The sequence below is a fragment of the Loxodonta africana genome, chromosome 7 (assembly GCF_030014295.1).
Source record: "Loxodonta africana isolate mLoxAfr1 chromosome 7, mLoxAfr1.hap2, whole genome shotgun sequence".
NCBI classification, from domain to species: Eukaryota; Metazoa; Chordata; class Mammalia; order Proboscidea; family Elephantidae; genus Loxodonta; species Loxodonta africana.
This window is the reverse complement of record NC_087348.1, coordinates 35525149-35636152: the sequence shown is the minus strand read 5'-3', so window position 1 is coordinate 35636152 and position 111004 is coordinate 35525149. Positions and strand designations below refer to the sequence as shown.

Genomic DNA, 111004 nt, shown 5'->3' with positions numbered 1-111004 from the left:
AAAGAGAGCCCTCCCTACAGCTAAAGCCTTTATCAGTGAAGAAAGTCAACGTGTGCAAAGAAATGGAACACCAGATGGTGGGGGATGGAAAAGAGTCCTGAGAGGAAATGGAAATGTTTGGAAAAGGCAGAAGGTGCTAGAAAAAGCCACTTCTGCTCTCTCCCAGAAGGGAAATGTTATCAGACATTAGCTTGACATTCCCAGTGGTGAAGGGACAACCTAGTCTTTCATTTCCTTCCTGATGGCTTGTCTTCATCAGGACCTGAGATGCTCAGGTGAGCACAGCAGGTAAGTAACAAGAAGAGATGGGAAAGCTGCAGGCTGGCTGAGAAAGCGCAGCAGCTGCCTCTGCCTCAAGACGTGAGACACAAGTGGTGCCGAAAAATCCACAGAAAAGTCGAAAGGTGACTCCATGTGGGGTTTTAAAGGGAATACAAATCACTTAAAATACTGCCATGATTATAAAGATGCAAAAGTCTTTTTTATTAACAGTATTCTTAGCATAACCTTTGTTTTAAAGTAAAAGAAGCAACAGCATTAAGTATGAGATGTTTGAGTTGTACTTATTCTATTTTCATATGACGTTATATCTTAGAACACGGGTGCACTAAGGCAAAGGCTAACACACAAGAGCCACCACTTTGACCCTGAGTCATAGAGATTCTTGGCTAAACAGAACTTCAAGTTTAGCCACCTCTCATTTCAGAGAGGAAACAGTCCCCTGACTCTCCATCCTGGCTCTCCACTACACAAATTTCCCAGCATCAAACACAGAACTCTCTGAAACGGACATTTTTATTTAACATGTATTTTAACATACAATTGATGATATAATTTAGTGTGTATTTTAACACATACAACTAGCATATCTAACTTGTGATATCACACATCTTAATGATTAGAATGAGGTGACGTTGAAGGTGTGTTTCCTGTTAATTTAAAACCGCATTAGGCAAAGACAAGCTTAGGTGTACCAGACACTGGAAAGAACTGTTTGCACATGGAGAGGTTGGATGTTGAGCAGCTGAGGTAGTACTGAACACTTTGCACACTGAAACGGTAGATCTAAGGGGGACAAAGCTGCAATGATTCACCACCCGGAGAAAGCCACATAAGCTATAGGGTCCCCACGTTCTCTTCAATAGAGCCAAGAGGTACAAACACCTGTGATGAGGCCATGCGGGTTAACGAAGCACAGTTATTTGCTTTTACTGGGTTATTTCTACTCATTAATGGTTACAAGGCAAGGCTCAGGAGTCAGGCTGACCTGCTCTGATTCTCAGCGTACACCACCTTCTAGCTCTGACCTTGTGCGGGCAACCCAATTTCTTTAAACCTCAGCTTGCTCATCTGTAAAATGGGGGCGGTAACAGCAGCTACCTCCCAGGGTTGCCAAGAAGACTTGAACACGTGATACGCATCAAGCCTTTCCCATGGCAGCCGGGTTGTGGTGAACAGTCAGTGAATATTAGCTACGGTAATTCCTGCATATTAATACAAAGTTCTGATCTTTAAATATATTTTTAATGAATAAAAATAGTTATGTGAGTAAAATAACACTTAAATGCAGAATGTGGTAGACAAAATCTTCTAAATCTCAAAACTGCCACAATTTTTTTGGACAGTAGGTGGACAGTATCAAACCAGGATCCACAGTTTGGGAGATGCCGGGTTAAATCAGGTCCCAGATGCTTCTTTACTGCCAGACTTCTCAGAACTATGAATACGTTAACGTGTAATTAGGAGCTAGAGGGTGGAAAGGATATCCCCCAATGTATTTGCGTTCAGAACCTTTACTCTGCAGAGTGTTTCACGGCTAGTACTCAATGCACGCACCCTGGGAAATGCTACCCCAGACATTCGCACCTAGAGGAATACTGGGGGGTGGGGGGATAAGGTTTGAAGCCTGGCCCACCCTTGCACAGGCCACACTCAAGATGCATGCCTCTAACCATTCCCAAAGCCAACTCTTCAGACAGGGATTGGACTGGACAACGGGTTGGACAGGTATGCTGGTGAGGAGTGAGCTTCTTGGATCAGGTGGACACTTGAGACTATGTTGGCATCTCCTCCCTGGAAGGGAGATGAGAGGGTAAAGGGGGTTAGAAGCCGGAGAAATGGACACAAAAAGACCGAGTGGAGGGAGGGAGCACGCTGTCTCATTAGGGAGAAGGCAACTGGGAATATGTAGCAAGGTGTATATAAGTTTTTGTGTGAGAGACTGACTTGATTTGTAAACTTTCACTTAAAGCACAATACAAAAAAAAAAAAAAAAAAAAAAAGATGCATGCCTCTAGACAGCCACCAGCTCTAATGGGTTTGTCTACCCTGGAGGGGCTGGGGAAGCCGTCGGGAGCATGGTGATGGCAGGGAAGGAGCTGACAGGCTTACGCTTTGGCAGAGAGCCTGAGATTCCTGGCAAACGGAACCTGAAGTTTTCCGAGGCCTGGGGAGGTCCCACGTGTAGGACCTCCAAATGTGAAATGCTTCCCTTCCACAGTGATCTAGAATCCCTGGGTAGGAAACTGAAAGACTCCCAGGAACATGCCCTCTGTGACCTTGTACTGAGGTCAGAATGAGGGAACTAGAAGCTCCCCTGCTTCCGTATGGAGGTTCAGGACTGAGAAAAGAGGACCACCATGGCCTGGGATTGCATGCTGGCCTGCAGGCTCCGGGGAGCAGGACTCACAGCACCAGGGAAGGACTGTGCTACCAGGTCTAGAGGTCTAGAGTGGCTCAGTGGTGCGGCGGGCGGCTATGACTGAGCACAGTCAGGAGAGGCACAGCAATTAAGGCTGCAAAACAAGTCAAGGTGCTTCCATACATGCAGGGATCCTGCAAAAGAATACAGGGAGATGGGGAAGACAGTTTTCCAGGAGAAATGATGTCTTCTCTCAGGAGCTGTTACTGGGTTCACCTGGATACCAACAGGTACCTCACAATAAAACCTTACCAGGATATCTCCCTTCTTCAGGAGCATCACCAATCTCACCCTCCCCAAGGACCCACTGCTACCCAAAACAAACAAAAATTCTGAAGACAACACCAGTTCTTCTCAAACAGTTTAATAGCAAATAAACAAAGGAAGGTACCACACTTGGCAGATACAAAATGACTTTTTGTCTGTGTGTCTGTGCAATTAAAACAGATTTAGGTTCCCCATTGGGACGAAAGGAAAAACACACAAAAAGGAAAGAGATTCCTTTTAAACACATACTCCCTTGCTCCAAACTTGTAACAATTTTTTTTTTTTAATCCACTACACAAACTCTGTGATCAAGTCAGAAAAGCGACAAAGGGCTCTTCTTGCCTTTTTTTTTTTTAAACCATTAAAATAAAATCCATAATTTTCTACAGAGTACAACACAAGTTCACACAAAAAAGACATTTTCTTTTGCAAATCAAAACAGGAAAGAAAGGAAAAGCTCAAACAAGGGAAAGGAAAAGCATTTCTACGGCTGAATCACGACTTTGAGTTGATTGAATCCCGTTGTTGCTGCAGAACAGACTGTGCGTTTGGTCATAGTGGCAATTTTTTTTCTCTTCACATTGTGAAATCACTTTACATTGTTTTCTAGTAGAAAAGGCAAAAAACTGTACAAAACCCCTAGTGTTAAATACAACGTTTGTACCAATAAAAAACTCACACAGGTTTGTCTTCAAAATGTAAAGTTTTTTTTTTTTTTCTTTTTAAATTATTCACAAAAAGCAGCTGGAAATCAGAAAGACAGCTGCCGCTCCAGGGTCTCAAATCCATTAAAACCACCACAGAACAATTAAAACAATCAGAGAGAGAAAAGGAAAAGAACAGTGTCCAACGTTTGGCATTTGGTTTTATCCACAGGTTTTCCCAGAGCTCCTCTTGGAATTGAAAGCAAAAACGATTGGCAAACACGGTTTCTCAGTACACAGGAAGGGGAGCCTCTGCGCCTTCTGCCAACAGAGGCGGCTCTGTGCAGTCAGACTGTGGGGCGCACGGCAGTCTCACTCAGGCTGGGGTTCTGGCCTCTTTCCATCCAATCACCCCTTCTGGGAAACTGAGCAGCCTACCATACCCTGGACCCTCACGTGGCTGCCCTTCCCCCCAAGTAAGAGTGGCCTCAAGCGTAATCCCAGGCAACCTGCTGGGTCCCAGAGCAGAAATACTGCTGGGATTCCTTCCTTCACCAACCCCAGCAATGGATGATGCTGAACAGTGCTTCTACCTTCCCCACCCCGCCCCATCTGCTACACCTCTCCACCCTTCCCTGGACAATCAGGGCATCCTACTCCCTGGCTCCCACCACCAGCAGCTTAGGTCTGGGTGGGATCTATCATGAACTCTTCCCTCTCAATCGCTCACCTCCACAGATCCACCCGTGACCTCTCATCTCCTCTGGCCTCTCTCCCCTGTCCCTCACGTATTTACTCAAGTCCCCAAGACCTTGAGGCCAGATGGTGCCACAAGGGAGGAGGGCAAGTTCCCTTCAGGTAACCAAGGAACTGGCTTGCCTGGCGCCCAGGGACAGTAGCTATTTGGCTCTTCACCCAGTTTAAAAACCAAATCCCTGCCCTGACCCCACCCCACTAGCTAAGCCAGAGCAGAGCTGTGGTGAAGAGCCAGCGTTGGGTGGCTGGTGCCCAGGGCTGTAAACAGTGTGAAGACTGCAGTATTGTGCTTGTCTCCGAGGAAAAGCTCCAGCAGGTGTCCTGCCGCTTAGCACTCAGATGGCCTCCTATGAGTGGTTACTAGCACTTCTCCTTCTGGGCCAAGGGGTGCTCATACTCCTAACGTGCTAAGCCTCTTGCCCACCCGCTGCCACCTTCTGGGTTCCTATCTCTGTTCCTCATGCCATGCCGTACCCCTCCCTAGCCCTCTCTGAGCAGAGCAGCCAGCCTTCTGGAGGCCCCACGAAGTGACAGTCTAAGTGCACAGGCAAACACTCTAAGGGCAATAGAGGAGAAAGTTGCCACTTCAAAATAAAACAATACAATCTTGGGGGAAAAAAAAATCAACCCCACAACAATTTGAAACAACTTCTTTGAAACCCTTTTAAATCGGTCAGTTTTTGCACAAACTATAGAAAACAGAGAGGTGAAGGTGATATATACGAAGGTGTGAAGAAACAGCAGGAAACATGCAAAATTTGTTTTTTCTGGGCATAATCTTAGTAGGAAAGGAAAAAACTCAACACAAAAACAAAACCAAAAAAAAATCAAAGCATCACATTTTGCTGTGGAGACTGTAGGAACAAGCATGGACAGGGATGCAGGCAGGAACGCGGGGAACGGCACGAGGGGTCCAAAGGCTCCCCACTGGGAAGAACCACAAAAGAAAAAGGAAAAGGGCTGGCTGGGGCCCAAACTGCAGCTTGCAGTCAAAAAGGAAAGGGAGTTCAGGTGTTTTCTGCAGTTGAGAACTTGAAAAAACAAAAATAAGAACACATGCGGTCTCCTCAAGCCCTACAAACTATATCAGCAAAATGTGCTCAGGAGCCTCAAAGGTTTTAGTGACATCTTTTATTTCATTGTTTACTTCAAAGTTGTCTTTAAAACTAAGCACACAGAGAAACAAAGCCTAGAAACGGACTGGCTGTGTGTTCACAGAAATACAAACACCACGCGGTATGTGCTAGTAGGGCTGCTCTGAAGACAGTTACAAAGAATTGGAATCACAAAATCAAGTGGTTATCTTATGAAGTTCTAGAAAAATAGATTTTTTTTTTATATTCAAATGCAAGTTTAAATATTTCCCCTTCAGCAGTCGTTCTAGCAAAACCAATTTGGCAGCACAAAAGAAAGAAAAAAAAAAAAAAGGGAAAGAAAAAAGAAAAAACAAAGAAAGAAACAAACATAATAAAAATACACATCAGCATCAAAGGTCAACACAAGGTCAAAGGTGAGAGTTCAAGCATCAGAGAAGCTGAAGAGACAGGGATTTGGACGATGTACTTGACGCCACATCGACATGCTTTAGGCACAACGATGAACAAACGGCAGGAATCTAGAAAAAAAAACAAACCAGAAAGAGGGAGACCCACTGAGTTACACAGAGCAATACATCCAAACAAAGAGAGAGAGAACAGGAACACTCACTGTGTGTACAGCCCTGAAATGAGGAGGTGGGGTGGGGCACCGGTAATGACAGGGAACTTTTGCACATGCTAACAATGGACACAGGGAAAAGTCAAAAAGGACATGGAGGACACCAAGAAAACATCCAACTGCCAGAGACAGAATGGAACCTAAGGCTTGGATTTTCCCCTGAAGTGCCCAAACAGCCCCCAACCCCCCGTTTCTCCCCCATTCCCTGGTCAAGACCCACGCTGGAAGCAGAAGGTGCTGACTGGGATGGGAGAATTCCCCAGGGAAGAGGGCCAGGATTTCTCCACAACTCTGCAGGAATGGGTCTTTGTTCCCGGATATCCAAGCTCTTAGCTTCCCCGCAGCCCCCAGCCACTCTTGTGGAACCCAGGAGACACTGGTCTGGCTGCATTCAGGACAAATCAATTTCATGATGTAACCCAAAGGAAGAAACAAAACTACCAGCAGAAAACACACTGTACTTGAAAACCCCACACAACAGAAAAGGATTGCTAAGACCTGACTGCGAGTCTCCACTCTGAGCTGAGCCCTTTCACATCGCAAGACTTGGAGGGGAGCAGCTTCTTCACAAAACCATCTTTGGCCTGGGGAGAGAACTGTGCTCAAGGACAGTGCTGCTGCCGTGCTAACTCACTGGCAGGGGACAGAGGAGGACAGAGAAGTGCATGGTCTCACCAGCTGGCTGCTTTAGCAGCCCTGGACCCTGCTGTGGCACATGCTCCTTTTAGAAAAGAGAACCCACAAGCAGGTATGAAATCTCAGGTCTGGTATCAAAAGTGAGTTGATTGCACCTTTGCCTTTTGTCGTTGGGAAAAGGGTTTCGTAAGGGCCCAGAGCTCAGAACAAACCCACAGACAAATAACGGTGAGATGGCGGAAGCAGAAGTGGGAATGCAGCAGGGCTCTGGGCTCTGGATAACCACACAATGGCCAAGGAAGGAGAGAGAACAGAAGGTTAGCAATCACAGCATGGGCAGCACCCTGTGGAGCACAGCTCTCTCCTCCGCCAATTCACAGCATTAACTCCTTCCCCCTCTGGCGGATTAGCTGGGCTGCAAACGGGCCACAGAAAGTCAGTAGTTTCAATCATACACAGCACCCTGTGTGTACAACAATCACATTCTGGATTCTACAAAATCCTGGCCTTTTCCAGAGATATAATTTAGGTAATAAATATTCTCCACCCCGGAGCTGTATAAAACTTCTATAAAAATAGAAACAACATTCTTGGTTCCAGCCGGTTGGGATTCAGAACAGTGTCTCCCCAACCTAGCATTTTTTTCTTTTTTTTTTTGTTTTCTTTTTTCTTTTTTATTTTCATTTTTTGCATTTATTTAAAAAATCCCATCATGCCCCTGGAAGCCTTTGGAACAGTTTTATCCTTTGAAACACAGGACACATTTCTCCCAGTGTGCAGAATTCAAGTTTACGTGGTTCAGCTTAAGAAGTATATGTTTCATGTTTCTTAGAGGACAACAGACCCAAGTTAATCACTATGAGAAGGGAACAGCTGTCCCAGCTTCAATGGGGGGGAAAAAACCCAACACCACCAACTACCTGCACAATAGCAAGACGGTCAATCCCTGTCTGTTACCCAAATGGACAGTGTGACAAGGAGAGGGCTCCCATCTGACTCAGCAGTGAACCAACCCCTTTATTCTTATCTCTGCTGCTAGGGTCACAACTGATGTTTGTAAGGTTCCAGGAACTCAGTTCCTGGCCTTGGCTAACAGTCATATCCTAACAGGGCTACCTCTGCCCAGGTATACAATCCCAACATGTCCTTCCTGGCTCTCTACCCCCACGGCATTTCTTGGAGAAGAAGCAGAGCCTAGAGGCTGTGTGGGTCACAGGCTAGAGCATGAGCAGGACCTGTGGGAGGCAGTAGGGAGCTAATTGAAAGCACAAGGACAAAAACGAACATGGTACTACTGAGGTAAATGAACACTAAATTCATATGGAGGCTGTAAACGTCCTATTGTCTCCCTCTGTCCCCAAGAGCCTGAAGTGGTTAGGAGAGGGCCTGCCAGGCCTCTCTGGTGATGCAACATCTTGGCCAACAACTCAACGAAGGAGACAAGTGCAGGTTCCTTAACCCTCTTTAATACTAAGTGCTGGCCACTCGGAACGCAGGACCCTGGCTTGAAGGGACTTTCTGATTCAGGTACACCCAGAAGCAGGCTCCTTCTCCCTCAACTAGATGGCTTCTGATCACTCTGCCCAGAAGAGGTACCCCCTTCAGCTAGACAGTGCAAGCCTTCTTGGATCTGCCCTCATGAAAAAACAGTGGCTTGGGAGGGAAGTGATGCTCCTTGCTGGGGTGGACTGCAAGGGAAGAAGCCAGGCAGTGTCTTCCCTAGGGGCCTTCCTTAGGAACTTGGTAGAAATGGGTCATGCTCTACAACTCGGTGTTGAAACAGGACCAAAAATGACCTCTTTAACAGGCTGCTTCTCTGAAGCAGTCATTGGCCAGGCAGGGCCAATCCAGTATCAACGGCTGCCTGGGAAAGCTGGTAGTGGGTGAGGTCTCTCTGCTTTTTGCGTATGTCAAACGAATTTACCGATGCTTTATTCCCAGAGAATTGCTAGCCCCGTCCTGGGAAAGAGGGGCAGAAATGTAGAACAAGAATCTGAAAAACAGGTGGCAAAAACTCAGTATTTCCACAGACAGCGGCTATGGGGGAGTTTTGGCCTCCAGCTCCGAAGGCCGAGATTGGTGTCACTCAGTTATTCCCACATTTCTCGAAGCCAAGCTGCCTTGCCCTGCCCCACCCCCCACAGCTCTTGGATGTCAGTTCTCACTTTACCCACCCTCACGCTCAGGGAGATTCTGGGAGTCAGTTTTTTGTTCCACTTAGTCCTCTCTCTCAGGGTAGTAGCTTGGGGCAAGTTCTGATCTTTTTAAGTGTTTCCCCATTCCCCCTCTCCCAGGGCGGTTTGGTGTTGGTCCTTTTCAACACACACTGGTTACAAACACGGCAAACTTTAAATAAAAAAATAATAAAAAAAAAAAACTCAGGATATGGCACCTAAACTCCAAAGTAAAACACTGGAAACCAAAGCACAAACTCGTCCTCTGTACGAAGCGAAACTCCCACAGAAGGCAGTAGCCGAGTCTTCAGGGCAAGCTGTGCCTGCGAGAGTGGCAGGGATCAGGGTCCAGGGCTGTAAACACACAGCCTTAGGGCTTCGAATCATTAAGGGTGCTCCTCCCCCACTTACCAGAAGACCCTCTCACTCCAGTCTCAGAGGGGAGCACGCTCAGTAGGGCTTGCTGTCATTCTTCGAACGTTTGAGCTGCACTTTAAGCCGCTTCATGCCAATCTGGAAGCCGTTCATGGACTGGATGGCAGCTTGAGCCGAAACAGGATTGTCGTAACTTACAAAACCTGTGTGTCCAAGCAGAAGCCTAGGTGAGTGACATAGTGAGCAAGGAGATTCTCAGTTCTCCTTACACAACAGACACCTTCTGTGCTTCATCTCAAATCTCAGCTTTTCTCACCAGGGACAAGAATTCTGGAAATTATATCTCATGAAATAAATTAGGTTCCTAATGGTACCGCTTGACATCGACAGGTTTTTTTCTAAGCCATTTTCCATGTATTTATTTTACCTTTGGAGCAACAATGTGGGTAGAAATCACCACCACAAAAAGCTCAAAAAGAGGTCATGTGATCTGCCCCAGGTTGACTTAAATGATAACCCAAACTCAACTCCAGCTCTTTCTGCGATGACTCCCTTATCTTTCTCAGTGGGAAAACACTTAATCCCACCCTGACACCAGAAGAGAGGCCAACATACCAAAACACTTGCTCAGGTTTGTCTGCTTGTCGATAAAAACCTTGGCAGACACGACATTCCCAAAAGGCATAAACATCTGCAGCAGGTCCTGATCTCCAAACTCCTGGGGCAGGTGGTAGATGAACAGGTTGGCTCCCTCTGGACCTTCAAAACACCCATTGATTGGAAAGGTATCAGTGTCAAGCACGCTCATCCCCAAGCACTAATTATCTTTCATTTTCACCTGTGCTGAACTGCCACAATCCCACCAGATTCATCTGGATAACTCAACAGATTCTCAAAGAACAATCGCTGAAATACATGCCCTCCCTTGTGTTTAGCCATGATCTGTGTCTCAACGAGGGATATTAGACTTCTACCTTGGAGGAGGAGGGTATGCTGGAATAATAAGGTAGGAAGACTTGAGTGAGGAGTAATAAAACCAGAGGATGAGGGGCTAGTAGAGAAGCACAGAGGCTGCAAACAAAACAGGCTTCAAAATTGTGCCTAGACACTACAGGGACAGCAAATAGATCGGCAGTTGCCAGAGACAGGGGTGGGAGAGTGACTACAAAGGGGCATGAGGGAATTTTGGGGTGCAACAAGAAAAAATCTGTGGTGGTGGTTACCAAACCGTATGCATTCATCAAAACTCATAAAGCCTATACCAAAAATGGTAAGTTTTACTGTATGTAAATTATACCTCAATTTTTAAAACCTTTATATTTACAAAGGTGGCTAGGATCGATTCTTGTGAGTCCCTGGGTGGTACAAACAACACAGCTGGCTACTAAATGAAAGGCTGAAAGGTCGAGTTCACCCAGAGGTACCTCAGAAGAAAAGCCTGGCAATCTACTTCTGGAAAATCAGAAAACCCTAGAAAGCACAGTTCTACTCTGACACATGGTGCTGCCATGCGGTAGAGTCAACACGACAGCAACTTTTTTTTTTTTTTTTTTTGGTAAAAAAAGGATCAACTCTGGGCTCAAAAATAGAATAAGCTTTCCTCCTCTGACCAGTTACTAGCAATGATTTTCTAACCAAAGAACAATTTTATTACAACCGCAATCCAGCCACACGCTGGCCTCAGGGTCTTTGCATTTGCTGTTCCTCTCCCCTAATTACACTTTTTCCTCTAGATATAATCCTGGCTTGCTTCCTCACTTCCTTCACGTCTCTGCTTGAAGGGAATTTCTCAGACAACTCTGGAAAATGCAGTGTCTGCAGCAGTCTGTCCCTCATCCTTCACAGCATGATCTGAAACACCTTACGCTTTCCCTTGCTTACTGTCTGTCTCTGTTGTCTTCACTGAAAGGCCGGCTCCGTGAGGGCAGAAAAACCCCCACCACCACATCCCCAGGGCACAGATATGTTCAATTCAGAGCAGGTAAGGAGAAACTAGACCAGAACTCCTTGCTGCTATGGCAAGAGAGGATACTTGTCTCTTTCCTACATTAAGTACTTAAACCTTACCAGCTCCTTGTTATAAAAACCCAGGCAAATCTGAGCACAGAGGTGTCAACAGGGCTTTATATGCATCACCTTTCTACCCAGAAAGCCTCTCCTAAATTTAACAGCGTTATGTCAAAGCACATACTTCCCACTCTATCAACCCATGGGCTGTAACTCTTTCTGTCCCACCACCCCTCGGTTTGTCCTCAGTCAGAAAAGCGTAGGTCAGAAAGTGAGGGAAATGCTAAACAGGTCACCTAGACAGAAGCCCTCCTCTGACAGGTTTATGACCCGTGGAAAAGACTTCCTAACTAAAACAGATTCTTAAGCTTGTCAAACGCTGTCAGACACAATAAGGCTGGCATCTGTTTTCTTCATCTAAAAACTGCTGCCCCATCCTGGGAGGCATACTGGGGTTTGACCTTTGCCACATCCAGGGAACATTCCAAATGCAGATCACCTTTGTACAATCTCTCAGTCTGCTCTGACATTGTCAAAGAGAAGTGTTGATCTAACCGCCAAAATGGTTCTCTTGACTTGTGCCCTGTCATTCAGCTTTAGCACAGATGGAGTAACCTTCCCCATTCCTGACTTCAATCTCCCCCTTTGCACTCACCTTCCTTCTGGCTTCCAGCAGCACCAATACTCTGCTGCGTCAACAGATTCTGGTTGTACAGGGTGGGGAGTGCCGCGGCAGCATACTGCTGGATCCCCGAGTAGGCCTGAGTGAGGGCCTCCATTGTGCTCCCGGTGCCATTGGAAAGGCCACTGCCGCCCAGGCCACCATTTAAAGCAGCCATCCCTTGGGTGGGGAGAAGAGCAGCACTTACATACTAGAAAGACTCGACTGGTGCCAAAGACAGGTATATTAAGGGAACAATCTGAAGGAGGAAAAGAAATTCTTCCTTTCATCTCTCTCTTAGCTTCTCCTAAGGAGAAATACCCAATCTGACTAGTCAGGTTTCAGGACATCCACCAAGCCTTGATGCTAATGGGGCATTAAAAATGCCACAGCCAGGTGTGGTTGCCCCCCACGGTTCTCTTTAAACCTGTGGAAGAAGTGATACCATTTACACACGGGTGCCTCTGTTTTCTCTGGCTTTTCTGCCACTTTCACACACAGGGCTGGAATGTGGTAAGAGTTCCAGGACTGTAGTCTAAAAAGGACACATGTGACCTAAGACAAAAGACCTAAGTAATCCCTATCATCATAATGTTGTTGTTGTTAGGTGCCATCAGGTTGGTTCCAACTCATAGTGACCCTATGTACAACAGAACAAAACAGTCTGGTCCTGTGCCATCCTCACGATGGCTGTTATGCTTGAGCCAACTGCTGCAGCCATTGTGTCAATCTATCTTGTCGAGGATATTCTTCTTTTTCACTGACCTCTATCTTACCAAGCATGATGCCCTTCTCCAGGGACTGGTCCCTCCTGATAAAATGTTCAAAGTATGTGAGATGTAGTCTCGCCATCCTTGCTTCTAAGGAGCATTCTGGTTGTAATTCTTCCAAGATAAATTTGTTCATTTTTTTGGGCAGTTCTCAGTATATTCAGTAATCTTCATCAACACCACAATTCAAAGGCATCAATTCTTCTTTGGTCTTCCCTATTCATCGTTCTGGCTTTCACATGCACAAGAGGTGACTGACTGAAAACACCATGGCTTGGGTCAGGTGCTCTCCAGTCTTCAAGGTGGCATCTTTGCTTTTTAACACTTTAAAAAGGTCTTTTACAGCAGATTTGCCCAATAAAATGCATCATCACAATAGCAGCCAACATTGATTGAGCACACACTATGTGCCAGACACTGTACTAAGCAACGTGTCCAGCATATCACCTATGTTCTCATTTAATTTCATAATAATCCTCTGAAGTTTTTTACTCCCGCTTCAAAGATGAGAAAGTAGCCTTAGAAAGGATGTCCAAAGTTACAGTTAAGTGGCAGAGATGGGATTTACCTCAGGTCTGACTTGAATTCCCAGGATTATTTATTTCATTGTGCCACCCCAATCATTCATTTTAAAATGTGCTACCTGCCTAAGGAATGGCCTGATGACATCCAGAGGCTGCCCCTTACCTGCCAGAGAGCTGACATTGAGGCCAGCTGTTGCTCCAGCTAATGTCTGCAGGGCTCCAAGGGAGGCTATCGGGTTGACAGAGTTGCTGCTGCTGGAGCTGGGTGAGGACCCTGCTATTAGAAATCCAATAATTAAACTCAAGCCGTAACTTGCCTTCTGTTGCCAATAGGAATCAGAGCACCAGAGTGGTTAGTACCCAAGTATTCTATTTGCAAAGAGGTTTTCAGTTACTAATTCTGCTAACTGTCCTTAAAGGACATTAAAAAAAAAAAAAAAAAGATAGTTATAGCAAACCAAAAATTATGAGATTTCTCTTAAGTCAGAAGATGACATTTGAAAATTTCATAAGTGGGTGGTAACACCTTTTGGAAATGGGTGTTAACTAGTTCCCAGAATGATACACCCCTCTCTTTGGACTCTGCCTTCAAACGGAGACAATCTGCCCAAGGCACACAATGACACACTGGTTCCTATGACATGCTTACCTGAACTGGTGAGTACGCTGAGGGGACTGCTGGATGTAGTGAGAGCATTGGTACCACTTGGTGTGTTCTGAGCTGCACTAGCTGCAGCAGCTAGTGCAGCCAAGTTCTGTAACTGCATTGCATTTAACCCTGTAACATCCAAAGCAAGAGATAAGCCATCAGATAAGGGTACTTCATATCCGCTGTAGCAATGACAGCGTACACTGGTAGAAGGCTGGTCCCAGACAAAGAAGGATTGTTTACAAGAAAGCTTTACAAGCTCAAAAGAGATTTAGATGTTACTCAACTCATTAAGAAACTTGACACAGTTTCCTCAGAGAAGAGAAATCAAATCCAATAGCATGCCATCCCAAGTGAGCATTAATAAAGGATAGGCAATTAGGAAACCAGAAAAGGGGCATGTGTCTGTGGCCTATCATGGGGTCGAGAGCCCAAGAGAACAACAATGCCAAAACCTGTAGCACAGAAGCGGACTGTGTCCAAGTCCCTCACTGGCACTTTATAGGGGGTTTGCTCTTTGCAATGGATGTAAACAAGCAAAAACGTAGCAGAAAGAGCTCTAGAAGGCCAAGGGGGGAATGACAGAGAAGAATAATGTGAAAACAGCAACAGGAGAAAAAATAGAGAAGAGAAAGCCCTGAATAGCAGATTAATGATCAGAAGGGGTGGGGGGGACCTCCCACGTAGAACCTAGGCAACGCGGTTAAAAGGAGAGAAAGTAATTTGAGCTGCGCTAATGATACATTACATTTACTGGATGGTAGAAAGGCAGAATGGGGGGAAGGAGTCGGGAGACTGAATAAGAATAAAAAACTACCGTATAGATTAAATCTAGTGCCTTTCCAAAAACAAAGCAAGCTATTATAATTCCCTGGGACAAAGTAAATCATTAGCAAAACTGTCAGGCAGCAAAATGCAGTTTAGCTAAGACTAGCCCTTTCTCAATGCACTTGCACAGCCTTCTCCCACTGGACAAGGGGCAGAGCCATCACTTCTGGAACTGCTCCACTCCCGGCTCCCACCACCTTTCTGATGGTCCCTGGCTCAGGTTTGTTCGACGAGTCCCATTTTGTTAGAAACTCAAATATCTTGTCATTTAAGTTTTTCATGCATGTTCACCACCACAACAAAGGTGAGTCACCTAAGGAACAGCATATATAAACACAGGGGTAAACTAACTGCCTACGGTCTAGCAGTTTCAGGGTAAGCCATTTGCACAGAAGCCATTTATGGCTTTTCTTCACAAGGTCACTAGAAAAGCCATTTTACTGTGGAAATAAAAGAGTTCTTGCCATTTTCCCCATATCCGGATGGCCTCAGATAGCCCACAGCTGTTAACGGTTCTTTTCCATCTTCTTTCCCAATAAAGACTAAAAGGGGTGAGGGGCAGGAGACAACCTAGCATCAATTCACAATGGAGCCGTCTCAGAGAGACAGGCAGTTGGGTCCTGGGATGCTCATCTTATGGTTTATGCAATGAGTGAAATTATTTTTTGTCTGCACGAAGAGTACAAAACTCTGCCCCTGCTCCTTTTAAGGCACAAAGCAGACGCTGCAAAACTTTCAGGCTGGTGTTAGCTGGGTCTGTTGGCCTGGCTGCTGCTGTTCCTTCACAGCAGCCAAACACTTACCTCCCATTGGGTGGAGGCTGCTCAGGGTGTTGAGGTTCCCAGAGGAGGCAGTCTGCTGAAGGAGCTGCAAATAAAGCTAGACATTACACCAAAAAACAGAACAAGAGTGAGAGTGAGGGCTGGTTCTGCATCTGGGATAACTCTACAGCACAGCAAAGCGAGAGTGCAGAGGCCCCCAAAGAGAATAAAATCAAAGACAAGAACCCAAGCCAACACAACAGAAACATTAGGCTTATGACAGCGCAGGACAACACAACACTGGAAAAGCCCCGGCCCAGGAGACAGTATGTTCACTGACTACTGAGCCAAGCTCAAGTCCTTGGGCAGCAGAATGCAACACAGCAGAGGACAGAAGTAGAGGAGGAAAATAAGCCCAACTTGAGCAGTTGTGCAGTCAGCTATGATTAGTGTTGGCATATCCCTTATTATTTTCTGCTTTGAATTTTTTGTTGATATCAGGTGTTTTCATTAATGGAAGGCTGCTGAATCATTGAGTGTGTCTGAATTTTCAGTAGGTAGTGTGGATTTTTTTTTCCTTGCCCCCTCCCACAAGCCTATCCTAAGTGTTCAGTGGTACATACGAAGTACCATTAATCACACCCCAGAGTCCCCACCGGGGGGTCTACTGGTACATATTTGTAACAAATCAAATTTTCAAAATTTCTAGTTTTCCTATAAGAAATTCAGACACCTCAAACAATACCTTGAAAAAATACTAATTTGTGCCACATGCCCGTTGCTTCAGTCATAACGGCCCCTGCCTTGCGGCAGCATATACTATGATATACCAGCTTCCCAGTACACCTCATGAAAAAGTTCATGGTCAAAATATGTACCACTGGGCACAAAAGGTACATGGATGGCTGCCATTTCTCATTATTCTCTGCCCAGTTCTTCTCCTTCATCAAGTCTATGCATCTTACTATTAAGACTGTTTTCATCTGGATATCCAGTTTCTACCTTATGCAACTATTTTAAATATCAGAAACGACCATTTTAGGGCATTTCTTAAGAGTCACCTTTTACTGGCCACAATGAATCCCTGACTAGATTATTCTCTCCCATGCTATATCATATTCATCAAGCCCTATCTTTCTCCTCCCCTCAAAACTGGTCTTCACTGTAGCAGATGATCATATGATTGATTTACTAATCTGTATCAAGTTCACTATGAAATTCTCTTTCATTGGCTGTGGCACAACAGTAAACAAGAGGGCCCATCCAAGAGTTTATGAAACTCCATAATCTTACTCTGTATCTTAACAAACCACAATCTTCATTTAACCGCATCACTTAAGACCTCTGCTCCGTTAAACCCAATTACTACTCCTTATGGACAACTGATACTGTTTCTGGATCCTTTATTCAACCTGTTGCTCATTCCTATAAACATCTAATCTGGTTCTTCTGTCATCATGGATTCCTCTAGGCCAGAGTTTATGGGTGGGTTTTAAGAAGTCTGCAAACCTCCAGAAATAGAATGAAAAAATTCATGTACACATAATTTTATCACCTTTCAAAGGGATCCATGATCCCACAAAGACCAGAGCAGGGCCACAGCTCTAGTCCAGTAGACTCAGGTTCTGGTTCACATATTCCAGAAAAAAACCTTATACCTAATGATGACATACTACCACTTAGACCGTCCATTAGCACGCACGTCTTCATTTTTGTCTTCTTAAATACCTTGGGCATATTCTACTTGACAGCGTCATTTCCTCCCCAAATGAGCACAGTTCTTAGGGCATGTCTAACCAAAACAGAGGCCACAGCTCTGATTATATACCATCACACCCTTACTGGATGTAGCAATGACAAGAGGGGGAGTTATCCCGTAAGAGGCTCCAAAACTCTAAGTAAAGCAAAAGTGTACCATGGAGATCAGTTTCAAAGTATTATTTAGGTAGAAGACTAAACTTTTTATGAACTTATAAGCAATAATCTAGCAATTAAAAACTATTTCATCTGTGAAATATATCACCATCTACACTTCTTGACGTGAGAGAAATACTAGCTAGGATAAACTGGGATTTCTTCCAACACTGTAGAAATATGGAGACCACAGGTATCAAATTAGCCAAAGCTCAGTGCTAGGGGACAGAAATCATTGCTTTTGCTCCCTGGAAACCCTATGGGGGAGTTCTCCTCTGTCCTATAGGGACATTATGAGTTGGAATTGACTCAACGGCAACAGATTTTGGTTATGTTTCTATACAGAATAATATTTTAAAGAAGAATGAAGAGTGAATGGCTATGCTAGTTACTCTGATGTGTACTTTTTTTTTGGACTACCCATATAAATCTAGTGGTTTCTCCATTTATTGTTCTTCACTGGTAGCTTCAAAGATCTTTCTTTCTCACTCACAGATGAGACAGTTTTAAATGCTTGCTGGCAATTCTTCTAAAGGATGCAAGTGGTAATACCCCTATAGCATATATTGCAGACCTGCTGATGTTGTTGTTAGGTGCTGTAAAGTCAGATGCAGCTCAGAGCGACCCTGTGCACAACAGAACAAAACACTGCCTGGTCCTGTGCCTTCCTTACAATCCTTGCTGTGCTTGAGCTCATTGTTGCAGCCACTGTGTCAATCTACCTTGTTAAGGGTCTCCCTCTTTTCCGCTGACCGTGTACTTTGACAAGAATGATATCCTTCTCCAGGGACTGATCCCTTCTAACATGTCCAAAGTATGTAAGATGCAGTTTCGCCATCCTTGCTTCTTCTAAGGAGCATTCTGGTTGTACTTCTTCCAAGACAGATTTGTTCATTCTTTTGGCAGTCCATGGTATATTCAATATTCTTTGCCAATGCAATTCAAAGGCATCAATTCCTTGGTCTTCCTTATTCATTGTCCAGCTTTCACATGCACGTATGCGACTGAAAATACCATGGCTTGGGTCAGAGGTACCTTAGTCTTCAAAGTGACATCCCTGCTTTTCAACACTTTAAAGAGGTCCTTTAGAGATTTACCCAATGCACTGCGTTGTTTGATTTCTTGACTGTTGCTCCCATGGCTGCTGATTATGGATCCAAGTAAAATGAAATCCTTGACAACTTCAATCTTTTCTCCGTTTATCTGTGATGTTGCTCATTCGTCAAAGTTGTGAGGATTTTTGTTTTATGCTGAGGTTTAAGTCATACTGAAGGCTGTGGTTTTTGATCTTCAAGTCTTTTTAACTTTGAGCAAGTAAGGTTGTGTCATCTGCATAACACAGGTTGTTAATGAGTCTTCCTCCAATCCTGATGCCCCATTCCTCTTCATATAGTCCAGCTTCTCGGATAATTTGCTCAGCATACAAATTGAATAGGTATGGTGAAAGAATACAAACCTGACACATACCTTTTCTGACTGTAAACCAGTAAGTATCCCCTTGTTCTGTCCAAACAACTGCCTCTTGATCTATGTAAAGGTTCCTCATGAGCACAATTAAGTGTTCTGGAATTCCCATTCTTCGCAGTGTTATCCATAATTTGTTATGATCCACACAGTCGAATGCCTTTGCATAGTCAATAAAACACAGGTAAACATCCTTCTGGTATTCTCTGCTTTCAGCCAGGATCCATCTGACGTCAGAAATCATATCCCTGGTTCCACATCCTCTTCTGAAACCAGCCTGAATTTCTGGCAGTTCCCTGTTGAAATACTGCTGCAGCCGTTTTTCAATGATCTTCAGCAAAATTTTGCTTGTGTGTGATATTAATGATATTGCTCAATAATTTCTGCATCCAGTTGGATCATCTTTCTTGGGAATAGGCATAAATATGGATCTCTTCCAGTCAGCTGGCCAGGAAGCTGTCTTCCGTATTTCTTGGCATAGACGAGTGAGCACCTCCAGAGCTGCATCCGTTTGGTGAAACATCTCAGTTGATATTCCATCAATTCCTGGAACCTTGTTTTTTTTGCCAATGCCTTCGGAGCAGCTTGGACTTCTTCCTTCAATACCATCGGTTCTTGATCATATGCTACCTCTTAAAATGGGTGAACATCGACTAATTCCTTTTGGTATAATGACTTTGTATATTCCTTCCATCTTCTTTTGATGCTTCCCGCGTCGTTTAATATTTTCCCATAGAATCCTTCACTATTCCAACTCCAGGCTTGAATATTTTCTTCAGTTCTTTCAGCTTGAGAAACGCCGAGGGTGTTCTACCCTTTTGGTTTTCTATCTCCAGGTCTTTGCACATGTCATTATAATACTTTGTCTTCTCAAGGTGCCCTTTGAAATCTTCTGTTCAGTTCTTTTACTTCATCGTTTCTTCATTTTGCTTTAGCTGCTAGACATTCGTGAGCAAGTTTCAGAGTCTCCTCTGACATCCATCTTGGTCTTTGCTTTCTTTCCTGTCTTTTCAGTGACCTCTTGCTTTCTTCATGTATGTCCTTGATATCATTCCACAACTCATCTGTTCTTCGGTCACTAGTGTTCAATGCATCAAATTTATTCTTCAGATGGTCTCTAAATTCAGGCGGGATATACTCAAGGTCATATTTTGGCTCTCATGGACTTACTCTGATTTTCTTCAGTTCCAGCTTGAACTTGCATATGAGCAATTGATGATCTGTTCCACAGTCGGCCCCTGGCCTTGTTCTGACTGATGATATTGAGCTTTTCCATCGTCTCTTTCTACAGATGTAGTCAATTTGATTTCTGTGTGTTCCATCTGGCGAGGTCCATGTGTATAGTCGTCGTTTATGTTGGTGAAAGAAGGTATATGCAATGAAGAGATCATTGGTCCTGCAAAATTCTATCATCTGGTCTCTGGCATTGTTTCTAACACCAAGGCCATATTTTCTAACTACCAATCCTTCTTCTTTGTTTCCAACTTTCACACTCCAATCACCAGTAATTATCAATACATCCTGGTTGCACGTTCGATCAATTTCAGACTGCAGAAGCTGATAAAAATCTTCAGTTTCTTCCTTAGCGGTTAGTGTGTAAATCTGAATAACCGGTCTTACTCATGGACATATGGATATTATCCTATCACTGAGAACGTTGTACTTCAGGATAGATCCTGAAATGTTCTTTTGGACGATGAATGCAACATCATTCCTCTTCAAGCTGTCATTCCCATCATAGGAGACTATATGGTTGTCTGATTCAAAATGATCAATACCAGTCTATTTCAGCTCACCAATGCTTAGGATATCGATGTTTATGCATTGCATTTTATTTCTGACGATTTCCAATTTTCCTGGATTCAAACTTCATTCGTTCCATATTCTGATTATTAAGGAATGTTTGCAGCTGTTCCCTCTCATTTTGGGTAGTGCCACATCAGCAAATGAAGGTCCTGAAAGCGTTACTCCATCTATGTCATTAAGGTCATCTCTACTTTGAGGAGGCAGCTCTTCTCCAGTCATCTTTTGAGTGCCTTCCAACCTGGGGGCTCATCTTCCAGCACTGTATCAGACAATGTTCTGCTGCTATTCATAAGGTGTTCACTGGCTAATGCTTTTCAGAAGTAGATGGCCGGGTCCTTCTTCCTAGTCTGGAAGCTCAGCTGAAACCTGTCCTCTATGGGTGACCCTGCTGGTAGACGAATAGTGGTGGCCTAGCTTCCAGCATCACAGCAACACGCAAGCCCCTACAGTGCGACAAACTGACAGACATGTGGGGGTTTGCAGACCTAGTAAATCTAAATAACAAACTGGAGCCTGACCCTCTTCTGGATGATATGACTCAAACTCAACAGGAGAAAGATCACATGAAAGGAAATCTATTTAAGACGTAATGAACTCCAGTATACACTTTTAATATCCATTTAATAATGTCCATGTTAGTCTCTTGGTCTCTCAGCTGAAAGGACTCATACTTAGTAAGAAAGACACAAGGATTTTTCTAATGCCCTCTATACCTGGTAGAGATATGAAGAAGAGGTATCTGGTAGTGAGAATTCCCTCAGGAATTTTTTTCCTTGGGGGCACAGCCACATGAGATGTTTCCAAGTCTTTAAATAAGAAAACCAGAATTTCACTTTAATTGTAGTGGAAGCCTCCAGATATAACCAGGGGTGTGTGACGAGAGAGAGACTAACATGACTTAAAGAATGTTATGTTGGCTGAATTTTTAAGTAAAATGTCTATATGTAAAACTTGTAAATGTCACTGTGCCTGTCAGCTAGGGACAGCAGAAGAAGAAACAGCTGGGAGCTTGCACAGTCTGCAGAAAGCAAACCACAAAGACTCACTGCTAAATACTGGGGTCCAAGAGTATTTAGACCAGCAAGATTTCCCCACACAGATGCTGCGCTGATTTGCTGCATCTGCTGCTGGAGCTGCTGGGCCATTCTCTTCTGTTCTTTGTCCTTCTGTGTATCCGCAAATTTCACCACCATGGGGGATGAGCAACCCTATGAATATACCAAAACCAAAGAGTCAAATTCCTCCTCCTGCGTCAAGGACAAATCCTGCTTCCTACTGACATGCAGGCTGCATTCTAATTTCATCCGTTGTCAAATGGCTGTCCTCCTGATAGACACAGGTGGCAAAAGGGCAACTATTTCCATTCAATACGTTAATTTTAAAGAAAGCATTGGGTTTCAACTTTAAGACACACTGGCCTCTTTAACTTTTAGGGCAGTTTGATGCTATACACGCTGCTGGACTTTGACGGCCAGCTGTCCTCGCATTCTCACACCACGGAATGTTCCTTCTTTCCCCACCTGCTCCCTACCTCCATGGTCTGTGCTTGGTGCATTGCCTTGATAGCCGTCTGTGCCATAGCTCTTGTTGTAAAAGTCACAAACGCACAACCTGGTAAGAGAAGAATCAATAACTCATTCGTTTGCTTATTTATCTGACAGATATTTACTAAGTACCCACTACGTGCCAAGAACCATGTTAGTGATACAAACATGTCCCTGCCTTCAGGTGTTCATGAGCTAGTGGATGACACAGATATGTTACAACAGGGTCACAAGTGCTATCATGAAAAACTAAGGAGCCACAGGCAGGAAAAAAAGTGCCTCAGGAAGAAAGAAGAAATCACATTCCCTAGTTCTTCCTGAAAAAGAAAATGAGAGAAGAAAGTGTTTTCATTTTGGCATCATGAACCTCTCCAAGCACAAAGAGAATTTTAATACACAATACTGAAGGATAGAATTTAGACCCCTTAGGAGTGCTGGGAAAACACTATGGGGACCAACTGGTAGGAGGAGTCATGGTGGGACAGAACCTAGGTATACAGCACTGAGCAGGAGGCCCACGTCTCTCCATCCTGAGACAGCTATGTTGGCTAGGAATCAAAAGAAACTCCAAATTTAAGATGAGTATCTTTAAAGGCTAAAAATGTACCCACCTCGGCTCAGGCCATCAGGTCCCCGCAATATCCGGCACTCTTCAATCTGTCCAAATGAAGAGAACATGACTCGGATGTCATTTTCAGTGCACTTCTTGGAAATCATACCAATAAACAGCTTCCTGTCTTCCACTGCTAAGAGAGTAAAACACAAAAGGCTTAAACAACATTATTAAAAGAGGAGGTGCAGCACAGACCACGGAATCAGACCACCTGGGTTTGAACCCTACTCTGTATCTTTATACCATATTCCACTGATTCCGAGATACACTTTTTTTTTTCCATGATTTAATATCTCTAAAATCACAAGACTTCTTATAATCAGCAGCATCTTAAAATTATAACTGGAAACATTTAGATGAAATATGGTAGCTTTGTGATCTTGGTGAAAATTAATTCTTCTGTACCTGTTTCCTCATCTGATTAATGATGATAATTAATAGCTGTTGTATTAAATTAATACATGCAAAGCACTTGGCATCCTACCTAATTAGCAATGTTTGTTCTTACTAGCAATATTCTACTAAAGAAGGATGTGGTCTTCAAACTTAAACTGATGTGACAAGGGGAACAAAACACACGTCAGTGAGCGCAAATGTTCACTTTCCTTTTCCGACTATTCTTTTAAGGGCTACTAAGTTCTCCTTCCTAACTTGCTCATTTTCCCCTCTCACCCTTGGTCCATAAGAAATTGTATTTCTCAAGGGCATTCCAGTTCATTCTAAAATATTGTTGTAATGTTTCCCTATCAACTATTTTTCTCATTTATTTAAAAAAAAAAAAAAAAAAAGGCAGACAACTGAGAGGACAGATTACTTAGAGCACAATGCAACCCAGGTGCCAAAAGAACAGCAAACAAACTAAGGAGACACCTTATGACGAGAAGGCTTTATATGCCTGCTTACCATTGTTCTTCTCACTGTCAGCAGGTTTCATCTGTATAGGATGATGCATCTAAGAAGGCAAAAATATGAGTATTATCACTGTACCTATAGAAGGTACTCAGAAACATTACTGAGGAATTATTAAAACTAGAGTCTAAAGAGTTGTCTCTGAACTCATGTCTACCCCATCATCTGTCTTCCCAAAATACCAGACTAGACAGAATGCTAGTCAAGAAGTCAAAATACCCAAGACTCTTTTTCATCAGTTCCTGTGGCAGTCACCCTTTCCCCCCAGAACAATTTGCACTGTATGCCTGATGAGTACGTTCCGTGTGTCAGAACCACCACCACAGCCCCATTTGCTAGTAGCCTGCTTACCCCTGGGAGGACCTTCATGTTGTGAAGAGCATTCTGCGCTTCTAATGCAGCTTTACGGGTGTAAAATGTAACAAAACAGCACCCTGCAATATATAAGATTGTATAAAATCAAAGCATTCCTTTGAAAAACAGACGATTCCTAGATCACTCTCTCCTCCACAGACATGTTGGAACTTAAAGAGATGGCAGGGTTTACTAAAATTAAAAAAAAAAAAAAAAAATTTTTTTTTTGGAGGGGGGAGAACTGAGCAGAAGAAAATAACCAACCAGATTATTCTCCATGCATTTTATTACCGTTACAGTCTCCTAGTTATGTTAAAATTCTGCTTTAGCTGCTCCTATAACTTCTCTGGAAAACATGACCTCCCTTACAAAGGCTGCGGTATCGTTCCACCCAATCCACCCTACTTGGTACACCAGCTAGTGTGCTGGGCAAGAAGACCAATCTGTGAACAAGAAAAACAGGACCTGCCCTCTTGCATCTTATAGTCTACCAGGAACTCTTTCTTTCCCTGCTGTCTCAAAATAAACCACTCCCTACATCGTAGCCAGTTTCTACCATATGTCTCCAACATAACTATCACTTATAACATTATAAAATGACTTAAGAGCAAGAACATCTTAACGTCTTGGCTCTCATCAATGTAATTATGCTCCTAACAGGATACAGTACTGAGATCTGTTGATTTTGTGCTTTGTGTCTTTATCGCTGATGGGGTCAGGAGTGTGCCTTGTAAATCTTGGGATTCAATGTGGTGATGCACCCATAGTCCCATGAAATATCTATAGATTTCTTTCAAAATCACAGTGCAGTTCAGATGCTAAATTACTTCATTTTATACTGCACGTCATTTTCAGACACTACAACACTTCATATTTTTGGCTACCTTGTGCCACAAGGAGACAACAATTCCTCTGCTACTGAGCTCATTTCAGACGTGATAACCATACCTGCTCACAGTTGTACTGTAGAACACCTTTCACATAAAATTTCTCTGAAATTGGTCATTTGGAAAAATAAGAGTATGCCTCTGTGTGTACAGGGACAGAGTTAATGCCTTATCTACCATTGGTCCTGTGAAACTTCACCCTGCTGGGTATTTCTGGAAGCAGCTCAGCCTTTCTTCTCCTGCTAATTTTGGAGGCTACCGCCAACAGGATGCCTACACACAAGTTCCTCCTAGTTCAGCAGCCATCCAGCAAGACCTCTGTAACACTAACAAGAAATCCATGTACACAGGGACTATCTTCTCTTTCAGCTTCTCTAGCCAAAACACTAAAGACAACCGTATGTGGTAGATCAAATGAGACACACACATGGGTCTGTCTCTTGAATTTAGAGCTTTTTCAGAGGGCTGCCCAAGACCCAATTTACAAATCACCCTTATAATGTCAACTTACCTTTTGATTTTTAAGCCATTAAATGTGTTTGGACTGTAAGATACAACTACTAGATTCCCCTATATGATCACAGCAGCATCCTAGCAATCAGAGACTGCACACAGCAAAAAATGTATCTATAAAAACCCAAATACGTGTGCCCTACCCAAAACCCTCACCTTTCCCCTTCCCCAAACAGTAAGTGTCAGCTACTAGACTGATATAAATTCCTACAGAAGGTTCCCTACAGTGCAGTCAGGAGGTGGGTCACCTAAGTGAAGACTGCTTCCCCAAGTACCACAGGGCCACTGGAGCTCTGCAACTAATACGGCAGCTAAGAGGTCCTTCTGGGAAGTGCTAGCCCCTCCTCCTCCTGAAACAGCAGCAAGTCTGCCCAGCTTCCCCTGAATACCAGTTCAGATATAAGCAGCCTCCACAGAGCATGGAAGGAAACCTCTGGCAAAACCAGGGGGCAGCACCTAACCCCAAGAGGGGTTCACTGAGTGTAGATTTTCCAGCTAAAAAACGTGACGGCAGAAACAGAGAAAGGGAGTGACAGCCGGGGGCCGGGGCGACGACGACTGTGCCCCCTGGTGGAAAGATTGATTAGTACATGATATCTCACCTGAGTGGCAGTGCCTGCTGGTGGCCAGACTGACCACAGAGTGTTCTCTGGTGTATTTGGGAGAGATTTAAAGTTGAAAAATTAGCTCTGGAACTATCAAATCCCATTTAAGCCAGAAAGGGAGAAGTTATCACAGAGAGGGAGAGGAAATGGTAAGCAAAGGCCAAAGGCTCTGGCCACCGAAGAGCTTCTTGCAGAAAGCCAAAACAAAAACAAAAACAAAACCCCAAAAAAACCCAAAACATCAAATAATGGAGAAAACTGAGAAAGTTAAACCTTTCATGAACCAATTATTTTCTGCTTTGAATTTTTTGTTGATATCATACGTCTTCATTAATGGAAGTATGCTGAATCACTGAGTGTGTCCGAATTTTTGGTAGGTAGCATGGATTTTTTTCTTGCCCCTTCCCACAAGCCTATCCTAAGTGTTCAGTGGTACATATGAAGTACCACTAATTATACCCCACAGTCCCCACTGGGTCTACTGGTACATATGTGTAACTAATATAAATCTTCAAAATTTCTATTTTTCCTACCAAAACTTCAGATACTTCGTACAATATCCTATAAAAACAGTAATTTGCAGCACACGCCCAATTCTTTGGTTTCAAACAGTCAAAAGACCCCTGCTTTGCGGCAGAACGCACTGTCAGTGCCACAGCAGCTTCCCAATGAGTGTTCAAAGGCAGAAGAAGTACTTGGTCCCTAGAGGTGCCTGCGAGCACGAAATGGTTAACACCCGCAAAAATGCCAATGCGCCAACAAGGAAAATCACAAGACACACAAAGAACAGAGAAACAAGGGCCAATCCAAATGAACACAACAAACGGGGTAAAAGCGTATCTAGGGACGGTCAAAAAAGGAAAAAGATGGAAGAATGTAACACAACATTAAAAACAACCAAAGGAAAAAAAACACAAAGAGCTAAAAAAAATAAGGAAAACAATGGAAGAACAAAATGAGGATCTAAAAAAAAAGGATACCGTAACTGAAATGGACAATAACGGAAATGACAAACAGACCCAACGACAGATTTAATCAGGAAGAAGAAAAGAATCAGCAAATTAAAGGAAAAGACAGTTAAAATCACAGATGCTGAAGAGCAATAAGAACAGAGGCTCAAGAAGGCTGAGCAGGGTTTAATGGAATTATGGGCCAACAACAAGAGAAATAATATGTGCGCCATGAGAATTCCAGGAGAGAAAGGGACGGAAAGAATATCTGAAGAAATAATAACAGAAAATTTCCCCACTCTAATGAAGGGCATGAATCTACTAATCCAAGAAGCTCAAAGAAAACGAAGCAGAATAAACCCAAAGAGATCTACACCAAGACATATCATACCTGTTGCTGCTGTTTGTTGTTAGGTGCCCTCAAGCGGGTTCTGACTCATAGTGACCCTACGTACAAGAGAATGAAACACTGCCTGGTCATGCACCATCCTCACAATCATTGTTATGCTTGAGCCCACTGTGCAACCACTGTGTCAATCCATCTCATTCAGGTCTTCCTCTCTTCTGCTGACCCTGTATTCTGCCAAGCATAATGTCCTTCTCCAGGGACTGATCCCTCCTGACAACATGTCCAAAGCATGTAAGACGCAGTCTCGCCATCCTTGCTTCTAAAGAGCACTCTGGTCGTACTTCTCCCAAGACAGACTTCGTTCTTCTGGCAGTCCACGGTATATTCAATATTCTTCACCAACACCACAATTCAAAGGTGTCAATTCTTCTTCAGTCTTCCTTATTCATTGTCCAACTTTCACATGCATATGATGTGATTGAAAATACCATGGCTTCGGTCAGGCACGCTTTAGTCCTCAAGGTGACGTCTTTGCTCTTCAACACTTTAAAGAGGTCCTTTGCAGCAGATTTGCCCAATGCAATGCATCTTTTGATTTCTTGACTGCTGCTTCCGTGGCTGTTGATTGTGGATCCAAGCAAAATGAAATCCTTGACAACTTCAATGTTTTCTGCATTTACCATGATGTTGCTTATTGGTCCAGTTGGGAGGATTTCTGTTTTCTTTATGTTCAGGTGTAATCCATACTGAAGGCTGTGGTCTTTGACATTCATCAGTAGGTGCTTTGAGCCCCCTTCACTTTCAGCAAGCAAGGTTGTGTCATCTGCATAAAGAAGGTTGTTAACGGGTCTTCCTCCAATCCTGATGCCCCGTTCCTCTTCATATTAGTCCAGCTTCTCGGATTATTTGCTCAGCATACAGATTAAATAGGTATGATGAAAGAATAAACCCTGACACACACCTTTTCTGACTTTAAACCACTCATTATCCCCTTGTTCTGTCCAAACAACTGCCTCTTGATCTATGTAAAGGTTCTTCTTGAGCACAATTAAGTGCTCGGGAATTCCCATTCTTCACAATGTTATCCATAATTTGTTATGATCCACACAGTTGAATGCCTTTGCATAGTCAGTAAAACACAGGTAAACATCCTTCTGGTATTCTCTGCTTTCAGCCAGGATCCATCTGACATCGGCAATGATATCCCTGGTTCCACATCCTCTTCTGGATTAGGCCTGAATTTCTGGCAGTTCCCTGTTGATATACTGCTGCAGCCGCTTTTGAATGATCTTCAGCAAAATTTTGCTTGCATGTGATATTAATGATATTGTTTGATAATTCCCGCATTTGGTTGGATCACCTTTCTTGGGAATAGGCATCAATGTGGATCTCTTCCAGTCAGCTGGCCAAGCAGCTGTCTTCCACATTTCTTGGCATAAACAAGTGAGCGCTTCTAGCGCTGCATCCGTTTGTTGAAACACCTCAATTGATATTCCATCAATTCCTGGACGCTTGTTTTTCCCCAATGCCTTCAGTACAGCTTTGACTCCTTCCTTCATTACCATTGGGTCATGATCATGTGCTATCTCTTGACATGGCTGAATGTCTACTAATTCTTTTTGGTATAATGACTGTGTATTCCTTCCAGCTTCTTTTTTTTTTTTTTAATAATTTTTATTGTGCTTTAAGTGAAAGTTTACAAATCAAGTCAGTCTGTCACATATAAGCTTATATACACCTTACTACATACTCTCCTTTACTCTCCCCCTAATGAGTCAGCCCGCTCCCTCCTTCCAGTCTCTTTTTCGTGACCATTTTACCAGTTTCTAACCCTTTCTACCCTCCCATCTCCCCTCCAGACAGGTAGCTGATACAAGTAGCTCACTCTTCATCAGCATCTCTCTCCTACCCACTGTCCAGTCCCTTCCAAGTCTGACGAGTTGTCTTCGGGAATGGTTCCTGTCCTGGGCCAAAAGAAGGTTTGGGGACCATGACCACCGGGATTCTTCTAGTCTCAGTCAGACCATTAAGTATGGTCTTTTTATGAGAATTTGGGGTCTGCATCCCACTGTTCTCCTGCTCCCTCAGGGGTTCTCTATTGTGCTCCCTGTCAGGGCAGTCATCGGTTGTGGCCGGGTACCATCTAGTTCTTCTGGTCTCAGGATGATGTAAGTCTCTAGTTCATGTGGCCCTTTCTGCCTCTTGGGCTCATAGTTATCGTGTGATCTTGGTGTTCATTCTCCTTTGATCCAGGTGGGTTGAGACCAATTGATGCATCTTAGATGGCTGCTTGTTAGCATTTAAGACCCCAGATGCCACACTTCAAAGTGGGATGCAGATTGTTTTCATAATAGAATTTATTATGCCAATTGACTTAGAAATCCCCTTAAGCCATAGTCCCCAAACCCCCACCCTTGCTCTGCTGACCTTTGTAGCATTAAGTTTATCCCAGAAACTTCTTTGCTTTTGGTCCAGTCCAGTTGAGCTGACCTTCCGTGTATTGAGTATTGTCCTTCCCTTCACCTAAAGTAGTTCTTATCTACTAACTAACCAGTAAATAACCCTCTCCCACCCTCCCTCCCTCCCCCCTCTCATAACCACTAAACAATGTGTTCTTCTCAGTTCATACTATTTCTCAAGATCTTACAATAGTGGTCTTATACAATATTTGTCCTTTTGCATCTGACTAATTTCACTCAGCATAATGCCTTCTGGGTTCTTCCATGTTATGAAATGTTTCACAGATTCGTCACTGTTCTTTATCAATGCGTAGTATTCCACTGTGTGACTATACCATAATTTATTTAACCATTCATCCGTTGATGGACACCTTGGTTGCTTCTAGCTTTTTGCTACTGTAAACAGTGCTGCAATAAACTTGGCTTCCACCTTCTTTTGATTCTTCCTGTGTCATTTAATATTTTCCCCATAGAATCATTTACCACTGCAACTCAAGGCTTGAATTTTTTCTTCACTTCTTTCAGTTTGAGAAATGCCGAGGGTCTTCTTCCCTTTTGGTTTTCTATCTCCAGGTCTTTGCACATGTCATTATAACACTTTACTTTGTCTTCTCAAGCTGCCCTTTGAAATCTTCTGTTCAGTTGTATTACTTCATCATTTCTTCCTTTTGCTTTAGCTGCTAGACATTCGTGAGCAAGTTTCAGAGTCTCCTCTGACATCCATCTTGGTCTTTTCTTTCTTTCCTGTCTTTTCAGTGACCTCTTGCTTTCTTCATGTATGTCCTTGATGTCATTCCACAATTCATCTGGTCTTCGGTCATTAGCGCTAAAGGTGTCAAATCTATACTTGAGATGGTCTCTAATTTAGATGGGATATACTCAAGCTCGTATTTTGGTTCTCGTGGATTGCTCTGATTTTCTTTAGTTTCAACTTGAACTTGCATATGAGCAGCTATGGGTCTGTTCCACAGTCGGCCTCCAGCCTTGTTCTGACTGACGATATTGAGCTTTTCCATCGTCTCTTTCTACAGATGTAGTCGATTTGATTCCTGGGTATTCCATCTGGTGACGTCCATGTATGCACTCACCGTTTATATTGGTTAAAAAAAGGTATTTGCAATGAAGAAGCCATTGGTCTTGCAAAATTCTGTCATTTGATCTCCAGCATTGTTTCTATCACCAAGGCCATATTTTCCAACTACTGATCCTTCTTCGTTTCCAAGTTTCACATTAAAATCACCAGTAATAATCAGTGCATCCTGATCGCATGTTTGATCAATTTCAGACTGCAAAAGCTGATAAAAATCTTCAATTTTTTCATCTTTGGCCTTAGTGGTTGGTGCGTAAATTTGAATAATAGTCGTATTAACTGATCTTCCTTGTAGACGTATGGATATTACCCAATCACTGTCAGTGTTGTACTTTTAGGACAGATCTTGAAATGTTCTCTTTGATGATGAATGTAACACCATTCCTCTTCAAGATGCCATTCCTGGCATAGTAGACTATATGACTGTCCGATTCAAAATGGTCATTATCAGTCCATTTCAGCTCACTAATGCCTAGGATATCGATGTTTATGCATGCCATTTCATTTTTGACGATTTCCAATTTTCCTAGGTTCATACTACGTACACTCCAGGTTCTGATTATTAATGAATGTTTGCAGCTGTTTCTTCTCATTTTGAGTCATGCCACATCAGCAAATGAAGGTCTCGATGGCTTTACTCCATCCATGTCATTAAGGTCTACTTTGAGGAGGCAGCTCTTCCCCAGTCGTCTTTTGAGTGCCTTCCAACTTGGGGGGCTCATCTTCCGGCACTATATCAGACAATGTTCCGCTGCCATTCATGATGTTTTCACTGGCTAATTCTTTTCAGAAGTAGACTGCCATGTCCTTCTTCCTAGTTTGTCTTAGTCTGGAAGCTCATCTGAAACCTGTCCTCTATGGGTGACCCTGCTGGTATCTGAATACTGGTGGCATAGCTTCTAGCATCACAGCAACACACAAGCCCCCACAGTATAACAAACTGACAGACACCATATTTAGGCTATCAAAAATTAAACATAAAGAGAGAAGCCTGAAAACAGTGAGAAAGAAGCAAACAGTCACATACAAAGGATCCTCAATAAGATTAAATTTTGATTTCTCCTCAAAAACACTGGAGGCCAGAAGGCAATGGAATGATATATTTAAAATGCTGGAAGAAAAAAAAAACTATCATCCAAGAATACTATACTTAGCGAAACTATCCCTCAAAAAAATGAGTGTGAAATTAAAACATTCCCAGAGAAACAGAAGCTGAGAGTTCATATCCATCAAACTGGCCCTATAAAAAAATACTAATGGGAGTTCTGTAGCTGGAAGGGAAAAGACCTGGAAAGAATTCAAAACTACACATAAAAAAGAAAGATCCCTGACAGTCTGACTTGATTTGTAAACATTCACTTGAAGCTCAATAAAAGTTAATAAAGAAAGAAAGATTCCTAATAAAGGGAAATGCATGGACAAGTATAAGGGCTAGTAATAAGGTATTCCTGCTTGATAAATCTATATGTTTTGCCCTTTATGTTTTTTAATAACATATACATAGAGAAGGCAAGGATAAAATTATTTTACAGGGCACATGAAATATAAAGACATAATTAGTAATAATAACTGCAAAAGGAGGGAAAAGGAATGGTACAGATACAGAATTTTTTGTGTTTTACTGAAGTTAAGGTGGTATCCACTTACCCCAGAATGTTATAAATACAAGTTCTTAAGTGTAATATTCATGGTAATCACTAAGAAAATATATTTTAAAAACATACACAATAGGAAAGGAAAGGGGAGCCAAAGGTGCTCACTACAATAAACCAATAAAATACAAAAGCAAACAGTACTAAAGGACAAAGACAAAGAAGGCTTAAGACACATAAAAAAAAATAAAATGGCATAAGTCACTTGTTATTAGTGACTGCAATGAATGTAAACGGACTAAACACTCCAATTAAAAGGCAGAGAGAGGCAGAATGGATTAAAAAAAAAAAAATGATCCAACTATATGCTGTTTCAAGAGACACACCTTAAGCCCAAAGACGCAAACAGGCTGAAAGTGAAAGGATGGAAAAAAATATTCCACGCAAATAATAACCAACAGATAGCAGGGGTGGCCATCTTAATATCAGAAAAAGTAGACATTAAGATAAAGTCTGTCAGAAGAGATAAAGATGGACATTATATGGTGATAAAAAGGTCAATTAATTAAGAAGATTCAACAATGATAAATATATATGTACCCAACATCAGGACACCTAAATATAAAAAGCAAACACTGATGGAACTGAAGGGAGAAATACACAGTACTACAGTAATAGTTGGAGACTTCACTATACCACTATCAATACTGGTCAGAACATCTAGAAAGAAGATCAACAAGGAAAGAGAGGACCTGAATGATACTATAAACCAACTAGATTTAACAGAATATATAGAACACTCTACTCGAGAACAGCACAATACACATTCTACTCCAGTGAACATGGATCATTTTCCAGAACAGACATCATCTTCAATCACAAAGCGAGTCTTGATAAATTTAAAAAGATTGAAATCATACAAAATATTTTCTACGACCACATGGACTGAAGCTAGAAATCAGTAACAGGAAAAAACCTGGAAAATACACAAACACATGAAAATTAAACAACACACTATTAAACTACCAATGGGTCAAGGAGAAATCATTAAATTTCTTGGACTCAAATGAAAATGAAAGCACAGTATTAAAACTTAGAGGATGCAGTGAAGGCAGTACTCAGGGGAAACTTACAGTAATACATACCTACACAAAAACGAAGAAAGACCTCAAAATTAACAGCCGGGAACCAGAAAGAGAAGAGCAATCTAAACCTAACATACCAGAAGAAATGGAAAAAAAAAAAACAAACAGAGATCAGAGTGTAAGTAAATAAAACTGAAAACAGAGAAACAATAAAGAGAATCAATAAAACCTGAGGCTGAGTCTTTGAAAAGACCAGTAAAACTGACAAGCCTTTAGCTAGAATGATAAAAAAAAAAAAAAAAAGATGCAAATAACCAAAGTAAAAATGAAAGAAGGGACACTACAACTGACTGGACAGAAATAAAGAATTATGACAGATATTATGAACAACTGAATGGCAACAAACTGGATAACCTGGATGAAATGAACATATTCTTAGAACCACACAATCTATCCAAACTGAATCAAGAGGAAATAAGAGTCTCAACAGACCTAAAATGAATGAAGAGTTCAAATCAGCAAAAAACCTCCCAACAAAAAAAAGATGGCATCACTGGGGAACTGTACCAAACATTTAGAAAAGAATTGACACCAATACTGTTTAAATTCTTCCAAAAGATAAAGAAGGAAGGAATACTCTCTAATTCATCTTATGAAGGAGAAACATAACCCTGATACCCAAACCAGACAAAGACACCACAAGAAAATTTTAAGCCAATATCTCTTATGAATATAGATGCAAAAATCTTCAACAAAATACTAGTGAACAGAATTCAACAGCATATTAAACAAGTCATACACTATGATCAAGTGGGATTTACTCCAGGAATCCAGGGATGATTCAACATTAGAAAATTAACATAATACACCACATCAATAAAACAAAGGAAGAGAATCACATGACCATCTCTATGGATGCAGAAAAAGCATCTGATAAAATCCAACACCCTTTCTTGATGAAAACCAAAGAAGAACGGATAAAAGGGAAATTCCTCAATATAATTCGCGGCACATATGAAAAGCCAACAGCCAACACTATACTTAATGGAAAAAGACTGAGGGCTTTTCCACTGAAAACAAGAACAAGACAAGGGTGCCCACTCTTACCTTTGTATTTAACATTGTATTAGAACTCCTAGCCAGAGCAAAAAACTACCCAAAGAGGCAGTTGTTCAGACAGAACAAGGGGATACTGATGGGTTTAAAGTCAAGAAAGGTGTGTGTCAGGGTTGTATTCTTTCACCATACCTATTTAATCTGTATGCTGAACAAATAATACAAGAAGCTGGACTATATGAAGAAGAACGGGGCATTAGGATTGGAGAAAGACTCATTAACAACCTGCGTTATGCAGATGGCACAACCTTGCTTGCTGGAAGTGAAGAGGACTTGAACCACTTACTAAATGAAGATCAAAGACCACAGCCTTCAGTATGGATTGCGCCTCAACATAAAGAAAACAAAAATCCTCACAACTGGACCAATGAGCAACATCATGATAAATGGAGAAAAGATTGAAGTTGTCAAGGATTTCATTTTACTTGGATCCACAATCAACAGCCATGGAAGCAGCAGTCAAGAAATCAAAAGACGCATTGCATTGGGCAAATCTGCTGCAGAGGACCTCTTCAAAGTGTTGAAGAGCAAAGATGTCACCTTGAAGACTAAGGTGCGCCTGACCCGAGCCATGGTATTTTCAATCACATCATATGCATGTGAAAGCTGGACAATGAATAAGAAGATGGAAGAAGAGCTGACGCCTTTGAATTGTGGTGTTGGCGAAGAATATTGAATATACCACGGACTGCCAAAAGAACAAACAAACCTGTCCTGGAAGAAGTGCAGCCAGAACGCTCCTTAGAAGCAAGGATGGCAAGACTGCGTCTTACAGACTTTGGACATGTTGTCAGGAGGGATCAGTCTCTGGAGAAGGACATCATGCTTAGCAGAGTACAGGGTTAGTGGAAAAGAGGAAGACCCTCAACGAGGTGGACTGACACAGTGGCTGCAACAATGAGCTCAAGCATAACAACGATTATAAGGATGGCACAGGACCAGGCAGTGTTTCGTTCTGTTGTGCATAGGGTCAGTATGAGTCAGAACCAACTCGACGGCACCTAACAAGAACAACAGCCAGAGCAATAAGGCAACAAAAATAAATAAATGATATCCAGATTATGGAGCCTTAAACACTAGCAAGTGGCCATCTAAGATGCATCAATTGGTCTCAACCCACTTGGAGCAAAGGAGAATGAAGAACACCGAAGAAACAAGGTAATTATGAGCCCAAAAGACAGAAAGGGATACATAAATCACAGACTACATCAGCCTGAGACCAGATGAGCTAGACGGTGCTGGGTACAACCTATGACTACCCTGACAGGGAACATTACAGGGAATCCCTGAAGAAGCAAGAAAACAGTGAGATGCAGACCTCAAATTCTCGTAAACAGACTGACTTGTGGTCTGACTGAGATTAGAAGGACCTTGGAGATCATGGTACCCAGAACTTCTGTTAGCCCAAGACATGAACCATTCCCAAAGCCAACTCTTCAGACAAGGGATTGGAGTGGACTGTAAGATAGAAAATAATACTGGTTAGGAGTGAGTTTCTTAGATCAAGTAGACACATGAGATTACATGGGCAGCTCCTGTCTGGAGGGGAGATGAGAAGGCAGAAGGGCACAAAAGTTGGCTGAATGGACACGGAAATACAGGGTGGAGAGAAGGAATGTGCTGTCTCATTAGGGGGAGAACAACTAGGAGTATATAGCAAGGTGTATATAGACTTTTGTATGAGAGACTTACTTGTAAACTTCCACTTAAAGCACAGTTTAAAAACACACACACACAAAAGATATCCAGATTAGAAAAGAAGTATGATATGATATGATCTTATATATAAATAAAGCCCCAAAGAACCCACAGGAAAGCTTCTAAAGCAAATAGAAGAATTTAGGAAAGTTGCAGGGTACAAGGTTAACAAACAAAAATCAGGTGGGTTTCTATACACCAGCAATGAGAAATGTGAAAGGGAAATTAGGAAGAGAATTCCATTTACAATAGCATCTAAGAGAACAAAATACTAAGGAATAAATCTAACCAGGGACATGAAGGACTTATACAATGAAAACTATAAAGTAGTGCTGAAAGAGATTAAAGAAGACTTAAAAAAATGGAAAGATGTTCCATGATCATGGATTGGAAGACTAAACATTGTTAAGATGTCAACACTACCCAAAGTAATCTACAGACTCAATGCAATCTCCATCAAAATTCCAACAGCCTTCTTTACACAAATATAAAAACCAATCCACAACTTTGTACGGAAGGGAAAGAGGCCTCGAATAGCTAAAACAATAGTGAAAAAGAACAACAAAATAGGAGGACTCTCATTTCCCCTGGTGGCACAGTGGTTAAGAGTTCAGGCTGCTAACCAAAAGGTCGGTAGTTTAAATCCACGAGCCGCTTCTTGGAAACCCTATGGGGGCAGTTCTACTCTCTTACAGGGTCACTATGAGTCGGACTCAACATTATGCTGAGTGAACTATGGCTATCATAAAAGAACAAATATTTTATGACCTCACTTATATAAAAAGACAAGAAAAGGCAAATGTATACAGGCCAAAATTTATTAGTGGTTGCTATGACTTGAAACAGATTTGACAGCAATGGATTTTTTTTTTTTTTTTTGATGGAAAAATCGCATTCATTAAGGGTAGGGCTGCACAGCCGATTATTGTAATTGCTGTCAATAAGTTGTACACCTGTAAAAGTTGAATTGCAAAAGTTGTGTAACAGATGTATTAACAACAACCAAAAGAAAAAAAGAGTAGCTGCTAAGGCTGCTTATGTACAACCAAACACCTCATGGGATTTGGTTCCTTGGTTTGGGGGTTTAGGGTCATGGTTTCATGGTACATCCCAATTAATTGGCCTAATAATGTGTTCAGTGTTTCTGTTCTACCTCTTAGTTTGCTGCATAGCGTCTGGGGTCTTAAAAGCTCGCAAGTGACCATCCAAGACACAATAATTGGTCTCTATGCACCTGGGGCAACAGAGGAAGAAGGAGAGTCAGGAATAAAGCCATTGCCACCAAATCGGTTCAGACTCATTAGCAACCCTATAGGATACAGCAGAACTGCCCCATAGGGTTTCCAAGGCTGTTAATCTTTACAGAAGCAGGTGCTGCATCTTTTTCCTGCAGAGCAACTGGTGGGTTTGAACCAATGACCTTTCAGTTAGCAGCTGAATGCTTTAGCCACCGCTCCACCAGAGCTCCTCTAGAGTCAGGAATAGGATGAGGATATGGAATGTGTGGCTAACTGCCTCCATGAGCAACTGTCTCCTTTGCCACAAGACCAGAAGAACTGGATGTTGCCTGGCTACCATTACTGAATATTTTGATCAAAGATTCCATATACGAGTCCTGATCAAAAGGGGAAAAATGCAGAACAGAACAGAATTTCAAATTATCATGGACTCTAGACTTTCTGGAGCCGCGGAGGGTAGATGAACCCCTGAAACTATTACCGTGAGATAATCCTTAAATCTTAAACCAAAAATACTTCCTGAAGTCATCTTAAAACCAAATACTAGTTTAGCTTAACTAGTAAAAAAGGTCTGCCTTGAGCATTATGCTCTTTTAAGAACTATCTATGTGGGATCAAACTGACAACAGCAACTTTAAAGATGAGATAGGAACCTTGGGGGCAGTGAATTGATGTTAAGGAGGGAGGAACAACTCAGAAAAGGAGGGTGCGAATGGCTGCACAACTTGAAGAAGGTAATCAATGTCACTAAATTGCACATGTAGGGGAAAAGAAAAACAAAACAAAAATCCTCACCTTTGCTCTGAGGAGGGTTTTGGCTCCTATCCCTTAGGACGTTGATTTCATAGACAGCACCATACTGTTCAAAGAGTTCCCGCAAGTCTTTCTCAGACCAGGTCCTCGGAACCTGGCCAACAAACATCTTGATAGCATCAAGATCTGGTTGGTCGGGGTGGTCCAGGGTGCCGTTCATTTTCTTTGAGCTGCATGAGATAAAATGAAACTATTATGTATTCATGTCACTTTCCAGAGGAAGTTTTCCCCTCTTTAAAAGATCTTAACTACCTCCTGAAAAAAATTTTTACTTCTTTAATAAGTTCATAAATACTCAAAAGAGGACAGAGGAGCAATGTGAGGGGACAAGAACCTGAATGGTAACCTTTCTACACCTCCACTAGTCACATCTGTTCAAGGACAAACCATGATTCCCTCCTCATCCACTATTTCATCCTTGGGGTGGAGAAAGGAAACAGAAACCTTTATAGAGAAAGTAATTCCACCAGATGGACTTGGTATTAGTTCTTTAATTACTTCCACTCAATTTGACAGAGTTCCCTGGTCCTCCTTCACCATAGATACCTCTTTCATTAGAGCCCAAACTAAAGTCACCATTCTGATTAGGAACTGACACTCATTTTTGTCTAGTATGAGAATTCTCAAAGGAATTTAAAAGGCAAAGCTCCTACAGCAAGATCATGTTTTAATAGTTTTTATGCATAATTAACAAACAGCCACTTTTTTTAATGACCATAAAGATCACAAAGGATTACTGATGAGGAGTAAGCCTCAGGTCTCTTCCCCAATGTATACATACAACGACAGATGTTAGAACAGAAGCACTTGATTTTGAAGGCTTAAGCTAAGTAAGAACTGACTAAAATGCAGGTCCTTGAATGAACGTGCTATCTCCTGAGTAACCCTAATGCTCCTGAGTTGGGCCCCCAGACCGAAACAAAGCTTTGCCTCTTAAACTTCCACAAATGAATGTGATAAACATAAATAATGCTGCCATCATTCTACTTTTTTTGTATATAAGTTATCCAATTTACTGCCTTCTCCTTATGACTTTACCCATTTAGATTCCTTACTAATTGCAAATTCTACTATAATTGCCACAGATGCCTCCAATTCCATCATAGAAAACTTTTAATGTTCCTATTTCAATACCTTCATTCCTACCCCTGCTAAGGGGATTCTTACACTACAAATGTTTCCACTCAGAACCTATTTCAAAGTCCTTATCCCATCACTGTTTCCAGATTTTACGCCTGGCATTTATCTAAACCATTAATAACTGAAATTCTAAATAATCCTCACGGTTACCTTTCCTGTTAGAGTTTGCTGCTTAATCCAGAAATCACATCATCATATTTAAATTTTCCATGTTCTAAATTGCTGTTGTTAGGCACCACTAAGTCAATTTCTACTCACAACCCCATGTGATAGAAAAGAACTGTCCCACTGGGTTTTCTAGGCTGTAATCTTTACGGGAACAGATCACCAGGTCTTAGTGGCTAGGTGGATTTGAACCACCAACCTTTTGGTTAGCAGCCAAGTGCTTAATCCTTTGTGCCACCAGGGCACCTTGTGTTCTAAATATTCAATCCTAAATAAAATGCTCATTTTCTTTACAGGAAAAACAACTTTTTTCTTCGCTGCTATCTTTTGAATAGTGTTTGATGATCCTTCAGAATGCTAAACCTATGACAGTACTTCAACCTCTCTCTTAATACCTAAATCTCTTACAATCAGACACCCACAGGGGCTGTTCTCAAATTGCCTTTGTTGAATCTATAACTAATTAAATGTCCTAAATCTAGGTCCCTTTGTATATGCAGGTTTCCCATTCTCTCCCAGGTTAACTAAGTCAGTTTCATCCCAGGACTCAAAGAGTACCATATTTTCACCTTCGCTGTAACACTTAACCATGTTTTCCCATAATTTGGCTATATCTACCTCTCCGAACTAGACTGAGAGATCCTTGAGACAGAAAATGTTTTACTTCCTATTCATTGCTGTAGCCATAACTGATACAGTGCCTGGGTCAAAATAAGCACTCAAATGCAGATGGGAGAAAGTTCTTGTTAAGATTCTCAACAATTTCCCCTACTTAACTCAATAAAATGAATATTGTGCACAAAGAGAGCTCTCAAATTTAACAGAAGCTTATCATCTATTATTACTTGATTTCCACAGGATCAATCTATCTTCTTTAAAGTGTTTGGAATGCATTGTTTCACTGGTTTTCCTTTAATCTATTAATCTAAAAGCATCTGTGTCAGGTTACTGCAGAAATATATATGTTTTAATTGCTTTTGGAAGCCTAATTTTAATGTTCCAAAAGAAACCATGCTACCATGATGAAAACGCCCTGTGACTGGTGAGACAATGGGTATCACTCCCTAGAACCTGTCCGCAACAACTTTAATTACCAGTTTTAATACCATTTTATTAAAATGTTGCTAATCTTTAATCATGTTTCTATTCTAGGAAGGGTTAACATAGAACCCCAATGGTGCTCAAAACATGCTTTGATGATATGGAAGCTGACAGCTATTTCTGAAGAGGCAGGGGTTTATTAACTTGCACAACATTGCGGGCAACTGCTCCCAGCTTGTCCCTTCCATCGGTATTTGTGTGCCATTTCTAAACTTTCTACATCACTCTTTGGTGCAAAAGCTTAAACACAGTCAATATAAGTGGATTATGGCTTATCTGGAAATTCAGTGGAGCTCAGGAGTCTAAACAGAATACCCTCCCTTCCTCTCCTTTTACTCTCCAAATCCTACTCCATTTCTTCATGTCTCCCTATTCCATGAACCCCTCTTCCCCCATGTATACCAACTCAATAACCAGAAGAACCACCCTAGAACAGTACTGTTCAAAGTGTGGCCCAAGGTCTGTGGGGACCATGGTCTCAGGGAACATCTAGCTCAATTGGCGTAACACAGTTTATAAAGAAAATGTTCTACATTCTATTTTCGAGAGAAGCATCTAGGGTCTTAAAAAGCTTGTGAGCGGCCACCTAAGATACTCCACTGGTCTCATCCCATCTGGAGCAAGAGAGAATGAAGAAAACCAAAGATATGAGGAAAAGATTAGCCCAAACGATGGATGGACCACAAGTACTACAGCCTCCACCAGACTGAGTCCCGCACAACTAGACGGTGCCCAGCTACCACCACCGACTGCTCTGACAGCAATCACAAAACAGTCCCGGACAGAGCTGGAGAAAAATGTAGAACAAAATTCTAACTCACCAAAAAAAAAAAAAAAAAGACCACTTACTGGTCTGACAGAGACTAGAGAAACCTTGAGGGTATGGCCCCCCTGGACACCCTTTTCACTCAGTAATGAAGTCACTCCTGAGGTTCACCCTTCAGCCCAAAAATAAAACGAGACTAAAGGGGCACACCAGCCCAAGGGCAAGGACCAGAAGGCAGGAGGGGACAAGAAAGCTGGTAATAGGGAACTCAAGGCCGAGAAGAGGAGAGTGTTAACATGTCATGAGGCCAGTAGCCGATGTCGCAGAACGATATGTGTACTAATCGTTTAATGAGAAGCTAGTTTGTTCTCTGAGCCTTCATCTAAAATACAATGAAAAGAATAAAGAACCAGGAGGGGAGCACACCCTTTGGACCCAGGAACCCTACACTGAGGAGCTCCTGGACCAGGGGGAGACTGATGACAACGACCTTCCCCCATAGCCAACAGAGAAAGCCTTCCCCTGAAATTGGACTTTGAACCTCCTATATCGTGCCAGAATAAATTTGTTTGTTAAAACAACAACAACAAAAAAAAAACCCCAGTGTGGTCCAAGGACCAGTGGACTGTCAAACTCAAGCCTTTATGAACTTTTACAACAACTGGACCAAGTAATTTCTTATCTTCTCCATCTACAATAATAAAAAAGATGTACAAGCTCTTGCTTTATTGTTTTTCTACTAGTTTTTATTATATTTTACAAGAGTATAATCAAAGGCAGGGAAGAGGACATGGTCCTCCACCACAGTTTGAGAAACACTGCCTAGAACACAGCAAATTATCAGGCCAGGCTCCAGATACTGTGGAAATCCTGCAACTGGAGCTGTGCGTGGACACAGTCTTTCCTCCGATTTACTGGACACTTACACAGGCTAGGTGCTTTGTGAGGTGTGGCACATACTGGTAAAAAAAATATATATATATGGGGCATTTTCTTGGAGCTCATGAAGACACAGTTAGAATTAAAGGTGGCCCTATCAGCTAGAGACGAACAAAAAGAGAGAAACAACCACATGTATACCTAGGTATACGTAATAAGGAGTCACGGTCCTTCTCATCAACTGCTACTGTGTCTGAAGAGATGAGCAACAATGCTCTTCCATCTTCCCTCTCCCCTTCTCCAGTATGCATGCTGTCCTTAAGGTTCAAAGTAACCACTGCTTAAAAAGGCCACCTGGGGATAAGACTCCCAGTGTGACATGCCAAGGATACCTCTTCACCCAGGTCAAAGCATTTACTCGATGTATTGCTAAATACATTCTCAAATTTGTGCCTTACCTCCCTGCTAAATGGATAGCTCCTCAGGGTCTGTGACTGTGTATTAGATATATTTATCAGCCCATTCAAGAACCAGTGAACTCAGCAGCCCCCGGAGAAGTACTATCTATTGTGTCCCTGTCATTCCTAAGAGGCAAGTCAGTGGAAATTCCTATTTTCTGTGCAAATGCTGCCAGCCCTGACCAGGGAGTGGGGTGGAAGAGGAAAATCAGGGCCAGCAGTAGTGAGGGAGAAAGAGAGATGAGGAGGCAGGAAGTGTTTCAGGGGAAAGGCATGGAACCAACCCACATCTCCCTAAGCTTCTGCTCTGGCAGAAGAAGCAATATCGGCAGCTACTACCTCAAGAGGCAAACCATTAAGAATAAGCAACTATGAGAAATCAGGGCTAGAAGTTGCCTTGACTAACTTGACTTTTGATGGAACAAGACATCGGAAAACAGAATGGACAATCAACTGGGAAGAGAAACAAGGGCGGACAAAACAAAGAACCTTATTTTCAAAGCATTTGTTAGTTCAAAATTCTTAAACTCTCCTCTTTCTCTCTTCCCCTCTCAAGACTTGCTAACCCTGGGCCCAGCAAAGGGATAGTGGATGTCAGAACACAGACTGAAAGTTGCTCTTGAACGCAGAGAAGCTAAAGTGAAAGGAAGAAATGATGAAGTAAAAGAGCTGAACAGAAGATGTCAAGAAGACAAAATAAAGTAGTATAATGAAATGTGCAAAGACCTGGAGTTAGAAAACCGAAAGGGAAGTACACGTTCAGCGTTTCTCAAGCTTAAAGAAAAAAAAAAAAAAAAATCCTCCGGTTTCGATAGTAGAAGAGCCTACGAAGAAAATATTAATTGCCACAAGAAGCATCAAAAGCAGATGGAAGAATACACACAGTCACTGTACCAAAAAGAACTGGTCAACATTCAACCATTTCAGCCGGCAGCATATGACCAAGAACCGATGGTACTGAAGGAAGAGGTCCAAACTGCACTGAAGGCACTGGTGAAGGGGGCAGGGAGGACCCCATTGCCCTCAAGTCTATTCAGACTCACAGCCTGTAACTGATGGAATACCAAATGAGATGTTTCAACAAACAGATGCAGCACTGGAAGTGCTCACCAGACTATGCCAAGAAATTTGGAAGACAGCTACCTGGCCAACTGACTGGAAGAGATCCATATTTGTATCCATTCCAGAGAAAGATGATGCAACAGAATGCAGACATTATCTAACAATATCATTAACATCACATGCAAGTAAAATTTTGCTGAAGATCATTCAAAAGCAGTTGCAGCAGTACATGGACAGGGAACTGCCAGAAATTCAAGCTGGATTCAGAAGAGGACGTGGAACAAGGGATACCACTGCTGATGTCAGATGGATCCCGGCTGAAAGCAGAGAGTACCAGAAAGATGTTTACCTGTGTTTTATTGACCATGCAAAGGTATTCGACTATGTGGATCATGACAAATTATGGATAACACTGCAAAATATGAGAATTCCAGAACACTTAATTGTGCTCATTCAAGGAACTTAGACCAAGAGCTAGTCATTCGAACAGAACAAGGGGATACTTCATGGTTTAAAGTCAGGAAAAGTGTGCATCAGGGTTGTATCCTTTCAGTACATTTATTCAATCTGTATGTTTAGCAAATAATCTGAGAAGCTGGACTACATGAAGAACTGGGCACTGGGATTGGAGGAAGACTCATTAACAACCTGCATTACGCAGATGACACAACCTTCCTTGCTGAAAGTGAAGAGGGTTTGAAGCACTTAATGATGAAGATCAAAGACTACAGCCTTCAGTTTGGATTACACCTCAACATAAAGAAAACAAAAATCCTCAACTGGACCAATAAGCAACATTATGATAAATGGAGAAAAGACTGAAGTTATAAAGAATTTCATTTTACTTGGATCCACAATCAACACTCATGGAAGCAGCAGCCAAGAAATCAAACAACACATCACACTGGGCAAATCTGCTACAAAAGATCTCTTTGAACTGTTAAAAAGCAAAGTGTCACTTTAAAGTGTGCCTGACCCAAGCTACGGTGTTTTACCGCCTCATATGCACGTGAAAGCTGGACGATGAATAAGGAAGACAGAAGAAGAATTGAAGCCTTTGGATTATGGTGTTGGTGAAGAATATGAATATACCATGGACTGCCAGAAGAACGAACTAATCTGTCTTAGAAGTACAGCCAAAATGCTCCTTCGAAGCAAGGGTGGTGAGATTATATCTCACATACTTTGGACATGTTACCAGAAGGGACCAATACCTGGAGAAGAACATCATGCTTGGGAAAGTAGATGGTCAGCTAAAAAGAGGAAGACCCTCAATGAGATGAACTGACACAGTGGCTGCAACAATGGGCTCAAGCACAACAACAATCACAAGGATAGCACAGGAGTGGGCAGTGTTTAGTTCTGTTCTACACAGGCTCACAATGAGTCAGAACTGCCTTGAAAGCACCTAACAACAACAGCTACACTGAGCAATACAAGAGTCGCTAGCCACATGTCACTATTTAAACTTAATTTAAAAAATTCAGGTCTATGATTGCACAACATGATTGATATAAATGGTCTGATTGAACTGTACATGTGAAAAACGTTGCATTGGCAAATGCTGTGTCCTCTGTATTTTTACAACAATAAAAAAAATTCCAAAATAAAATCAGTTCCTCAGTCACAAGAGCCACATGCGGCTAGTGGCTGCTACTCTGGACAACAGAGATACAGAACATTTTCATCATCACAGAAAGTTCTATCGGACAGCGATGCTCTGCAGAATCAGGAACTGTTTCAACAGAAACAGGCAGTGGTGAAGTCAGAAGTGGAAAAGTTGCAACTGCAGATAACATGAATTAAGACAACAAGCTGAAAGGGCTGTGGCAGGAGACAGCAGGGCTCATGCTACAACTTAGGTCATGCTAAGTGAAAGAAGCCAGTCACAAAAAGCCACAGAGTGTATTGCTGCATTTATATGAAATGTCCAGAACAGGCACATCTACAGACATAAAGTAATCAGTGGTTGCCTAGGGCTGAGGATAAAGAGCTCTTAAGGAGTACCTAACCAAAAGGTCAGCAGTTTGAACCCATCCAGTGACACCCCAGGAGAAAAGACCTGGTGATCTGCTCCCGTAAAGACTGCTGTTGTTGGTAGGTGTCTTCAAGTCAGTTCCAACTCATAGCGACCGGTACTGCACCACCTCCTCAAGTGTTGCCATGTTTGAGCTCATTGTTGCAATCACTGTGTCAATCCATCTCGTTGAGGGCCTTCCTCTTTTTCCATGACCCTCCACTTTACCAAGTATGATGTCCTTTTCTAGGGACTGGATTTACAACACATATTTTTGAGGGACACGAGTCAATCCACAACACACGTCCTCTTCTGATTCCAGCTTGATTTTCTGCCAGTTTCTTGTTGATGTACTGCTGCAACTGCTTTTGAATTAACCTCAGCAAAACGTTACTTGCGTGTGTTATTAATGATATTGCTCAAAGATTTTCACATTCTGTTGGATCACCTTTCTTTGGAAATATGGATCTCTTCCAGTCAGTTGGCCAGGTAGCTATCTTCCAAATTTCTTGGCATAGACAAGTGTTTTCAGTGTTGCATCTGTTTGTTGAAATATCTAAATTCCTGGAGCCTTGTTTTCTGCTAATTTCTTTCAGTGCAGCTTAGACTTCTTCCTTCAATTCCATCGGTTCTTGATCATGTGCTACCTCCTGAAATGGCTGAATGTCGAACAATTCTTTCTGGTATAGAAACTCTGTGTATTCCTTCCATCTTCTTTTGATGTTTCTTATATCATTCAATATTCTGCTCATAGAATCCCTCAATACTGCAACTCAAAGCCTGAACTTGCTGTTGAATGTAAGCAGCTAAAGTGAAAGGAAGAAATGATGAAGTACAAGAGCTGAACAAAAGATTTCAAAGGGCTACTCGGGAAAACAAAAGTATTATAATGAAATGTGCAAAGGCCTGGAGTTAGAAAAACAAAAGAGAAGAACAGGCTGGGCATTTCTCAAGCTGAAAGAACTGAAGAAAAAATTCAAGCCTCCAGTTACAACATGGAAGTATTCTAAATGGCCTAACCAAGTGGAAAGAGGTATGAATGCCTAAGGTGCAATGAAGCAATGGTAAGGACTTAAAATGACGGGCAAGAGAAGAGTAAGCTAACATCAGAAAGGTAGAAAAGGGACTTGAGAAAGTTGGAGGAGAATATAAAAACAGACTAGAAAATGAAGATAAAGAGATGGATTGGAGAGACCCTGTGAAGGGCTTTCCCTGTTATACTGATGGGCCTAAACTTTATTTCAAGTTTTTAAAGCAAGAGAATGATCAGATATCTGTCTTTTAAAAGACAACTGGCAATAATCTGAAATAAAGTGGACAAACATGGCTATCAGGAGGCTGTTGCACAAACCAGCTCCTAAGAGGTCAGGGCCCAGTATCAGGCAATGCTGAGAAATTTTATGCGCAGGATCTACTATAAATTGGGAGTTCACTGGATAAGGGAGAGGAGGAAGAGGGAGAAGTTACTGATAACACTTGGGTTCTAGTGAGGGCAATCTGGGGAATCTTTTTGTGGGGAAGCCTCCAGATAGAAGTGTCCAGCAGGCAGTCTGGAACAAAGTCATAGAGCTCAGGAGACTTATGGGGACAGACATAAAGATCTGAGAATCAGAGAAGCACATCAGTACCCCCTTAAGTAAAGGGAGAGCTTTAAAAAATAAAATAAAAAGAGGCCAGTTTCCTCAGACTGAGAGAGCTGACCCAGCATCTCTGTAAGCCCACCCTCTCACTGCCGTCAAATTGATTCCAACTCATAGCAACCCCGTAGGGCTTCCAAGCCTGTAAATCTCTAAGGAATCAAGCTCCCGCATCTTTCACCCATGGAGCCGCTGCTGGTCTCGAACTGCTGGCCTTTCTGTTAGCAGTTGAGTGCCTCTACCACTGTGCCACCAGGGCCCCTTTCATGAGCCCTGGATCATTAAAATATCCAGTGTAAAGTTCTACCACTTGCTTTGCTGGAAAAACTCCCAATCAGTCTTAGAAGAAACACAACCAGAATCTGCCTTATAAGCCAGGATGGTGAGACTTCAGCTCTTACTTTGACTATGTCCTCAGAAAACCCAATCGCCAGAAAGGACAGCATGGTTGATAAAGTCAGGGAAAATGAGGGAAACCGTCAATGAAATGGGCTGACACAACAGCTGCAACAATGGGCTCAAACATACCAATCATCATGAAGATGGTGCAGGACCAGGCAACATTTCGTTCTGTTCTACATAAGGTCACCATGAGTTGAAGCCAACTGGATGACAACTAACAACAACAACAAAAGCTCGTCACCACAGAAGTAACAGCAAGAGACTCCGATTGTCAGGAAGGAGGTCCATGCAGTCGTCTTTCTCCAAATGACAGCTATGGGGTTGACCACGGGCCTACTTCTGCTGGCATGGGAGAAGCATCTTTTCCTGCCCGTGGGAGCCTCATAACGGCAGTGATGGGGTCTTAGTCCGCATTCCTCAGTGAATGGTTGTTGACTGTAAGAAGCTGAGAAACCTCCAAATTGCTTGTCACCAGCCCCTCCCGACACCCTACCTTGAGTCCGCCGAAGTCCTTTTCAGGGCTGGCTTATCTCTGTGGTTAGGGTGGAAGCCCCTTTGCTTTCCTGGTCTCATAAGAGGTTAAACAAGGCCTCTTCCATGCTCTGTGTCCAGAACACACACAGTAAATATTTGTTGAATGAATGAACAAATAAACAAATCTGTATTACTGGAAAAAAAAAAAAAAGAGGCCAGAGACACAACTCCTGGAGAACACCCATATCCTAGGGTATAAGCAAATCAAGAGGAACCAGTGGAAGTTGAAGAGTGATCTGAGTAGAATCAAGGACATTGTTTACAAGTAGGAACAGGAACTAGAATCCAGGTTCCTGATCTTTCTAGAGCTCCTCTACCACCTCTTCTCTGTTGTAAAGAAAATTTGAAATAAAAGACTTTGCTAGATCACGTTCCTGATTACATTCCCAGGCAACTTCACTTCAGAGAGAAAACCACTGATGTCAACTACGAAAGTGGTGTGAGTAAGGGAAGAGCTGAGAATCCTAGAAAAAGGTGGCAACACACATCATTCTCAAGAACTTTTTTCTTTCCAGCTCCTTACTGTCTCTGTAGTGTTTCGGCGTAGTGTATGGTGCCCAGTGGAGTGGCCCCAAGGACTTGCAATGTGGGAAAAAATACAGAGGATATTGTTAAACTTGAATTTTAGGCCCAAGGTTTATAGCAACTGTCCTTAGGCAAGTCAATTATAATCTCTCTCAACCAGGTTTTACATGTGTTAAGATAGTGGCAATAGCCCATGCTCGATTAGCCTCATAAAGCTTTTGTGAAGAGGGATAACTAAAACAGATGCAAATGCACTTGGAAATAAGTTACATACCAGCGTACTCCCTGATTAACTCTACTCAAAATGACTTGCATTAAGACCATTAGTTCTCAAACTTTAGTACTCATCTAATCATATGGGATAACAGCAATGAACAATTAACAACTCCATTTAAAATAGCATCTAAGAGAAGAAATTTGACTAGAGAAGTGAAAGACTTATACACTGAAAATTATTAAACACTGCTGAAAAAATTAAAGAAGACCTAAATAAATAGACATTCCATGTTCATGGCTTGGAAGATTAATTTTGTTAAGATGTCAATACTACCCAAAGTGATTTACAGATTCAACGCAATCCTTATCAAGATTTCAACAGCTTTTTTATAGAAACAAGAAAAGTTGATCTTCAAATTCATAAGGAATTGCAAAGTGCCTTGAAGAGCCAAAACAATCCTGAAAAAGAACAAAGCAGGAGTATTTACACTTGCCAATTTAAAAATGCCCTACAAAAATACAGTACTCAAAACAATGTGGTACTGGTATAAGGACAGACATATAGATCAATGGAACAGGATTAAGAGTCCAGATAAATTGATACAACTGTGGTCAGCTGATTTTCAGCAAGGGTCCCAAGCCCATTCAAATGTCCTACCACAAATGTTTCTAGGACAACTAAATCTCTACATGCAAAAGAATGAGGTTGGGTCAATACCTCACATCACATATGAACATTAACTCAAAATGGATCAATAATCTAAATACATGAGTTAAAGCCATAAAATTCTTAGAAGAAAACATAGGCGGTAAAGCTTCAGGACCTAGTTTTTGACAATGGATTCTTAGATATGACACCAAAAGCATAAACAACAAAAGAAAACTGGACTTGATCAAAATCTAAAACTTACGTATCAAAGAACATTATCAAGAAAGTGCAAAGACAACCTACAGAATGGGAGAAAATATTTGGAAACCATATACTTTATAAGGGTTTAATATCCAGAATATATAAAGAACTTCTACAACTCAACAACAAAAAGACAATCCAATTTTAAAATAGGCAAAGGACATGAATAGATACTTCTCCAAAGATATATAAAAGGCCAATAAGCACATGAAAAAATGCTCAAAGTCATTCAAACCCATTGCTGTTGAGTCGATTCCAACTCATAGCGACCCTATAGGGCAGAGCAGAACTGCCCCAGAATTTCCAAGGAGCGCCTGGTGGATCTGAATGAACTTACAACCTTTTGGTTAGCAGCCGAACTCTTACCCACCATACCACCAGGGTTTCCTCAACATCATTAGTCATCAAAAATATGCGAATCGAAACCATAATGAGAGCCACATGAACCAGCGACCATGATCCTGAGACCAGAAGAACTAGATGGTGTCGGGATACAACTGATGACTGCCCTGACAGGCAACACAACAGAGAACCCTTGAGGGAGCAGAAGAGCAGTAGGATGCAGACCCCAAATTCTCATAAGGCCAGACTTAATGGTCTGACTGAGACTAGAAGGACCCTGGTGGTCATGGCCCCCAGACCTTCTGTTGGCCCAGGACAGGAACCATTCCCGAAGCCAACTCTTCAGACATGGATTGGACTGGACAACAGGTTGGAGAGGGATGCTGGTGAGGAGTGAGCTTCTTGGATCAGGTGGGCACTTGAGACTATGTTGGCATCTCCTGCCTGGAGGGGAGATGAGAGGGTGGAGGGGGTTCGAAGCTGGTGAAATGGACACAAAAAGAGAGAGTGGAGGGAGAGAGCAGGCTGTCTCATTAGGGGCAGAGTAATTGGGAGTGTGCAGCAAGGTGTACATGGGTTTTTGTGTGAGAGACTGACTTGATTTGTAAACTTTCACTTAAAGCACAATAAAAATTATTTTTTAAAAAAACACCATAATGAGATACCACTTCATACTCACTAGATTTGTTACTATGAGAAAAAACAGAAAACAACAAGCGTCGATGAGGATGTGGTAAAATTGGAATCCTCACTCATTGCTGGTGGGAATGTAAAAAGGTATAACCACTGTGGGAAACAGTCTGGTAGCTCTTTAACAGGTTAAACAGAATTATCATATAACAACCTAACAATTCCACTTCTAGGTATATACCCAAAAGTACTGAAAGCAGGACTCAGACAGATAGTTGTACACCAATGTGCAGAAGAGTATTATTCACAATAGACAAAAGGTAGAAACAATCCAAGTGTCCAACAACGGATGAACGAGTACTAAATAACAATGCGGTACACACATAAATTGCAGTTATAGTCAGCCATAAAGAGAAATTGATGGTCTGTTTCACAGTCGGACAGTTGTTTGAACAGAACAAGGGGATACTGTGTGGTTTAAAGTCAGAAAAGGTGTGCATCAGGGCTGTATCCTTTCACCATACTTATTCAGTCTGTATGCTGAACAAATAATCTGAGATGCTGGACTATACGAAGAACGGGGCACCAGGATTGGAGGAAGATTCATTAATAACCCGCAGTAGGTAAATGACACAACCTTGCTTGCTGAAAGTGAAGAGAACTTGAACCACTTACTAATGAAGATCAAAGGCCACCGCCTTCAGCATGGATTGCACCTCAACATAAAGTAAACAAAAATCCTCACAACTGGACCAGTGATCAACATTATGATAAAAGGAGAAAAGATTGAAGTTGTCAGGAATTTCACTTTACTTGGATCCACAATCAACACCCATGGAAGCAGCAGTCAGGAAATCAAAAGACGCACTGCACTGGGCAAATTTGCTGCAAAAGACCTCTTCGAAGTGTTGAAAACCAAAGATGTCATGTTGAAGATTAAGGTGTGCCTGACCCAAGCCATGGTGTTTTCAACTGCCTCATGTGCACGCAAAAGCTGGATGATAAATAAGGAAGACCGAAGAATTGACACCTTTGAATGGTGATGCTGGGAAAGAATATTGAATATACCATGGACTGCCAGAAGAACAAACAAATCTGTCTTGAAAGTACAACCAGAATGCTCCTTAGAAGCAAGGATGACGAGATTACATCTCACATACTTTGGATATGTTATCAGGAGGGATTGGTCCCTGGAGAGAGACATCATGCCTGGTAAAGCAGAGGGTCAGTGAAAAAGAGGAAGACCCTCAAGGAGATGGAATGACACAGTGGCTTTAACAATGGGCTCGAGCTTAATGGCGACTGTGAGGGTGGCGCAGGATACAGCAGTGTTTCATTCTATTGTACGATGAGTAGAAACTGACTCAACAACACCTAACAACAACATAAAGAAAAATGAAGTTCTGATGCATGCTACCACATGGATGAAAACATTATAAGTGATATAAGCCAGACATAAAAGGACAAGTTCTGTATGATCATACGTATATGAAATATCTAGAATAGGCGAATGCACAGAGATAAAAATAGATTAGTGGTTATCAGATGCTGGAGAAACGGGGGAATAGAAATAATTGCCTAACAAAAATAAATAAGTAAAATGGGTGAAAAACCCACATGGTACATTTGTTAAAATACAGATTCTTGTAGCCCAAGAATTTCTGGGCATGCATCCAGGAATCTGCATTTTTATGTTCCAGGTAACTTCCATGCAGTGGTCCACTGTCCACACTTCACAGAACAGTGGATTAATCTTTTTTTTTCTTTCTTAAAAGATGAGAAAACAGACTCAGGAAATGCTGTATCTCAGGGTTAGACACTGGGGAGTGGCAAAGCATAGAGAGAAAGTGTTACAATGAAAGATAATTTGAGCCACAAAATCCTATTTCTAGCAATCATACATCTGGGACATGGGAATACCTTTATTATGTATTAAGTCTTTACGACGGTATTCACCATAATTTCACCAATATCTACCACTAAAATAAAATTTTAGCAGGAAAGAGCCCTCATAAAAAGGCCCATTTGAATTACCGTTATTTTGGAGACTACAGACAAGGCATACGATCCATTTTCAAATGGGCAAGCCAGCTAACTTTGGAGACCCCCAAACTATTCCACAAAGAGTCATTCGGTATCTGCTATCACCAACACCTGACACCCCTAATCCCAGGGCAGACTGATTTGCACATGGAGGCCTGAGCGCAAAGGCTTGCACTAACACCTGTTATCTAGAGAACAGACTACTGTTTAATATTCCTGGCTTCGAATAACAACGCTGGTTTGTTTGTGGTTCCAAGGTACTTTGAAGCACGGTTAAAGCAACTGAAATCGGAAGTGCAAGATGTATCCTCTACAAAGCCCAGAATTTAGGTTCCCTCAGGGCCAGGCTAGCATTTTCGCTGTGTCACTTCTTACCCAGTATTGGAAGCTGATGAACTTTCTCATTCCCATGTTCAAAATTTATTTGGGCAAACTGCCCATCAAGATTGATCCAGTTTTGTTTTGGGGGGTGGGGGGGATCTGATATTCCTGAAATCATGTGCTCAGCTGCATTTTCAGTCAGATTGGGAAAAACATCAAGGTCCAGGTTACTCTCTGCATGTCAATACAGAATGCTGTAAACAACACTAAATACATCCTGGCTACCAGTCCCCTCTGTGATATGAGAATTTGTTAACTAAAAAAAATTCCTTGCATATTCAACCCAAAGCAAAAAAGCTACAGTTAAAAAATACCTTGGAATCTACCATAGGGGAAAACACTACAGCTTTCAAGCTGCATTCCCTTCAGGGACTGGAACCAGCACACTTGAACTGATGTTGCTGGTCACAAAGCAAGTGTACCCTTATGTAAAGAACTTAGTTAGGGCCTCGAGGAAACCAGAAGTAATGAGATAGAACCAACATGCTACAACAGAAAACAACAGCTTGAGAGAATTCAGACTTTAGCATCCTCACCCAATTATTTCTTCCCTCTTTCTAGGAAAGAGACCAGTTTCACCACACAACAAAGAAACAGACCAATTTTTCTGCTTATTATAAAAATTAGACCACAAAAATACTTACACGGGACCGGAATTCAAAGAGCAATGATCCACCATCATTTCTGGAAGGAAATCCAACTTAAACACAGCCATCACCTCTCTCGTCTTCAGAAGCCAATGATATTAACTTGCTGCCCTTGTCTGATCCACAAATACACACAGCCTTAGCTTCCTGAGCCCCACAAAAAACACAAAGTACAGAAAACAGGAGCTCAGGGAAACAAGCAGTAAGTGCCACAGAAACAGGCAGGACTGGGGAAAGGAGAGGGAATACTGGATTAAAAGGGGGATGTGACCATGTGAAGGGAGGCTCAGCCCAGCACACAATGAAAGTGCTGATGCACCAGGCTTGTTTTGTGTGATTTTCCCTGGCGAAGCAGTACTAAGTGCACTGTCAGATAAACAGAGTGTCAGATCCATGAAGATAGCAGTGGCTAACAGAGCAGAAGAAACACAAACTTGTTTCACATCCTCCAGACTCCTTCCTTCAATCAGTTTTTGAGGTACCCCAAAACTGAAACTATCTGAAGCAAAAAAAAAAAAAAAAGAGCTTCCCTCATGTAGTCTGAAAATGGTTCTAGAAGGAAGAACTTAGTTGTCAGCCTTGGTGTTAAACACAGTTTCCATATGCCAAAGGCAGCAATGGTCTAAACTAACTCTGGAAGAATTGCTTAAGTAGTGAGTGGAAACACCAAGAGAAGCAGGCCAGAGGCAAGATGGCTGAGGAACTGGCCGCCAAAAACGTAGCACGCACATATAACAAGGTGTGCTGCCTAATGATTTCTCATTGGGGTGAAGGACTTTAAAAAATCCCTGGCTCAGTGACATTCATTAGGTGGCACAGGCAAAAAATTTTTACTAACCCTAAATCTTACTTTGCCATAAAATAAAACGGAAGAGTAATATTGCATCTCTTGATAGAGTACTAGGAAATTATGCCTTTTCAATTCTCTGAACTTTTTTTTTTTTTTTTTTAAAGAAAAAAAGGCAAACAAAAACCACCACAACGATAATAATGAAGAAAAACTGGGGCCTATCAGGGACAGACACTCAAACACATTAGGGAAGGACAAAAGAATGTAGGCTGAGTCTTGTCATTCTCTGTCCTCCTTTAAACTTACTAAAAACCAAGACTAGTAACTGCACACATAAAAATTGTATTACGGGTGAGCAGGAGAAATAGATATACTCAGCAGTCAAGGCAGATGTGGTGCTCCCGTTCTCAATTTAGCTTCACATCCCTCCAAACAGCAAATGGTGGCATTTCAATATTTAGGCAGTGACTCTAAAACTATCTCTGAAGGTTCCCAAATTTCTTTCCATTTTTTATCATTAGGGTTGCCTGACCTCAAAAGATTTCACCCAAGTTCAGTTCATAACACAGGCCACTTCGAAAGAGAAGATATGTTCAGCCTGTGAGGAGGTAAATGAATAAAATCCCAAACATATATAGTTACTTAAAAAAAAAAAAAAAAGAAAGAAAGAAAAGGCAGGATGGCATGAACTTAAAAGTTCTAATCTGTATTACAATGGCAGACACCTGTCTGCATTTGACTCAGGCAGGTAGAAATTCTATCTGCTGCCCAATGTTCCTGTCTTGGTTATCTAGTGCTGCTAAAACAGAAATAACACAAGAGGATGGCTTTAAAGAGAATTTTATTCTCTCACAGTCCACCAGGCCAAACTCTGAATTCAGGGTGTCAGCTCCAGGGGAAGGCTTTCTCTCTCTATCGGCTCTGGAAGAAGGTCCTTGTGATGCCAGTCTTCCCTTGGTCTGGGAGCTTCTCAGCATAGGAACCTCAGGTCCAAAGGACACACTCTGCTCCCGCACTGCTCTCTTGGTGGTATCAGGTCCCCGTGTCTCTCCGCTTGCTTCTCTCTTTTATATCTCAAAAGATTGGCCTAAGGCACTAACTAAGCTTGTAGAGCTCATCAATATAATTGCCACTAACCCATCTCATTACATCATAGTGATAGGATTTACAACACATAGGGAAATCACATCAGACGACAAAATGGTAGACAATACTGGGAATCATGACCTAGGCCAAGTTGACAGATATTTTTGGGGGGACACAATTCAATCCGTGGCATTCCCTCCTCTGGCCCCCAAAAATTCATGTCCTTGCCACATATAAAACATATTCACCCCATGTCATAGCAAAAGTCTGAAATCAACTTAAATTCAAAATCCAAAACTTCCTCTTCATCTGTGAAATTCAGAATATAATTTATCTGCTTCCAAAGTATAATGGTGCAACAGTCACAAGGTAGGTATTTCCATTACAAACAAGTAAAATTGGAGAAAAAGAAGGCATAACAGGCACCAAGCAAGTCAGCAGAACACACTGCATTAGCCCTCATGGCTTGAAAATACTCCTCTTTATCTGAGATCATTTACATAATAGCCCTGCCCTACAGACTCTAGGTAGTGGCCATACTCTCTGGATTCTGAGTGGAGACCCTTCCATCCTGGGCTTCAGCTCTGCCTTCCAGGCCCACTGGGACAGCAACTCTGTTCCCTCAGCTTTAGGTGCACCATCCTCCTAGTCCATCTGAGTGGTGACTCCACCCTTAGAAACACCAGAGGCCGTGGCTCCACCCTTTGAAACCCCAGAGGTTGTGGCCATACCTTTTGAGACTGAGGCAGCTTGGCTTCCTCTGTTCCTTGTCTCTTCAACTTCTGCTTCCCGGTTTCTTGGTTTTTTGGCCCTCAAGCCTTCGTCTGTCCTGCTGGGGCAGGTGTTCCAAAGCTCTGTAACTCCACCAGTAAGTGCCTGGAGCACCCCACTCTGCCAGTAAACTTCAGCTGGAAGGCACTCAGCTCTCTTGCTCCGTGGGTCAGCAAGCCTAGCTCCATCTGTAAGTGCTCACAGGCACCCCGCTTTGCCAGGAAGCATCCTTCACAAAGGCATTCAGCTCTCTTGCTCCATGGGCTGGCTGCAACACTGTCTTGCACTGATCTCCTGGTTCTGCCGATGTCGGTCCTCTGCCGTTGCTTCTCGCTGTCTGTGTCGTCTCCGACGTAACAGCTCTCCTCGCTTCCTTGTAAGTCCTTGATCAATTCACAGTTTCAAAATCGCTTCCACATTTTAGGTATCTGTTAAAGCTGCACCCCACTCTCAGTACCAAAATCTGTCTTGGTTATTTAGTGCTGCTAAAACATAAATACCACAAATGGATGCCTTTAACAAAGAGAAGTTCATTCTCTCACAGCCCAGTAGGCCAAAGTCTGAATTCAGGGCACAGCTCCAGGGGAAAGCTTTCTCTCTGTTGGCTCTGGAAGCAGGTCCTCATGGTGCCAGTCTTCCCTTGGTCTGGGAACTTCTCAGCACAGGAACCTCAGGTCCAAAGGACACGCTCTGCTCCCGGCACTGCTTTCTTGGTGGTATCAGGTCCCCATGTCTCTCCGCTTGCTTGTCTCTTTTATATCTCGAAAGACTGGCCTAAGACACTATCTAATCTTGTAGATCCATCAATAAAATTGCCACTAATCCATTTCATTACATCATAGTGATAGGATTTACAATTCATAGGGAAATCACTTCAGGTGACAAAACGAAACACAATCATACAATACTGGGAATCATGACCTAGGCCAAATTGACAGATATTTTGGGGGGGCACAATTCAATCCATGACAGTCCCAAACCTAGAAGTGAACGACAGCTAACTGGTTTTGTCAGATGTCCTGCCTCATTTGATCTACTCCTTTAGAGGTAGAAGTGTCAGGGGCACTCTTTCACTGTATTAAGGGGGACAGCAAAAAACAGGATGCAAGTGAGAGGAGACTGTGTAACTGACACACAGTACACAGCTCACCAAGCCCTGACTGTCAGGCAGGCAGAGGATGTAACCCTAGCTGGGACTGGCTGGATTACTGGGTAGGTCTGTCCTACTTTCTCCTCAGCAGACTAGAGCTGATCACATGAAGCTTCCTATAGAAATCTACCTGGACCAAGGAGTAACTTTGTGAGGCCGGTCAAACACCAAATTAGATTCTTTAGTTCAAGGATTTCTTTTTAATGTCAACAACTTTCAAGCAACTCACTGGTTATGGTTGTGCTTTTATTATTCACAAATTCAAAAAATAAAAACACAACCATAACCAGTGAAATTCCTTGAAATTTGTTGACATTAAAAGGAAACCTCTGAACTAAAAAAAAAATCTAATTTGGTTGTTGACTGGCCTCACAACTGGACCAGTAAGCAACATCATGATAACGGAGAAAAGATTGAAGTTATGAAGAATTTCATCTTACTTGGATCCACAATCAATGCTCATGGAAGCAGCAGTCAGGAAATCAAAGGACACATTGCATTGGGCAAATCAGCTGTAAAAAACCACTTTAAAGTATTAAAAAGCAAAGATGTCACTTTAAGGACTAAGGTGCGCCTGACCCAAGCCATGGTGTTTTCAATCGCTTCACGTGCATGTGAAAGTTGGACAACGAATGAGGAAGACTGAAGAAGAATTGATGCCTTTCAATTATCGTGTTGGTGAAGAAGAACACTGAATACACCATGGACTGCCAGAAGAACGAACAAATCTGTTTTGGAAGAAGTACAGCCAGAATGTTCATTAGAAGCAAGGATGGCAAGACTTTGTCTCACATACTCTGGACATGTATCAGGAGGGACCGATCCCTGGAGAAGGACATCATGCTTGATAAAGTAGAGGGTCAGTGAAAAAGAGAAGACCCTCGATGAGATGGACTGACACAGTAGCTTAAACAATGGGCTCAACATAACAACAATTGTGAGGACGGAGCATGACTGGGCAGTATTTCATTCTCTTGTACAAGATAGGGTCTCTATGAGTCGGAGCTGACACGATGGCACCTAACAACAATTGAGAAAATATATGACTTCTAAATACACCTCTACCTTAATCAGAATCACAACGACACGAAAGGAGAACTTAAGTAAGGAAGACAGTCTACTGAGTAGCCAGGATTTGCACTCCTTACAACAATTTTTACTAAGCTAAACACTGATTTTGAATGTTTTAAAACCATTTTTCCCCACCACAGAGCCTTTATTAATAAGAATCTTCAGAAGCCCAATTTATAAAATAGCCGGAAAGGAAAGCAGGGAGTGGAGGGTCCACAAATTCTTTGTGCTTACACTGCTACTAAAGTTCATTTTACGATGTATAAAGCAACACTGCTTTAAAAACTTACAAGATGAAAATGCTACTACATGACGGAGGGCGCGTCTCTTTAGTCAGGTCACAATAGTTATCTCAGTATAATTAAATTCAACATGCTTGGGAAAGAAAGCACAGAAATTAATCACTCCATTTTAGAAAAAGATTACAAAGTAATAACAAAAACAATTATGGGACTAAGAAAATAAAATGTTAAGGGAAAATTCCAAAGTCAATTATTCACAGAAAACTGCCCGTAAGTTTTCTAAGTTCAGATACACATTCTCAGCTTTTCCCACAATGGATTCATCAGAAATAAAGACATGGCAGGAGGGGTTATTACCAAGGCTATGTTACAAAAGAAGGCCTCAACTTTCTCTTGTACTCCTGTCCTCTCACTCTGAGTTTGCTTTCATGATTCCCTCTTCTTTCCCTGGTTCTCTGCCTGTTTCCTTTGCCTTCAATATTCTCTACTTCATATCTAAGCTATCCTTATTCTTTTTTTTTATTTTTTACTTTTTCGTTTTTAAAGGGCAACAATCCAAAGCCTGATTATGTGAGAGCAGAAGCAATCAGCCTACTTTAACATAACCCAAATCATAAAAATGATCAGTACAGATAAGGGAAACTCTCAAAAGAATGGCACCCTTTGCATTTAGAATACTGGAATGGAATAAACAACAGGAAGATGTAAAATTGGATTAGAGAGGGAAATGCTAGAAATCACAGAATTTGCTTTACCAAAAGTGTGAAAGAACAAAGAGAAGCGCAGTTGTAAAAAGGTGTAGGTGGCACGTGCAAATGTCAGACTATCTTGATCGATGTAACCAGGGAGTTCAATGACAAACAGATTCTATACTTCCACCCCAAAAGCCTGAATGCGTTTTAAAGAGCAACAATATGAAATCTGGTTATATGAGGGTAAGAGGGATTAGAGCCTACTGAATTATAAAACGAACCAATGTCATTAAAAATTATCATAAAAAATTATCATCAGTCTATGTACTAAAAGCGCAAAAATCTAGGAAAACCTCCTAACTTCAGACTAAGTGGACTGGGTATCACCAATCCTACCCCATCCCCACCCCCACCCCAGCTGTTGGCAGATGAATAAAAGGAATGTAGAAAAGAACTGAGCAACTGATACCACTGAAAAATAACCAACCAAGTAACTTCAAACCTTTATCGACATGAATGCCCCTTCTAAAACGGAGGGCTTCTAATAAAATTAGTGAGTCTCCTGACACTCCCAGTCCAGCACCTTGCATATGCAAATATATGTTGATCCCAATTGATAACCATCTCTGTGGCATCTTACTTTGTGAGAGCTTTTTTGCAAAAACATCACAGTTGAAGTATAATTAAAGCAACCCTGTGGGTTTCCCAGTAAGAATCTAGACAAAATTTTTGAACTGGGGTGGGGAAGGTAGAGGGAGGGGGGAGGTGATTCTAAAGGTAGAAGTAATAGAAATACTGTAAAAAAAAAAAAAAAAATTCAACTCTAAAAATTCTGTAATGAAAGAAAAGTCACTAAGTTTAATAACTGTTGTGCTCAAGTTGGTTTGCTCATAAGATTATCATATATGGTACACTCAGAGGATATGACAAAGCCTAAGGGAGGAAAAACACCACTTTTTTGAAAGGTAAAAAGTTTTCCATTTTCTCCCTCTATCATTAATCACTCTCTCCTCCCCCAATCAGTGCCAAAGACACGAACCAGCTGAAGGACCCGCTGCTGTGATCAGTGCTCTCAGTAAAAGCTCAGAGAGCTCTCTCTCCCACAGCTGTTACAGCTAGGCAGCAGCCAGCTAGTTCTAGTGGGAGATAAGCCTGCCTTGAGAAACAGCTAAAGGAGAAAGAAGGGAAAGACAGAAAGAAATCCTTTAGCTTCCTAGGAATGGACATTTTTCAAATTAAACTCCAGAATGTAGAAAAGATGCCATTCCCTTTCTGAAGGCAAATTTTCAAATGTGTACAAAAGAACTCACGCAAGAAGGTTCAAAAGATACCGAAGAAACACACCCATCCAGCATTTAGCCAAAACCTGTAGCTTTTAACCTCTGCTGTAGACTGTCTTCACTCTAAAAAACCAAGGAAAGAAAAACGAATGGCCCATGCCTACACTAGTCGTGATTCCACATATGAAGCTTCTTTCCAAAGAAAAGCCCCTTTGTTACCATAAGAACTTTGTTACTAAAACCTAAGAACACTTTCCCTCTCCCATTTTTAAAGTACACAATGCCTTAAACATAAACTGCATTTACTACCTCAAAGTTAATTTAAAAACAGCATCAACGTCTAAGATGGGGAACTAAAGCACTAAAAGGTTGTAAAAGAGGCTTACCCCACAACGTCGCGACAAACAGCAAAGCGATGGCAAGGACTCAATTGAATTTTTCAGTACACCTAGGTCACTAGAACAATCTTTTCAGAATTTTCTTTTGGAAGGGAGACTCCAAAAACTAAAGGCTGAGTACTTCTTTTAGTATTAAGGATCATGTTAATAATATGGAAAGGCCATGTTATTTCCTCACAGCAACCTTCCTGAGTAGGTTAGATGCTGGGACATGAAAGTTCCTGCCTCAGTAAATGCATCTCAGTGGCCCCAGGGCAGTGGTGAACCACAGAAACCAAAAAAAAGAAATCAGAAGATGAGGAAGTTAATTGAAGGTAAAAGCAAATAGAGGAACCACAAAACCAATTTGTTTTATTTTTAACATTATCAAACAATCTTGCAAGTGAAGATTGATTCTATAAAGCTGCCCAAATTCCTACAAACTTCCATTTACAACTTCTGCCAACTGTACTTCCATCTGGTCCTGGCTACGGACAGAGAGAACTGCTGAAAGTTACCAAGGATGATGTCTACGTTGGAAAGTGCAAGAATTCTGAAAGATAAAGCCAGAACTAGGCCTATCCTTCCTGAAGACAAAGAAGTTTCTTGATTGGCATAAAATAGGTGGTCATGCACTTAATTTGACTTTTCACATGATGCTAAGTAGTTTCCAATTTTGCTAATGAAAGAGTGATGTCTCCAGTGTTAATTAAGGCAATGTCTATACTAACAAAATAGCCTGGACCTGCCTATATCATGGAAAGTTACTAAGACTAAAGGAACTTATATTTACTAAGTCCACAATACCTCATTCAACCTGTATGATCACACTGAAGGTACGGACTACATTTAAGGATTCAGATGTGAAAGAAGATAAACCTGCTACAGATGGTGGCCAAACCCCAGAGTCTCTTTTCACCACTGTGCAACACAGTCTTTCTTGAGAAATGTGACCATCATCTAGGAGGTATAAATTTGTATTGGGACAATGTGTCTTGAGAGGGCTCTGGTGTAGTGATTACCTTGGAGGATAGAGAACAAGTTAAACTTCTACTTACTAGTTTTGTTCTGGAAGATATGAAGGGGCGAGAAAAGGCCAGGGAGCCATTTTTCACAAAGCGTTCCACGGCATACAGTTTGAAAATCGCTGCTGTTGTGTGAATGGTTTTTATAGGTTTTTACCTCAACTCTGTGAGGCCAGACTCTGAATGCATGTTAGTTGGGGATCTCTGGGATATAGAGAACAAAAGGGAGGCCTGGGGTTTTAAGAAAAGCCAATGTATGAAAGTGTGAGGGACATATTTCTAGGTCCCAGGGAACATAATAGCCCTTAGGCCTAGTCAAGAAAAAGAGAAAAACAAATCCTTTTTTAACAAAATAATTCACAATCATGAGACCAAAAGAACTGGATGGTACCAGGCTACCATTACTGAACATTTTGATCAAAGATTCTATAGAAGAATCCTGATCAAACGGGGGAGGGGGAAAGCTGAACAGTATTTAAATTCTCAAGGACTCCTGATGTTCTAGAGCCATAGAGGCTCGATGAACCCCTCAAACTACTGCCCTGAGATAATCTTTAAACCTTACACCAAAAATATCCCTAAGTCTTCTTAAAACCAAACACTTTAGCTTAACTAGGAAAAAATGTCTGCCTTGAGCATTAAGCTCTTTTAAGAACTATATAGGATCAACTAACAGCAGAAACTTGAAAGATTAGATAGGAACCTTGAGACACTGAATTTATGTTAATGGTGAAGGAACAACTCACAAAATGGGGGTGAGAAGGGTTGCACAACTTGAAGAATGCAATCAATGTCACTAAATGGTACATGTATAAACTGCTGAATTGATGTATGTTTTGCTGTGTATATTCTCAACAAATTAATAAACTTTAAAAAGCTGGGGGGGGGGGGAAGTAATTTACCTAAGTGGAATGCTAATCACTCTGCCCCTAAGTCACCCACAGACGTTTTAAAGGAAAACTCAAACACACACAAAAGAAGATTAAGACTGTATTCCTTCACACAGGCCTGTGTCACTGTATATACAATGAGGTATTTTCTTAAAAAGCTTTCTCTTCCCAGTTTTACTTTTCCTACCTTGTGTTGCCTGTTGTTGTTAAGTGCCACTGAGTCGGTTCCGACTCACAGTGACCCTACAGGACAGTGTAGAACTGCCCCATAGGGTTTGCAAGGAGTAGCTGGTGGATTTGAACTGCTGACCTTTTGGTTAGCAGCTGAGCTCTAAGCACCGTACCACCAGGGCTCTCTGTTGCCTAGTCTGAATGAAAAAAGAAATGCTTAGGGGAGAGAGAAAAGCTGAATGGAAAATGAAAAGTAAAAGGTTTAGGCTTCAGTTTTTTACATCTTTCATTTCTGTGGGGAACCTAAACTGCATACTCTGTGAGGAAATCTGAACTGTTTGTCCTGTACTTGCTTGCAGCTCACAGTACTGTTTACATTAACATTACCTCCACCTTTATCACCATGAAGGAAACAGGAGATTTAAAGGCTGTTCCAAATCTCTTTGGAATCTTCAGTTAAAAAAAAAACGTTAACTCTTTGACAGAAAGGGCCACATAAACCAGAGACTACATCAGCCTGAGACCAGAAGAACTAGATGGTGCCTGGCTACAACCAATGACTGCCCTGACAGGAAACAGAACAGAACCCCAGAGGGAGTAGAAGAGCAGTGGGATGCAGACCCCAAATTCTCATAAAAAGACCAGACTTAATGGTCTGACTGAGACTAAAAGGACCCCGGTGGTCATGGCCCCCAGACCTTCTGTTGGCCCAAGACAGGAACCCTTCCCAAAGCCAACTCTTCGGACAGGGATTGGACTGCACAATGGGACAGAAAAAAATGCTGGTGAAGAATGAGCTTCTTGTATCAAGTAGACACTTGAGACTTTGTTGGCATCTCCTATCTGGAGGGGCGATGAGAGGGCAGAGGGGGTTAGAAGCTGGCCGAATGGACACGAAAAGAGAGAGTGGAGGGAAGGAGCGGGCTGTCTCATTAGGGGGAGAGCAATCAGGAGTACATAGCAAGATGTATATAAACTTTTGTATGAGAGACTGACTTGAGCACTTAAAGCACAATTTAAAAAAAAAAAAGGTAACTCTTTGATAAAAGAGTTCAGGAGAAAAAGGAGTGCCAAGGTGATATGGGCGGGGAGGTGACAGAGAAGAGAAGGATGAGGGTAATCTAGCTCTGAGGGAAATAAGCAGTATTATCTGCTTGTGATAGGTTAAAATGTTCAAAACATGACCTCACAGGAGGCTTTTACATTGTACCTGGCAAGTCAGTGGTACAGGAACTCCCAAAGGCAGCCTACCTATCATCCCACATCTCTCAAAGGAAAGAAAAATAATCTGGAGAGAATTTAATTTGGTTTTGGAATACGTTTGGGAACTAATAAATGCTGGTCACACTACTCAAGGATGTTTTCAGGCTAAGCATGCAAGAGTGAACGCACAGTACCCCCTCTTTAGGGGCCCACACAAAAACTCTGACATCCTTAGAGTAACTGAAGTAATGGGGCTTTTTCTTCTCAAAATTTTCTGATGGCCTATGCTGAGTAAATGACAATACTGTCCTTCCCAGGAAGATGGCCACTGACTCACTCACCATCAGCAGCTCTTACGTGCTGTTCTCGTTAGGTTCCAACTCACAGTGACCTACGTATAACAGAACACTGCCCAGTCCCACGCCATCCTCACAGTCGCTGCTATGGTTGAGCCCACTGTTGCAGCCAGCGTATGCCTAAATCACAAACTCTGGAGATATCTGGTGGCAGTGATGCTCAATGACCTACATAAGTCCTAAATCCATGACCCTGGCCTCGTCAGCAAGACTCCTCAACCCTTCGAACAACTGTTAGTAACTGCCCTTAATAGTACCTTGAAAAAATTTTTTGATGTAAGGCAGGGAGCTAACAAAGAATTTAACAACTATTCAGATTAGAGATTTTCAAACACTTTTTACAGCAGAAGTACGTTCCCCCTGAACATAAAAGTAAGGCTGTTCAGATTGAAGACAGAGAGAAGGTATGGCGGGCTCCACCTGTTTGCCTCTCCAGGCCTCAGGGCCTAGGTCCCCTGGAAAATATGAAAACTGACCTGAGTAGTTCAAAACAAAAGCTAACTCGCCAATCTTATATCTGGCTTTGAAATAAATACTTTTTAAACAGCAGGTATTTCCATCTTCAGAATCTAGTGTTGTTGTTCTAAGCCGTCGTCAAGTCGGTCTTGATTCATGGGAACCCCGCAGACAGCAGGGTTTTCGTTGGCTGATTTTTGGAAGTAGACTGCCAGGCCTTTCTTCCTAAACCATCTTAGCCTGGAAGCTCCCCTGAAACCTATTCAGCATCATAGCAAAAAGCAAGCCCCCATTAACAGATGAATGGTGGCTGCACATGAGGTTCAGTGGCCAGGAATCAAACTTAGGTATCCCACATGGAAGGCTAAAGCCCTACTGCTGAACAACAACACCTCAGCAGAATCTGATAGGTTACCATAAATCAATGAATATAAGATGTTATCGATGGTAATAAACGCTGATCTTCTTGAATTGATGGAATATGGTATTTAAAATTTATACACCCTTAGCACCTGAAAGTCAGAAGAAATGTCCAGACATTTGCAAAGTGGCAACAATTATAACAGCTCACATTTTTTGAGCATTTACTGTATGCCATGCACTGTTTTCAGTGCTTTAGATTTAATTTTCATGCTATCTCCACTTTACAGATGAGAAAAGGCACACAGAAATGAAGTAACTTCCTCACAGTCACCTGGATCCAAGGAAAGAGTTGGAATATATATAAAGCCAGGCAGTCCTATCCTGGGGTAAAAGCCTCCCTGAGGGTAAAACTATCTACCTAGGAAGATCACGCACATAAACCAGAGAAATGACTGTCTAAACGCTGAGGACCATAAAGTTGAGTCCAACCACTTCTCTAAGAAGATCTTGTAAGGAGGTAAATGTCCAAAGTTTCTGAAGAGATATGATTAAGAGTGGTGAAAAATTCCTGCTGTTACTAGTAAATGTGTGACTTTGAGTGAGTGAGTTAAATTATTTAAGTCTCAGTTTCCTCATCTGTAAAAGAGGGCTTGACTACATACCTCAAAGAAGGGACAGCTCAAGGGACCTTTTTCTTCTCTCACACCCTGACCCATAGGTCTAAATTCATCAATAAAAGTCAAGGATCAAATGGGTGACTGGGATACAATCAAGCTCTTCTAACTGGAGAGAAAAGCCACAACTCATAGAAATGAATTGGAGAAACTGTACTCTTTCTTTAATGTTTGTTGCCTCTTGGACTGCTTGCAATGCTCTTCTTTTTCCTCCTATTATATGGCTGGCTCAATAAGAAGGCTGGGCTTTCCGTTTTGGAAAACTGCATGCCCTCCTACCCCCATCCCTAGAAAATCAAGTAACCAAAAAAAGGGGCCAACTGTGAAGCTTTTCAGGCTAATCCAGTTCATTATGGAGCCCTGGTGGCGTAGTGGTTAAGAGCTCGGCTGCTAACCAAAAGGTCAGCAATTAGAATCCGGAAGTCTCTCCTTGGAAACCCTATGGGGCAGTTCTACTCTGTCCTACCGGGTCACTACGAGTCAGAATCGACTCGACGGCAATGGATCAGTTCATTATGATGTGAAACTCCATCAGAGGATTCACTCTAAAATCCAGCAGTCTGCCTGTGGCAGCCAATCTTCCTTGGGAACCTGCGGCAGGTGAACAACAGATGCCACCAGATCTAATTTAGGATCCTAGGCACACACACATCACATTAACAGTGGATAAAATCTACCTCAAAAGACCCTAGAGAAACTATTTAACATTAACCGTTTTGCTCATCTGTAAAATGAAGATGATTCCTACTTGTTGGGGTCAGGTGGATTAAATAGGTACGCTAAAGCACACAAAATACCCGTCCTTCTAGTTCCATCATTCCCAGAGTATCTCCTTTCATTATGATAATTTCCTCTATATTGCACAGCCCAGGTCCTGCACAGCATCAGGCTTAGTTCTGACTTGTCTTGGTTAGCACGGTTAAGACTTAACACTTTCTCTACAGGGTGGGAATATATCCATTTTTTCCTTGTGACGCTTACTCTATGGCTACTCGGCTAGTCTATTTTCATGACTCAGGCTTAAGTTTGGGGTTTCAGACTCTTTATTGTCTAATGAGTCATCCATGTGCGTCCTCTCTGTGACCCTAACAGGAACATTTATAAACAGAGCTCAATCTCACCTCCTTTCTCCACACTGGCCAGTATGCTCATCCTTTCTATGCTGGCAACAATTTTTAAAACTTTCCTCTTCCATCAGGATTCTTAACATGGAACTCTCAGGCCTCCTTTGGAGTTCATGGATGGGCTTTGGGAGGGAAGGGTAAGTCTATGAACCCTATGTTTTATGCTAAACATTGTGAAGATGCATGTGCGATGTTTCCTGAGGTGAGAACCCACAGCTTTCATCAGATTCTCAAAGGGGCTCACAATCACCATTAGAATGGTCCCCCTCTTAAGTCTCTCTGCTGCAACCTAACAAAACAGAAAGTATGTTAGACAAAGGCCAGGCCTGATGCCATTTGTGTGATCCTGAGTGAGTCACTTTTTTCTGGGCCTCAGTTTCTTCATCTATAAAACTAGAGGACAGGACTAGATTAATCTAGACTATCACTAAGACATCTAAAAGTATTATTTTCTCCAAACAGACTGTAAAAAGTTATTCAAAGGCTCATAACCCAGGTCTGGTTCAGTCTCTGCCACATACCAGAATTATATGATACACTTTTGAAAACTTTTTTGTGGCTGTTAATGAAAATATTTCTACTGTTATCATTTTATAAGTTGCTAACAAGTCCATTCTTCTCTTATATATTTACATTCCCAGAATACTTGGAATAAAGATAATACATATCAGACTTTCAGCTGTTGAACTGAATTCCCTGGTTTATCTACCCTAGTTTGTCAATTTTTCCATTCACATTTTCTTAAACTGAGACATATCTGCACATTATATATTTGCATTTTGGTAAAAAAAAAAAAAAAGCCTTTTTTTTTTCCCCCTTTGAATTGTGGAACTCAGGAAAAAGCAACATGGTGAGCAGCCCATATTTAAAGACCAGAGTCAGAAATGGCCTAAAGTTTAACTTTGCCAATAGCATACTTACCTATATGTCACAACCAATAAGTATAACACCTATTTCACAAAACCAACCAACATAATTATTAAATCCTCTGAAATCACTACAAAAAAGTGATACAATAAAGATGAATTGGGGTAGATGAGTTGGGCTCTTTATTCTCCTTGCTTTTCCTGATCTGCTGGCTCATTTTCTGTTTAGTTACGTGATCTTCCATACGACTATATATACACCTACGCAATAGGTCATCTCATCTGAGAGGCACTCTATTTTGTAGTGTGCCCTGGTAAGGCAAACTAGAAATGCAAAATACAGTTCTTTATCTCTGTTCCACTTCCTACCAAAATACCATGTTCTCAAAGTAATTCTCAACTCCCCATGAAGTTTACCCCCTCTTATCCCTATTCTTTCCTTCCCACGACAGCACTGTCAGTACTGGGCAACAGACTGTGTATGCAGCAGTAGCAATCTACATATGGTAGCTAAGCTACTATGCAGCTTTCTCTGAGCAGAATTACCAAATCTTCCATGCCATCTTTCCAGTATGAACCCAATATTTCAGATATATCAATGTAAAGTATTTGCCTGGTGGCTTCTACCTTCAAAGACACGGGGAACAATGCACAGATGACAGAGGCAGAAAAGGTTCCCCATTTTGCAGAAGAATTAGGGGCTCTGAAGCCATAGAAGGAAACTAATTACAAAGACCATGACACCAGACAAAGCAACAATCCCAACACAAGGGCTCAGTCATCTGACTTTTCCATAATATTCATATTATCACTTGCTCAAATTTGGCATGTATCAAGACCACCAGTTCTACCTTGGTTTCACTGCCCTGCCATAAGGCCAAATCTGTCTCATTTAATGAGTCACCACTGCTCCTCTCTCCAACTGCCTTTTGATTTCAGCCCACTTGTGCAGCTCATCAGGGCTGCACCATATGTTAGTCCCATGTAGGCAGAATGTGACTAATTTTTTTTCTAAAACACTGTCAGAGTTACTTTTGAAATTATCTTACAATCTTCATGTCTCTGAAGAGTCATTTCTGTAATACATAACCTTCTGGAAATGATTTTATTTTTCTGAATGTTCAAAGGAGATTCTTTGGCATTTTCACCCTCATTTTTCTTTTTTGATGAGGGAACTAAATAAAGTGAAGAGAACTGATTAACTGACCTGTATTCACAACCAGCAACTGAGATCTGGGCTCAGAATCTGAGTCACGGGCCTCCATTTGGTAAAGTATGTCCCAATTTGTAAAAATTTTTTAGTGGAAAACTCAAAATATTACTTTGCTTTTATTTTCTAAAATAATGAGTAAACTCTAGGTAGAACAACTGCCTGGAATTTACAGACTAATTCTGGTACTAGATGGTCTCATGATACCCACTGCAGTAGCTTTAAGATAAAAGGACTGTATGGCCCATGGCCCACAAACGTTTTTCCAATTCACAGAGATCACAAATGGTAAAACTAACATTTTGAGTAAAATAGAAATCTGGCTACCATCACCAAATCCCCCTCCCCCCCCCAAAAAATGAGGAGGGGCTGCTCCTGTCTACTCAACTTGCCTCTTCTCCAGCAATAACGGTTACTACATAGGATTTTTTTTTACATAGGATAATTAAGCTTCTCTCAAGAGGTTTCTTAAATCTTTCAGGCATTTCAGGCCACCTGTTCATTCTAGTAACTCTTTAGGGCGGTAAGTTTGACTGCCAATGCATTGTTAAGATCTCTCTACTAACAATATTCTTCAACGGATAACTGCAAGGTGTAAAAAGGGTTCTTAAGGATCTTATCAATAGTGTAAATTGCATATGCCCTTTGAATCCAACAATTCCAATTCTAGAAATATGGCCTACAAAGAAACTTGTATCTCATGTACACCAAGTATGCAGAGAAGCATTCATAAGACCACTGTTTACAAGAGTAAAAAATCTAGAAATACATGTGCCTATCAATTGAGGGCTAGTTAAAATCATAATACAGCCCCAGGACTGAATACTCTATAGCTATTAAAGAGAACAAGGCAGCCCTGAATGTACTACTAAGGACTGGTCAGGAGGATAGATTTACATAATAAAGGAATTACACATGACTTATTTGTGAACAGAATGTCTCTGGAAGGATAAAGAAAAAAATGCTAACAGTGGTTGCTGAGGTAGGAAACCGAGGGACAGAGGTAGGAAGGAAAACTACTTTTCATTTATGGCCTTTGGTACTGGTGGATACGAAACCTACTCTACAGAAAATGTTCTAAAAAAGACTCAAAACTATGAACCAGATAATACAGAAAAATCTAACTCATGCTCTTTCAAGTGTTCTTCCCCGCCCCCCCCCCCACTTTGCCTAAAACTTTTGTGTGGGAACAGGCATTGCCCAGGTGAACCAGCAAAGTATACCACATGAGCCAGGTAATTACACCTTTTGAAATTCTCCCAGCAACTCAACTGATGTTCATGCAACTTGAGCTAAAACCGTTATGGTTGACCTATTTACAAAGTTTGGACCTATTTTCAATCCCTCAGCTGTACATCTGTGTGTACATTTTCTTCAATCAACCTTTCCTGCCAGGCAGAGTGCAACATTAGCTGGATTCCAGTAAGGAAGGCAAGGAACAGGGTGAGATAATATGTCAAAACAAGTTCTATAAATACAGCTTTTGGCCTAGTATCTCAAAATGGAATCAAAGAGCTTCAAGCTTAAGGAGAAAAATCCTACCGTCTTGCAGTATCTTACGTGAAGGCTCTAGAGAACAGAAGAGACCAGGGATCTGCAATCTTGTTTCTCACACTGTATCCTGTCACCCTCTCCCTAACCTCAAAAAGACAGGTTTAGATCAAATCGCAGGCTTTATCATTCCAAATCAGCATCTCTCCCACCTCTTCCCTTATCTTACCCCCACACACTCCCCAACACATCAATATCCTCTCGCTGGGATCACTACACCTCTTAGGCAGACACGCTCAACACACACAACATAAACAAAGCCCTTCCAAGACACCTAGCATCTAATCGCTATCATCTCCAAAACCCTTGATCAAGCAGCCAAGAGCCCCACCTGCACCATCTGCCCCAACCTCACCCCAAATACATGAGCACTCAAGCAGTATGCTTCCATATGGTCTTGTCTCAGGAGGTTTGTCCTATTCTGTTGTAAAGAAGGAAACTTTATTTGATCGCTTTGGTTTTTAATAATTCTACAAAATGAGAAGCGACTACTGTTCTTCCTTCTGTGGAGATGCTTCCTGAGACAGACTATATGCCAGAAAGCACAGAAATTACACCTCTGCTTCAGCCAGTCAGGAAGTACGTTCAGCATTACTTGATTCACCCCAAAAGACATGCAGTCCTAGGACAAGTTCTAAATCTCTCTCTCTTTTAAAATAACTTCAATTATCATTCTTTTATCATTTTCTAATTGTGTTCCTAAAAATGCTGCTCCCATTTAAATACCCATTTATATGATCTTCATCACCTCCTTCAAATCACTCCTTAAAAAAATCCCACTGTTCCACAAAATTAAACTTGTCAGTGCTTTGACTTCTTTTTTACAAAAACAATCTCTTTAGAAAATGAGCTCTATCAATCAAAAAGCACGTAGAGAAGACCCATCCTATACCCTGAACTAAAAAACCAAAAACCCAAACCCACTGCCACCGAGTCGATTTCGGCTCACAGTGACGCTAGAGGACAGAGTAGAACTACTCCACAGGGTTTCCAAGAAGCTGCTGGTGGATTCGAACTGCTGACTTTTTGGTTAGCACTCAAGCTCTGAACCACTGCCATCAGGGCTCCCCCTCCGATCTAAAGAAATACCAAAAAAAAAAAAAAAATCCAATGCCTGTCCTCAAAGAGTTTATAGTCTTGTTCAGAAAACATGATTTACACTAGAAACAAAGAACCTAGGACAGCGTATATCCAAAGAAAAATGTTACCGTAAATTTGAGAGATTAAAAATCTCAAGAGAACTGGTTCTTTCTTTCCCTGTCTAAATCAAACTTTTGTGCTATTTGATCACATTGTTCATGACAGAATAGTATTTTTTCCCCCTCCACTGAAAGTACTCAGCCTTCAGTAACAGATCTATTCTCCTATTACATTTCTACAGATTACAGAAGTTATGGATTAGGCAATACTTGCTGATCCTCCCTTTCCATGCTCCCCCTGTGACACCATCTCCAGAAGATGTGTGGCACAGGGAACAAGAGACAAAATGGCAAAAATTAATTCTGCTTTTGGTATCCCCAGTAGAGTCTGGTTAAAAACAAAACCAAAAAATCCCACCACCGTCGAGCTGATGCTGACTCATCGCAGCCCCATGCACGTAGGGCAGAACTGCTCCATAAGGTTTTCAAGGCTGTGACCTTTAGGAAGCAGCAGGGCTTTCTTCTGAGGTGCCTTTGAGTAGGTCTGAACCGCCAACCTTTGGTTAGTAGTCAAGCGCTTAGCCTTGTGTGCCACCCTGGGATCCTACTGGTAAGATAAACTAGTAACGCTGGGGATGCTCCACAGGCCTGCCATTTGGCTTGCTGATCTTTACTATCAGTAGATAAATTAGTATAGCTTTTGATAACCTGCAAAACCAAAGTCATAGTCAGTTTCATAAGGAAATTCTAAAATGAATCGTGGTTAGATGGATTCATACTTCAATAATCCCAAATAATATTTCAAGCGTGTTAATAAAATTCATAAGACAAATATTTACTGCAAGTCTTGTTCTCCACACCCAGACTCTGGAGTCACACCACTGCTTTCTAACCCCAGCTTTGTCAACTTACTAGCCAGTTAACTTTAGACAAATTGTTTGACTTCTTTATATCACTATTTCCTCATCTGGAAAATGATTAATTATAGTAACAGTATCCATCTTATATGGTATCTGTTAGGATTAAAGAATTTATATACATAAAGCATTGAGAACAGTGCCTGGCACACAGAAAGTGCTCAACGAACTTTAGCATTATTATTCCAGGTGTCTATGGTGAGAGAGGAAGAATCCCAAAAAGTTTAATTATTTGACAAGATGATTGAATCTCTTCAAAATGGGGCACCTAGGATTACACAGAAATTGGAAAGGGGGAGCAAAGGGTGCAGGTAAGAAGGCAGCAATAGGCTGACAGATCTGCCTCCAACTGGGTCTGTTAGTGACCAGTATAGCTGTAATCTTCATCAGAGAATACTGATCTAATTGTTCCATTTTAAGATCACTTACTTATTTATAAACATTTATTCTCCTATCATATCAAAAAGGATTTGCACAGCTTTCAAAATGCATACAGTGGAAAAATATAAACTAATGAGACAGGGCAAATAATAAATTAGAAAAAATCAAAAAACAAACAGAGAGCTGGGATACAGTGTGCTAGCACAGTGTCATTTACTGAGGTTGAGCTATAAAACCAAAGAGCTCCCTCTGATTTTAATCTCCAGTGACAGTCCCTAGAGAGGTTAACAATGATTCATAGCGTAAATGGAAAACGTTAGTAGAAAGGCAAAATGAGATGGGCACTGAGAGCTGTCAAGAAGGGGAACGTGAAGATGGATTTAATGCCATGCAGGACCCATGAGAGAGTCAGCACCAGGTCCCAGGCCCTAAGCAAACGCATACACCTGAAGCCAACAACGGAGCCGCAGAACAGGTTCCTCAGTGATTCAGCGCCAGACTCCATCAGTGGATGGTCACGCAGAGCTCCATCTACACCACAGTCACAGGCTGAAGCAACTGCCTCAGTGAAGGTGTTTCTCTAGCATTTAAAGTCCTTTACTCTTTTCTCATCATGCACAGTTGCAAATATTTGCACAGAACTGCCTCATTCCCACTCAGCTGACAAGTTCTATTCCCAACTCTGCAAGCTTATGACTCATGGGGGCGCGGGGGAGGGAGACAAAAGGAAACTGTAAAACAAAGAAACTTGAATTTAGACTTCAGGTGATCAAGAGGGAGGAATTCACTTCTGTAACTGAAGTATCCTTTTAAAATAATGTAACAAATCCAATACCCTTTGGAAATAGCCTGAAATCTGTCTACATATAATGTCCCTTACTATTCCTTAAATAGACATGACACCAAAGACATTACAAGGCCTCTATAAGGCCAAATTTACAAAGCACTCTGAAGCAGTGCAAACCCAGCCCAAAGCAGCAGGGCATCCCCCACAGTTCCTTTCCCAGCAGCCTGCCAAGTCAACAGGCTTAACCCCTACTGCACCCTGTTCCAAAACAACATGGAAATGATGTCTTATCCTTTTCTACGCAAACTTTATGGCAGGAAAGGAATTCAGTTCCACCTCTAAGAGCTCACTGATTAAAAACAAAGGAAAAAAGAAACAAAAACTACTACTTCAATGAGATATGATTCTAACAGAATCCAAAGGCCACTTCTGACCTTACATTTACAGGTTTGGTATCCTTCCCCTAAAACACATTTTGTTATATAATACAAATCTTGCCACCTCACCCCACCCCCGAGATTCTGAAACATTCTCTACAACTTACAATTGACAAAACTAAAGACAAAAGAAGACAAACAGGTCACCTCTTTCACTTGAAAACCTCAGTCCTCCACAGAAACGCACACAGACAGACAGATGGACGCACGTAAGGACACAAACTTCGAGCCCTGGCTGAGTCCTGAGCAGGCCGGAGCCAGTATGGGTGCACGGGCAGCCACACGGCCTAGCTAGTGGGCTGCTCCTGCTGTTGCTGTACAAATATAGAAAGCTGAAAAGTGGAACAGCAGCTTCAGCAGAACAGCTCCTGCTCCGTGCTCAGAGAGGGAGGAGCAGGGAACTGAACAGCTTTATCCATACATGGCTGCTGAAAGGGGGCCATTAGCAAGAGCCCAATTATCTCATACACATGCATTCTGTTCACAGGCTCCAGACAAAAAACAGAAATATACAGGCTGGTATTTGAAGTAAGGCTTGACGGATTCTATTTCAGTCAAGGAAGTTCCCCATAATCTCAGTCACTTACACCAAAGATCCCCTTAGCCATGGGAAACGGAAAGACATGAAACTCCACTAGGTCAGATTCTTACCAGGTCAGTAAGAGCTAAAAGGTTTAATTTATTATTTAAATCCTGGAATTTAATGTACAGAAAAGGTCATGCCCATTTGTGGGAACAATCCTAACCTTCACTGGCCAGATACTCTTTACTGCTTTCAGAATGAAGTTCTTATTCCAACTATCAGACTGTGTTTTGGGGTCTTTTTTTTCTGATTGGTACAAGTTAAAATGAATTCTGATACAACTTAAAACATATCTCCCAGAATGTTGGCTCATATAATTTTTCTGTTCCAAAAACTATTTTACTGAAAACAATTCATTCAGATGTAAAGTATATGAAAAACTTGATTTCTGACCAAAGTACACTTCAAAGAAAGGTACAGTTGACTGATTCAAATAACTCTGTTCTTCAGCTCTTACTGATCATCCAAGCACCATCTACATATTTACTCAGTATCATAGGGGCTGCAGCACTAACATTAAGCCATACTATCACTGAGCTTCACTGTTAATAATCTAGTGCTTGACAAGATTAACACATGAAGTAATAAAGGCTGACAGCATACTACTAGTGCTGAAGTGTGGGGTTGTTGTTGTTAGGTGCCGTCGAGTCAGCTTCAACTCGTAGTGACCCTATGTACAAAAGAACACTGTCCAGTCCTATGCCATCTTCACAATCATTGCTATGTTTGAGCCCATTATTGCAGCCACTGTGTCAATCCATTTTGATGAAGGTCTTCCTCTTTTTCGCTAACCCTTTACCAAGCATGATGTCCTGCTCCAGGGACCAGTCCCTTCTGATAACATGTCCAAAGTAAGTGAGATGAAATCTTGCCATCCTCATTTCTAAGGAGCATTCTGGTTCCATTTCTTCTGAGACAGATTTGTTCATTCTTCTGGCAGTGCACGGTATATTCAATATTCTTCAACAACAACATAATTCAAATGCATTGATTCTTCTCTGGTCTTCCTTATTCACTGTGTCGAGTACAAACTATAAACACAATGCACGTTAAGAGAGACTGAGGTCAGACAGACCTAGACCTTCTACCATGGGTCCTACCTACCATCATTCTCACTAAGGACACCTGCAATATCTTAGATGCAAGAATACCGAAAATAGAGAACGTGAACTAGATGACTTCTAAGGTTCTTTCATTTCTGAAATTCTTTGGGTCTATAATTTAAAACTAACATGTTTCACAGTAGCATGAGATCAATACCACACTGCTTACGGAAGCACACAGTTTTTGCCAACTTTAAGGAAAATATATTCTAAAGAAAGAAAAAAATAAATTCAGATCATAACTCAGCATCCACTAACATCTCTCATATTACTTTCAGGACTACTCTTCTCAGACATCTCTGCTTAGCCTTTTAAGAAAATTTTAAATTCGCATTAAAAAAAAAAAAAAAAGACAACTACCACAGAGAAACAAAATGGTGAGACTAGGAATGTGCATGCTGACATATTTTGAGAAAAAAGACAAACCTACAGACTGGGAAAAGAGCTTTGGGAATGACATATCTGATAAGGGTTTAACCTCTAAAATACATAAAAAGCTCCAGCAACTGAACAACAAAAAGACAACCCAATTAAAAATGGGCAATGGACATGAACAGACACGTCACCAAAGAGGACAACAGTCAAGATGCCAACATACACATGAAAAGATGCCTGTGCTCATTAGCCATTAGAGATGCAAATCAGAACTACATCAACATACCATCTCACCCCTGTTAAAACGGCACTGATCAAAAAAAAAAAAAAAAAAAACAAACGTTGACAAGGGACATAGGGAGATCAGACCCTTATCCACTGCTGGTGGGACTGCAAAATGGTATAACTGCTATGGAAAATGGTACAGTGTTTCCTCCAAAAACTAGAAATAGAACTGCCTTATGATCCAGGAATCCCACTTTTAGGTATATACTCTAGAGATATAATATTAAAGACACAATCAGACATATGCACACCTCACCACAGCATTATTCACAATAGCAAAAAGTTGCTGTACTGTGAGATCCTTGTTTACAAAACATGGCTAAGTCACTCAATCATCAAGGGGCGCTCAGGAGAAAAGAGCACTACTGCCCAGCTCCTTTCCTTCACTGAATCATCTGGTGTGCATGCACAATCCAAGCTTGCAGGGCATAAATACACAAAGATACTAGGTATCTCCCCAGTAACGCTCCTTCCCCTCAAACTAAAAAGAAAACAAACTTTAAATTCTTCAAATGTAAGCAGTCCACTGTAAGTGTTTAATACATTTTATCCATAAAAATTAATCACTTGGAACTTTGTAACTTTTTCTTTGACCATTGTAGAAGTCATGCAGAAAATAATGGTAATGACGAGCAAGGGATGCTAAATGAGGGCAAATGTGACCTCAGCTCAATGCCACTACCCAATCTCCTACTTGGTGCAAGGCAGAGCCTTGTCCACACACTGTCTGACATACTGAAAAAAAAAGTAACACAGCAGGATTCCACCAGTGGGGGCACATTCATGTCCTACAAAACACAGATAACACAAGTGTTCGACTTTTTATTAAAACCTCTTAACTGTAGTGACTTATATAGTTTTTTGTTGTTGTTATAATCTTTTTTTAATTTTTATTGTGCTTTAAGTGAAAGTTTACAAATCAAGTCAGTCTCTCATACAAAAATTTATATACACCTTGCTATACTTGCTCTCCCCCTAATGAGACAGCACACTCCTTCCCTCCACTCTCTATTTTCGTGTCCATTTGGCCAGCTTCTGACCCCCTCTGCCCTCTCATCTCCCCTCTGGACAGGAGATGCCAACATAGCCTCATGTGTCTACTTGATATAAGAAGCTCACTCTTCACAAGTATCATTTTTTATCCCATAGCCCAGTCCAATCCCTCTCTGAAAAGTTGGTCTTGGGAATGGTTCCTGTCTTGGGCTAACAGAAGGTCTGGGGACCATGACCTCGGGGCTCCTTCTAGTCTTAGTCAGAGACTGAGTCTGGTCTTTTTACAAGAATTTGGGGTCTGCATCCCATTGCTCTACTGCTCCCTCAGGGGTTCTCTGTTGTGCTCCCTGTCAAGGCAGTCATCGGTTGTAGCCAAGCACCATCTAGTTCTTCTGGTCTCAGGCTGATGCAGTCTCTGGTTTATGTGGTCCCTTCTATCTCTCGGGCTCATAATTACCTTGTGTCTTTGGTGTTCTTCATTCTCCTTTGCTCCAGGTGGGCTGAGATCCATTGATGCATTATATATTTAATTTTTTTCAAGAATGTGAGCAGCTCTGTCATGGCAACTTTGACTTTCCAAAAACTAGCTCACTGTGGACTAATATGCACCTTTTTGAGTAAGATCATAGCTTTAATTACCTGTTATGTACTTTATTAAGATTACTTCTGGGAAGGCAACTAAATAAAAATAATAAGCACATTCCAAAGACTACAGCTGTATATACCTAGGGTGATTAAAGTATAACCTCAAAATCAAAATGGCTATTAACACCTATAGTGTAACTTTCGGCAAGTTATTTCTCCTTTCTGGGTCTGTCTTCTGGAATGGAAACAGGGATTGGACCAGATCAGTGAACCAGATTTAGAGTCCACAGACCTACAGAATGCATGGATATTTCACAGATTCCATAAATGCCCTTACATTATGTACGAAATTTTACATATACACGCACTTACCGAGAGCAGATCCAGAGTTTTTTACCACACCCACAAATGGAGTCTGTGACTCAAAATAGGTTTAAGAACTCAAGAATAAACAATATACAGTTTGTTTCATCTCTAACATCCTATCATCTCCTCTCATACTTTCTAATCCAAAAAGAATTTTTATGACTAAATCCAGTTAGTCAAGAATAAACAAGTTGCTCGGGCCAAGAAATTATTCAAAATAATCTATTCCAATTCGTGATGGTTAAGGTTGTGTGTTAACTTGACTGGGCCATGATTCTCAATTATTTGGCAGTTACGTAATGAAGTAGTTTGGCAGTTGTGTAATGATGTAATCATCCTCCATGATGTGATCCAATGTGATCACCCAAACAGTTGTAAGGGAAGTTTCCTTGGGGGTGTATCCTGCATCCAATATATCTATGGAAGTTCTGGCAAAACTTGCTGGCTTGCTCAGGATCCTGCATCCAGCTCATCATCATCTGACCTCCAGTTCTTAAGACTTGGGCCAGTGACCTACTGTACTGCCTGCCAATCTTGGGATTCATCAGCCTCCACAGCCTGTGAGCTGACAGCCTGATGTCTTACTGTCAATCTAGGGTTCATCAGCCTTCGCAGCCTGTAAGCCAGCAGCCTGCAGTCTGACCTGCCAGTCTTGGGTTCCTCAGCCCCTGCATCTACATAAGTTAGGAGAAGCCTCCAGCCTGACACCTGACCCATGCACTTGGGACTTGCCAACCTCTACAAGTCATTTCCTTGAGATAAATCTTTCTATGTGTACACTTCACTGGTTTTGCTTCTCTAGAAAACCCAACCCAAGACACAATTCAAACTGAACCTGAATTATCTGTATATGACTGACTGATTAACTTCACAATACTTTTTCAAAAGAAGTTTTCGAGTAAATTTTAGCTTATGAATTACCACTATAGCTCACATCAGGGGGCTTAACATGAGAAGAGAATTCCTTAGGTGTGCTGAGGGATATCCCATTAGCTATTTCCTCTCTTACCAGCTGTACTTTCAAAAAAAGCGTCTGGTTTCATACTTCTAATCCTACCCTGTAGCAAACAAAGTAACAGAAGACAGTAATAGGGGAAAAAAACTGGAGCATGAAAGACTAGAGTGAAGGTGACTGATTAATAGACAAGCGAACAAAGAAACTACGTATCTATCTTGCTAGCAAGAGAGGTGATATATGAGAACAGCCACTGCCTTATGCCTCAATCTGTAAAAAGCATTTTTAATTTTTAGATTAAAAAAAAAATTAACCTTCATCTAAGTTACGATAAAAGAAAAAAATGCTTGTTACTGAAACATTTAAGCCTAAAATTTTCAGGTTCTCATGGCAACCTGCACATACCGTATATAAAGCATATATTTAGAGGCGTAACTAGTAAATGCAAAATGTGACATATGTGCAATGTGGGCGACATTATTCTGGGAACCTTAACTTTAAAAATCTTCCAACATTTATTTTGCAGCCCCAAAGATGATATAATAGAGTCAATGATGCAGAAGGTGCACGCGCAAGGAAGAAGAGGAACAAAGAACATAAATAGAAGCAAAGAGATGAAAGACAAGAAGAAAATTCAGGCTATGAAAAAAAGTTTCTGAATATGGCTCTCCCCCACTGTGAAAACCCAAAAAAACCCAATGCCATCGAGTCGAAATCAACCTGCAAATGGAGGCTTAAAAAACAAGATTGCTAGTAAGGACATATATCAAAATATCATTTGGGATGCTCTTTAATTGTGGGCCCAGTTAAAAAAGGAGATGGTCATAGACCAGGGTTTGGTAAATGTGGCACTGCCTCCACAGCAGCCTGGAGAGGTTGATGGTCTTTACTCTTACCTTTCAGGGAGCTCATGGAATATGGATGTTTGGTATTAAGAAGCAGTACCAGAACCAAAAGAGTGGTTAGGTCATTGGGAGAGGGGTACGGAACTTTGAGAGAAAAAGAAAAGGACTACTACACTTAGGAGTCAGGAGATGGCAGTCTTTTATGTCCCACCATGTCTCGCTGGAAAAAAAAAAAAAAAAAAAAACCACCGCCATCGAGTCAATTCTGACCCTACCGGACAGAGCAGAACTGCTCCACAGGGTTTCCAAGGAGCGCCTGGCGGATCTGAACTGCCCATCTTTTGGTTAGCAGCTGTAGTACTTATATTAAACTAGGGTTTCCTAGGGAACCAAATAAAGATACAACACCCAGTTTTCTCATTTACTAAATGACCCATGCTAGGAAAAATTATACCTAGCTGTTCATAGGAACTCCAATATGATCCGTGGATTCTCTTTTGCAATACCTGAAGTAGCTATGGATGCTACCTACCTTAAAACCGTATGTCCCTTCCATTAGGGTTAAATTACCCCTACTTTTCAATTAAAAAAACCAGGTACATAGTTTAGGGAAAGTACACAACATCTTATCAGGGCAGTTAACAGACAGGATTATTTTCCTACTCTCTCAAAGCAAGAATTTCTAGAATGAGACACAGCTTTTACATTACTGATTAATAGTTAAAAAGTTATGCTACCGCATGAAACAGTGGTTACAAAAATACAACCATTTCATTACTGTCATGAGGATGGGCTTCAATAAGCAAGAAAGGTACAGGAATAGAGCACAGTACTTGGAGTGAGAGGACAAGTATGGTAGCCTAGTCATGTTCTACCACCTAAATACCCGGATGCCCCAAATAAGGTACTAATCTCACTTAAGTTCCTCATCTCAAGCTTCCTTGTCTATAAAATGGTGGCAATGCAGACATCTCTCTTTCTCTCTGTGGATCAATGTGAAGTCCAACAGCTAGTACCTTTCATTACAATACAATCTGACACACTCTGTTATCAAGGAAAACTTTGTACAATGAACTTTCATGCAAGAATTCACTCGTCAAGACTTAAAGGTCTGAGACTGGAAGGACCCCAGTGGTCACGGCCCCCAGACCTTCTGTTGGCCCAGGACAGGAACCATTCCCGAAGCCAACTCTTCAGACATGGATTGGACTGGACAATGGGTTGGAGAGGGATGCTGGTGAGGAGCGAGCTTCCTGGATCAGGTGGACACTTGAGGCTATGTTGGCATCTCCTGCCTGGAGGGGAGATGAGAGGGTGGAGGAGTTAGAAGCTGGCGAAAAGGACAAGAAAAGAGAGAGTAGAGGGAGAGAGTGGGCTGTCTCATTAGGGGGAGAGTAATTGGGAGTGTGTAGCAAGGGGTACGTGGGTTTTTGTGTGAGAGACTGACTTGATTTGTGAACTTTCACTTAAAGCACAATAAAAATTATTAAAAAAAAAAAATTCACTGGTCAAATTAAGAACCAGAATAACAACCAAATAATAAATATGTTTTCGGGTAAATATGGGAAAATGGCAGTGTAGATGAGGCTAGTATCACAGATTTCTTCCAGAATCACACCACAACCTGCTAACAACTCAAATAACTTTTGATTACCTTAATTACCTTGGCTGCACATGAAATGCTGGTGGTCATGAAATTCCAGAATATTAAAAATTTGGCGACATTTTCATTACAGTATTCTCTACTGTGATGAAGTCAAGACAGCAAAAGACTGCCAACAGCCTCATTTTCATTTTACTTTTCTGGTAAGACAAAAAAAAAAAAAAAACTAACATTGGAGCCAAATTCCCCATTTTTAGGTATGGCGAATTCTTCGAAGGAAAAAAAATCTGTGGTTACAAGAAGCTGAAAACATTCCTGCATATCTTATTAGAAAATATAAATTTGTGTTTTGCTTCGTAAATTAAAAGGTATAAAAAGTCCTCACGCTTAGAATCTTAAATGTTTCAAGTAGCTCTAAGAGAGGAATGTGAAATAAAAGCTGACGCGCTGGCAAGAGCACACTGGGCAATGTAACCTTCAAAACATGAACCTAAAAAACCTTTCTTTCACATGTGCAATTAATAATTACCAAAATAATGCTCGTTTTGAACCAAAGGCTCTTTTATGTAAATATATCTAAATAATGACAAAAGTACTCGCAAACGCAGCATGAAAACACAGAACAACTTGCCTATTTGACTTTTTGTTTTAAAAATATTTTAAGGCTTTCACATGCATATGAGGCAACTGAAAATACCATGCCTTGGGTCAGGCACACCTCAGTCCTCAAAATGACATCTTGAAGAGCCCTTCTGCAGCAAATTTTCCCAATGCAATTCGTCACTTGACTTCCTGACTGCTGCTTCCATTGACGTTGTGGATCTAAGTAAAATGAGATCCTTGACAACTTCAATATTTTCTCCGTTATCATGCTACTTATTGTTGTGCGGATTTTTGTTTTCTTTATGCTGAGGTATAATCCATACTGAAGGCTGCAGTCTTTGATCTTCATCAGTAAGTGCTTCAAGTCCTCTTCACTTTTAACAAAACTAAAAAAAAAAAAAAAAAAACCCACTGCCCAGTAGAACTGCCCATAGGGTTTCCAAGGAGAGACCAGTGGATTCCAACTGCCAAACTTTTGGTTAGCAGCCACGCTCTTAACCACTGAGTCACCAGACTAGCTTGTTCTAAGCACAGCATTCTCTCTTCAAAGTTCTAGAGTTTAGGCATGACATACTTCTTTAAAGAATTATCTCTCTTATGACTGACAAGCATGACTTATAAACGGAGATAAACAGGCTAATGAAAAGCATTCTGGAATTGTGATTTACAACCGCTATTTTAAAAGGCAAGAAAAACAAAAGGTACAATTCTAAAATGGAAAAGTGAGATAACACTCTCTTTAAACTCAGGCAGTGGGGTTTTTCCCGACTAGATGGGTAATCTCAACCTGAGGCAGGAGGAGGCAGAGGCGGCCTACCCAAGATGCTGTAAAAGAGATTCTGACTCAAGGTAGAACGTTTCCCTGTGTGACCTCTAAGGCCCTTTCCTAACCTCAGAAACTGACTTCGTTATGAAAAAGAGATGCTTGGCAAACCCAATGTGTGGGCAGAGACAGAAGAACAGTGTGCTGGGAAAATCAGAAGGCCTGAGTTGGAATCCTACTTCTGCCTCTCTGTGAACCTAAGTGTTGTAAGGCATTTGCAATATGAAATGATTAAACAATAAAAATTTCTGAAGACTCAAACACTCTGAGCCTATGGCTTACTTCCCCTTCCTCCTGCGCCTGCCTTGGCCACCCACCACCTTCCCACTGCTGCACCTTACCATAATTAGGCAGTTTTTTAAAGCATCTAATTAATGGAACACAGAAATTAAAACCTTTAACTTTATTCTCTATTTCTGACTCATTGCAAATGTGCAACAGCATTTTATCAAGGAATAGTTAGTGCTACACAGTTCTTGATATACTGGCTTTTCTTTGAACTCCAGTGACAGTTGCACAGTGACAAGTTGTAAGCAAGGAGGTTGTTACCATGGGGACCCACTAGGATTCCTGGGGGTGGATCCGGCAAGCTTTTTTTTTTTTTTTTGGTCAAAGCATCTTTTAATGTTCTGGATCTGGCAATTCAGAAAGCCTGATCTTATTTTCCTTCAGCAAGCTGCCTTTCAGAAATATTGCCATGTAGCACATAATTCTGAAGAAGTATTAAACACTGTTTTAGTGGCTCTCTCGTACAAAAGAAGGACTAAATAAAATTATTCAAGTTTTAATCTTTCCCCTCCCTATTCAACTCACTGAAGTTACAGTGATCTGTGTACGCTGTTATTTCTCTCCAGTCTGCCATATTTTATAAATTATACTGTTTATTATTTTCCCTATCAAAAGCTCTAAGTTCTTCAAAGCAAGTTTCTACTCAGGAAATTTCTGCTTCCCTACGTGATTACGTGAGAAATGTATCAGACACACAAAATTACAATAAATAATACTGATTGGACCGGAACAAAGAAGTTTAAGTTTAAATCCCAAGTTTGCCTCCAAAAGTGCTGTGTGTGGACAAAGGCGATATAATTCAGGGAGATGAACTGCCACTCCCAGCTAAATGTGTGCTGCCATTCTGCTCCCTGGAGACCTGCTCTGTTAGATGATACCTCAAGAAAACAGATCACTTACAAGTCTGATCTCTGGATCTGGTTTGTTCAGAGGAGAAATGGAGAAGTCAAAATTCAAAAGAAAACATTTTTCTAAGCTGTGAGTGAGCTTCTTGGAACACAGTGAAGTCTTTCTTAGCCCATAGCAAAGTTAGACCAGACAAATGAACATCAATACATAAAAATAGCAGCACTTGATTTCATATCAATAATTTAGAACTTCAGCTATCCAAGGCCTGACCCACAATGATTTGAGGGCTAGGAAGTATTCAGAACAAAGCTCAAAAAGTCTCCCTAACAAGAATAGGCAATATATAGACACCAAAGTTTATTAGTGCTTACCGGGGGCCAGAGGGAGGGGAAAAGTACTGAGTTTCGGTTGATGATGACGGAACAATCACGTTGATTAAGGGTGGGGTTGCATAGCTGGTTAATGTAATTACTGTCAATAAACTGTACACCTGTAAAAAGTTGATTTGGCAAAAGTTGTGTGATATATTTACAATGACAAAAAAAAAAAAAGAGTAACTGCTGAGGTTTCTATGTACAACCAAACATCTCGTGTGATTTAGTTCCTTGGTTTGGAGGTTTGGTTTGATGAGTCATCCCAGCTAACTGGCCTCGTAACATGTTAAGTGCTTCTGTTCTACCTCCTAGTTCATTGCATAGTGCCCAGGGTTTTAAAAGCTTGAAAGGGGTCATCCAAGGTACAACAATGGGTCTCTATTCACTTGGAACAACAGAGGACAAAAGAAAGTCTGGAATACGAGGAGAAAATAGAACGTGAGGCTAACTGCCTCTATGAACAACTGCCAGCTCTGCCAGGAGATCAGAAAAACTGGATGGTGCCTGGTTACCATTACTGAACGTTTTGATCAAAGATTCTATAGAAAAATCCCTATCAAAAGGTGGGAAATGCAGAACAGAATTTCAAATTCTCATGGGTTCTAGACTTTCTGGAGCCATGGAGGTTGGATGAACTCCCAAAACTTTTGCCTTGATATAATCTTTAAACCTTAAATCAAAGATACCCCCTGAAGTCTTCTCAAAAGCAAACAATAGTTTAACTTAACTACTAAATAACATTTGCTTTGAGCATTAAGCTCTTTTAAGATCTATTTATATGGGATCAAAGTGGCAAGAGCAACTGGAAAGATTAGATAGGAACCTTGGGGGGCAGTGATTTAATGTTAATGGGGGAGGAGCAACTCGGAAAAGGAGAATGAGAATGGTTGCACAACTCAAAGAATGTGATCAATGTCACTGAATTGTACATGCAGAAATTGAGCTGGTGTATGTTCTGCTGTGTAGAGTCTCAACAACAAAAATAAATTGTAAAAACAAAAAATAAAATACCTGGGAAACCTTAAAAAAAGAAGTTATATTAATAGCAACATACCCAAAAAAATAAGCGTCTCTGAGCTCACAAAAGCCTTGTTTAGCTTAAAATAATAATTAATTACTGAAAAGCCTAAATACAAATGTCACTAAGATAAAGTGTGTTGAAAATGAAACTCACAACTGTTTTATAAAAGTACAACAGAAATCCCAAAGTGACCAAGCTAAAAGGAAAAAAAATGGCTCTAAGGAGACAGAATATACTGTCAGCTAAAGTAGGCAATAGGCATCAAGATATCCCATAAAAATGTTTTATCTAGTTTTGATATATTTACTTACTTAAGTTTTGCCATAACAGGTCCACAAGGGTTATTTTTAAAGTTTCCCAGACCCATTACCACAATCTATAACCCAAACTGGTTCAGTAAAGTGTTTGGAAGCTTTTTCTTACTGCACTTGTAAATGTATCCAGAGGCTATTAAACAGAAACAGCATATAATAAATACATAATAAACATGGTGTCTTTTCCATAATTATTTCCCATAAACTTGAAAGGGAAACGCAAGGGACAGGCCCAGAAGATAGCTCTGCCGCATTAGTTCAATATGAGTCTAGAGACAAAAGGGAGAGACACATGCTACAGGACAGGAGAGGAGGCAAACTCCTGGATGCTCTGTTCATTTTTACTACTGGTTTACGATTTCCTTGATTTTATTTTTAAATGCATGTCTTGGCCCAGAAAAGCAAAAGAGCACAGAATGCCAGCAGTATCAGATTCTCCTTTTCTTCTTCTCTGCAGCTACAGAGAACAGAGCCAGAATCAAGGTTGTCTAGGAACCTTGTGACTTTGTCGAGGCAACAAACAATAAGAGGTTTCAAGATCACAGAGGCTTTTACACTACAAATCTTAGCCCATTTAATATCTTTCATCGGAAGCTGCTTACTTTTTTTTCCCCAGAAAACTCCTCGAAACCTTAAAGTAGTCTGATCATCTTCACAAGACAAAATGATTTGAATAAGAAATTCACAGAATTCCAATTTAAAGTTTCCTTCCTAGTCCAAGTATTGAATTGTCTCAAAACATAAAATTAAGGTGCCATCTGACCTGACATGGAGTATTCAAATATTTATCGAGTATCTACCTTGTGCAAGGCCCCGTACAAGTAAAGGCAAGCCCTATGGAATTTAAAACTTCTCCACACACAGCATTCATGTAATATCATACACACACTACATGGAAGCATAATACTGTTTAGATACATACTTGCAAGCATAGTTTGGCTTCCTACGTCAAATAATGTCTTCCAGTTTTTTCTACTCTACAAATTTATTCACTCCTGGTTGTATACAAATCCACATTTCAAAGCTAGTTCTTCTTTCTTCTCAATTCCTGCTCATTAATATTAAAGGAAAATTTTACATTTTCCTGGAATAAAGTCTTTCAACTTAACAGAAGCCAAATGATCCCAGGAAGAAAAAATTAAATCCGAAGCATTAAACTGTCTTTCTCAGAGCTCCCTCTCCGCAGCTAGCAGTTTCCAAAGGGAAAACCAGCACCGCGACACTGCTGTTACAGATCATTCATGAGGTTACTAACCGAGCTGAGGCCAGACAGACTCCATCAGCCGGGCACACAGCCACTCACCGTCGCCCTTTGTTTAAAGTCTCAACTGCCAGCCAACCCACGGTATTGCGTTCCACTCAAGCCCAACAGTTTTCTTTTTAAAGAGGAAACAATCAGGAAACTAAAACAAATGCGTTACTTAACCAGAAATGAGGAAAAGTTCGAATCCATATACCTTACAAACATAACAAATTCTTTAAAAATGATGGCTCACTTTAAGTGTCCTGTCTGAAATTGTGCTAATATTTTGTAATTATCAGGCTTATACGCCTAAAAGAATCAGTTATAAATAATCATTAAAAACTTGTGAAAAACTTCATTATTCCGCACTGGCAAAGCACCGGACAGAAGCACTCTATACATCAAAAGCAACAATACAGGCAAATGTCTACACTGCTGAAAGAACCAAGACCCCAAGCAGCCTCACACCCCGGGGATGGGGGACTGTGGAGAAAGAGGCAACCTTCCGAAGGGCCATAATCCTAGGCATGACTCTTCTAAAATTCAAATTTAGAGAAATATTATGCAAAGTTCTGCACTAAGTGTTTTATTCAAAGCTCTTTTGGTTGTAAATAACAGAAACCTCCTTCGAACTAACTTAAGGAAAAAATGGAACTTAAACTGAAAAGATACTGGTGTATCTCAAAAAACCCAAGAACAGAAAATACAGTAGGGCCACACCTGGAAAGCCTTTAGCTACCCAGTCTTCTGGTCTGCACGTGGATGGCTGCCTCTCTCTCTAGAACTGCTTCACTGCTTCCACATTTGAGGCTGAACTTAGTTGTACCCCAGCATCTGAGTTTATATGTTCTGAGTTCTCTAAATGTAGATGACTTGTTTGTTCCCTAAAAATCTGAATTTCAGTTCCAATCTCAAATTCCTAGGAAAAACTGATTAACCCAGGTTGGGTCAGGTGTCCACCCCTGGGCCAAGAAGCTGTTACAAGAGTGGCCAGGTCACAGAGTGTAATTAGGGTAGAAACTGTGTGCCCACTCCTTCCCCACCACCACTGCAAAAAATACGAACCAGGCTAATCAATAAGGCAATCTCCTCCCTCAAAAAGCTTAAAATCTTGCTGGAATGAAAAAAGATATTACTAATAAAATATTATATCCCCTAAGACAGCACTGGAATGGACAGGGAAAGCTTCATGAAAAGGGTTAGGTGAGCACTAAATGACAAGGAGGAACTGAAGTATGAGCAGGAAGGGGATGAAGAACATTCCAAAACGCAAAATGTGACACCTGCTCCTCTTGCTCTAGCCATCTGAAAAATATGGACCTAAGGAATAGTCGTTTACCACATAAACAGCTTCCAATAAAATATCCTTGTTGAAAGCCTGTTATAAGGTTTAAAATGACTGTCTAACCACAAAGCAGCACTGCTTCAATGTGCAGTAATAACCAGCCAGCTAATGAATGTCAAATAGTTACACATTTTCAAGTTGCCTGTCAGCACCACCCTGACTTCCTGTCACCCCAGCCCCCATAAACTCTTGCTGGGACTGCATTCACAACCAGGCAGGCAGCCAATAGGGACAGCGCAGGTGTTTCTCACTGGTAATATCCCACCCAACCCAGCATGGTAAGTCAGCAGCAGCATCAGGCACAGACAGAAATCATCCAGGAGAGAAAAAAGAAACACTAGCTAAACTATGAGACTATAATGGGGGGGGGGGGGGTGGAATCCAGGGAGCAGAAAAGAATGTTTCCCACAGGAAAGCTACAAGCACAGAGAGACTGGGAAATGCCTACAGTAAATTATCTGTACAAAACAGAAACTAGCAAAAACTTAACAGATGTCCAAATAATATTAGGTTAAAAAAGACAGTCTACTCACAGTAGACTATTAGTTACCTCACATTATCACCAAATATCACACATTCCCACAATCACTGCAAGAGCTTACTTCAATTTTACTGGAAACAAAAAGGTAAACGAACAATGAGAAAGTGGTGACAGTTTCTAATTTAGCCATTCTTCTGCTGAAGAGTAGCGATGTTATGTAAATCAAAGAACTGACCTTTCAAAATTTAACACGAGAAAATTAAACAGCCAGGGAACACAAAAAAAAAGCTTCATTTTTATCATCCCCAAACTAAAAGACTTCCCAACTCAAAAGTACATTTTCAATGGAGTTTCAATTTGAGGGAGAAGTGAAATTACTGAACTCCATTTTGTCAAAGGCGAGCATAGCTCTAAAAACAGCTGGCGGTCCATGGAGGTCAGAGTTAGGGAATGGTTCTTTCTAAAGTCACACTCTACCTATAAACACATTCAGAAAGTGGCACATTAAAATCAATTAAGTGAGATTAGTCAGATCTTACTGCAACCTCTGAACCAGAACTCACCACCCCTCTTTACATTTGCTACCAAATTTTCAAAGTGGAGGAAAAGAAAATTCAGTGTTACAACCCAAAAGCTGTTCTGAAAATTTCTTATAAGGTGGGGAAAAGGTTTGGCTGATTGAGTATCACATCAGAACTTCACAAAGCCCTAAGAGTTAAAATACCTTAAATCCGTCAAGAAACCGAAATACACTCATGCACACTCTTCCCTAACTAAGCTTTCTCCCACCTTGAGAAAAAATAAACTAATTTTAAAATAACTTATCCTTTTATGTTTGTATGAAAACTAGACAACAATGGTTAAGTATGAAGAAAAAACATTACCCATAGTTCCACTGCCCAGAGATATATTTGGTATTCACCTTCTAGTCTGTAAAAATAATAATAGTTTTTAAGAGAATTAAAGAGTTCCTTAGCAGAAAGAACATGGAAAGTCAATACGGAGTTTATGACAGACACAAAACATTCCTGAAAAAGTTTACAGGTCTGGAACTGAATGAAGTTTAAAATAAGCAAATAAATCTTCATGACCTCCAACACAGATAGTATTAAAAAAAAAAAAAAAACCCACTGCCGTCAAGTCAATTCTGACTCATAGCAACCCTACAGTATAGTAGAGATTTAAAAAATAACATTATAGGACAGTTCTGCTGATTAATTCTGCAAGGAAACCCCTACATTAAGGAGGTTCTAATCTCCAATTTCATGGCAAGGACAAGGTTGCAATTATAAAAATCTCATCACAAGAAAACTATTTTTACAACAAATAATAGAGCTCAGAAAAGGACTCTTTATACAATATCGTATACAAAGCAAATGGTCAAAGCTGATTAAATCTGTCATCTAAATTTACGGCTCTTAAATATTAGAGCCCTCTGTTGTTGTTGTTAGGTGCCATCGAGTCAGTTCCAACTCACAGCAACCCTATGTATAACACAACGAAACAGTGCCCGGTCCTGCCTAAAACTAGTCACCTAATTAAATTAGGGGAAGACCCAGGTGCCCCTACTATAAATTCAACAATATATTTGTATTTTTCAGTATTCTATGAACATAGAAGTCTATCAACAACAGACTCTCACGTGAAGTATGAAATGTGGGGAGTAAAAATGAATCTGAGAGATGACAGGGAACAATGAGCTACAAGGTTCTGTTGGGGAATGATGCCCTTCATAGCAAAATATTTCAGATGCACAAACTGGACTTTAATCTTGTCCCTTAAGCCACAATGAACATAGGAAAATGCAAAACAAAATATACCCAAAAGAGGAAATGACAAGAACACAGTAGCTACTGCCTGTACATGGCGCACCCAGGCATTTCACCTGTCACTGTATTTGGTTGAACCGCATTACTACCCCTGAAGCTTTTGTTGTTAGCTGCCATGGAGTCAGCCCCAAAACATGGCGACCCCAAGTACACTGGAACTGGGCCATCCTCATGCTCAGTTTCAAATCTGACTGTAAGTGATCTACAGAGTTTTCACTGGCTGACTTTCACAAGCAGATTGCCAGGCCTTTCTTCCTAGTCCATCTCAGTCTGGAAGCTCTGCTGAAACCTGTTCAGCCTCACAGCAACACACAATCCGCCACTGACAGCGAATGGAGGCTGTACATGAGGCGCGCTGGCCAGGAATGGAACTCTGCACGGAAGGGGAGAATTCTACCATTGACCCCCACGAGGTTCGTATCCCCATTTTTACAGATGGAGAAAAGAAATAACATTATCAACACCGTCCCAGGCACTGTTCAGTGCCCAGCGTAATCTACCTCAAATAATTCTCACATTACCCTTCCAGGTTGGTATCTCCATTTAAAGATGAGGCCCAGAAATGTTACGGTCACACAACCGAGCTATCACATGAATCTCTTCTGGGCTTTGCTTATAAATCCCATTCAAGTCGCATCATTCCTTGAAACCACAAGTTTCCATTTTAGCCCAAAACCATTGCCACAGAGAGACCCTAGAAAAAAAGCAAACTAAATCCAGTGCTGCCAAGTCGATTCCAACTCACAGCGACCCTATTGGACAGAGGAGAACTGCCACCAGAGTTTCCAAGGAGCGCCTGGCGGATTCAAACTGCCGACCCTTTGGTTAGCAGCCATAGCACTTAACCACTACACCGCCTGGGTTTCCAGTGACCCTAGAGGAACTCTAAAATAAAAGAATCAACTCTCAATTACGGGAAGACTAATTCTCCATGTTTTTACACAAACTTTCGAGTTTCCCTTTTTCCTTTTTGGCCATCAGAGGAAATCAACTTTGGAATGTGTCAGAAGTTAGGCTCAGAGAAGCTACAAAGACAATTCCTGGTTCAGATTATATTTCTGAAACACTTGAACTTCAATGATACATTCTATTTTCAACTATTACCAAAGACAACGAAGAATCAAGGAATAGTTTTGAACAAAAGAATGGCTTATGTTGTTTTTTTTAAAAAAAAAGGTGTATATGTCCTCCCTGACACTAAAATAAAACCCACGTGTCAAGCACTTTAATTTTTAAAAGTATTTTTGGGACTCTACCTGATCCTTTGGGGTGACAGGGTTGATTAAGCTTTCTGTTTATTCTGTGCCCCCAAGGATTAATATTGAACTCCCTTTATTACTGGAAAAGAGGAAAACGGAGTGGCAGGCCAGGCTTAAGAAGCCAAGAGAGGAAAAGCAGGCAATTAAGCAGACCCAAATCAGTTGTGAACCTCCAAAAAGATAAGGACAAGCTTATCTTAAGAAGCCCTGTTGGCGCAGTGGTTAAGAGCTCCGGTTGCTAACCAAAAGGTCAGCAGTTCGAATCCATCAGCCACTCCTTGGAAACACTGTGAGACAGTTCTATTCTGCCCCATAAGGTTGCTATGAATTGGAATTAAGTCGGAATCAACTCAACAGCAATGGGTTTGGGTTTGGAGTATCTTAAGAAGAAAGCAAAAAAAAAGAAAGAAGAAGAAAGCCTTTCAAGCAAGAGAATACTCAGTGAATAGCTTCGTTCATACTGGGACAAACCGGGAGGCCTATGAGTACCGTTGAAATGCTCTTATCCTGAAAGTGTCAGCTATTTATTTAAAGTAGGCCATTAAATGCCATGCTTATACATTAATCTGTACACAATATGCGAGATCAGTCCAACCCTCTAACAAAAACCATTATTTCAGCTATAAAGCAAAGGCAGAAACTTGCCTATTCTTATTCTCTTCATGTGATATTTTTTCAATACACAACTCATATTTTGAAAATGCTACTCATTCAAAGATTAGACATCATTAGATTAAAAATTGGAAATGATGCTAACTGCAATATGAATTACTGTTATATACTATTAACATGTAAATATCAAGAGGTTTGAGGGTGTCAATGGACACCCCTCTGACTGGCAGGCAGTCCATAAGAAGAGCATGGATTCTAATCAATTCAACCTTTTATAGATCCCCAAGGGAGAGCTAGATACCAAAATGAAGGAGACATCCCTGACCTCAAGCAGCAGAGGAGAGTGGAGGAAACAGAGCTTAACCAAATCCTATCACTCACTGGTTTAAAGACAACAAAGCAATCTGTTGTGACTACACAAAGCCCTGAGCAGAGAGGAGCCCGTGGTCCTACCTTCTCCAGCTTCACCTTGGTCTCCAGGTGACAGCTTTTCTCTTTCCAAGGCACCCCACCACCACCACCTTCTACCTAGTCCAGCCTCACAGGAAAATGGAGTTAAAGAAGCTGCAGTAGCAGTCACAAGAAAGGGCGTAGAATCCAGGACTCACACTTTTCATTTAGTAGCAGAGCCCAAATCTTTATTTAAGAAAAAAAAAAAAAAAACCACATACACACAGCAGACATACAATAAACATTAGGTCTCTGCCGTCTTCCTTTCCTCCTCCTCTTCCAGGCCAGTATATGTTTAAAAGGGAGGCCTTTTTGCGCCTGTGCTGGGATATGCACCGACCTACCTCACACATGCTAAAGAGCACCATTTAAAATGTTATTGTTAAAACAAATTACGCCTATCATCTATTATTAAACCTTAAAAGCAAACCACAGAAAATGTTCTACATTCTATTTTGGTGAGTAGCGTCTGGAGTCTTAAAAGCCTGTGAGCAGCCATCTAATATACACCACTGGTCTCACCCATCCGGAGCAAGGGAGAATGAAGAAAACTAAAGATACAAGGGGAAGATTAGTCCAAAGGACTAATGGACCACGACTACCATGGCCTCCGCCAGACTGTGTGCGGTACAACTAGATGGTGCCTGGCTACCACCACCGACTGCTCTGACAGGGATCACAATAGAGGGTCCCAGATAGAGCTGGAGAAAAATGTAGAACAAAATTCTAACTCACAAAAACAGACCAGACTTACAGGCCTGAGACCAGAGAAACCCCCAGAGTGTGGCCTCCGACACCCTTCTAAGTCAGCAATGAAGTCACTTCTGAGGTTCACCCTCCAGCCAAAGATCAGACAGGCCAATAAACCAAAAGGAGACTAAAGGGGCACACCAGCACAGGGGCAAGGACTAGAAGGTGGGGGGAGGACAGGAAAGCTTGTAACAGGGAACCCAAGGTCGAGAAGGGAGAGTATTGAAATGTTGTGGGGTTGTTAACCAAAGTCATAAAACAATATGTGTACTGATTGGTGAGAAATTTGTTCTGTAACCTTTCACCTGAAGTACAATAAAAAATAAATAAAAATAAAGCACACCACAAAACTGTGACTAAGATAAACCTATTTTGGTAAAACAATAAACATTTCTACAGCATATAAAAAGGATGAGCAAGAATATGATTAACAATCATTTCAGAGTGGTGGGACTATGGATGAGTTTTTCCTTTCTGACATACGTATTTTTTATAAACAATCTGTAGTTTCTGTAATAAGAAAAATAAATGGAAATCTTTAGAAAAATAAACTAATCACTCTGGCTTAAGGTTTCACTGTCTGCCAACGATATTACAGGTATTTTCACACCTTACTGCACTGAAGCAGAATTACCACGTGAGACAGATACTGCTGCCTCAATTTTGCAGCTAAGAATAAACTGAGGCTCAGAAGAATTGAGAGGGCGGCCAAGAATATAGGTAGTAACTGAGCAAGACCACACACAATCCAGCCCTTCGAACTTCAAGCCAAGGGCCCTTTCCGTTCCACAGCATCTCACAAGGCAATTTGCATTACTGCTCATGATACTGTAAAGAAAAATTCTGTGATAAGACTATTTTAAGAGTACTTGCTACATAACCTGAGCAAGTCAACCTCTGGGGGTCTCAGCTGTCTCATCCAGAAAGTGAAGGGGTTGACAACAGATGTTCAATCTCTAACAGCTCATCTTGATAATCAATTTTAAGTCTCCATAACATCTTTGGAGAAGAAAACCTACAGCAAGAATGAATGGTTCGCGAGCAGTTGAGTTCCATGCTCTGGGCCAAGAGTCATTCTTAATGGAAACAGGTAGTGACACACTCATGAGGAAAGAACCGCTGGAGGAACCATAACCTTCCCGGTTAAAAAAAAAAAAAAAACAGCTGAAACCTTCAGCTTTGCTTTACTAAGAGCACTGCTTCAAATCTTGGTTAACTAATGATCAAAAGCCAAACACTGGGTAAGTAAAGCTACAAGAACATAAAAATTGGCACGGGGGAAAAAAATCACTGTAGCAGTAGTTCACTCCTGCTTTTATTTAACTCAGTGATTTTCCAAGAGGACTCATTAATGCCAAAACTGAAAGCACCCTGGATAATTCTACGTGAAGCCTTCATCCTTACCAAGGATTTAAAAAGAAACTGAAACTTGGGTAGTGCTCTAAGAGATCCTACACGTGTGGAAAAAACCCTACCCAACACATGTCGAAAAGGTTAAAGAAAGCAATTAAAGTCTCTCCAATCCATAGAGAATGAAAGACAGCGAAAAGACCTTTAAAAGGTGAAGTTCCTGTAAATGATACACTGTGTATTTGTAACCTGTTACACTGCAAACATTATAAAGCACTCCAAGCTCTTTAAAAACTGTTGTGCGACTTTTTACTCGAAGGTAATAAATGTGCAGCATTAACTCTACCGGCGAGAAAAATGATTCCGTTTTGCTCAAACAGGCTCCAACCAAAAAATCTCACCACCTTTCCCCCAACTATGAAGATGAGCATAAACCAATGAGAAGCTCCTCACAGCCTGTGCAAAGGTCTTACAGAATTAAAACAACGCTCTGCCCCGAGGACCAGGACCAAGACACTACCAGCTTTAAATCCAAAACCAGGTTCCTGGCGAAGAAAGCTCTTTAGTGTGTTCCCCGCGCTCCCGGGTGCGAGATTCTAGCTTTGCTACTAGGCCATGACTGGGTGAGCACCTGATGTGGGGGGAGGGCGAGCCAAGGCCCTAGCGGATCTGGGGCGAGGAATCGAGGGCTCTCAAGGCTTACGAGGCAAAGCGCAGCCCTCTGGGGTCAGGGATCCTGAGCACCCCTAGGGGTGGGCACCTAGAACACGTGGGGCGACAGGAGCGGCGAAAGGGTGTCCCAGACAGGTAGCCTGAGTCTGGCCCGGCGGCAATAAGAAAGAAACGACCAGGCTGCCCCTGGGCAGGGAATGCAGCCCTCGGGGCCCGGAGAGTAAAGGCAAAGGGCGCGGGGAGAAGGGGAAAAGCCACGAGGAGGGCGGGTCTCCCTGGGCGCAGGGGCACGCGCCGGGCAGGCGCGGCGGGACCCGGAGAGCCGAGGACCCCAACACACGAGACGAGATCGCGTACCAGGCCCTGGGGCGCGGGAAACGAGGAGCGACCGCGCCCGGAGAGCCCTGTGACCCGCGGCCGCCCGGAGCGGACCCGCCCCGCGGCGCCTCCCTCCTGCCTGCTTTCCCTCCTCTCCTTCCCTCCCACCCGCTGCCGCCACACTCACCAGCGGCTGCACCTGAGCCCGCCGCTGCCTCAGCTGCTGCCTGCGCCTCCGCAGCCGCGCCGCCGCCGCCGCCGCCTCGCTGCTGAGGCCGAGTCCCCGGGGAACCTCCGCGTCCCGCCGCCGCCGCCGCCGCCGCCGCCGCCGCCGCCGCCGCCGCCGCCGCCGCCGCCGCCGCTGCCGCCTGAGCAGAACACCCCAAAATGGCGGCACTTCCGGCACCTACCACTGGCGGGGAGGGCCGCGGAGTAGGGGGAGGCGACGAGGGGAACGTACCACCTTGGCGCCTCCCGCAGCGCCGAGCCGAGCGGAGCGCGGTGCAGGGGCGGGCTGAGCGCAGGGCGCAGCAGCGCCCCCTCGGGCAGGGGAGTGGAAAAGCACTTTGTACTGCCGCCCCCGGGGCCGCGGGCGGAGCCCTCAGCCAAGGAAGCTGTAGGGGTGCATCTCTTTGTCTCCAACCTGTACTGGAGAAAAGGGTGACAAGACCCCGGCCTGGGAATCTGAAGTTCTCGGCTGTGTGCGCCACACCCACTGGAACTCTGGATGCCCCTGGTGCGCAAGGACCCCCTCCTAGCACTGAATATGCGCCTAATAAAATATTTGATAAATAAGTGAATGGTGCTGGGCCAGTGTTGGGCCCATAACGCACCTTTCTTTATGCCCCAGCGATAAATCAACAGGATCTTTCGTTGCTGGGATGTGGAATGTGAGCGTGTTCCAAGCTTTCAGAGTTAGGAGAGTGCCTTCTCTCAAGATGATGAGCAATGTGAACAGACAATGTTGCAAAAATCCTTGCAGTGCCAAGAGACAGTTTACACAGCCCTAATTGGTTTTTCCCAGATTTTTATCTTTTTTAAACAACCCAGGTTAGGTGCCTAAAGACCTCTTTCGGAGTGACTCAGAAATCCCAGAGTCTAGACTCAATGCAAACAGTACAACAATTTGTTAAAAAAAAAAAAAAAAAAAGGTTTATTCTGCAAGTTCTAGACCTTGTGAGTTAGTGAACTGCAGATAAAGAAAACTTAGTTCTGGGCCCTCTTGGCACCATCAACAGGCAAATAACTCATGGGTTTGCAAATAATTTCTCTGTAACATCATTTGGCTTCCCAGAGCAAATAATTTTCATGCCCACAAATACTGATTATACCCTACCGGACCACAAAAAGCAACAAGTGGGCTCCCAAGCAGAAGCCTCAAGGGTTTTCCCATGTGTTGGATGCACCTTTTTCCACTTTAAGGAAAAAAAAAAAAAAAAGACCATTTTTAGGGTACCATATAAGGTAAATGGGACAATTAGCCCCAAAATCCTACATTGTCATATTCCCTTTATCATTTTACGGAGTGCTAGTAGCACAGTGGTTAAGATTTTGGCTGCTAACCAAAAGGTTGGTAGTTCAAATCTACCAGCTGCTCCTTGGAAACACTATGGGGGAGTTCTACTCTGCCCCACAGGTTTGCTATGAGGTGAAATCCAGTCGACTGCATGGGTTTGGTTTGGTTTTGGTTTATCATTTCATGTCTTTATAATACCGGTATATGATCTTGTACGTAGTTTTATGTGTAATTTACTGAAAACATCCTACATTTATAGAACGTTATGAGTAGCACTGGTTGGCACCTAACAACAATATACCCTACAAAATGGGGACAGTGGTTGTTCAGAGGTAGAATTCTCACCTTCCATGAGGGGGACCCTGTTCTATTCCTGCTCAATGCACCTCCTGAGTGGTGTGTAGCTACCACTTATCCATCAGTGGAGGCTTGCCTGTTGCTATGATGCCAAACAGCTTTCCAAAGAGCTTCCAGACTAAGATGGCCTAGGAAGAAAGGCCTGGCCATCTACTTCAGAAAATCAACCAATGAAAACCCTATGGATCATAACAGTCCAATCTGCAAGGAATTCTGGGATGGCCCAAGACCAGGCAGCATTTCATCCCGTTATGCACAGAGTCATCATAAGTCAGCTAACTTGACAGCATCTAACAACAATAACATAGTTTACAGAATGTTGTCACATACATTATCACAATTTATATTTGTCTCTTGGCTGCCATAGATTGAAGAAACTTTTTAAGAAGAGAGTCTGTCTCATTTTTATGTGCTCCACAGAATTATCCAGATATCCACATGTCTCAGTCCCTCACCTCCTTCAGATCTTGACTCAAATGTCATCTTCTCACTCAAGCCTTCTTTCACTACCCTTATTAAAATTGCACACCCTCCCCCATGCTTACAATTTCCCCCTCCTGCTTTAATCTTCACAACTGGACCAATATGCAACATCATGATAAACAGAGGAAATATTCAAGTTGTCAAAGATATAATTTTATTTGGATCCACAATCTATCCCCATAGAAGGAACAGTGGGATAACATCTAGGACATCATATATGAGGAAAGCCAAATGTCATTAAAAAGACAGGAAAGAAAGAAAAGGCCAAAATGGATATCAGCAGAGACTTTGACATTTGCTCTTGGATGCAGAGCAGCTAAAGCAAAGGGAAGAAATTATGAAGTAAAAGAGCTGAACAGAAGATTTCAAAGGGCGACTCGAGAAGACAATGTATTTATAATGAAAATGTGCAAAGACCTGGAGTTAGAAAACCAAAAGCGAAGAACACGCTTGGCATTTCTCAAACTGAAAGAACTGAGGAAAAATCCAAGCCTCCATTTGCAAAGTTGAAGGATTTTATGGGCAAAATATGGAACAACACAGGAAACATTAAAAGAAGATGGAAGGAATATACAGAGTCACTGTACCAAAAAAAATTGGTCAATGTTCAACCATTTCAGGAGGCAGCATATGACCAAGAACAGATGGTATTGAAGGAAGAAGTCCAAGCTGTAATGAAGGCATTGGTGAAAAACAAGGCTCCAGTAATTAATGGAATACCAATTGAGCTGGAGACAGAAAACCAAAAGGGAAGAATACGCTCGGCGTTTCTCAAGCTGAAAGAACTAAAGAAAAAATTCAAGCCTCGAGTTGCAATAGTGAAGGATTCCATGGGGAAAATATTAAGCGACGCAGGAAGCATCAAAAGAAGATGGAAAGAATACACGGAGTCATTATATCAGAAAGAATTAGTCGATGTTCAACCATTTCAAGAAGTTGCCTATGATCAGGAACTGATGGTACTGAAGGAAGAAGTCCAAGCTGCTCTGAAGGCATTGGTGAAAAACAAGGCTCCAGGAACTGAGAGAATATCAATGGAGATGTTTCAACAAATGGATGCAGCACTTGAGGGGCTCACTCATCTATGCCAAGAAATGTGGAAGACAGCTTCCTGGCCAACTGACTGGAAGAGATCCATATTTATACCTATTCCCAAGAAAGGTGATCCAACCGAATGTGGAAATTATAAAACTGTATCATTAGTATCACACATAAGCAAAATTTTGCTGAAGGTCATTCAAAAACGGCTGCAGCAGTATATCCATAGGGAACTGCCAGAAATTCAGGCCAGTTTCAGAAGAGGAACCAGGAATTTCATTTCCAATGTCAGATGGATCCTGGCTGAAAGCAGAGAATACCAGAAGGATGTTTAAAAAATTTACTTGTGTTTTATTGACTTTACAAAGGCATTCAACTGTGTGGATCATAACAAACTATGGATAACATTGCGAAGAATGGGAATTCCAAAATGCTTAATTGTGCTTATGAGGAACCTGTACATAGATCAAGAGGCAGTTGTTAAGACAGAACAAGGGGATACTGATGGGTTTACAGTCAGGAAAGGTGTGTGTCAGGGTTGTATGCATTCAACATACCTATTCAATCTGTATGCTGAGCAAATAATTCGAAACGCTGGACTATATGAAGAAGAACGAGGCATCAGGATTGGAGAAAGACTCGTGAACAACCTGCGTTATGCAGATAACACAACCTTGCTTGCTGAAAGTGAAGAGGACTTGAAGCACTTACTAATGAAGATCAAAGACCACAGCCTTCAGTATATCTTGCACCTCAACACAAAGAAAACAAAAATCCTCACAACTGGACCCGTGAGCAATATCATGATAAATGGAGAAAAGATTGAAGTTGTCAAGGATTTCATTTTACTTGGATCCACAATCAACACCCATGGAAGCAGCAGTCAAGAAATCAAAAGACCCATTGCATTGGGCAAATCTGCTGCAAAGAGCCTCTTTAAAGTATTGAAAATAAAGATGTCACCTTGAAGACTAAGGTGCGCCTGACCCAAGCCATGGTATTTTCAATCACATCATATGCATGGGAAAGTTGGACAATGAATAAGGAAGGCCAAAGAAGAACTGATGCCTTTGAATTGTAGTGTTGACGAAGAATATCAAATATACTATGGACTGCCAAAAGAATGAACAAATCCATCTTGGAAGAAGTACAAGCAGAATGCTCCTTAGAAGCAAAGATCGCGAGACTGCGTCTTATACACTTTGGACATGTTGACAGAAGGGATCACACCTTGGAGAGGGACATCATGCTTGGCAAAGTACAGGGTCAGCGAAAGAGAGGAAGACCCTTCAGGAGATGGATTAACACAGCGGCTGCAATGATGGGCTCAAGCACAGCAATAATTGTAAGGATGGTGCGAGACCTGGCAGTGTTCGTTTCTGCTGTATATAGGGTTGTTATGAGTCAGAATCGATTCAACTTGATGGCACCTAACAACAATATGTGGAGGCCTGGTGGAGCAGCAGTTAAGCACTTGGCTGCTAACCGGCAATTTGAACCTACCAGCTGCTCGGAAGGAAAACGGTGTGGCAGTCTGCTTCTGCAAAGATTTACAGTCTTGGAAATCCTATGGGGGCAGTTCTACTCTGTCCTACAGGGTTGCTATCTGTCAGAGTTGACTCGATGGCAATGCGTTGGTTTAATACAGAATACCTATTACTCATATGTTTTATTTATTTTATTTGCAGACTCCCCTCATTAGAAGGTAAACCCTGTGAGGGGAGGGATTTTGTCTCTCTTGTTTCACTGCTACTTTCTCAGAGGCTAGAGTAATGCCTCTGGGTTTATCCAGGTGCTGGGTAAGGAAAAAGCATTTGTTGTTTAGCCTTCAAATGCTTCCTAGGAAAAAGTGGATGCCAGGGGTTTGGTGAGGGAGAGAGGGATGAATAGGTGGAACACAGGGGATTTTTAGGGCAGCAAAGCTATTCTGTATGATATTATAATGGTAGATATATGATATTATGCATGTGTCAAAAATTACTGCACTGAAAAGGCAGAGTGAACCCTCATGTAAGCAATGGACCTTAGTTAATAACAATGTATCAACATTTATTCATCAATTATAACAAATGTATCACACTAACGCAAGCTGAGAGGTGCTGGTGTTTCAGTAGTAGAATTCTGGCCTTCCATGTAGAATACTCAGGTTTGCTTCTGGACAAGGCACTTCATGTTGCCATGGACCAGGGACAGCTAACAGCTAACAACAAACAATGCAAGATAGTAACAATAGGGGAAACTGCAAGGAGGGGCGCTGAAGAGGAGTCCCTAGGTGCTCCAAATGGTTAAGCGCTAAGGCTGGCGATTCGAATTCACCCAGAGGTGCCTGGGAAGAAAGTCCTGGCAATCTACTTCCAAAAAATCACAACCATTAAAAACTCTATGGAGCGCAGTTCTACTCTGAAACACATGGAGTCACCATGAGTTAGAATCAACTGGCAGCGAATGCTTTAGTTTGTTTTTGTTTTGCTTTTTTTTTGGGGGGGGGGGTGCTGGGAGAAGGAAGAAGGAGTATATGAGAAGTCTATACTTTCTGCTCAAATTTTCTGTAAACCTAAATCCCAAAAACCCATTGCCCTTGTGTCGATCCTAACTCATCACAACCCTATAGGGCAGAGTAGAACTGCCCCATAGGGCTTCCAAGACCACAAATCTTTTCAGAAGCCAACTGCCACCTCTTTCTCCCATGCAGCAGCTGGTAGGTTCAAACCACTGACCTTCTAGTTAGCAGCCGTGCACTTAATTCCTGCACCACCAGGGCTCCTTGTAAACCTAAAACCAGAGTTTCAAAGTGGTTCCTTCCAGTTCAAAGCCCTGCTGATAATCTGCATTTCCATACCAGATATACTGAATCAGAATCGACTTTTAACAAAATCCCCAGGTGATTTTTATGTGTAATAAAGTTTGAGAACCACTGCCCTACAATACGGTAAGGAGCCTGGGTGGCGCAGCAGTTAAAGGGATCAACTGCTAGCCAAGAGGTCAGTGGTTCGGAACCATCAGCAGCTCTGTGGGAGAAAGATGTGGCAGTCTGCCTCTGTACAGATTTCAGCCTTGGAAATCCTATGGGGTTGCTATGAGTCGGAATCTACTTTACAGCAGTGGACGGTGGGAGGCTCTACTAGTGGTTCTCAGAACTAGTCACTAATCAGCAGCATTAGCATTGCCTGAGAACTTGTTAGAAATGCAAATTCTCAGCAGGGGTTAGAATGGGAACGAACTAAACTGCTATATATATTTAAAAAAGGCTATTAATTAAACAAACAAACTGCTTAAGAGAGCAGGGACCACCCTGTCTTGCTGTCTTGCTGTTTTCTTGTATCTTTGGTGCTTCAACACATTGTCTGGCTCAATAGATACTTTTTAAAGGGCAATCTAGAAAGTTTTCCCTATTTTATCTACCCGTTGTCTTAAGGCTCCCACTAGCCAAGAGTAAAGGCCACTCCTTACAGGGGATGCATGTAATAGTATCACTCAAGGAAAGCCACAGTCCATTAGCCCAAAGTTGAGCGGAAGTACAATTACACAAAGAACACAAACGGGCTCTTATAACTTCAAAAGCTTTCATTAAGAGAGACAACATTCTAAACAGTCCAAATACAAAAAAGCCTGAAGTGAGATTAAAAAAGCCTAAAGTGAGATTAAAAAGAATATGAAAAGCACCCTGTTTCACTTTTTGCCTTCCAAATTGATTAAGATTTGCTTTGAAAAATAGCCAGTAAGGGTACAGGGAAACAATTCCTTTCCAAGTGGTTTAAAAAAAAAAAAGTTACCATCACTCATGATGACCCCATGTGTTACAGAGTAGAACTGCTCCATGGAGTTTTCTCGGCTGTAATCTTTTTTTTTTTTTTTTTTTAACATTTATTGAGCTTGAAGTGAACGTTTACAAATCAAGTCAGACTGTCACATATAAGCTTATATACACCTTACTCCATACTCCCACTTGCTCTCCCCCTAATGAGTCAGCCCTTCCAGTCTCTCCTTTCGTGACAATTTTGCCAGCTTCCCACTCTCTCTATCCTCCCATTCCCCCTCCAGACAGGAGATGCCAACAGAGACTCAAGTGTCTACCTGATATAATTAGCTCACTCTTCATCAGCATCTCTCTCCTACCCACTGTCCAGTCCCTTTCATGTCTGAGGAGTTGTCTTTGGCAATGGTTCCTGTCCTGTGCCAACAGAAGGTTTGGGGATCATGACCGCCGGGATTCTTCTAGTCTCAGTCAGACCATTAAGTACGGTCTTTTTGTGAGAATTTGGGGTCTGCATCCCACTGATCTCCTGCTCCCTCAGGGGTTCTCTGTTGTGCTCCCTGTCAGGGCAGTCATCGGTTGTGGTCAGGCACCATCTAGTTCTTCTGGTCTCAGGATGATGTAGGTCTCTGGTTCATGTGGCCCTTTCTGTCTCTTGGGGTCTTAGTTATCGTGTGACCTTGCTGTTCTTCATTCTCCTTTGATCCAGGTGGGTTGAGACAAATTGATGCATCTTAGATGGCCGCTTGTCAGCAATTAAGACCCCAGATGCCACATTTCAAAGTGGGATGCAGAATGTTTTCATAATAGAATTATTTTGCCAATTGACTTAGAAGTCCCCTTAAACCATGGTCCCCAAACCCCCGCCCTTGCTCCGCTGACCTTTGAAGCATTCATTTTATCCCGGAAACTTCTTTGCTTTTGGTCCAGTCCAATTGAGCTGACCTTCCATGTATTGAGTACTGTCCTTCCCTTCACCTAAAGCAGTTCTTATCTACTAATTAGTAAAAAACCCTCTCCCACCCTCCCTCCCCCCTCGTAACCACAAAAGCATGTGTTCTTCTCAGTTTTTACTATTTCTCAAGATCTTATAATAGTGGTCTTACACAATATTTGTCCTTTTGCCTCTGACTAATTTCGCTCAGCATAATGCCTTCCAGGTTCCTCCATATTATGAAATGTTTCACAGATTCGTCACTGTTCTTTATCGATGAGTAGTATTCCGTTGTGTGAATATACCACAATTTATTTACCCATTCATCTGTTGATGGACACCTTGGTTGCTTCCAGCTTTTTGCTATTGTAAACAGAGCTGCAATAAACATGGGTGTGCATATATCTGTTTGTGTGAAGGCTCTTGTTTCTCTAGGGTATATTCCGAGGAGTGGGATTTCTGGGTTGTATGGTAGTTTTATTTCTAACTGTTTAAGATAACGCCAGATAGATTTCCAAAGTGGTTGTACCATTTTACATTCCCACCAGCAGTGTATAGGAGTTCCAATCTCTCCGCAGCCTCTCCAACAGTTATTATTTTGTGTGTTTTGGCTTTATGCCAGCCTTGTTGGAGTGAGATGGAATCTCATCGTAGTTTTAATTTGCATTTCTCTAATGGCTAATGATCGAGAGCATTTTCTCATGTATCTGTTAGCTGCCTGAATATCTTCTTTAGTGAAGTGTGTGTTCATATCCTTTGCCCACTTCTTGATTGGGTTGTTTGTCTTTTTGTGGTTGAGCTTTAACAGAATCATAAAGATTTTCGAGATCAGGCGCTGGTCAGAGATGTCATAGCTGAAAATTCTTTCCCAGTCTGTAGGTGGTCTTTTTACTCTTTTGGTGAAGTCTTTAGATGAGCATAGATGTTTGATTTTTAGGAGCTCCCAGTTATCGGGTTTCTCTTCGTCATTTTTGGTAATGTTTTGTATTCTGTTTATGCCTTGTATTAGGGATCCTAGAGTTGTCCCTATTTTTTCTTCCATGATCTTTATCGTTTTAGTGTTTATGTTTAGGTCTTTGATCCACTTGGAGTTAGTTTTTGTGCATGGTGTGAGGTATGGGTCCTGTTTCATTTTTTTGCAAATGGATATCCAGTTATGCCAGCACCATTTGTTAAAAAGACTATCTTTTCCCCAATTAACTGACACTGGGCCTTTGTCAAATATCAGCTGCTCATACGTGGATGGATTTATATCTGGGTTCTCAATTCTGTTCCATTGGTCTATGTGCCTGTTGTTGTACCAGTCCCAGGCTGTTTTGACTACTGTGGCTGTATAATAGGTTCTGAAATCAGGTAGAGTGAGGCCTCCCATTTTCTTCTTCTTTTTCAGTAATGCTTTGCTTATCCGAGGCTTCTTTCCCTTCCATACGAAGTTGGTGATTTGTTTCTCTATCACCTTAAAAAATGACATTGGAATTTGGATCGGAAGTGCATTGTACGTATAGATGGCTTTTGATAGAATAGACATTTTTACTATGTTAAGTCTTCCTATCCATGAGCAAGGTATGTTTTTCCACTTAAGTATGTCCTTTTGAATTTCTTGTAGTAGAGCTTTGTAATTTTCTTTGTATAGGTCTTTTACATCCTTGGTAAGATTTATTCCTAAGTATTTTATCTTCTTGGGGGCTACTGTGAATGGTATTGATTTGGTTATTTTCCTCTTCGATATTCTTTTTGTTGATGTAGAGGAATCCAAGTGATTTTTTGTATGTTTGTCTTATAACCTGAGACTCTGCCAAACTCTTCTATTAGTTTCAGTAGTTTTGTGGAGGATTCCTTAGGGTTTTCTGTATATAAGATCATGTCATCTGCAAATAGAGATAATTTTACTTCCTCTTTGCCGATCCGGATGCCCTTTATTTCTTCGTCTAGCCTAATTGCTCTGGCTAGGACCTCTATCGGCTGTAATCTTTACAGAAGAGCCCTGGTGGCGCAAAGTCTAAATGCTCAGTTGCTAACTGAAAGTTGGCGGTTGGAACCCACTCAGTGGCTCCATGGGAGAAAGACCTAGCTCTCTGCTCCCACAAAGGTTAGAAAAAAAGACATTTTTTTTTACAGCCTAGAAAACTGTTATACCCTGTCACATGGGGTCACTATGAGTTGGAATCCACTAGATAGCATCTAGCAACAATTTTTACAGAAGCAGGTCACCAGGCCTTTTTTCTGTGGTGCAGCTCTGTGAGTTTGTTGTTCTTGGGTGACCTTGAGTTGATTCCGACTCATAGTGACCCTACGTACAACAGAAAGAAACAGTGACCAGTCCTGCACCATCCTCACAATCCTTATTATGCTTGAGCCCATTTTTGCAGCCACTCTGTCAATCTATCTCCTTAAGGGTCTTCCTCTTTTCCTCTGACCCTCTACTTTACCAAGCATGATGTCCTTCTCCAGGGACTGATCCCTCCTGATAACATGTCCAAACTATGTAAGATGAATAATTCAAAGGCCTCAATTCTTATTTGGTCTTCCTTATCCATTGTCTGGCTTTCGCATGCATGTGAGGCAATTGAAAATACATGGCTTAGGTCAAGTGCACCTTAGTCCTCAAAATGACATCTTTGCTTTTTAACACTTTTAAGAGGTCTTTTGCAGCCGATTTGCCCAGTGCGATGTGTCTTTTGATTTCTTGACTGGGTCTTGATTATGGGTCAAGTAAAACGAAGTCCTTGACAAGTTTATAATGATGTTGCTTATTGGTCCAGCTGTGAGGATTTTTCTTTTCTTTATGTTGGGTGGGTTTAGTTGAGCACAAACCAGAAACCTATTTCCCCAAGTGGTGGTGGGATAAAATTCAGATAATCCTTCTAGAGGAGTTTGAAATTTTGCATACTTTTAAATTTGATTCTAAGGAAATAATCATAAATAAGTACACAAATTTATTAACATGTGTAAAATTGTTTAAATAGCACAAAATTGGCTACAAAAAGATACTGATAAAGTAAATTATGCTATATTCATGGCCTAGACTATTATATATAATTTCAAAATAACAATAGAGAAAAATATTTAATTGTGGGAAAATGTTCACAATAAATGCTTAGTGAAAAAAGCTGGTAACAAATAGGTGCAATAAGATCTGACGTTTGTTAAAAAGAAAGAATGTGTTGAGAGAAAGAGAAGAAAAGGATAAAATATATTAAAATGCTAACAGTGCTCCATGTCCTCGCTACCAGTTGGTATTGTCAGTACTTTTTAATTTTAGTCATTCTGGTAGGGGTATCAGGGTAGATTATTATGTTTTAAATTTTTAATTTGCTGGTGACAAATGATGTTGAGCACCTATATTTATTGACCATTTGGATATTCCCTTGTGAATGGCTTGTTTGAGCCTTTTTCCCATTTTTTAAATGGTTATCTTATTTTTCATTGTTTTCTAGGAGTTCTTTATATATTTTGAATACATACCCCTTGTTGGATATATGTATTACAAATATCTTCTCCCAGTCTGTGGCTTACCATTCTCTTAATGGTATCTTTTGATGAACAAAAGTTTTTAATTTTAGTAAGATAGCATTTATCAATCTTTGTTTCATTCCAAATTTCATTTTTGTGTGCAGCAGGGTTGTATCCTTTCACCTTATTTATCCAACCTATATGAACAAATAATAATCCAAGAAACTGGATTATTTGAATAATGCAGCACTACAATTGGAGGAAGGCTCATTAACAACTTGCAATTTGCAGATGATACAACCTGCTTGACAAAACTGAAAATGAAGACGCCTTCAACCACTTATTGATGAAGGCCAAAGACTGCAGCCTTCGTCATGGATTACACCTGATGGGAAGAAAACAGAAATCCTCACAACTGGACCAATAAACAATATCATGACAAATGAAGAAGAAATTGAAGTTGTGAATGATTTTATTCTACTCAGATCAACAATTAATGTCCGTGGAAGGATTGTGTTATTGTTGTCAGGTGACATCAAGTCGGTTCCAACTCATAGCGACTCTGTGCACAACAGAACAAAACACTGCCTGGTCCTGCACCACCCTTACAATCTTTATGCTTGAGCTCATTGTTGCGGCCACTGTGTCAATCCACCTCTTTGAGGGTCTTCCTCTTGTCCGCTGACCGTGTACTTTGCCAAGCATGATGTCCTTCTCCAGGGACTGATTCCTCCTGACAACATGTCCAAAGTATGTGAGATGCTGTCTCACCATCCTTTCCTCTAAGGAGCATTCTGATTGTACTTATTCCAAGACAGATTTGTCGGTTCTTTTGGCAGTCCGTGGTATATTCAATGTTGTTCACCAACACCACAATTCAAGGGCATCAGTTCTTCTTTGGTCTTCCTTATTCATTGTCCAGCTTTCACCTGCATATGATGTGATTGAAAATACCATGGCTTGGGTCAGGCACACCTTAGTCTTCAAGGTGACATCTTTGCTTTTCAACACTTTAAAGAGGTTCTTTGCAGCATATTTGCACAATACAATGTGTCTTTTGATTTCTTGACTGCTGCTTTCAAGGGTGTTGATTGTGGATCCAAGTAAAATGAAATCCTTGACAACTTCAATCTTTTCTCCGTTTACTGTGATGTTGCTTACTGGTCCAGTAGTGAGGATTTCTGTTTTATTTATGTTGAGGTGCAATCCATACTGAAGGCTGTGGTCTTTGATCTTCATCAGTAAGTGCTTCAAGTCCTCTTTACTTTCAGCAAGCAAGGTTGTGTCATCTGCATAATGCAGGTCGTTAATGAGTCTTTCTCCAATCCTGATGCCCTGTTCTTCTCTATATAGTCCAGCTTCTCGGGTTATTTGCTCATCATACAGATTAAATAGGTATGGTGAAAGGATGCAACCCTGATGCACACCTTTCCTGACTTTAAACCAATCAGTATTCCCTTTTTCTGTCAGAACAACTGCCTCTTGATCTATGTAATGTTTCCTCATGAGCACAATTAAGTGTTCTGGAATTCCCATTCTTTGCAGTGTTATCCATAGTTTGTTATGATCCACACAGTCAAATGCCTTTGCATAGTCAGTAAAACACAGGTAAACATCCTTCTGGTATTCTCTGCTTTCAGCCAGGATCCATCTGACATCGGCAATGATATCCCTGGTTCCACATCCTCTTCTGAATCCAGCCTGAATTTCTGGCAGTTCTTTGTCGATACACTGCTACAGCTGCTTGTGAATGATCTTCAGCAAAATTTTACTTGCATGTGATATTAATGATAGTGTTTGATAATTTCCACATTCGGTTGGATCACCTTTCTTGGGAATGGGAATAAATGTGGACCTCTTCCA

General features: G+C 41.6%; 1 protein-coding gene across 7 annotated transcripts; it reads right to left on the bottom strand.

Moving 5' to 3' along the window:
• Positions 1-1964: 1964 nt before the first annotated feature.
• CELF1 (CUGBP Elav-like family member 1) lies at positions 1965-97891 on the bottom strand. 7 transcript variants are annotated; one of them, XM_064288130.1, is made up of 14 exons: positions 97794-97891; positions 38451-38638; positions 24071-24153; positions 23714-23762; positions 22809-22943; positions 22185-22264; positions 21700-21861; positions 15512-15587; positions 13881-14009; positions 13395-13508; positions 11932-12117; positions 9885-10028; positions 9306-9472; positions 1965-2073 (listed from the first exon to the last, which is right to left on the bottom strand). In XM_064288130.1, exons 2-13 carry the CDS (start codon positions 38626-38628, stop codon positions 9345-9347), a joined length of 1464 nt encoding a protein of 487 aa, XP_064144200.1. In that variant the 5' UTR covers positions 38629-38638; positions 97794-97891; the 3' UTR covers positions 1965-2073; positions 9306-9344. The 7 variants fall into 7 exon arrangements, with proteins under 7 accessions (XP_064144200.1, XP_010590369.1, XP_010590368.1 ...); XM_010592067.3 differs by lacking the exon at positions 1965-2073 and adding an exon at positions 3276-9217; XM_010592066.3 differs by lacking the exon at positions 1965-2073 and adding an exon at positions 3276-5983.
• Positions 97892-111004: the final 13113 nt, after the last annotated feature.

Coding starts and splice junctions, on each gene's coding strand:
- CELF1 (XM_064288132.1), bottom strand. CDS start 54,391: ATGGCTGTGTTTAAGTTGGATTTCCTTCCAGAAATGATGGTGGATCAT. Junction 22,265..22,808: donor ACCTGATGGCCTGAGCCGAG/GTGGGTACATTT, acceptor TTCTCTTACCAG/GTTGTGCGTTTGTGACTTTT. Junction 13,506..13,880: donor CAGCGTACTCACCAGTTCAG/GTAAGCATGTCA, acceptor TTCTAATAGCAG/GGTCCTCACCCAGCTCCAGC.